Source organism: Rosa chinensis, chromosome 5 (genome assembly GCF_002994745.2).
Source record: "Rosa chinensis cultivar Old Blush chromosome 5, RchiOBHm-V2, whole genome shotgun sequence".
Taxonomy (NCBI): Eukaryota; Viridiplantae; Streptophyta; class Magnoliopsida; order Rosales; family Rosaceae; genus Rosa; species Rosa chinensis.
In genome coordinates, this window is record NC_037092.1 from 24118044 (window position 1) to 24260748 (window position 142705).

At 40.3% G+C, this 142705-nt stretch overlaps 10 protein-coding genes, 1 long non-coding RNA gene and 1 pseudogene across 17 annotated transcripts; 5 read left to right on the top strand and 7 right to left on the bottom strand.

Moving 5' to 3' along the window:
• Positions 1-10315: 10315 nt before the first annotated feature.
• On the bottom strand, positions 10316-15225 carry LOC121048794 (quinone oxidoreductase PIG3-like). Of its 2 annotated transcripts, XM_024305505.2 has the most exons (6): positions 14823-15211; positions 11923-12144; positions 11630-11711; positions 11424-11543; positions 11120-11302; positions 10316-10821 (listed from the first exon to the last, which is right to left on the bottom strand). In XM_024305505.2, exons 1-6 carry the CDS (start codon positions 15066-15068, stop codon positions 10589-10591), a joined length of 1086 nt encoding a protein of 361 aa, XP_024161273.1. In that variant the 5' UTR covers positions 15069-15211; the 3' UTR covers positions 10316-10588. The 2 variants fall into 2 exon arrangements, with proteins under 2 accessions (XP_024161273.1, XP_024161274.1); XM_024305506.2 differs by lacking the exon at positions 11923-12144 and having other exon boundaries at positions 14823-15225.
• On the bottom strand, positions 12152-14816 carry LOC112168383 (putative pentatricopeptide repeat-containing protein At3g23330). Its single transcript, XM_040519527.1, is given in 5 exon segments — positions 12152-13058; positions 13061-13737; positions 13739-13935; positions 13937-14021; positions 14023-14816. Coding segments are annotated over 5 exon segments (1299 nt in total). The 5' UTR covers positions 14211-14816; the 3' UTR covers positions 12152-12906.
• Positions 15226-21245: 6020 nt separating the features above from the next.
• Positions 21246-22593, top strand: LOC121049474. The gene is made up of 2 exons (XR_005800373.1): positions 21246-21510; positions 22036-22593. It is a non-coding gene; the product is annotated as an uncharacterized LOC121049474 (long non-coding RNA).
• Positions 22594-22715: 122 nt separating this feature from the next.
• LOC112167091 lies at positions 22716-23682 on the bottom strand. The gene is made up of 3 exons (XM_024304055.2): positions 23486-23682; positions 23327-23389; positions 22716-23171 (listed from the first exon to the last, which is right to left on the bottom strand). The coding sequence occupies exons 1-3, from the start codon at positions 23601-23603 to the stop codon at positions 22867-22869; spliced, it is 486 nt and encodes a 161-aa protein (XP_024159823.1). The 5' UTR covers positions 23604-23682; the 3' UTR covers positions 22716-22866.
• Positions 23683-33536: 9854 nt separating this feature from the next.
• LOC112165839 lies at positions 33537-38320 on the top strand (annotated as a pseudogene).
• LOC112203493 (nucleolar protein dao-5) lies at positions 37933-42444 on the top strand. The gene is made up of 8 exons (XM_024344459.2): positions 37933-37955; positions 38327-38368; positions 38449-38573; positions 38951-39110; positions 39745-40178; positions 40354-40968; positions 41355-41478; positions 41985-42444. Exons 1-8 carry the CDS (start codon positions 37933-37935, stop codon positions 42112-42114), a joined length of 1653 nt encoding a protein of 550 aa, XP_024200227.1. The 3' UTR covers positions 42115-42444.
• Positions 42445-44992: 2548 nt separating this feature from the next.
• Positions 44993-48945, bottom strand: LOC112201594 (ubiquitin domain-containing protein 1). Its single transcript, XM_024342500.2, has 4 exons — positions 48602-48945; positions 47442-47564; positions 45836-45955; positions 44993-45444 (listed from the first exon to the last, which is right to left on the bottom strand). The coding sequence occupies exons 1-4, from the start codon at positions 48636-48638 to the stop codon at positions 45380-45382; spliced, it is 345 nt and encodes a 114-aa protein (XP_024198268.1). The 5' UTR covers positions 48639-48945; the 3' UTR covers positions 44993-45379.
• Positions 48946-51828: 2883 nt separating this feature from the next.
• On the bottom strand, positions 51829-52974 carry LOC112203494 (F-box/kelch-repeat protein At3g23880). Its single transcript, XM_024344460.1, has one exon. The coding sequence runs from the start codon at positions 52972-52974 to the stop codon at positions 51829-51831; it is 1146 nt and encodes a 381-aa protein (XP_024200228.1).
• An 18041-nt stretch (positions 52975-71015) lies between these two features.
• On the bottom strand, positions 71016-75969 carry LOC112167443. Of its 2 annotated transcripts, none has more exons than XM_024304468.2 (7): positions 75677-75969; positions 75319-75390; positions 75043-75210; positions 74420-74590; positions 73892-74101; positions 72277-72362; positions 71016-71861 (listed from the first exon to the last, which is right to left on the bottom strand). In XM_024304468.2, the coding sequence occupies exons 1-7, from the start codon at positions 75759-75761 to the stop codon at positions 71223-71225; spliced, it is 1431 nt and encodes a 476-aa protein (XP_024160236.1). In that variant the 5' UTR covers positions 75762-75969; the 3' UTR covers positions 71016-71222. The 2 variants fall into 2 exon arrangements, with proteins under 2 accessions (XP_024160236.1, XP_024160237.1); XM_024304469.2 differs by having other exon boundaries at positions 71016-71858; positions 75677-75968.
• Positions 75970-76900: 931 nt separating this feature from the next.
• LOC112164731 (protein transport protein Sec61 subunit alpha) lies at positions 76901-80285 on the top strand. Its single transcript, XM_024301026.2, has 7 exons — positions 76901-77061; positions 77276-77647; positions 78233-78460; positions 78588-78942; positions 79024-79151; positions 79268-79403; positions 79737-80285. The coding sequence occupies exons 2-7, from the start codon at positions 77304-77306 to the stop codon at positions 79974-79976; spliced, it is 1431 nt and encodes a 476-aa protein (XP_024156794.1). The 5' UTR covers positions 76901-77061; positions 77276-77303; the 3' UTR covers positions 79977-80285.
• Positions 80286-96270: 15985 nt separating this feature from the next.
• Positions 96271-101149, top strand: LOC112202887 (protein GRAVITROPIC IN THE LIGHT 1). 5 transcript variants are annotated; one of them, XM_040506148.1, is made up of 4 exons: positions 96271-96537; positions 96765-96822; positions 97108-97222; positions 99232-101149. In XM_040506148.1, the coding sequence occupies exon 4, from the start codon at positions 99232-99234 to the stop codon at positions 100753-100755; it is 1524 nt and encodes a 507-aa protein (XP_040362082.1). In that variant the 5' UTR covers positions 96271-96537; positions 96765-96822; positions 97108-97222; the 3' UTR covers positions 100756-101149. The 5 variants fall into 5 exon arrangements, with proteins under 5 accessions (XP_040362082.1, XP_024199695.1, XP_024199696.1 ...); XM_024343927.2 differs by lacking the exon at positions 96765-96822; XM_024343928.2 differs by lacking the exons at positions 96271-96537; positions 96765-96822 and adding an exon at positions 96857-97012.
• Positions 101150-120148: 18999 nt separating this feature from the next.
• LOC112203495 lies at positions 120149-120877 on the bottom strand. Its single transcript, XM_024344462.1, has 2 exons — positions 120678-120877; positions 120149-120617 (listed from the first exon to the last, which is right to left on the bottom strand). Exons 1-2 carry the CDS (start codon positions 120875-120877, stop codon positions 120149-120151), a joined length of 669 nt encoding a protein of 222 aa, XP_024200230.1.
• Positions 120878-142705: the final 21828 nt, after the last annotated feature.

Here is a 142705-nt window from a genome sequence, read left to right on the forward strand (position 1 = left end):
CTGAATCCAAGAGATCTTCTCTTATGATATTATTGGATTCAATAGGTCGAATTGTAGTGACGTAAAGTCCACTAGATTGACACATAAGCTTCTCTAAGATGCGCTTTCGTCCGCAATCATTAGAGGTAATGCAAAGGAATTCTATTCCGTTCTCACTATGCGTTTCCGCATGGAATCCGTTGGCTCTAATATCTTTAAAACTCAATAAGGTCCGATTTGCCTTAGGAGCCTAGAGAGCTTCAGTGACTTTAATCAAGGTGCCATTGGGCAAAAGGAATTGGGCCATTCCATGTCCTTGAATTAAACTTGATGGCCCAGCCATCGTAGTCACAGATGAATATGTAGGCAACATCTCTAAGAATAATTGCCTATGTCGTAAAATGGTGTGCGTAGTCGCACTATCCGCAAGACATTGAAGTTCATCCATTCCTAAAAGAAAGAGCTCGTAATTAAAAAGGAGTTATAAAGAAAAGAACTCAACTTTTATTAATAAGCCAAACGGAATTACATCATCGTTTCTCATAACCAAAGTAAACCTAATCCAATAAACTAGTTAATGCAAAACAATGGTAGTGGCCTATCTTCTTTCGGTAATTTCAATGTAAATGTGATCAGTTAAGTAGAGAGATGTCGGTGGAGCAAAGCTCGCTTAAGAACCACTTATCTCAAAACCTTTCTAGACATCACTTTTACATTAAGTACGCCTATTTTGAAGAAAGACTAGTATCATTGGCATCTACTACAAAAGTAATATGGCAATTGCCTACATCTCTTGGAAAATAAAAAGACTTAATCAAAATCGCCAGTTTCTGGTTCTTGATCCTTGTAGTCTTCTACCCTTAGATCGAGATCTCCATCTTGATCTTCTTGTTCCATGTAATGTGCCTCCCTTGCTTCACGATACATCTTGTATGCGTTTGCAACATTCTGGGATGCAGTACACTTCTTTGCCCAATGTCCATTTAATCCACATCTGAGACAAGCATCATTATGGTCAGATTCCCTTGATCGAGACGCTCTGGGGGCATTTGGTAGACGGTTATTACCTTTGGTGGCGTTACCACCATAACCGGAGGCTTGGCCTCTCTCTCTCTCTTCACACGTTTACCTCCACGGTTCCGTGCACGCCTATCTTGGCGATTTCCTTCCTCTTTAGGGCGAGAATATGGACCAGAACGTCCAGAATTATCCCTACTCTTAGGGTGTCGCTCCTTGCGTCCTCCCTTGGGGGCGCGACTATAATTAGACTCCGGAATTGACTTGGTTCCCACGGGTCTAGAGTTATAGTTCTTCACAAGTATGTTGTCGTGCTTTTCAGCTACATTCATGGCACCAATTAGCTCATGAAATCTTGTGATGCGTCTAGCATTGACATCAATCCGATAGTTTTTGGCTATCATCAATGCAGAGACGGGGAAGGTGGAGAGAGTCTTCTCGATCAACATCGTATCAGTGATGTCTTGTCCACAAAATTCCATCATAGACTTGATACGGAGTGCTTCCGAATTGTAGTCAAGTACAGACTTGAAATCACAGAAGCGAAGGCTATGCCATTTCACTTCTAAGTCTGGAAGCAGGGAATCATGGACGTTGCCAAAACGCTGCTCGAGTTCCACCCATAGCCTTCTTGGGTCTTCCTCATTGAGGTACTCATTTTGGAGCGCGTCATTCATGTGCCTTGTCATGAGAATGATGGCTTTTGCTTCATTAGCCTCTCTCGTAGCTCTATTTGCTTCAAAAGTAGCAGCTTGTTGAGGAGTAAGCACGTCCTGACTTGGCTCTTGGATCGTACTCAGGATCCCATCAGCCTTAAGATGCTGGCGCACATCACGGACCCACTTATGGTATCCTGCGCCTGTTGTCTCAAGTGGAGTGAAGCTCAACTTGTTCAGGTTACTCATCTTGAAAAACAACAAGAAAATAGGGTTAGTTTCGGAGCGAAGAAGGCTACCACGAAAAACTATATAACTTCTGAGCGTAGTCGCTTCCAAGAAATTAGGGATTTTCTGAGCGTAGTCGCTTCCAAGAAAATCCGATTCCAATAGGGGTTTTGGATTAGATCGAAACGACGATGTATGTGGTCAATCGTTTTCTTCTCAACAAACTCTAAGTTTGGAGGACTCTACAAGCTCCAAGCTTGGAGTGAGCGCGAGCCCCCACAGTTCGGCTTTTGGTCTCCCCTATGTAGAGAAAGGGGGGTAGAAGAAGGGATTTTGGAAGTCCCCGAGAAAAAAAAAGAAGAAATTGAAAAACTTCACAAAAACGGGAACTTTTAGAAAAATTTACCTTAAAAGATGGTCGGAAAAAGCGTCGCCGGAAAGTTACTGTAGCGGCCGGAAAGTACTATAGCTGCCGGAGATACTGTAGCTGACCGGAAAAGTCCCCAGAAAAGTGTCCGGAAAATTCGCCCGAAGTTGGTCGGGAAGTGGCCGGAAGTTGGCCGGAAAAGTGGCCGGAAGTCTGCCAGAAAAGTTGCCGGCGGTGGTTGACCGGCGTTGACTGTGGTTGACCGGCCTGCTGACGTGGCACAGGCAGCTGACGTGGCAGCTGACTGGATGTCTGCTTGGCTTGCTGACGTGGCAGTTTTCTTGGCGGCTTGCGGCTTGGCTTGCACGTGGGCTTCGCTGGGCCTGCAGGCGGGCTTGGGCTGAGGCTTCGGCTCGGCTCTGCTTCTCCCCCCTTTTTATTTTTATTTTCTTTTTTCTTTCTGCCGATTCGGTGTCAAGCTTTTCTGGTGGCCGGTTCGGACGATTCTAGGCCGGTTCCAGTGGAGGATTTTCCGGTTCCGGGTTTCTGGGATGGAGGTGCTGCAGGGATACCAGTATGGCTGTAGGGGGTGGTGAGGAAAGCTTTGAACCGGGCAGGGGAACTTTGGCTTCTTCCGGTGGCCAGTTCGATGGTTTGCCGGCCGGTTCTGGGGATGGGGCAGCCGGTTTCAGACTCCTGGAGTTGAGATCTTCGAGTTGGGCGGCTGAGGTTTCTGGGATTTGAAGGTTACGAATTTAGGGTTTCAGGGTTAGGGCTCGTGCTGATAACGTGTTGTAGAGAAACTGAATTTGAGAGGAATTTGCTGTGTGTTCTCATTGATAATAGGGGCCTCTTTATATAGAGGATTACAATGCATAGAATCTCAATCATACAAGGAAAGTAATTCTACATTGATTAGGATTCTAGATCCTTCTAATTAAATCCTATTACCAAGAGGTCAAGTAACCTAGAGTTTGGGCTAAACACAAATTAGGTTTTCCTTCAACACTTATCTTAATTTACAATAAATAAATAAAGTGGAGTGAAATCCACACTTCCCATTTTACAATTCATATTCCCTTTTTTTTTCCCGTATAAGGAGACAAAATTCAAGTCACTAAGGACAAAATTTAGATTACTAAAAAAAGAAACATGGAATGTGAATTGTAAAATAAGAAGTATAGATTTCACTCCCCTAAATATATTCTTTCCTAGTTTTTTTTTTAATCAAACCCAAACCCAAAGGGCGGGTGACAATATATTCATCTAAAGCCAGAATAGGCAGTTACATACCCTCCCGCTGCCATCTACAGACAGATAAGAAAGTAGTGGTAGTACCCACAGTGGTACATAGAAATAGACTTACCCATTAGACATTCATGAACGTAGATATAGCGGATATCCTCCTTTGGTACTACTCCAGAGGTGCTAGAAAAACATAGAGTGCGCATAAATGTTTAATTTCCTAAAACAAGGAATTTGTAATTAGACTAACTAAAAACAAAAAGATGGGCTTAGGGCAAAAACTCTAGCCCAAAATACTACAGTCCAAGTAGCCCAAGAAGAAGGCCCACCCAAGGCCTATCAAGCTTGGCTTAGCGCGCGCAGCTCCAGCCATCACCTCCAGACCACCAAACTTCCAGCGCAGCTCCTCCCCTAGTTTAGTTTCTAGTGATACTATTATATTAATATCCACATTTTAGGAATAATACCTAAATAGTTTTTTTTTTATAGAAAAAAAAATTGCATAACACTAAGAATGTTTGTTGTAAACATATATAAATACATTGGAACAATCACTGTACGTGGTTCTTCCTCTACTCTAACTTGAAAGGAAACAAAAGCGCGATCCTAACTACAATGTCTGCTGCTTGAATACATTTTCCAGAGACAATATGTATGCATAACTATAGAGAAGAAGTAAAATAAGTTGCTTGCTTCCTTTATCACTGCACTTTCCACTGCACAAAATAGGTTTCACATATATATAACTCACCCTAAGCATAAAAAAAAAAATAAATAAATAAAAAAGAAGAAGAAACTCACCCTAAGCATCCATCGACAATAAATTCTTCATCAATTGAACTCGAACGTACAAAAATAACATGCTCAATTAACTCTGCAGTTTTGTACCACCTCCGCAATCCTAACTAAACTCCGAATAGTTGAAAAGGGTAAAAATTTACATAAAAATCTTCCATGTCTTAATTTACAAGAAATAAATATATTCTTTCCTAATTTAAGTTTCCCGTGATATACTATTAGATTAAGGTATATATAGCCGTATAGTGCTTTATAAATACTAACAGCCCTCCACTGCTATATTCAATTCACATTGACTTTGTTTATTAAGACAAACATTGGTGTAAAGGAAGATCTTTTTGTAGTTTACTATACGTGGTCAAGTCAGGTACGATCCTATAATCCATTACATGACAGAGTTATTTTTCAGAAATCTGTTTCCATCAAAAGAAATATTAAGGTTTTGAATGTTTTGGTGCATATATATTTTGATCAGTATATTCTTCTTAGGATTTATATGTTGGTATTTCGATCAATATATTCTCGCTTAGGGTTTATATATCGTATGCACGGTGTGTGTGTGTGTGGATGGGGTTTCAAATATCAAAGACATGCTAAATAAGAATTTTCTTGGGGCCGTGACCACTTACCCAATTTTAGACAAAAAATTGCCCACTTACTCCACCAAGAGTTATTTAACCCCATTTACCCAATCTAACATCTATGGACAATATTGCCCTCATACTCTCTCTCTCTCTCTCTCTCTCTCTCTCTCTTGACTCCCATCAACCTCTCTCCTCCCCTTGCTTCTGGAAAGCCCTCGCCGGAATTCGAATCGGACCCACCGGCCACTGTCGTCGGCGATCTCTGAGTCTGCGACCTCCGCTTCTTCTTCCTCGCCTTCCTCCTACTCCAACTCACTGCTTCTTCCTCTTCACCAACTCGTTCTCCCCAGACAGATTCCGATTCACCATCTCCGTCCTCCGATTCACCTTCACCCTCCAAGATCCGCGACCTCGCCCGCCACGTCAGCGCCAAGGTCTTAGAAGCTAGATCAAAGGCTGGGAGGCTCCGGTGAGGAGGCTGGATCGGAAGCCGGAATGCAGGCGGTTGGGATCGGTGCTGCAGATGACTCCGGTGAAGGGGAGGCGGTGCTGCAGTTACTTATGGGCTGGCGGAGACGAAGGACGATCTGGTGGGTAGGACGTCGGGATTTTTTTTTTTTTTTTTTTTTTAATTTTGATGGTCTACTGGGGGCAGTAGACACATTATTGGCCCCCAGTAGACTTTGATACGAGGGACAGGGATCACTATAGTGTGGTGTTTTGATAAGTTACATGTTGTTTTCTGTGTATTAAAGTCAAATTATCTGTGAATCCTACAAAAATGTGCATTTTTTGTGGTCTATTGGGAGGCAGTAGAGACATTGGACTTTGTATTGGGGGGCAATAATATGATTACTGGGGGGCAGTAATATGATTATAAATTGATCAATTGTGCCTGTAGTGTATTCATTTTGGTTTTGGGAGTTCATACAATTCACTGGACGGCAATAATATGATTTTTGGAGGGCAATAATATGATTACTGAGGGGCAGTAATATGATTACTGGGGGCAGTAATAGCCGGATTCCGGTCATCAGTCGCCGGATTTCGGTTACCGGTTTCCGAAATCCGGTCTCCGGTCGCCGGAATCCGGTTACCGTTCGCCGGAGTCCGGTCACCTGTCGCCGGAGACCGCGCCGGCCACTGGTCACCGGAGCACAGCAAGGTGGAAGGTGACTTCTCTCTCTAAGTGAGAAAGAAGGAGAGAGCAAAAAAGTCTTAAAAAAAAGAAAAAAGAATTAATTGGGTAAAGGGGAAATAATCCCTTAGAGTGTTTTGGGTAAATGGGGTTAAAAAACAGTTGGTGGAGCAAGTGGGCAATTTTTAGCCTAAAATCGGGTAAATGATCATTTTCCCAATTTTCTTTATGATATATAATTCCTTAATTTATCTAGTAAATAAATAAATAAATTCCGTTAGCTCGTTTTCTTAGCTGAATTTGTGTTTCTCTCTCAAAAAAAAAAATATATATATATATACACACACACAATATCTTTTTGTTTTGATTTGATATTGGTACGTAAAGCCGAAAAAAAAACACGACACACACAACTTTTTAATTTCTTGCATCAAGTCTTGCTGAAATTTAATAAATATATATAAAAAAAATTATGAGTTTTGCTTGCTATGTTTTATCTTTCCACGTCTTACAGGAGGTTTGCCTTTCGACAGGAATATGGGTTGTAACAGTTCGAAGTACTCTTCAGAGCAAGATAATGCAATGGACTCAAAGAGAGAGGGGACAACCATTGTTGCATGTTTTATCGAGGAAGGCATCGTGTTTGCCGTTGATTCCAGGTCCTCAAATGAAGGGTCTCAAGGGATCAGGGAACGTAATAAAGAATATAAGCCTAAAAGTAAACAATAACTCTTCCATGCATGCATGTTTTGGATATTAACAATGAGTTTACCTATCAATTCTTTTATTTAATATTTCATATTTTCAGTCAGAGACGATACGGATAAAGTGTTTCGTATGTCTTCCAACATAGTTGCCGTAATGGCAGGAGAAGCTCGAGCTGGCAGAGAGATGTGCAACTCGGTGAAACGTAAATGCTCACGATTTTTAAAATCCAACCGCGTGCTTTCAGTTTCATTTGTATACAAAGAGATGATTAAATATTTAGAAGATCTCGATGACGAGAATAAAGAATTTGGGACCATCATTGCTGGATGGGATGAAACAGAGGTAATGAATATCGTCTCACTTAGAACTTCTCATTTATTCATATTCATGAAATAGATCACTTAGCTAAGCTTCTGTAACTTTGTTTGGTACTTTGGTTGCAGGGTTTTCAAGTTTGTCGTATTTTCATATCTGACAACCAAATTGTGAAAAACAGAAATTGTCACTATGCGTCACTCGGATCTGGTCAACAATATGCTAATGATGTTATGGCACCTTGGTATGTGCTTCTTCACACCCTTGTGCACTCGTTATTAATTAATTTATTTATTTATTTTACATAAGTATAACAACTGCATAATTTGAGTTTCACATACTCGATTAACATGCATGATCTGCTAGGTATTCCTATAACATGACCGTTGAAGATGCAGCTGAGTTGGTCCTAAAGTCTTTATTTTTTGCAACCTTGTACGATAAGCACACTGGCGAAACTTTAAAGGCTAACATTTCAACCTCTAAATCTATCTTCTCATTTTAGCTGTTAAGAAATTAAAGATATCAATTATTTGTTCCCATGTAAAACTTTCTATTTAATCCTCACTAACACTGTGGAGATCACGGGTTCAAATCTCACTGCTATCAGGGATGTGGTGGGTGAGAAGTTACATTGTCGTCCATAATAAAAATATAAAATAAAAACTTTCTATATAATTCTCACGTATCTTTTATGTTTCAATCCAGTTTATCACTTGGACAAAAAGGATTATCATAAGAAATCTAGTCATAGTTCTTTGGAAGCGTATTGTAAATTTTACGACCTTTGCAATGAGAAAGATACACTTTTTTTGGTTTGTTCTTCGACGCATCAGCCTTTTACTGCCGATGATCTCATGACTTCCTTCTTCAGGTACATATAAATTAACATTTTCCCTCTTTAATGTAATCGAGGGAAAAAAAAAAAACATTTTCCTCTTTGCATATATTAATATATGATTAATTTACTTCACAGTAATTATCGGTTACAATTTTGACAGAAAATATGGAATAACGGCGATGTCAGGCCATCGTGTAGGCCATTATGTATCAAAGAAATTGAAGGAAGGCGTCGCCCTCTTCTTCCATCGTCTTGTGTTCGGAGAGTGTGAAGCTTCAGAAGTATATAACAAAATTATGGCGGAAAATGGTCATAAATCACGTCCTTGTGACTTATCTATTCCCCAGATATATAAGATGTTCGACTACCGAGTGGAGTTGAATACTAAAGTCGATGCTCGAGAGGTAAAGGTGCCAGTTTATGTGAGTCGGAGCTCAAAGGAATTGTTGCTCGGAATGTCGTCAGAGTTGAAAGTATAACTAGAGGATCTCATAGAGAATCAACTTGCATGCTGGACAGTTATGAACTTATCGAAGATAAAATGCGCTTAGCCTTGCCATTTAAAATTTTGATACTACTTTTTTCCTTTCGTTATTTTAAGAGAGAATTTTTATAGTTCTAATTTTAAGAGCTAGCTTCGGTTGGTTGGAGCGTACATTCAATCATTACATTGTTCAAGTTTAATTTAAGGATAAATTTCTTCTATGGTATCGATCTGAGGTATAGTCAATTGAACACTTTGATATTTAGTCTTCAAAAGAGGACAATTTGATACCTAAACTAGGCTACGTTTGATATTTTGGTACTTCTGTTAATTTTTTCTGTTAAATATAAGGATACAATTGACATTTAGAATATATGTACAATCAAAGATGGTACGGTCATGATGATGGAGTGGTGGTGATAGGCCTACCCTTAAAAAAATTTCTAATCCTAATCCTAATATGTTTAGATATAGATCCTACCTTCAATTAGGATTAGAAGAAAATTCTAGTTAAGATATACTGTGCTTATTGATGCAGCACTCAATCTAAACGCATGGGTTGTCGGAGAGGAGCACAAATGGAGAAGCCAATGCATGGATCAGCAATCGTGCCTTACCTTCCACTCGATGTAATCGCCGAAATACTTGCAAAACTTTCTGTCAAATCCTTGTTGCAATTTAGAGTTGTGTGCAAGTCATGGTGCTCCTTAATCTCAAGTCATCAATTTGTCAAAAAGTATTTGTCACAGGTCACCACCAGTCCTTCAAGACTAATCATGAATCCTTTTGGCTTGGTTAATGACTTGACTTTCTACCATCTTCATGATTCCATAGTAGTCTGTGAAAGTTCAATCGATTTCCGGATCGAAGAATCTGAGTACTGTGTCATGGGTTCTTGTGACGGTTTAGTATGTGTAAAAGAATGTCACCATGGTATGATCTTCCTCTGGAATCCAAGTACAAGATGCGCCAAAATATTACCTTGTACTTCCGAAGTAAATGGGAAAGTGTATGAACTTGGATGGAAGTATGGATTCGGTCACGACTGCAATAGTGACGACTACAAGGTGCTAACATTGAGTCCTGAAGAAAATACTCTTGATAAGATGGAGTACTTTAGTTATAAATCCATGATGTACACATTAGGAACAGACTCTTGGAGGAGGATTCGGGATTCACCACTTGGTTGTGTGTTTATCGACAAGTCTGCTACTTTTGTTTGTGGAGCTCTACATTGGATGGCGGATCAAGAACCAAGTCTTACTAGGGTAATTATTTCTCTTGATCTAACAAGTGAGACATACATAGAAGTGCCACAACCTGATTATGAGTATTCTTCTGAACTTGCTGAAGTGGGGGCTTCAAGAGGATGCTTATGCTTGCTTGCTTACGACAATGATGAATATTATGATATTTGGGTGATGAATGAATATGGGTTGCGAGAGTCTTGGACCAAATCGATCAAAATCCCATTTATGTGGGAATTTCTTGGCTGCTTAAAACCGCTGACATGGTTTATCGAGAACGGGGAAATTATATTGAGTATAGGTGGGAATGTGGCTTCCTACAATGCAAACAGAAACTCAGTTAGGTATCTTTCAACTAAAAATGATGATTATTTATATCGGACCCCTGAATATGCCTTTTATGTAGAGAGCCTAGTCTCACCCAATGCCTACAGTGGAGACAACGAGATTAGTCATCTCAATATCAATATCGTACAAGAAAAAAGAGTGGTGATAAACGCATGTGGAGCAACAGAAAACGGCTTCACTTCAATCACTTGGCAGCTCCAGGATACAGAGGAATCATGCATTCAGCAGTACTGCTAAGCCAGGAAGCCAGGAAGGCTAGTGGTTGAACTGAACTAATGTGTCAGGCTTAGCGGGGGTATAATCCATTATCACAACTGGACGATGATGATGATGGCAGCAAGTTTCGTGGTACCAGCCACATAAACCAAGGAATACGCAGCAAATTTCATGATGATGATGATAAACCAATACATCAATGCATACAATAAAGATTCCTAATTCTCAACAGTCAGGAAAGGGATAAAAGAAGTCTTGCTCAGTATATGCAGCTAATTTGTTCAAACATAAAATTTGCTAATGTACTTGGTCTAAATCTTGCTCATGAAAGTCTTTGCAATTTACTAACTGCAATTAGATTCCTGCAATTGAAGTCGCCCATTTAAATCATCCCCAAGTTTTTCCAACTTCTCCTCTCTAACTCTGTTCTATCCTTGAATTCTCAAATCTGTCATTAGGAATAAGCAGGATCTTTCCAAAATGCTTGCCACTCTCCATGAGCCGGTGAGCCTCTGCTGCTTTAGCGAATGGAAAACGATGATGCACAACAGGTTTTACCTTACCAACTTCTATTAATGGCCACACATGCTTCTGTACCTCCTCGACAACTTTTGCTCTCTCTTCTAGCTTTCTAAACCGAAAGCCAGCCACTGCATGCATAGCCACCATATGAGATAAATTTTAACTAATAGTGAGAGAAATCAGAAAGTGTTTTTCTGATTTGGGGGGAATTTTAGCACTACCCTTTTGACAAGTAAATGTAATGAATGTTTTTTTTTTTTTTGGAAAAAGAATAGTAGGTTCAATTTCGGTTTTGGTATTATTAATGAAGAAGGTAACTCAACAAATAATTGCAAAACTAGATGTCCGATTTCATGATAAACTAGCAGAGATCACTAAATTTACAGGAAAAAAAAAACTCTAACCAAGTATATTCTAGTCCAGTACCTCCTATGTTGAAGTTCGCCTGAAGCTCAGAATTCACTTTTTTTGGCTGTGGAGTGCGAGCACGAGTATCTTTTGGTAGCATCCAACAACCATTGATCTTAATAACTGTCCCACCTTGCTTAACACAGGCATGGTTCCATGGCATGTATTCAATCGGGAGGCTACTCAAGACGACATCAACACCTGCCATAAGGCATACATCAATATGATTTCTCATCCACAACAGTAAATAAAACCAACAATAGAAGGCATTGTATCGTTCTTATTGAGGTTATTACTGAGATGTTGATAAAAGAAAACAAACCTTTGTTGGCATCTGTTTCTCTATTTACCCTTTCAATAAAGTCATCTTCCTTGTCCTTGTAATTGAAACTGATGCATGCATCAGCTCCAAGTGTCTTACAGAACTCTAACTTGTCACTACCTGATTGTCATGATTCATATCCTTGAGTATGTGTATGAAAAATAATTTTGAGCTAGCTGATTCGTAAATGAAAAACTTAGAATTACCTGCTGTGACAATCACCTTTACACCCCGGGCTTTTGCTAACTGTACTGCAAATGAACCAATTCCCCCGGATCCCCCATGAACCTGAAATTTGACAGTAGTTCAGGGATATATGAAAGCTTATCATAAATAAGAAGAGTCGTACTATGGAGAAGATTTACCATCGTAAACAGTCAGAGAGATATATTTATTTAATCCCTTTTTGGGTAAATGATGCTTTAATTTGTCATAACTTAATTAGCAAAAGTATAAATATTCCAAATCACTTCAGATTGGTGGACTTGGGGGAAGTTACCAATATAGTTTCACCGGCAATTAGCCGACTGTTCCTACCAGCGGGTAACCAATATTCAAAACATAGCTTGTTTTCCATAAAAAGTGCGGCCCAAACACTACAAGCCACTTGAGGGAAACTAGCAGCCTCCTCCACAGAAATACTTTTGGGGATAGGAAATACCAATCCTTCTTGAACAGCTACCATCTCAGCGTATCCTCCTCCACTAAGAACAGCACACACCTAGATAACAAAAATTGGTACAGTTAAAGTATTTGACATGCATTACAAATGCTCCAATTCTTGGCAATCCTTGGTGGGAAGAGAGCTCAAAGAGAGCTGGCACTAACACCCTACAGAATGCTCACCACACCCATAAATCAATTTTCATTTTTGTCATGGGGCTCATTCATGAAGTTCTATAGCATTAGCATATAAAATTATAATGATATATATAAATATATGAGACCATCAAACAAGATGTTCGATTCTAATAAATATGAGCTCAGCCAAGTGCAGCCACAAGAAGCAAGAAAGTTTTTTTTTTTTTTTTGGATGAAATGAGTGCTAGAATAGGAACAATAACCTCCCTAACACTCCAATTATTAATCCAAAATGAGTTGAATGACAAAGGAGGGGGGCCTAACCAAAACATCTGGATGCAACAAGCATAAACTAACAAATTAACGAAATCTAAACTGCTGAAGACCTAAAATATCAGTCTAAATTCCCGTGATTTTCCGAACAAAAGAAATATATATATTTTTTTGGAGAGAAGTAGAAAGCTAAAAGCAGGTCAGGTCTATAAAGTACGGTCAGAAGTTTCAAGTCATATGAGAACATAGTCACTCCTTGCTCGAAGCTCCAATTGGTGTTATAGTGTTAAACAGCACCTTGTGTCAATGACAGCACCAGATTCCGATACACCTGACTAAATGTCCTGTGCTGCTATGAATTATGATGCTGGGCTTAAGTGGGTTGGTATGATCATCTCATCAGGTTCTCTCACCAATAGTCTCCACATGAACACTCTCCACCCTTGAAATGGTGAAACCGGCTATTATCTCTGACAGTTATCTCTCTTCCGACAATCTTGGATATAAGTTTTGTTGCTGTATGGCAATCCATACATACCCGAAGGTTTTTTGTTACTCGGTCCCAGCAGGAGTGGTAATGATGCCAAATGCTATGGCAAGCCTCTCACTGTGGTGACACAACAGGTACTTCTTTTGCTCCTCTTCAACATCTTGGAGCACCTCATTTGTGTTTGGCACATACCCTTCTCGCTCCTTCTGCTCCAAGAGAACTTCCAGAGCGTTGATTATCTCAATATAATATGGGTGGGGTTCATCTCCCGCTACAAAAGCATGAACATTGTTTTTAACTTCAATCCAGCTGCAGGCTGGCTTCATGCCCTTATCTCCTATCAAGATTCTCATTTCTGCTACTTCTCTTCATTTCTTAGCAGCAGAATATATGTTTGACAAAAGCACAAAAGCCATGAAAGCAACATAAGTAGGCTTTAGTGCCTCTCCTTTCATCAGCTCAAATAAGGAAATGGTATCACGGGCATGACCCTGCAATGCATATCCCACAGTCATGGCTGTCCATGACACCATATCATGTTGCTCCAATTTGTCAAAAATCTACCTTGCCATCGCAATGTTACCACATTTGGCATACATGTTCACTAGTGAGCTTGCTACATAGATATTATCCTCAAATCCGCGCCAAATTATGTATCCATGGAGCTGCTTCCCCAGATGTAGAGTGGTCAAGTGGGCAAAAGCTGGAATGATACTTGAAAAGGAGACATCTGTTGGCTTAGTTTTAGCCATCAAACATACCATTCTGCACATACCCTCCAATAATCAAGTTCCATGAAATGGAATCACGCCGACGTTGCAGGTTGAACACTTTCAGAGAGTCGTCCGTATGGGTAGAGTTTGCATACATGTCAATCAAGCTACTGCCAATCAGCACATCTGCATCAAATCCATGTCTTACGGCATACACATGAATCTCCTTTCCCTTTAATAACATCTACATATTCTGCAAAAACCAGAAGAACACTAGACAAAGTAAAAGAATCAGGCTTCAAGTTGGTATTCCCCATCTCTCACCCTTGCTAAAGCCTGTTCATACATCCCTGCAATCACCGTATTCCAGGACACAATATCTCGTTCTGGCATCATGTCGAAGACCTTTCTTACACTATCCATTTTAATAACTCTTTCGCCTTTCTTTTGCTTATAAACTCGATCAATGTTCTCATTAAATTGATCATCTACTTCCCTATACGTATCCATTTGAGGAAATTCATTTGAACAAAAGAAATAAATTAATAGAAATTGCCCTGATTTTCACAGCCTAAAGAACGCGAATGATTTAAAAACTGGACATTGGGTATAGAGGGGATAGCTAGCAGATAGTAGCAACAATGCAGACACATGTATAAACAATCCCAGCCAACAGAAAATCAAAGGTGTATTGGTGTAATATCAGGATAAAGTTGATACTTAAATGTAGGTGTTAAAAATTGCGAAATTGTGTAATGAGCAATTTATGAGGTAGTAGTAGTCCCAATAACATGTTTAACTTGATAGATCAGATTGTACACTAATCAAACAGCATTGATAAGCAGAGAGCTTAAGCAAATTAAATGTCTGATGAACTAGAGCATATATTAATTCCTAATATGTAGCGTTTTACTAAAGCCCATTACCACCTCCTGGGAGGTTAAATGAACTCATGGTTAGCTAATCAAAATTTGTCTTACAATTACCACAACAGGGAAAGAAAAAATAATAATAAAATCTTTTTTCTTATTTACGACTAGAACTGATTTTCTTACACCATTTCCTCTGTGGCTCTGCAAGCAAACAAACCTCAAGACAAACAATATCTGAATTGAAAATCACCTCTTGGCCGACTTGCCATCGCTGGACGTCTTTCCCGACTTTCACGATCGTTCCGGCACATTCCAGACCTAGGTACTCCCTTTGCATCGGCGGCAAAGACCTCGTCCTCGCGGTAAGGTCAGGCTCATTCAGGGCGGTGGCCGCCACCTTTATCAGGACTCCATCGTCCTGTAGTTCTGGTTCAGGCACCTCGATTTCTTTGAGAACATCCGGACCACCTGGACTTGTTACTACTATAACTTTCATTTTCTTGTTGCTAATATGGTCTTCACTGACTTAGAGCTAGCTCTTTTTTCTCTCTAGCTACCTCCTGGAGTTGGAGATGATCACCTTTATCAGTGGCGGAGAATGAATGTAATAGATGATCAATACAGAATTTTGTCTTTTAATTAACATACATGGCCCCACTAAGCCACTTAATCTAATACTTTAATAATATATATCTATAAATAATTGATAAATTGAATCATGAAAACGTTGCCAACAGACTTGTATAGAAGAAGGTGCAATTAAAATAATAAAGAAACAGAAACATTCAATGCCTTCATCACCTTTATGATAAAGGCATCAGGCATGACCAACATCTCAACATTGTCTGATGACCTACCGCCTACGTAATTGACTTGTCCCAAATTCCAAAATAAAATTTAAAAAGGGAGTAGCTACCAAAGTCCAAGAGTCCAAAGTCCAAAACGTGAAGAGATAAGCAAAAAAACAAAAAACAAAACGTGAAGAGAATCAGAGATGAACTGATGAAGAAAAGCTCCAATTTATCTGGTTGAGATGAACTGATAAAGCACTAAAAGACAAAATTTCTTTCCACCAGTAAACAAATCATTTTCTCTATATTTTTATTTCTTTTTAGTCTGACCGACAAGTACAATACAGGTTAGTTATATTTTTCTTCTCTATATTTTTACGAAAATTTCTTTTTTTAATCTTTTGGGTTTAAAGTTGTAAAGTGCCAAGCTTGATCATTGTTGTATGATTTAATAGTTTAATTGAATTAGAAAAGATTAGCCTTTAGCGAGCAATCTCGATACAAGATGATGATTCGTTTGAATTTCTTTATCGATTAATTTTATCTTTTCTTATTTATTTGGTTTTGTATATATATTTTGATGTATTGTAATTTTTTTTTTCTAATTACTTATTCGAATTGTTATGATATTAAATGTTTAGAAGTTGTGCTAAATAATGAATTGTCTCTAATTTTATTGTTTAAATTTTTTTATCTATTTTTTACTACGCCCCCATACAAAAAAAATCATGAGTCCGCCACTGACCTTTATTTGCTAGTTAATTTATAATCCCTACCACAGTACGTACCCAAATCAGCAAGAACAACAGCAATGAGTGTGAAAACCACAGTACCCAAATTAATCTAGCTAGCTAGTGAGAGTGTGTTCTGTTCTCCACTATCATAATAAGGAACAGAAAGTGAAATCATAGAGTTTGGTGAAGAGCAATGAATGACGGTGTTGGTTGAAAAAGCAATGAATGTTAAAGACTGTTGGGTGAGAGCAATGAATTGCAACTCAGGTTTTGGGAGAAAGTGCATGGCTTACTTAGCTCCTTAACAAACGTAATGATCGAGATCTCATTTGAACTGTGGAATTACTTCAACTCATTGGTCTTGGCCAATTCCAGTCAGAACTGCCTTACAAAATGTTGAATGATTTCAACTCGTTTGTTTATTTTTATTTTTTATTGAATGAAAGAACTTCATTAATAATGTTCAATTACAGTCTCAAGCTTTTTTTATGATGTGGCAAAAAAGAGTATCACCGACATAGCTAATGTGGGTTTAGTCTCCTTCCAATAACTCGTCCCAAACAAAAGAGTGTCATCCTCGCTATTGTGTGAGCAGTTTGGTTTCATTTCATCTAGATCTTCCTCCATGTAATTGCTTCAAAATCTCGTACCAAAAGTTTGATCTTATAAAAAATTGCACCCTCCATACTTGGGTCCAAAAATGTATTTTTCTGTTTCATTTTTATTATTGTGTGGTGTGTTGACCAAGTTTCGTCAGTTTACTACTGCAATTTAGTTGTTTTTTTTTTTTAATTTATTTTATGCAACTTTAATTTGGTTGTAGTGCATTGACAATTCGGAGGCCTGTATGAAAATAACCTCCTTGCAACATTTCTTTCCATGAAAATAATGGAACAAAAAATACATAAATAAATAACTTAAAAAAAAAATTTAAGTGGAGAAACAAAGTGGAGAAATAGAAATACACACAGGCCTAATCGTGTCAGATATGAACAAAGAGAGAGATTTTCTAGTTGTCCCCATTGCACTTCTACAAGACTCCAAGTAAAAGATGTGCATGTTCAACTCAATGGAGCAATATCACTAAACCATATTTCTTTCCACTTCAATATCTTTGACATTTTCTCAAGCCATAATATTTAAAGAACCATAACCGCGCGTTCAAATTTTTTTTTTTTGTTGTTGTTGTTGTTGTTGTTGCCATATCCATGCAATCTGTAGGCTCTGTTGAAGATCTGTGTGCTGAGCTGTCCAGGTTAACTCTTCCCTTATATTGGAAGGATCACTATAAACTTAAGCATAATCCCCTGGCCTTCGACCTAGATATTCAACCTTTATATCAGCCCTTGCGCCTTCTTACATGCTTCCACAAACTCCTTCACTGAATTACCTGTTATCAAAGTGATTTAAAAAATTATGATTAGTGAGAGGCGGAAGGGAAAATTCAAGGAAAGGAGAAAAATGAAATTTAAGAAAGAAGGTGGATTTTCCAACCTTTTCCAGTTCCCACGTTGTAGATGCCAACTTTACTTGGCTGTGCGTTGGCAAGAGCTTTTACATGAGCATCAACCAGGTCAGTGACATCAATATAGTCCCTCACGCAAGTGCCATCAGGTGTCGCATAAGCTATTCCTCTGACCTAGAAAACATGAATAAAGGAATTCACTTCTACAATATAAAGACTAGGAGAGTACCTTCAGTCCAGAAATAATTCCTCGAGCTGCATCAAAACAAGCTCCAGATCGATATTCTGCCCCACTCGTGTAGCTTAGGACGAGCAGCCTCTCTTAATCTTCCCTCAGGATCTGATCCTATATGTTAGTGATGGTGGGAACATATATGCCACTACAAGAAATATGAGCTTTTACTGCCTAAAATTTACGATGTGCATATATGTGTGCCGTAAAAATTAGTCATTTACGGCGTGCATTTAAAGCATGCCGTAAATGTAGTGTAACATAAATCTATTTACGGTGTGCTTTAAAAGTGCGCCGTAAATGAGATGCTATCTTGAGTTATTTACGGCTTGCATTGACAGCACGCCGTTAATGTAGTATTATGTAGAGATATTTACGGCGTGCATTAGTTGAGCGCCGTAAATGAGGATGATGTATTTACTGCGTGCATTAGTTGCGCGCCGTAAATGGGATGAGGCATTTACACCTCTGCCCGCTCAAATTTTTTGCCAAAACTTAAACTTCCCACTTTTTTTTTTTTTGAAAGGAAATAAAAATTCCCATTGAAAACAAAACTCTCTCCTCTTAGACGCCCAACACAGACGGCGAGCTGTCCCCCTCGCGAAATCTCCCTCTTCATCCTTACCCACATGGCCAAAACACCAGTTGATGTCGAATAAAAAGCCTATCCTCCCGCAATTGCAGTGGGTAAATTTCTCTGTTATCTCTCCCTCATCTGCATACCAAATTGGGTATCGGATTTCACTTTTTAGGGTTTCTTTTTGTTAGAATTTGTGGCTTTGATACCACTGTTGGAATTTGGTGCGGAAGCTTTAGTAGTAGTGAGTTAGGACAATGTGTTTAGGACTTTAATTTTGGGACCAAGAATTTGGGAGGAGTTAAAAACAAAGGAGGTTGTTCAATTAAAACAGAGGAGGCTTGTCAACTATTGATTGATTGGTTAATTGATTGGCTGCTTAGTTTATTGCTTAATTAGAAGAGTACATGCAGATACATATTTATAGACATGGTCAGCCGACTTCCTTACTAGCCCACCGACTTTCTTTACTTCCACTGACTCAACTTACAATTATCAATTACATTCTAGACTTTTCTACAACTTGATTATATTCCAACTTGCATGATTCTTCTAGATACTTGCTGTAATAACTTGACCATTCTAGATCAATCTAGCAACTCTTGAACTTCTCTTAGTTGCTCTAGACTTCTCTAGATTGATGTAGATTATTTTAGATGATCAATGTGCATTAACTTTCAACACTCCTCCTTAATGCACATTGATGATGCTCCGAGCAATCTCATAGTAATTCAAGTCTTGATCTTGGAAGTGCCTTGGCGAAGGTGTTCTCGCTCTTGCTTTCTTTTTCCATGGCCTTCCTTCTGCTTTCTTCTTCCATAGCCTTTCTCTGGCTTTCTTTTTCATCGCAACTTCACAACTTTTTGGTTGTGGAGGATTTGAACTCCCTTCTTTATTTGCTTGACGTGGTAGAGTCCTTGGCTGCTTTTTCTCTAGGCAAATATTTTTCTTCTTGACTTCTGCTTTCATGGCCATTTGTTGCCATTGGATGGGGAAATTTCTATTTTTCATCCTTATTTTGAATATCAACCTTCTTTTCTTGTCAAATATTTTGCAGAAGTCTCCATGAAATAATATAGCATAACCATTTTCCATCATTTGTCCGACACTTAGGAGATTATGCTCCAAGCTAGGAACTAATAGAACATCATTAATCTTTTTAGTTCCTAAATTAGTCGGGATGGAAATCGTACCTTTGCCTTTAGTTTTCACCATTTCTCCATTTCCTAGTTTCACTTGAGACTTTTGTGAAGTATCAAGTTTGGAGAAAATGGTTTTGTCTCCAGACATATGATTGTTGCAGCCGCTATCCACGTACCACTTCTTATTTCTCTCTTCAATTGCCGAGTGACATGCATAGAAGAGCTGCTCATCTTGCTCATTTTCTTCTGAAAAATCTACTCGGTGATTTTTCTTAAGGAAACAATTTTCCTCACTATGACCAAATTTGTTGCAGTTTCGGCATTTTGGTTTTCCCCGAAACCAACAATCTTTTTCTTGATGATTATTTTTGTGGCAGATTCCACATGGAGAATAATTTCTTTTCTCCTTTATATCTTTTTTATTTGCCCAATATTTGGGTCTATCTCCTCCTCTAGAAAATTCTTCAAACTTTTTTTCTTTTTCATGTTTCTGAGATCGTAGATTGAGTTTAGATTGGAATGCACTCTCTACAGGAGTTTCATTCCGACTACTCAATCTTTTTTCATAAGCTTCTAAAGAGCCTATTAGTTCTGTCACCGAAAGAGTTGTTATGTCTTTAGAATTTTCGATGGCAGTAACTATTGGGTCATATTTTTCAGTGAGGCTAATGAGTATTTTTTCAACTACTCTAGTCTCACTAATATTTTCACCATAGGCTCTTAATTGATTTACTATTTCCTTTAACCGGGAATAGTAATCTTTTACGATCTCAAAATCTTTCATTTTCAAATTTTCTAACTCTCTCCTCATTGTTTGTAGTTTAACAGAACGTACATTTGCCGTCCCTTGAAACTCCTCCTTTAGTAGATCCCAAGCTTCTTTTGATGTGGTAGCTCCCATGATTCTTGAAAAATTTGTATCGTCCACTGCTTGTTGAATGGCGAAGAGAGCACTAGCATCTCTTAATTTTTCTTTCTTTTCTTGCCTCAATTGCTCCACCGTCGGATTTTCTGGAGTCGAGAATCCTTTCTCTACTATGTCCCATAGATCTTGAGACATAAAGAAGGTTCTCATCTTGATACTCCAAAAATCATAGTTTTCTCCCTTGAAGATGGGAAGAGGAATTGATATATGTTTGGTTGGAGGTGGAGGTGGAGGTAGACATGGTGGAAGACACAAATCAACGCCCCAAATTTGATCGAAGAAAGCTCTGATACCACTGTTAGAATTTGTGGCTTTGATACCACTGTTGGAATTTGGTGCGGAAGCTTTAGTAGTAGTGAGTTAGGACAATGTGTTTAGGACTTTAATTTTGGGAGCAAGAATTTGGGAGGAGTTAAAAACAGAGGAGGTTGTTCAATTAAAACAGAGGAGGCTTGTCAACTATTGATTGATTGGTTAATTGATTGGCTGCTTAGTTTATTGCTTAATTAGAAGAGTACATGCAGATACATATTTATAGACATGGTCAGCCGACTTCCTTACTAGCCCACCGACTTTCTTTACTTCCACTGACTCAACTTACAATTATCAATTACATTCTAGACTTTTCTACAACTTGATTATATATATTCCAACTTGCATGATTCTTCTAGATACTTGCTGTAATAACTTGATCATTCTAGATCAATCTAGCAACTCTTGGACTTCTCTTAGTTGCTCTAGACTTCTCTAGATTGATGTAGATTATTTTAGATAATCAATGTGCATTAACTTTCAACACTTTTAGATTGGAGATTAACATGCATTGCTTCCGATATGGAGAACCTGATCTTGCTGTCTCTCTTCTCTATGCTCTTTTACTTCGAAAACCTAGACCAGATCACCCCACCATGATGCCCAAATCGAAAACCCTCACCACGGTTCTCTGTCTTCCTCTTCGCCTTCTATCCCATTCTCTCAACACACCCACCCTCCCCCCGGTCACCACAAACCCTTATCTAAAACCATATACCCAAACACCACTCTATCATCTTATTCTTGCTGCTCTGAAAAGGTAATTTTCTAATATTCATTTGTCTAGTGTTTGATTTCTAACTAATTTTAGGTTTGGTTTTGTCTGCAATTTGGGTGTATATTTGCAGTGGCTGATGGAATTACTTGAGCTTTTACTTTTGATATTGAATCTCTGTTTAGTATTGTGTCCCACATGTGGTATTCTAGTGATAAATTGCGTGGTTGGAATCTTGTTTGGGCTGCAGGAGTTTGGATTTTGGTACACTTGGTTTACTGTGTGTGCATTTATTTGCAGGTTGTAATTTGCTAGCTCACAAATGAATTCATTTTTATTTATCTTAAATTTTAGTTTGTGGATTATTCGTATATAATCATATACTGGTAAACTGTGTTGTAATTGCACAGTATGAATACAGTGGTTCACATGAGCCCATCTTTTTGTTGAATTTAAGAGCAGAATGCTAACTCTTTTGTTCATATTCCACTTTTTAAAGCTTATCTAACCACATTATTGTTATTTTGGTATTTTGTTACTTTTGTTCATTAATTGGTCTTGATCTTGCAGGTGTGAAAAGATTTACTTGTCTTTGGTACTGATTTTGGCTTGGAAAATCACTTGCTATAAGGGTATTATATATTAAAGGTACTACTCTGGACATGACCTTTTTCCTGAATGAACTATCAGGACATTAAATTCTCAGTTGAATTCTCAGCATGCTCTATACTGCTTCCGATTAAGCAGCTGAACATAACAAACCATTTAAAGCTGAGGTATAAAAACCCAGGATTCAACTATACTGTAAGATCACGACTGCCATGTTTGAGTTCTTGGAAAAATCCAGTATGATATCTTCTGCCATCTTCTTGGCTTTTACCTACGGATCGATTAGAACCTGACCATGACAGAGAACAAAATTTTCATATCTACCACAGCTTTGATCCAGGTCTTAGTGTCTGTTGTATGGTTTGATGTATAAAACAATAAACATATGATAATACACTTGTACAGATAACAGACTAAGATAATGAATTATTGGCACTGCCTGTTTATGTTTTTGTATATAATGGCCATGTGATTTTGGTGGACGGGTATGATTCTATATTAACATTTATAACGGTACAACTAGCTCCTATCGATCATGTAACTGTTTTCTTCCCTATTGTAATGAAGATTAAAATGACACACACACACTCAAACACTGAATATCTATCGAGCTACACATCTAGATAGTGTTTGAATTTCATCATGACTGTCGATCTTTATCAAACAAACAAATAAACCACAAGCTAATAGCAGATTTGAAATTGAAGCCAACGTCGTACAATTGATTTACGAATTTGGTAGATCTAAACTAAATAAATAATCCAAGAGGAGCTAGCTAAGGTGGTATTGGCCTTATTGGAGACAAGAAGGAGGATCAAAGTCGCAATCGTTGTCGCTGGAATTCATAGAGCAGGTATCTTCCCAGTGTTTACCGATAGCTCCACAACAGTTACAACGCATGAGATATTCATAATGTTCTTCCTTGTGGTCTGGATCATCCTCATTTTCACATGGACCGTCATCACAAATCCTACAAAGGGTTACATATCCCTCTGATTTGTCCGGGCAATTTATAGTTTCGTGGTCGCCATTCCCTTTACAGATCAAACAAAACACAAGTTTTGGTTTTACTTCGTCGCTGCCTGTTTGCGGTTCCACTGTTAAAAAAAAAAAAAAAAAAAAAAAAAAAAAAAAAAAAAAAAACTGTGATTGTAATGACGAACTCCCAAAACATTATATTCACAAAAGTAGGCTCACAGAAATTGCTGATAATCTTTCCCCTGAAACAAAATTACAGAAATCAAAAGCATACCAGGAGACTGAGGGCGCTCAAGGATCTTCTCCGGCTCTTCTGGTCCAGGATCTCCGGCTGTGTCTGTGTCAAAGAGAGAAAGTTGGGGAGTTAGGTTATCGCTTAGGGCTTGGAGCGTTAACATGAGATGAGAGAATACTAAACACTCAAAAAACTAACCTTCTTTTCCTCGAAAGAAGCCGAAAAGACCAACAAAATTCCAGATCATCTTCCTCCGGAATCCTGATGTAAAAATCGTAATCATACCGGAAATCACAGGGTGCACGAGGTTGTACATAAAGCTTCCAAATAGACGGTTTTCTGTGCGTGAAAGAGAGCAAGAGAGTACAGAAGTTGGGTTTGTAAATTGTGGGATTAGGTTTTTAGTATATATACATATGTTATGCTCTTAAAAAATAAGGGTAAAGTAATTACTAATCAAATTAGGACAAGAAAAGAGACTCTACTTTCCTATTCCTATTCTGTGTTTTGAATTTTCTTACTTGCCCAGTAACGAAAACTCATAAAAAATTTTATTTCACATCTCATGAGAAAGAGAAATGAATTGTTTGTAAAAGTAAATGGAGATTGGAATGGTCTACTCATTTCATTTCATAGTCCCTTTATATAGGAAAGAAATTACAACGGAAATATTGATTACAATTATGATATTAAATACTGATTGATCTATCTTTTATGCTAATTGATTGGTAATTACTGATTCCTTGATTCCCTCTTCGTCAGTTACTTTGACGAAGACACATAATATGTTTTTCCTTTAACACTCCCCCTTGTGCCAAGTCAAAGACGAAATGGTGCATAAGTTGTTGCCTCACTAAAAACCTTGTCAAGTAACAATAAAAACCCTGTGGGACAAAAAATAAAACTTGGTCGAAGGAAAAGAGCACAACGCACCTTCTACATTTGAGAATGACATGTGTGTGTTAGACTCCCCCTGACGTCTACACCTCCCCCTGATACTTACATTAATCAAGGGAGCTTGGAAAGTCCTCGTATTCCTATATTTTTCACATGTTTCTCAAATATGGCCTTAGGCAATGATTTGGTGAACAAATCTGCCACATTCTCCTCAGACCTTACTTGATTCACTTGAATCTTGAGGAGGGCCTGTTGTTGCTGATTGTAGAAAAACTTCGGCGATATGTGTTTTGTATAATCACCCTTGATATATCCTATCTTCATCTGTTCGATGCAAGCTGCATTATCTTCATAAATGCAAGTAAGCTCTTCAGTGGTAGAACTCAAACCACTAGTCCCTCGAATATGTGTGATGATAGCTCTTAACCATACACACTCACGAACCGCCTCATGTAGGGCGATGATCTCTGAGTGTTTTGAGGAGGTAGCCACAAGGGTTTGCTTGGTTGATCTCCAAGATATAGTCGTGTTCCTAATGGTAAATACATAACCAGCTTGGGAACGACCTTTATGTGGGTCAGAGAGATACCCAGCATCAGCAAAACCAACCAAAACATCATTTGGCGTTTCGGTGTAGTGTGTGGCACTTTCACCATCAATATTTCCTTCAGGGATTGCAGTTCCATCTGCGGTCTCTCTGTAGGGAAAGAACAGTCTCAAGTCAATGGTTCCTTTTAGGTATCTGAAGATGTTCTTGATACCATTCTAGTGACGCTGCGTTGGCGCTGAGCTAAATCTAGCTAACAAGTTCACTGAGAATGCAATGTCTGGTCGAGTACATTGGGCTAAGTACAATAATGCGCCTATTGCACTTAGGTAGGGAATTTCAGCTCCCAACACCTCTTCGTCATCTTCATTCGGACGAAATGGATCTTTCTTTGCATCCAAACTTCGACAGATCATAGGAGTGCTAGCAGGATGCGCTTTGTCCATGTTAAATCGCCTGAGCATCTTTTGGACATACGCAGACTGGTGGATTAGTATTCCACAAACTCGGTGTTCTAGTTCAAGGCCTAGACAGAATCGAGTTTTCCCAAGATCCTTCATCTCAAATTCGGATTTCAAGTAGCTCGCGGTTTCTCTTATTTCATCAAGAGTACCTATTATGTTCATATCATCGACATATACTGCTACAATTGCAAATCCGGAACTTGTTTTCTTTATGAATACGCAGGGGCATAGTTCATCGTTCTTATATCACTTCCCAATCAAGTAGTCACTTAGACGGGTATACCACATCTGCCCAGATTGTTTCAATCCGTAAAGTGAGCATTTCAACCTAATTGCAAACGCACTCCGTGGTTTAGAGTCACTTGACTTGGGTAATGTAAGGCCATCAGGCACTTTCATATATATCTCTGAATCTAGATCCTCATAGAGATATGCAGTCACCACATCCATGAGTTGCATTTCCAGTCCTTCGGAAACTACTAGGCTAACCAAGTAGTGGAACGTTATAACGTCCATTACGGGAGAGTATGTCTGCTCGTAGTCAATTCCAGGGCGTTGGGAGAAACCTTGTGCCACAAGGCGAGCCTTGTACCTCAGGACTTCATTATTCTCATTACGCTTTCTAACAAAGATCCATTTATGTCCTACTGGCTTTACACTTGGTGGGGTTAGCATTACTGGACCAAATACCTGTCTCTTTGTCAGAGAATCTAATTCTGCCTGGATTGCTTCTTTCCATTTAGGCCAATCTGCTCTTTGTTGACATTCTGCAACAGAGCGTGGTTCGATATCATCGTGCTCTATGATTTCTTGAGCAACAGTGTATGCAAATACATCATCAATGTGTATGGAAGATCTTTCTATCAACTCATACGCACTCTCATAATCCATTGAGATTTCTTTGTTCTCTGGAATCATTTCAAACATCGGAGCGTCCTCTAGTATTGATTCATGGACATAGCTATAATCAGAGACAATCTCATGAGAGGGATTCTCTACATTGATGATTAATGGATCGGTTTGTGCCTTACTCGCCCTCTTCTTCCTTGGGTGAGTGTCAATCGAACCTAGTGGCCTCCCCCTCTTCCTTTGAGGAGCCACGGCCTCAACCATACCTCCACTAAGTGTGGTTGTAGTGCCTCTATCTGCGGCACCGTGCCCCTTGTTGGGGACTTCTAACCTTGCAGGCACATTTGCAGCTGGTATATGTGATCTCGTCACTTTTGCTATATCAGAAAACGCATCAGGCATCGAATCTGCTACGTTTTGAATATCGATTATTCTTTTCACTTCACTTTCACATTGTGAAGTACGGGGATCAAAATGAGACAGAGTGGGACCAAACCACGACAATTCCTATCGTTCCCTTGGAAAATCCTTTTTCCTATCTCCCCCTAACGACGGGAAGACTGTCTCATCAAAGTGACAATCCGCAAATCGAGCCGTAAAGAGATCGCCTGTCAAGGGTTCCAAATAGCGGATAATTGTTGGGGATTCGTATCCAACATAAATACTTTAATCGTCTCTGAGGACCAATTTTGTTGCGCTGTAGGGGCGCAATAGGCACATATACTGCTTAGCCAAATATGCGTAAGTGTGAAGTGTCAGACTCATATCCAGTTACGAACTGGTACGCAGATAATGGTTGGCTAGCAATGGGTCTGAAACGAATAAGTAAAGCTGCGTGCACTATTGCATAACCCCATGCAGATATAGGCAGGTTGTTGCACATAACCAATGCCCTAGCCACCATCTGTAGCCTTTTGATGGTGGCTTCTGCGAGACCATTTTGTGTATACACATGAGGTACAGGATGCTCTACATCGATCCAAATAGATATGCAATAATCATCAAATGCTTTTGATGTAAACTCTCCAGCATTATCAAGCCGTATAGACTTGATAGGGTGATCAGGGTGGTGAGCCCTTAAATGTATAATCTGTGCTAGGAGTATTGCAGCATTTCTTGTGAACAATAAAACGACATGTGACCAGATTGTCGAAGCATCCACCAGAACCATAAAGTACTTGAATGGTCCGCATTCTGGATGGATAGGTCTACAGACATCTCTTTATATCCTTTGTAAGAATGGAATGTTTTGTTTTGTATCTTTAGCATAGGAAGGTCTCGATCCTGTTTTTGCTAAAAAGCAGGCTTTGCAAAACGAGTGATGTGCCTTTGAAATAGTCAATGAGGCATAATGGGAGGGAGGTAGTGCTTCTGGTACTTCAGAAAGCAATGACTACATTTGAGTAATCCTAGAACCGACACCTTGTAGTGTGGCGGATTTTTCTCCCATTTTGCACTTGAAAGAAGGGATGTCCGTGTGAGTTCTTGAAAAATACGGATCATCATGTCACGACCTCGGTACCATAGGCGGTCATGAAAAAGCCTATATGAGTCAGTGTCCCACATTTTATTGTTGGTGACAGTATAGGATTCAATGATCTGAATAGTAGTGAGGTACAGTCCACTAAATTGACTCATAAGTTTCTCTAAGATGTGTTTCCTTCCACAGTCATTAGATTTAATATCAAGATATTCAGTTCCATTCTCACGGTGTGTTTTTACTGGATAATCGTTGGCACAAATAGCTTTGAAACATTAACAAGGTTCGATTAGCTCTTGGTGCATATAGAGCGTCTGTGACTTGAAATGTTGCGCCATTAGGCAGCAAAAATTTGGCTGTTCCTCGCCATTTTATTAGTTTTGATAATCCAATCATCGTAGTCACAGAGGAATTATAGGCTATTGGTTCAATGAATAATTGCCTATTTCTTAATATTGTGTGGGTAGTCCCACTATCATCTAGGCACTCAAGTTCTTCTCCATTCATTCCTACAAATAAATGGGAGGTATTTAGAAAATATAACTCATATTCTTTAGAGTATTTCTATTTGCGTAGAATGGTATTCTTTTCATTCTAATAATTTTTCTCTAGATGTATTGTTTTACATCTTTATAGTGCTATGTCGAACCATGCAAATATGTGTAGTAAATAAATTTGAATAAATTCAGTGCTTCAGAATAAAGTTCAAAATTTACTAATAAGCCAACGATAATCAAATCAAGGTCTTGTTCAGAAATCTTATTCATCAATCCATGATTGAAAATAAACTTTAAGACCAAACAATAGTCTCATTAAAAATGAGGCATTATGCCTTCACAACTGTCTTTGGAAAATAAAATGAATAAAGCAGATCAGTCAAGATTGAGAGCATCAATTGACTTAGCAAGTTCCTCTTTGCCATTGGAGTCTGCAACTGTAAGGTTGACGTCTAGGTCATGACCTCCTTCTTCCATATAGTGAGCCACTTGTTCTTTAGACTCTCTATACCTCTTGTAATTGGCTGCTACTCTATTGTTTGCTTGGCAGTTCTTGTACCAATGCCCAATGAATCCACACCTATAGCATGGTTCATTGTCAACTCTTTCCTTTGGCATCTTGTTTCCATGATCCCCATGTCCCTTTCCACGTGGTGCATTGTTGCCACGTGGGTAGGGATCAGCGCATCTAAACCCCCTTGCATTGGAGTTATTTCCACCTTTCATTTTTCCATAATTAGCCTCGGGAATTTTCATTGGAGCTACTCTATTGTTTGCTTGGCAGTTCTTGTACCAATGCCCAATGAATCCACACCTATAGCATGGTTCATTGTCAACTCTTTCCTTTGGCATCTTGTTTCCATGATCCCCATGTCCCTTTCCAAGTGGTGCATTGTTGCCACGTGGGTAGGGATCAGCGCATCTAAACCCCCTTGCATTAGAGTTATTTCCACCTTTCATTTTTCCATAATTAGCCTCGGGAATTTTCTTTGTCCCATTGGGCCTGACATTGTTATTCAAGAGAATCTTATTTTGTCTCTCAGCCACTTGCAGTAGGCTTATCAACTTATTGAAGGTTGTGATTCTTTTGTTGTCATAATCCAACTGATACTGGTTCGCTAGTATAAAAGCTGAATTAGGAAAGGTGGTAAGAGTCTTGTAGATCATATCATCTTATGTGATTTCCCTTCCACAGAAATTGAGACGTGCCTTTAAGCGCAACATGTCCTTGTTGAAGTCATTGACCTTTCTACAGTCAAGCAAGCAGATTCCATTCCACTGAACAGCCAGTCCTGGGAGCAAAGTATCGTGAATGTTCCCAAAACGTCCTTTAAGGGCATCCCACAGTGCTTTGGGTGTCTTCAACTGAAGGTACTCCCAGCGTAGGTTAGGATCAATATGTCGCCTCAGAAAAATTAAGGCATCTGCTTTCACCTTATTAGATAGTTCATCATCTTTGGGATCAGTAATGGTGGCAGTGTAGTCTTTTGCCACAAAGGCAGTTTCCATATCGGAAACCCAACGATGGTACTCAAGTCCTTCTGAGTCCAAGATGTCAAACTCAGGTCGAGTTGGATCAGCCATCTACATAAAACAAGAGAGAAGATATAAATTACGCAGTCATAAAGACATCCACGTAAATTATTTTCCAAATATATGAATTAGTTCAAGACCAAGATTCGTAATGGTCACATTTTTTTCGATGCTATGTGAAAATAATTTATCACAGTAAGTGTGTGTATAATGCGCATGAATTTTCATTATCATGGCAAAATGGAATTTTATATGTCGTATTGCAAAAATAACTATAACACATTTAATAATAAATAAGACATAGCATATATAAAAATAAACTACATGACATGCTCAAAATTGCACAAATATACAACAAAATATATGCGACATATAATAATAGCAATAATATATCATGCGTAAAATAAAATATAAACAATAGTATAATTAAAGGCATGCTTAGGAACAACTATATAAGCGTAAATAAAATTCACAAAACATGTTCACAATTGCATAATAAAAACATAAGCAATAAAATATAAAGCATGCTTCAACATAATTATAATATAATGATATAAAACATAAATAATAAGGCATGATTAAAACAATCAAAATTATCTAATTAAACATGCTTAATAACAAAATAAAATAAAGGCATAAACAATATGGTATAGAGCATGCTTGGTTAAAATTATAAAATAAAATAAATAAAACATACTTGATTTAGAGAAAATAAAACGATCCTAGCACACGCGCGTGTTGATGCAGGCGTGCGTAGCGATGTTTTTGGGCTTGAGAAAAAACAGTGTTTGCTTCCTCCTCTTTTTTTTTTTTTTTTTTTTTTTTCAACAATGGGCCACAAAACCCTTTTTGTTTTGTTTTTAATTGCTTTCTCTTTTTTTTTTTTTTTTTTTGGGCAGCAGGCCTGTTTTTTTCTTGTCTGGGCCACAAGGCCTGTTTTTGTTTTTGTTTTTGTTTTTTTTTTTTTGAGAGAGAGTCAGATTGGGTTAACAGCCCAACTGGAAATGGACCCAAAAACGGGTCGAGTGCAGCAAACTTTGTTCGGTGCGTTGTCGGCGTCGAGCGTGACGTCGGAGTCAGGTGTTCTGGGATGCAGAAGCGACGGGGACGAGAGTCTGGACAGCAGTCGCGGGGATCTAAGCAGTTTTTCGAAACAAAGGCTTTTTTTCTCTTTGGCTATTTGCTCTGAGCGTGCTGATAACGTGTAAAAGTAAATGGAGATTGGAATGGTCTACTCATTTCATTTCATAGTCCCTTTATATAGGGAAGAAATTACAACGGAAATATTGATTACAATTATGATATTAAATACTGATTGATCTATCTTTTATGCTAATTGATTGGTAATTACTGATTCCTTGATTCCCTTTTCGTCAGTTACTTTGACGAAGGCACATAATATGTTTTTCCTTTAACATTGTTTTTATTTTTTGTGAACCAAACACCAAAATGGGAAGTTACTATGTAGTTCACTGGATTTATAAAAATGTATAAGAAATGAACTTCCAAGACATCATATTATGAATTTCGTAGACCATGCTTACGATTGTTCGAATGTACCTTTTGATTTAAGCTACCAATTGCCAATGCATCTTTTTGGTATTTAATCATTTATATTAAAATATGATATTTTAATTTTTGGTAAATAATATCAAATAAGTTATTCTCGACCCCCTTGCAATCCTAAATGACATGTTTTTGCTTTCCTTTCTCGTACCAACCAAACACTAGAAGGAAAATCAAATGGTCTTTCTTGAATACTTTCTCTATTTTACTAAACATAGGAGAGGAAACCTGATAAGAATTTTAATTTCCACATTGAGGAACATTTGATCATCACCCTCAAGACAATGAACATAAACTAGGGCAGTGCTATGTGTGCCGCCACCAAACCAAACAACCAAAGCGACCTCCGTCGCTATTCTGTTGATCCCAAACCCAGCAACATGTCCAACATTGATGCTGTAACCTCGTCCTTTGCTGCATCACTTGCGCTGGCTAGCCGAGATGTGGTAGATGTCTCAAGAGCCTCGAATGGAATCCAGCGACGTGCCAAGCAATCCTTTCTGTTGGCACGTCCTCTAGTGAAGAAACCGGCTGCTTTGAATGATCTGAAACATTTTTTCCGGCGAGTATGGGTCCTTGACAAAGGTTTCAAGATTCAAGAGCGGGCTCCCAACCGTTTTGTCCTGGAATTTGAGTTGCGCAAGGATCGTAGCAAGGTTTTAAAGGGTGGACCATGTCGTTTTAACCAGGCTCCGGTTGTACTTCAGGAGTATGATGGCATCAAAGCTATTGACGAGATTGAGCTGACTGTCCTCTTCTTCTGGGTTCGACTTAGTAATATTTCGCCATTGTTTGAGGAGCCGGACATGATCAAAAGTATCGCTTCAGTGGCGGGTAAGTATCTTGAATTGGATGATAAACTCCTTGCAAATACGGGTAAGATTAGGGTTCATGTGGCACATGATATTTCTAAACCTTTTTTCCTCAAGAAAACCCTAAAACTGGCACCTGGAGTTGAGGTTGAAATTTCATATTTTTTTGAAAACCTGGTGGGCAAGTGTGATCATTGCCATTTGATATATCATGAGGGCAACTATTGCCCTTTGCTTGGTAGCCATGCCGCAACAGGTATAGGACGGAATACTGGAGAACAGAGGAAGGATTTGGTTGGTCCGTCTCTAGGGTTTGCGGTTAACTCTTTTGTAGATGGTACCTTTCGTTTTTAGGGTGTGCAGACACCTATTTTGCCATCTATCTACAGGGGTCCTTATTCCAGCCAAAGGAAGCTTCTAACGCACGCAAACCTATCATACTGCGTGATAGAGCCATAAGTGCCACAGAAATGGAGAAGGAGGTGCACCAACCTTTAGCATTGGCAGTACTTGCAGCTCCGGACCTGGAGATCTCATCTTCTGAACCTATCGCTCCAAGTGAAAGCATGGAATTTGATAAGAAGGTAGGGTCTGCAAGAAAGAGCCCGAAGGCCTCTCAGGATGAAAAACCAGTTGTACCGGTTGAAGCAGAGAACAAGGAGAGTAGGGGTGACAAGCGTCACCTCCCCCCCTCTCCTTCAAAGTCTCCCCAAAAACTAAAGATTCTGCTACCAGAATTGTTCAAACCGTTGCTACCAGATATCCAGGCAAAGAAGCAAAAAATGCCTATGTTTACCAGTAAGTTCTCTGCCAGATCTTTGGGTATGGTTGAAGCTCCTGGGAATGTTTTAGTGCCTAAAGATGTGATGCCAACAAGCTTTGGTACAAAGAAGAAAAAGAGGAAGACCCCTGGGAGCAAAGAATAAAAATCCTCCAAAGTCCAAGAAGGTTGCGGATGCCGCGCAAGAGACTTGTTTTGCTTATCTCTCCAAACCTCCTAGCCCAACTGTTAAGGGCAAGGAGAAATTTTAAATTTTTGTTTTTTATTTCTAAACTTTGCCTAATTGCTATGGCTTGTTTTTCATAGTTATTAGGCTCGCTTTTGAATAAGTGAGCACTGGTTGTCTAATGGGTGGTGCTAGCATACCACGTCCTAAACTTGTCTAGAGATGGCAAGGGAAGGTATGTATCCGTGCCATTCTGGCTTGAGTTAAATGAATTGATTGATTTGGTTCAAAAAAAAATAATAAGAATTTTAATTTCCCATCCTCATGAAAAAGACATGAGAATTGATTTTCTTTCCGTGAACCAAATAATGCCTTAGTCTCAAAACACCATAACTCCCCTAAGTAGTACAAATTATTAAAGTCCGAGAGAAATTAGTTATTTCACCTCATCTTTTGTTGAAAGCTAAAGTGGCTCAAGAATACGTTTTTCTTTTTTATCTTTCCATGCTTCGTTTTAGTCCCGGGTCTCTCAAACTCTCAATTATTGGCCAGACAAAAAACAAAACCTCTCTATTATTGGCAGTACTATTTTGTCCCACGTGTACGGCGAGAGCCATTTATCCCACGAGTAATAAAATTATACTATTTTTGACTCCACGTTCAAATTGCCGTACTGAGAGACTACTCGACTCCCCCAGGCTTTGAGCCACACCATCATCGAATTCATCTCCTCCATGCCAACCCCAACTCGCTTCCGTCTTCCCCAAAATGCCCTCCCCCTTTCTCGCTAAGCCCACCTCTATCCCTCCTCCCAACTCCGCCGAGTCCTCCTCCTCCTCCGACGCCCCAAACGACGCCGTTCCCGCCTCCTCCTCCTCCTCGCGCTGCTCGGAAATGTGGAACTATCTCTGGATCCCCTTCCTGATTTCCCTCTCCAAGGAGCTCACCTCCGCCAAGGCGCAGTCCACGCCGACGATTCTGCTCCCGACTCAACTCGCTGGCTCCGACTCGTCGCAGAGGTGTACGGCGCTTGACCCCAAGCTCAATTACCGCCCGGTGATCGGTATTCTCAGCCATCCCGGCGACGGCGCCTCCGGTCGGCTCAGTAATGCTACCGGTACTTCCTACATCGCCGCCTCCTACGTCAAGTTCGTTGAATCTGCCGGCGCTCGCGTTATTCCGCTCATCTATAACGAGCCTTCTGATGTTCTCTTCCAGGTAATCAATCGCTTCTGCTATTCGCTTTGTAATTCTAATTGTAATTCCTTTGCTTTGATCAAAGTTCATAATTGAAGTATGTGGCTTTTGGTTATGATCGGTTTGAGAAAGAAGTTGATTCTGTGTTGTTTAGCTCAAAATCTGCTTTATGCACTATGCTTTCAGTTGTTCATGCCCCTATCTAGTTAAAGAATTCAACTTTTCAATTGATTTGTTTATCTATTATTTTTTTACTTTATCGAAAACAGAAGTACTACAGAAAGATTTTACCTTTCAACCAAAAGTTAAGTTGATTATTGTGGACTTCAGTTTTCTGTATTTTTCATTTCTGCCCAGCAAGGGGTTGCATTTGTATATTCTGTTTCGAGTTGTATTGCTATTGTTTGCTTAGGATGAGGCATAATGTAAACTATAGTGGTCTGGTCATGTGCTTACTATATCCAGCTGCACTGCAGAAGCTCAATCTGGTCAATGGCATGCTTTTCACCGGAGGCTGGGCTAAAAGTGGTCGGTACTATGAAGTTGCTGCGAAAATATTTAAGGTACTTTACGGTACTTGCAATGCCTTTAGTGCATGATACTGTCCTGGTTTTCTGGGCATCCCAGTAAAACCATATTTTTATATATTCTGGGACCGCTTTCACAGCTAAACAAAGAATTCCATACTTTCTACATGAAATGCTGGTCAATGCAAAACATTTTGAATATCCCAATGCACTTGTAGCAGCTCACTCTGAAGGTGTCAGTAGCAAAATGGACTAATCTGAGTCATCACAGCTTAAGGATCATGATGCTCATAATGCATTGACATGATATTAATCTTAGTATCATGTAACTGTCCAAAATCATCAGCATCAAACATAATTTCTATGTACCACAGCCTACACTAGGCAAAAGAAAATTCTGATTATGCAGGTTAGACCGAAGAGCTAAATGGGGCTTGGAAGTGAATGGTAGAAGAGACATGGGATGTTGATAGTTTGAGTATGTATTGCAACCGTGGCATTGTTGTCATGGTCAGCTAGCATCAAAAGTTTCAAGGCTTCCCTTCACAAAATTTCCTGTAGGATAGTTCCACTGCTTTTCTTAGTGATTTATCTATGTCCACTATTCAAAAGCAATGTATCTACTTAAGTACTTATATCAGCTATTCTCTTATTGTTGTCTGCAGATGATTTTAAAGAAGAATGATGCTGGTGACCATTTTCCATTATATGCCATCTGCTTGGGTTTCGAACTTCTAACAATGATCATCAGCAAGGTAAATCCATCCAGTTCATAATTCACTGTAACTATTCAGTCTCTTGCAGTTCAAATTGCATTTTGTTTTTGGCCTTTTTAGTACAATATATGCCTACTAATCACTTTCGATGATCAGATTCAATGCCATCAATTTTATTATTTTCAATGATGCTTTAAATGATTCAATTGTTGAGAGAAGCAAACTAGGATTTCTGGTTCTTGGGTAACACCTTATGCATGATGAAACAATCTCAACTATTTACTGCATGTGTGCTATTCCCACCCTAGTGCTGGCCCTCTAAAAGCTACCTTGAATTCGTGGTGGAACAAGTGAATTTCCATTTGTTATCTCTGTTTAGTGGTTATGACATTTATTCTCATCATGACTGGGAGGATGGTTGATATCTAGAGTTGTATGGTCTTATTTTTATAAACTTTTTTTGATGTAGAAACTTCTGTGGTTACCGAATACCCCGGCTGATTTAATTTTTGCGACCTCCAAATGATTGTTTTGCAGATTTCCGCCTGATTTGCTTAGAAAGTTGAGTACAGATTGTATTGTCATGCAAAACCACCATGTGAGTTATAATGAACTTTATTATCTATGCCTATAAGCACAGTCCTGAATAATCACCTGAAAATAAATTATCTGGTTAAATCTTAGCATTGTTTATCTCTTTTTTCATGCGTAACCCACTTTTTTTTTTTGGGTTCAGATGGGTAACCCACTTTTAAAACATATATCATTGGCTTTTTTGTTCATTTGTTCTTCTAAATAATGAATTATTAATAGTCTGAGAAAGTTTAGATTGTTTCATTATGATGATGAGCTGTGGCCTATCATCTGACAAAGCTTGATGAGAATAATTTGATTCTTATATCATGACATTGCTGAATGTTGTTGAGACTTGAGACAAGGATTTTTGTCGCTTCTGCTTCTCTGAACCATGCATTTTGGTTTTGGTCCTGCTTTAATCTATATGATTATGATTACAAAGCAAACTATTGGTTTTCGAAAGTAACCCGAGTTTACAATGATTCAATGCAACAGTATGGTATCTCACCAGAGACGTTGGAAGAGAGCCAAGATCTATCAAGTTTTTTTAAGATCTTGACAACCAGTACTGATAAAGATGATAAGGTAGTGGATCTTGTTACATGTTTTCCAAAATCAATTCCAAAATTTCCTTTTTCCCGTGAAGAATTCTAATTCTTGTAGCATTAATACCAGGTCTATGTCTCCACAGTACATGCATACCACTATCCGGTGACTGCCTTCCAATGGCATCTGGAGGTATTATTAAGATCTTGACAACCAGTACTGATAAAGATGATAAGGTAGTGGATCTTGTTACATGTTTTCCAAAATCAATTCCAAAATTTCCTTTTTCCCGTGAAGAATTCTAATTCTTGTAGCATTAATACCAGGTCTATGTCTCCACAGTACGTGCATACCACATCCTGTTGTTAAGTCTTTTGATTGTATGTGACTATTAATTTATTTAAGTCTGCCATAGCAGCAATAGCACAACAAAACACTGTTTACAAGTGGAAACATGTTGAGGTTCTTATTTCTATTGTGTCTTCATGGATATCTAACATGTGTTATTGTGGAATTTAACACAAAATAACATTTTCTTTCCCACTTCAAACAATTGCAATATGGCTACATTTGTATTCTTAGAATTTGTTCAAATAACTATTTCCGTAAAGCCAGTAAAGTTTTGCATTGTAACATAAATAATTGGATGAACCCTGCAGATTAAGTGAAGAATAGTAGATTAAGAAAATGAATAGACTACTGACTAGTCTTTGTATTCTTCTCCCTCTGTTCTTGTCTCATATATTTTGGTTATTTACATATTGGAGCGTTTCCAATACATCTGTTAATTTCATATATGATGCAGAAAAATGCTTTTGAATGGGGGTTACCGATGATTCCACACTCAGAAGATGCCATTCACGTGACTCAGCACATCGCAAACTTTTTTATCAGGTCAGGGCTTATGCTGTATCCTTCTTATGTTCTCCTTTGATTGAATTACTATGTTAAACCTCAATATGTAGTGTACAACTCTCTTTAGGAAGGAAGAGGCCATGCAACAATTATCGGACGATGTTGAAATTTAGGTTTAGAACTGTACAAATGCATTATTAGTTTTTTCATTATTCAAGGTATCAAATTTCAGAATACACGTAGAGCTGAAAAACTCATGGGATTCCAAACATAAGTTAGATTCAGTATCTTACCGAAACAACAGTTACCAGGTTTATCCAACCAGAATGATAGAAAAGCCAAAACTCATTGCAATTGAATTTTTGATGCAGCGAGGCAAGGAAGTCATTAAACAGGCCACCTATTCAGGATGTCCTCGACAATCTCATCTACAATTACAGTCCAACATTTTGTGGGAAGGCAGGGTAAGCCAAAAGTGCCCTTGAAACTGCATTACTATTTTCTTTATTTGAGTTTACTAACTTCTAATTTTTCATATGCTTTCCGATTGTAGGAAGGGATACGATGAAGTTTACATCTTTAAACAACCTTCACTCGCACATTTGTAAATCGAAGTGTACGTGCAAATTTGTAATAATGGACGATGAAAGTGAAAATATGTAATGAGCATTTCAACTCCAAACATTTGTATTTATAAGGCAGTAGACCTCTCATTAGTCATTTGCTCTGATTATTGTACACTCCATCAATATTACACTAGAAGCTCAATTGGGTCCAGCGACTCTTACCTATCAGCGGCTTGCTCTTCACAAAATTCTTATGTGCATGGTCAAATGGCTTGTAATGGTTCAAGTAGCTCAATGCTTAGAAGTCATAAGCCACCCATTATCTTATGATCTTACGGAAAATCACAAATTTGCGTAGCACAATTTGAGTATGCCGGAGCATCTTCAGAGATGGTTGAACATTTTACGCCATGAACATACCAAGTCAATCTCAAAACAGATGCAAGTTTATGCCTTTGAATTAGAATATGGATTGGTTGTAAACCTAAATCCAATGATGCAAAGAGGTAGGAACTGTCTCCAACGGCTTCTGGATTTCGTTTCGTATTTTTACAACTTACAAGTGATTGAAAGCTGTTATATACAGGTTGCTCCAGGAGTTTGTGGAAAACCATGGAAACAGTTTGGAAGTGGTATATACTTTGTCTGGCCAGTTGAAGAACAATCCTGTGAGCTACCATGTAAGGTTCGTTTCGGGGCCTCAACTTGCAGGTAGCGTTTATCTTTTGAATCAACTCCACTCTTCTTGAGTTGCGATTGAATATGTTGTGGGAGGGACCAATGATTTTGTGAATTACGTTTCAAAGTAGGATGGTTTGTAGATTTCTGCAAACTCTGTAGGTGCACACAGACTTAGGCACATATACATTTATAAGTTTTGACTAGAGCTCTTTTGGAAATTCTTTGCTTCATTGTTGTTGCTCTTATATCTTGAAATTTTTCACGGGTATGTACCAATGATATTTCACTTTTTCTGAACGATTGATTTACTGAAACCTGAGTTATAGTTCGAGCCTTTTTGTTGGTCTTTGTCATCTTTAAACATCAGGAAAGAACAGATATAATGGATCTTGTTTTTCCTTTTGCAGAAGCAAAAGAAGAATTTGATGGCAACTGCTCCGTTGGGGTTTACAGTGTGCAACCTTGCATTCCAAAGGATCCAGCTACAATTTGGAATGCAGAATTTGTACAAGCAGAGGAGCTCCATACGCAGGCTCCAACAGTTGAAAATTGCTTGAGAGATAACAGGTACCTTTTTTATTTACTCCCATATAAAGTCTCCTGAAAATAAGAAAGAATACTCCTGTAGATACATGGTTTGCTTGTCTTTCTGAAAATTGAAAGTTTGGGAAGTTGTATAGCTTCTACATAAATAAACAGGCAATCTCATTCAGAATACAGTACTGCAGCGACTATCTTTTTGGTTCCGCTTTGCTTGAGAAAATTTATATTCTTACCATGTAACCTTTATTGTGCTTTCATTTTGGTGAATATTAATTAATGGATGCCTTTTCTGCTCAGAAGTATCAGATGACTTGATAGTTTAACATTTTATTCAAAGGAACCTTTTTTCCCTTAAAGCAAAGCAAGAAGAAGAGAATTTATTAATTTAATGATTTGATTTTTCACAGTAAGTTTTTAAAGTTATTTTATTGATTTTAGGTTTATTAAGAATATTCCCGTATAATCATTTTAGGTTTATAGGTGCTTTGGTTTATATATTCTACAAAACTTTAAAGATTTTATATTTTGCTGGATGACTCAGTCCCTCTGTTATGCTAATTTGTAGTAATATATACTCTTGCTTAAATTTAGTATAGTACATAAAAATTATGCACCTATGCAATTATACATGTGATAACTATTTGCTATGCTTCTCCAGGTTCTGCGGCATTCTCAATTCCTTTGTTTTGCGTAATGTAGAGGGAACACCATTGAGCACTGCAGGTCCACAACTGAAGACCAAATTAGCTTCAGAGCCATCAAAAATTAATTTAGCTCATCAAGATAGTGTGATTTTAAAACAGCAACAGAATAAAGGAGAACAATCTAGTCCGAAAGTTGGTTTGCCGGCTCCCAATGTGGTAAAAGATGTCAAAAGTGAAAGCAATGGCATAGGAGTTACTCATCAGCCTAACAAACATCCTGCAGACAAAGAGAAAGTTGCTCCTCTTCCTGCTAACAAAAAGAAGGTCCAGAGTGATAAAAGCTCTTCTGCTTCTGGAGGTTCATTGGCAAATTTGTGGGGTCGTGCATCTGTGAAATCCAAGTCAAATTCTACAGCCGAAAATAGTAATTTGATTCCTACGCATACTGGTAGGTTTCACTAGTTTACCAAGTTTTAATATTTCATTCTTTTATCTTCTTTAACATTGATAGAAGCTTCTCTCTCTCTCTCTCTCTCTCTCTCTCTCTCTCTATTATTCTTTTGTAAGATGCTCACGATTTGTAGCACTAGCTAAGTTACTTCTTTATATCCTTCCTTCTTCAGGAGCAAGTGCAGAGGCTCAAATTTGTGCTAGAGAAGCAGAAGCTGGTGTCATCAGCGACGATGATGATCAAGATGTTAATTTTAAGAGAGCTTCCGGTTCTGAAGTCACTAGGAAACGGAGGGTTGTCTTTGATTTCTCCGATGAAGACGAATGTGAAGATGCAGTCAATTTAGCATCCCCAGAGTATCCAAAAGGAAAATCATGTCAAGAGCTCAAAGAAAGTAGCAAAACTTTGGTTGCACTTAAAACCAATTTGAACTTTGACGAGCAGGTAGAAGATAAACCAGAGGTCAAGGAAGAGATATCAGTTGACGGAAAATCTGACCCACCTTGCAGAGAAGATTCTACTGTTGTCAGCAAGGAAAGTAATTCTGGGATTATCCTGACAGAGAAAACAGACAGATCTGTTCCTGAAAAAGATGTGAACAAAATGGATAAGCTGGCCACTGCTGCTAAAACACAGATAGATGCTGGGATTATCCTAACTGAGAAAAAACGTAACTCTGTGCCTGAAAAAGGTGTGAACAAAATGGATAAACTGACCAACGGTGCATCAAGATCTCCTCAAAGAAGAAAAATTTTGAAGACACGGATTGATGAACGTGGAAGAGAAGGTATTCTCTGCTTTCTATGCGTCAGTTTTCATAGAGTCCTGCTTGTAGAATGTCAGTTTGCATCTTAGCATATATTCTCTGCTGCAAATGGCTTGCGGTTATTCAACAAAATATAATAAATTAAGATGGACTCATTAGTAACTGCTTACAAGCAATCTGTTCTATAAACATTCCCAGTCATATCTCTGATACGGCTGGTTCTAGTTTCTTTTCTTACTGCAACTGTTTAATGTCAATATATCATATGTGATTTATATTTCTGAAATTTATCCTGAATAAATATGTTGTAGCAAGGTGAGCTAATAATTTTTTTTTTTGTTGTAGAAGAAATCACATGTCCATCTAAATTTTATTTTTCATTTGTTGTTCCAACGTAATTTATACAGTAACTGAGGTAATATGGGAGGGCAAGGAGACAGAAGCAAAGAAAGCTGACAGCAGTGCAACAATGAAAGCTGACAGCAGTACAACAAAGAAAGCTGATAATACAGTTACCAGTGTTACGAACAGGTTAATTTATATCTTTGCTATTATTTTATCCATTCAGTTCTTGATCTAAGATGATTGTAGCAAAAGATCATTTGTGTTTTTTCGTTTTTACTTTCTATTCCTCTTAATGTCATACAAATATGAGTCCATAGGATTTAAGTGAAACATTAAGCCAAAAGATGTCACATCATATTTAACTATACCAATTCTGCATTTATGGGTTGAAACAAATGTAGTCAAGATCGTTGGCACAATTGAGAGAGGCCTTAAACTGATAGAATATTGAAATTTTATGTTACCCACGACAGACTTAGACAAACATGTAGTTCAGAAGCTAATCAATATGAGTCTAGCTTTTGTGTACTTCTAGTAGTGTAAATAGTAACCAAGGCATTTGTTTGGTTTATTTGATGTGTTGTTCGTTATTTTTTTTTATTCCCAAAAGCTTCATTTGATTAAATTTTTCTAGCTGAAGTTGGAGCTTTTGCCTGGTGACTGAACTCTAAATGTTGGTTTTATTAATCCAGGCCTGCCGCAGCTCAGAAGTCAGTGGCGAACACTGGGCCGAAAAATCAAACTGCCAAAGCAGGAGGCAAGAAAGCAGTAAACAAGGATCCTAAGCAAGGAAATATTCTTTCATTCTTCAAGAAGGTCTAAGGCGTTTTTCAAATATCCTTGCAGGGGAACTCTCTGATATAATGCTTCTTACAAAATCAAGGTTCCTTCGGGCAATGAAGGTTTTTGAGTTGCTTAAATCTTTGCTTTGCCTTGTGTCTGGAGGGGAATCGCAGAATTCGGGTTTAGGGTACATTGCTCTTACATCTTGTTATTTTCAGATGATGGAGACTGGAGAGTGTTTGCTTTTCTTCTCTGCTGTTAGTTTAAGCCTTTAAGGCTCCAAATGTAAATGGATATAACGGTTCCGTCGTGTCTGGTTGCTCCTATACTGTTTCGTTCTTAAATTTGTGCTGTCGATTATTTAGCGTACTTTTGGAGCTATGGATGCTATGGTTTAGCATCCATAGCTCCATTTAGATAACATAATTACTTTGAAGGTTTAGTACCCACGAAGTACTTTAGCAAGACAACTCAGGTTGCTAAACATGGCGTCAAATGAAAGGCTACTCGTCGAATATAAGCTAAAAAATGGGGAACCCTCTATCACTTGGGCAAATTCAACCACCATCCAAGTAAACTCTGAAAAAAAAAAAAGATTTTTAATTCGTAATGTCTTCTTTTTCTGGTAGAAACTTGAAAGAGGAACCCATAGTCCCATGCCCAAACGACTTGATCATAATCCCAAAAACTGGGATTTTCCCTATGTTCATTAACTACAAGTTTATCGCTCTCTCTTCGAAGCTTTGTGAGGTTTCATTTTTGCTTGAGAATATGGATGATACTGAAATCAGAAACAGCGTGGATGATGTTGAAATGAATGAGTCTGATAATGAAAGTGTTGGCCAAGAGAGTCGTATTGGAAGTTCTTATATGCCAACTTTTCAATACTCTCAGCAGAAAATGAGACAAGGTTTGGCCAAGTACATTTCTTCAAGTGGGCAAGTTTATTCTTCTGCTCAACATGCTAGATTTGAAAAGTTTATTCAAGAATATGTTCAGTCTGAGTATTCTAGTCTTTGCCTGCGCACTATCAAAAGTGATTCTCTGAACTACTTCAATGATATGAAAAGAGCACTGGTATCCGAGCTTTCTGGTTTCAATGGTACGTTTTCTTTCAGTACTAATTTCTGGAGTAGTGCCGATGAACAACTTGGTTTCATTTGTGTTACTGCACATTATATTGACTCTGCTTGGATGTTGCAAAGGAGAATCATTGCTTTTCGTATGCTCGAATATCCTCATAGTGATACTGTTATATTTCAGAGCATAATGGATATATTTAGGGAATATATGATTGATGATAAGGTCTTCAACATTACTTTTGATGATGTTACTGGGAGTGAAGCCATCATTGACATGTTTAAAAACACTTTGCAACCTCCTTGTGGAGGTCAATTTTCTTATATGAGATGTTTATGCCATATGGTCAATTCAATGGTGCAAGAAGGCTTGAAATTGATGGAAGCTCATATAGAGAAAATTAGGGGTGCTATTCTTTACATTGCTTCCTCTTCTGCTAGGCAACAAGAATTTTCTGCTTTATGTGAGTCTCGAGGTCTGAAATATAGAGAGCTGAAACCTGATTTCAAGGATCATTGGAACTCTACTTTTCTCATGTTAGCATCTTGTGTCAACTACAATGCTGCAATTAGTGAATTTTACAATGGCAAACATGATGGTAGCAATCTTTTATGTGAAAGTGATTGGAATGTTTTCTTTTTATGAACTTTCTGAAAGTATTTCGCTCCGTGGCACTCTCAAATTCGAAGGTTTATTTGCCCACATCTTCTGGTGGTCTTTTTATTTTGAGATATATTAGCAAGTGTTTTGATAAACACAGAGGTCATTCAATTCCAGAATTTACAGCAGTTTATGAAATAATGGAGTCGAAATTCAAAAGTTACTGCGAGTCCATGTTACCCAGTTACTGTTTAGCTGCAGCAATGGACCCTAGATTCAACGGACAGGGTCTAGATTTCTTAGTTAAAGACATTTCTGAATACTTGAGCATGCTATTGTTGAATATGGATACAAAAGCTATTGAAGCTAGGTTACATGACCTCTACAAAGGTTATGAATCCAAATTTGCAGAAAAAGAAAAACCCACTTCTGATCGAATCCCAAAACGAAAGAGATTTGATGACAGTGATGAAAGTGCTGTCGAAAAGTTTCTAGAATGGAGGAGACAGAAGGAAATAAAGACCTATGGGCCAACTGAGCTTCATAAATACTTGGGAGTTAACCATACAGCCTATATGACCAATGAAGAGTTTCAGAATTTTGATGTTTTAGCTTGGTGGAAAGACAATGCACTGTCATTTCCTGTGCTTTCAAAAATGGCATGTGATCTACTAACGGTTGCGGTGTCTGCAATAGCACCGGAGTTTGTGTTCAGTAGTACTTCAGGTAACCAGGTCCTGGACTATAAGAGGAGCATGGAACCTTCAGAAATGTTGGACTGCCTTTTCTGCATGAAGGATTGGGAAGATGCACGACTTCGAGCTCAGAACTGGACGGATGATGACATGGTCAAGTACTATGCAGATTCAGAGCAGTGTTGATTAATGGATGACGGATTGGGAAGATACATGAGACTGAGCTCAGAACTGGACCAATGATGATATGGTCAGACAAGTTTGCAGATTCAGATAGAAGCATTGATAAGCATCAGCCAATTTTAATTTATAAGATATGAGCAATGTGTTAATGTGTTATGCCAAAGCAATATCCTCGGATTGATGCAATGAAGAAGCAGAGACATGAAAGTTAATGGCCACCGATCAGCTTTCTGAAGATCACAAAGTAATCAAGATCTCTATTTTGTTCTCATAAACATGGTATTTTACTACTTGCCTGTACCTCTCTTTTCTATATAGTCATTCTAGGGGCTATTTGTAATAGTAACTAGTTGTACCAATTTGAAGCAGTAAAAGAAGCAGACATGGTATTGTACCACTATCTTGCCTGTACTTCTCTTCTCTATATAGTAACTCTACAAGCTCTTTATTGATTACAAGTTTGGCCACTTTCAAGCAGTAAAAGAAACAAACTTCGAATAGAAAGACCATAAGACAGTGACATAACCTTCTTTTTAGTAGTAGGAGAGTAGGAATCAGTGAGATGGTGATAAACCCAAACTGTTGCAATCATGTCCAGCTAACCAAAGAAACTTACAGCAAACTAAGAAGACCAAAGTGAATGGCATAAGTTATCAACTCTGTTAACGATATGGAAGAGAATGAGTATAATGTACATGATTTACATTCAATCTTGTGAACAAATTTTTCCATATCATCAGCTTACGTCAACTCTCTCGAATCAAGTTGGTTGGCTCACTCAAAACATACTTGGGTAGTTCGTATTTTGCACCTGAAAGAAGTACACCCAGAGGAATTTAAATAAGAAGGAACAAAAATAGGGCAAAGTGACCATTATATAATGCACACTCACAATTTGAATAAGTTTTCTCCAACACTCGCAATGCGCACACATACCAAAATGCCACATTAAACCCTGTAAAGGCATAGGACTTGGGCTAGAGTATTTCTAAATCTAACACTCATGAGATACCTCACACCCAAACTGACAACAAAAAAAAATACACACCCAAAGTGTAGACATCACAAAGTACTGATACTATGAACCCTTCAGCATCACTAAATCCTAGCAGCTCTGAACATTGCGGCTTTGATATAAGAAAAGAGGAATATCATACATGGCATAGGCGGAATTCTGAACAAAATATATAATTTTAAAGTACCTCTTTCATCATAGCAAATTGTCAAATCAGCACTCTGAACAATGACCCCAGCACTGTCAACAATAGCTTGTGCTAGACTTAGATCTGCCTCAGCAGCAGCTCGAAGAGCATCCCAAATCTCTGTTGACAAGGATAAGTAAAATTTATATCTCAGACATGTGAAGAATATAACTTTAAAAAGTAGCTTAATAGCAATGAAAAGTCAACCCAGAGCTTGACCACGAGAATACTTTTCTACTGCTTGTAGGGCTAAGTACCATTAGTTACTTAGACAAGAACCATAATCCCTTTTCTTTTTATAAGATTTAGCAAATTTCTTTTCAATCATTGTACCCCATATAATTTGTATTGCTAAATAATACCAATAAGCCATTATGACTTTCCCCTGGAACCAAAACACTTTTGACCTTCCAATAACTTTGTAGCACACAATCTGAACCATGAGCACTATGGTGGTGCAGCCAATAGCTGCCATTGCATTCACATAATGTGATCATCTTTATTCCCTACCATTGGGTCTCTTATATTCCTACCTCTCATTTGCATTCATTTAACAGTTATCCTCATTGTCTTGACCTCATCCACTAACAGATCCTCATTTCAGCTACCATATTAAAAACACTCTGAAGGAGACAAACAAACAGCATCTATGTGACTAGGTAAGCACATAGAACCTCCAACCTGAAGTTCAAATTTTACTACTTCCACCCAGGTCATATTATCATTTCATTACTGGTTTTTCAATCTATCCACTTAATCAACTGATTCGTGTGTATGTATGTACTTTTAAGCCTACATTACATGTAATAGAACCATCCAATATGATTTTCCTTTCTTTTCCTCTGGTTCCTAAATCCATCTTTCTTCATCATTACTATCTTAACCCCCACATCTCATACTCATCCCTCAAAACAGCAAATACTTCTAGAACCAACAAATGATAATCCCAATAATTGCAAGGGCAAGGAAAGAAGAAATAGAATTGTCAGGATTCAAGTTTTATGTTCAAACCCAATCATCAGACACAACTTAAATTCATATATTAAAATAATCGGAATGAAAACTCAGAGTGCTCCAACTTATTATGTGGATACAGTAGTTGAACTCAAACAACTAAGAGGAAACTTTCCCAAACCAAAACTCATTTTTGATAATCTGAGGTGACCAGAAAACTAGAAAATCACTTCAGAATTAGTCTGTTTGAGTCAATCTTCATCTGAGAAGAGCGTATGTTGCCCTTCTTATAAGGTATCTGTACTGTACAGTCAAGCTCAGCAATCGGAAGTAACATGTTTCAGAAATGGTTATCAGAATTAACCTATATGTGGTTTATGATGAAAATAAGAATTCCGCATTGCAAAGATCTCTGCTTTCCATTGACCGGAATTCAATATATAAACCTATCTGTTATACTTTGCTCAGTTGCCGACCTTGGTTTTCTTATGATTTCACGAATATGGAAGTTATACAGCCAGACTTTACAAACTTAAACAAAGTAAAACATAAAAAACGCTGACTATTTAATTATATACCATGTCTAAATTTCAAAGGAAAATCTCTGTCATTATTATTTTATCAACTTCTATATACTCATAGGAAATATTACCTTTCCTGCCACCATAGTGAGGAGCCGTGTCCCAAAACTCTTCACGCAGCTGCAAGAGCTGAGTCTTTGTTATTGGCTGGGGATGCTTCCAAGGTTTTGGCTTCCGAATCTTTTTCAAAGCTCCTGTTTTATATGAAAGTTGTAGTTATTACTCTAAAATAACCAGTGCCTTTCAACAACCTTTTCAGGGAAAAATAACTAAGGTTTACTTATCAAAAGAAAAATATTGTGAAAACAAATATTTCATCAAACTGTACCGGATGAAATTACTTCTTTCCTTTCATATTTCAACTTGCATTATCTGGTGAATAACAACTACAAAAGCCCATCCAAAACTAAACCCGATGCAATGCAGTGAACTAGGCTAGAAAGGTAAGTCATAATTTCGAGAATTACATGCAATGCCTGCCGACTACACAGTTTAATAGTACCTTAACCTTTCCAGCAGTCACAAGGGCTACTCTCATTTAGTACTCTTTCACAATACAGTATCTTCCACAATAAACATAAAATTTTATCTGTGCGTCTCATTTCGTAACTTCCTGCTATCAACTATCACAATAGCAAGCACACTTCACACTCTCAATGATTAACTTCATAAACTCATCTTATGCTTTCCAATATCTATCACACAAATGTTCCAACACACGGGCTGGAAATTAATACCAATCGGCATTGATTTTAAGATCACAAAGAAAACAACACTAAAGAACTGTCTGAATCAAACAGTGCCCACTACCATATTCATCAAAAGCTCTAAGCCTGGCCTCAAAATACCCAGGCTGATGATTAGAAACACATTTAGGCCTAAATCCATACGTAATCCTCAAATTCCACTACAGTTTCCTTCAATTTCAAAGCAATGCCACTCCCTCATCCTTTCGAAAACCCTCAAGGCGATAAAAATTTCCCATCTTTTCCCTAAAATCGAAACAATCACCAAAGCAGAAACCGATTCCGCAAAGCACACATCTAAACCTAGCAAAGAACACAGCAGGTTGACTCATCCGAGCTCAGTCAAGCTCAATTTTTTTTTTTCCTGCAAATTTTCCTCATACGATTCCATTTCCAATTCCTACGCGGCCAAAACGCAACCAAAAGCACTGAAACTGAAACGAAAATAAAAAACGGAGAGAGCAAAAATTGCAGAGTGAACTGACCGTCTTCTTTGCTCTGCGACGATCCGGCGCAGCCCATTTTCTACCGACGACCCGAATTGAGACCTCCGAGTGGAGTCAAAGAAGCAGGTTCAGCCTCGTGAAGACGCAAAGTCAAAAGGACCCGACCCGACCGAGCTCCGGTGAGAGTCGCTCGTTGCGGGTATCGCGGTGGAGAGAGAGAGAGAGAGAGAGAGAGAGAGAGAGAGAGAGTTGTAATAGTAAAAGTAGGAGGGTTTTGTTTATTAGATTGCTTTACAGATTTTTGTAATCATTGCTCTATTATATCTTAATTAAGTACACAAATCCTCCTTCTGCTTTTTTTTGTTTTTTTTTTTTTTTTCTATTTTGTTTTTTGGGTGTCTGAGAGAGAGAGAGAGAGAGAGAGAGAAGGGGGGGAAGAGAGCGATAGTGCATTGAGAGTGGTGGGCTGGGTGTCACGTTCTGCATCGATCTTTTGGAGGTAGAGGGGAGGGGTCATTATTTTTCATCTACTTTATGAAGTGGACGTGGATGGCAACCCACTAAAAAGTTTTGACTAAAATATCGGATATTATGGAACTTCTAAAGGTTTAAGAATCTCAAAAAATGAGTGGAAATATCTATACAATTTAGATATTTACATAATTTCTTCGTCTGGTGAATCATTAATTTTTGTTAATTTAAAAGATTTGCGGTGCGTGGTTCAGTGGATGCACTGCGTCATCTACAGAATCGTTTAAGATATAAAATCTCCACATTTTGATTCAAATATTGGGTTTGTTTAGTATTTATTGAATTATAAAGGTGGTTAATGGAGGGGCTTCAATGCTATGTTTGCTTTTCGAGTTCTCAGCAAATTAGTCTTTGGATTTAGGAAGTGTAAAGAAGTGAGAAAAAAAATGTGGCATGATTAAGAGTACTTAATTAAGATATAATAGAGCAATGATTACAAAAATCTGTAAAGCAATCTAATAAACAAAACCCTCCTACTTTTACTATTACAACTCTCTCTCTCTCTCTCTCTCTCTCTCTATATACACACACACACACACACACACATGGAGCCGTTCGAGAGCGGAAGTCTGCAACCCAGAAAAAGTGGGTACGTCGCTCCTCCGGCCTCGATCGAGCGGCGACGGCACGACACTGCTTGCCGGAGGGACGCTGGGAGTCGTGCAGAGGGGTCTGCAGTCAGGTGAAGTCGCCGACGACTGTTCTGCGGTGCTGCACAGAACCTGCAACTGCAGGTGAGGTGGCTGCCCAGAAACCGGCAAGCCCGACCTCCTCCGACCTCGAACGCCGCCCAGAAGAGGTCTGGGACACCTCCGGCCAGCCCCGCGCCGCTGCCGCTGCCTGGAAGCCACCTGCTTCCGCTCCTGATCGGGCCTCTATATATATATATATATATATATCTGTGTGTGTGTGTGTCAGATGTCCATCTACCCTCTGAATGGTCTCTCACTAGTGAAAATCAACCCATCAACATACAACATAATTTATCTGATCTAAACTGTATTCAACAATATAATGATGGCACAGTAAGAATTAATTTTCATAATCCTAGACTAAGTCAAAATCTTATATATATATATATATATATATATATATATATAGATCCTATCAAGAGGGGAGCTCTGCTTTAAAATTAACGTGTGAAGTTCAAGTTTTTTGTCACTTTTCGGTCGCATATCCACATCTCGACCGTTTAGTTTTTAGGTACTAGTGTATAGATCATCTCTGCAAATTTTCAGCCAAAATGATGATCGTTAAGGTATTAATAACTGTCTTAAAGCTAGTACGGTGCAGGTTGACAGATGCAATCCATCCATTGGTTTAAGTGAGTTAGATACCTTAACGATCATCATATTGGCTTAAAATTTACATAAATAATCTATACACTAGTACCTAAAAACTGAACGGTCGAGATGTAGATATGCGAGCGAAAAGTGACCAAAAACTCGAATTTCACACGTTAATTTCAAAGTGGAGCTCCGCTCTAGATAAGATCAGTTTATCTATATATATAGAGCGAGGCCTCGCTCTGAAATTTCATAGTGAGGTTAGGGTTTAGGGTCACTTTTCGATTGCATATCCACATCTCAACCGTTCAGTTTTTAGGTACTAATGTATAGATCATCTCTACAAATTTTCGGCCAATTTGATGATATTTAAGGTATCTAACTCACTTAAACCAATGGACGAACTAAATCTGTCCACCCTGAACCGTACTAGTTTTAAGGCAGTTATCAATATTTTAACGACCATCAATTTGGCTAAAATTTTACAGAGATAATCTAGACATTAGTACCTAAAAACTGAACGGTTGAGATGTAGATATGAGACCGAAAAGTGATCCTAAACTCCAACCTCGCACGTTAATTTCAAAGTGAGGCCTCGCTCTGGATAGAATATGTGTGTGTGTGTGTGTGTGATTCTATCCACATTCAGTGGCTACAAAAAATCTGACCCAATTCAAAGGTCGCATATGATCCATTATGTGATCTCTTCTTACCTGATAGAACCATTTATCCTTTAGGTCTGTATTCATGGATGAATATGTAAAAAAATTAGTGGATCGAAAAGGGTGAGGCTATTAGCACCATATCATGAACATAGTTTGAGCAACAATTTTATGGCTCCCTGTAAGTTTTCAGTTTGGCTTTTAGCTATTTTCTTTAAGAATCTGACGAAAAAACAAAGCATATACTATTGGAAATGCTCCTACACTCCACTAATTTAGTTGGAACGTAATAGACTTCTAAAAGTCCAATAGTTCTTTAGCTAAGAGTACTTTGTTTAATCAAACAGAAAGAAGGAAAAAAAAAACTCGAGACTTTTATTTAAGCTGTTTTTTTTTTTATTTGATTGAAGCTTTAGCAAATAACAAAGAAATACAATTAGCCTACCACAGAAATTATTCTCGAAATTGAGAACCGAAGGCGGCTAGCTACTTAAGTTTTGCTTCTTAATTGGAAGATATTTTGTAACTTGTACATAGGTTTAGACTTATCAAATTGAAGACTCGATGTAGGATTCTCTGCAGTTCCCCACTTCTTTTTTTCCCAGTTTCTGTAAGAAAGAAAATTGAGAAAATTAAGAAGATACACAAGCAAAGGCAAATTAAGAATCAACACAAATTCGGGGACCAATTAATAAATCATATCCAAAAGAAACATAAATTTGAAAAGCAGTATTCTTAGGCTTAAGCCAAACATCAAACCAAATACCTTTGTTCTGTGATATCTTGCCTACATACTCATCACTACTCTTGTCGTTCTTTCTACATTGATATTATTGAGACGGCTAATTTCTTTGGCTTCACGATTACTATAAGCATTGGGTGATACTAAGCTCTCAACATAAACATCACCATGAGGACATGAATTGCAATAAGTTGTTTGATGCAGATACCTAACTGAATTTTTTTTTGCGTTGTAAGTAGCCAGTTTTCCATCTCTATTGAACAAAATTTTCCCATTTTCTGAAAACCATGCCACCGGTCTTGGGTGTATACCGACAACCACGTATGGGATTTTGAACGATATAGTCCAAGACTCTCGCACCCCATATTCCTTCATCACCCAAAAATCATAACTTTGAGAACCAGCACCGTTGTGAACATTTAAGCATAAGCACCCTGTGCTTGAGGCCCCAATTCCAATATCCTCAACTGGAGTCCCATAAAAATCAGGTTGCGGCACTTCCATGTATGTCTCAGTAGTTAAATCAAGAGAGATGATTACCCACGAATTCAACCCTTTCCTCGCCATCCAATGTAGAGCTCCATTGACATGAGTAGCAGAACTATCAACCATCATATAACTAGTTTCAAGAGGGAAATCCTGAATCCTTCTCCAAGAATTTGTTCTTAATGTGTACATCATAGAATTACGACTAGAGTCTTGGTAATTATCAATAGGTTTTTTAAGACGATCCACTGTTAGCACCTTGTAGTCGTCACTATTGTAGTCATAACCAAATCCGCACCAAGAAAAATAACTATTGTCTACTACTCCACATGGTAATATTTTGGAGTCTCTTGTACTTGGATTCCAGAGGAAGATCCGGTTCTCACGACAAGCTTCTATGCATACCAAACCATTACAATAACCCATGATACGGAAAGGACTGAGTGCATGCCATTCAATCCGGAACTTGATGGTTTCCTGGACTAGTTTGGAATCATGTAGAGAGTAAAACGTTAAGACATCACTACTCAGCTGGATTACTTTTTTGGGAGTACTAGTATTGCTGGATAGATGTTGTTTGACGAATTGACTAGTTGAGATTAAGGAGCACCATGACTTGCACACAACTCGAAATTTCAACAAGGATTTCACAGGAAGTTTTGCAAGTATTTCAGTGATTACCTCGAATGGAATGTGAGGCGCCATTGATAATCCTTCTGTTGGCTTTTCATCAAAACGTGCTTGTTTCGAACAATCCATGCTGCATCTACGTATATGCAAGGCAAGAGTTTTCCTGCGTCCCGGCCAAAACCCTAATCTTAGGAATTTACAAGGGTTTTTGTCTATTTATCCTAATTTTAGGAATTTTTTTCCCACTTATCCTATTAAGTTTTTAATTCCTTTTTACCCATGAAAACTCTAACAAGGTCTTCCCTAATACCCAATTATTTTTTATATACTATTTTAGCCTCACCCTTTTGTTACATAGAGAGAGAGAGAGAGAGAAGATGGAAGAGAGAGAAACCATAGGAGAATTCGCTTGAGTCCAGGCACTGATCGCTGGAATCCGGCCACCGACCGCCGGATTCAGGTTACCGACCGCCACCCACCGGACTTCTCTAAAAATCTCGCCGGAGGTTCCCAAAGAGGTCGTTGGAGATCTCATAGGGGAAAGATTTATTGCCCTCCAATAGACCTATATTGCCCCCCAATAGAGGGGCAATAAACCTGTATTACCCCCAATAGACGTCTATTGCCCCCAATAGAATTTTCAGTCATTGGAATGAGAACTAATCTCCCTAAATTTAGACAAATAAAACTTTGATTAAAGAAAAAAAAAAAACAAGGAGATTACATCAATTCAAAACGTCTATTACCCCCCAATAGACATCTATTGGGAGCAATAAAGCATTTTTTTTCCTTCTTTTTTTCTTTTGTTCCGAACCTTCTGTTGCAAAATAGAAGTAGCACCATTTTGATTTGCAACACAAAAGTAGCACTATTCTCCACCCAAATTAAAAATAAATAAATAAATAAATTTTTTTTTTCCAGATGTTGTAATCAGACCCCGTATTAACTCGACCACAACTCCCAGATCAACGATGCCTGATTCACGCCGGCGACAACCCACACACTGACAGCCACCGACTAGGCCTTACCTTGCCCAGCGAGCTCATCCTACCTGAACTGATTGCTGACAACCCGAATCGAGTCGGACTACTAGACTCTAACATCGACGAGCAGTATTCCTCCACCGGCAACCTAATCCGAGCCGAACTACCAAACTCTGAGATTGACGAGCAGTATTCCTCCTCCATCGAGACGTATTCATCAACGAGGGTCCTTGAATTTCCAGATCATCTCCGAAACGTCGGACTTGACCGACCTTTCGAGACCCGAACCGAGGCTCTTCATTTGCCGGAGCGAGTCACGAATCTGGTCGAAAGCGTCGTCGAAGTTGCTAAAGCAGTCGTGGAGGGAGGCCGCGGCGCGGTGGGGGAGGGGGAGAGAGAGAGAGAGAGAGAGAGAGAGAGAGAGAGAGAGAGAGAGAGAGAGAGAGAGAGAGAGAGAGAGAGAGAGAGAGAGAGAGAGAGAGAGAGAGAGAGAGAGAGCCGGAGCGAGTCACGAATCTGGTCGAAAGCGTCGTCAAAGTTGCTAAAGCAGTCGTGGAGGGAGGCGGAGGCGCGGTGGGGGAGGGAGAGAGAGAGAGAGAGAGAGGTAGGTAGGTTGTAATCAATTAATTAATTACGTCAAGGGCAAAACTATCATTTTACTTTAAACATGATAAGTGAGAATAAAAATTTGTTGTTGGGATAAGTGTAATAACTATGGCCAATTTGGGTGCTTTGGGTCAAGGACCCAATTTATAATCTCTGTTTTTCCAAAAGAAAGTTGGCTAAACCTGAAATTAATTCTAATCATGTCTGGTCAGCCCACTGATGACCCCTAAATTTTTCATAATTAATAGTGACAACATAAGAATTGACAAGTTTTGCCAATGGCTCGATGAGTTGTGGTGTGTACTGATACTGTGGCTACATGTTTTGATGATATCAAATTTCAACACATTTTTATAGAAGCTAACTTTGTTGCTAGTTCATTGGCAAATTAGATGGGTCATAATCTTGATGCAAGTCTTGTTTGGATATGGGACCTTCCTCACTCCACAGTTGTTGCTATTCTGTTAGAGGGGAACAAACTATGGTTGCTCTAGAGGCTCCACTATTTAGTGTCATTTAATTGTTTCATAGTTCTTTTCTTAAAAAAATAAATAAATAAATAAAAGAACCTCATAAAAGGCATATATGATTTATTTATTTATTTATTTTTTAATATGAGAGCCCATCACTAGGGCATTCCAATCCCTTTTATTGTATATAAGCAACATTACAAACCGGGGGGACGTCAAAGAGAAAATCCTGGATAAACCGAGTGCCTCTTCTAACCATACACACTCCTTTTTATTACTCCTAACATATCTTGCAAGCCTGTGTGTAACACCATTTACTTCATGAAATACATGTCAAACATGGACACTCGGAAACTCGCCGACATAGGCCCTGATATCATCAATTAATCCCACCAACACAGAGCTAGCGTCATTATCATTAGTCCCTGACACTACCCTTGCATTGTCACATTTAATCTCCAAATTAGTCCACCCATTTTGAAAGGCAAAAGACAAATCTTTTATAAGATCATATGCAGCAATAGCGTTTCAAATACCAATAGGCTTGCTATGGTTAATTAGGAGAAAAATGAGGATGTGGCAACCGTGAATAGTCTAAAGACTGAGTATGGGTTCTACTTGCCCAACTAATTCGAGAGGCAATTTTTGCCTACACAATTACTCAACCAATGGTGGTGGATCCCACTCTTGGTGACAATATAAAGATTTGACAAGTTTTGTCAATGGCTCGATGAGTTGTGGTGTACTGACACTGTGTCTACATGTTTTGATAATATTAAATTTCAACACTTTTTTAGAGAAGCTAACTTTGCTGCTAATTTATTGGCAAAGATGAGTCATAATCTCGATGCAAGTCTTGTTTGGATATGGGACCTGCCTCACCCCACAGCTATTGCTATTCTGTTTGACATGATCAAACTATGGTTTGCCCTGGAGGCTCCTCTATTTAGTGTCTTAAATTTTTCATAATTAATAGTGACAACATAAGAATTGACTAGTTTTGCCAATGGCTCGATGAGTTGTGGTGTGTACTGATACTGTGGCTACATTTTTTGATGATATCAAATTTCAACACATTTTTATAGAAGCTAACTTTGTTGCTAGTTCATTGGCAAATTAGATGGGTCATAATCTTGATGCAAGTCTTGTTTAGATATGGGACCTTCCTCACTCCACAGTTGTTGCTATTCTGTTTGAGAGGAACAAACTATGGTTGCTCTAGAGGCTCCACTATTTAGTGTCATTTAATTGTTTCATAGTTCTTTTCTTAAAAATAATAATAATAATAAATAAATAAAATAAAAGAACCTCATAAAAGGCATATATGATTTATTTATTTATTTATTTTTTAATATGAGAGCCCATCACTGGGGCATTCCAATCCCTTTTATTGTATATAAGCAACATTACAAACTGGGGGGACGTCAAAGAGAAAATCCTGGATAAACTGAGTGCCTCTTCTAACCATACACACTCTTTTCTATTACTCCTAACATATCGTGCAAGCCTGTGTGTAACACCATTTACTTCATGAAATACATGTCAAACATGGACACTCGGAAACTCACCGACATAGGCCCTGATATCATCAATTAATCCCACCAACACAGAGCTAGCGTCATTATCATTAGTCCCTGACACTACCCCTGCATTGTCACATTCAATCTCGAAATTAGTCCACCCATTTTGAAAGGCAAAAGACAAATCTTTTATAAGAGCATATGTAGCAATAGGCGTTTCAAATACCAATAGGCTTGCTATGGTTAATTAGGAGAAAAATGAGGATGCGACAACCGTGAATAGTCTAAAGAATGAGCATGGGTTCTACTTGCCCAACCAATTCGAGAGGCAATTTTTGCCTATACAATTACTCAACCAATGGTAGTGGATCCCACTCTTGGTGACAATATAAAGATTTGACAAGTTTTGTCAATGGCTCGATGAGTTGTGGTGTACTGACACTGTGTCTACATGTTTTGATAATATTAAATTTCAACACATTTTCAAAGAAGCTAACTTTGCTACTAATTTATTGGCAAAGATGAGTCATAATCTTGATGCAAGTCTTGTTTGGATATGGGACCTGCCTCACCCCACAGTTTAGGGGTCATCATGGGCCGGGTTAGGGCCGGCCCTACCCTAAATTTTAGGGCTTAGGGTCGGGCCGGGCCGGGCCAAGTCAAAGTCAACAAAATTTAGGGTCGGGCCGGGGCTTAAATATGCTAACCCTTACCCGCCCGAAAAGCCCGATCCGTTAGGGCCGAAAGGGCCGGGTCGGGCCGGCCCTCAAATAGGGCCAAATAGGGCCGAAATGGGCCAAAAAGGGCCTTATTTTGTTTAACAAAAAAAAAAACATTATTTTTTTCTTCTCAAAATATGGCTTAATGGTATATATTGGTGATAAAAGACTCATTGTTTTTTATTGAACATATTTTATATTCATATAATACTTGTAACTTATAACATTTATTAATATTACTTAAGGTGGTTATATTCAATTAACTATCTGTATAAATCTCCCAATATTAATTGTTGTGTAACAAAGAAAATAGAAATTAAAGAAAACAAAACTTATGAAATCAATTACAAAGAAAGAGATAAATTGCATATTATAGAAAAAAGAGAAACGTAATTAAAAAATAGAAAAACTAAAAAAAAATTATGGCTTATTCGGCGTGCCAAAAATTTCGAAATGGAAATTGATCAATCTGACAATGCTCATGGAGGGTAACAAGCCTAATACACTAGTTATACTACATTACAAGGCATATAAGGATTATGTGCGATCCAAAAATTTTGAAATGAAAATCGACCAATCTGAAAATTCTCATATGTTTATACAACATTGATAGGTATTGTGTAAAAAAATTAGGCCGATCTGCCGTGAATAAGGCGTCCAACGTAGCAGTCAACGCTTTGCACAAGCAAACTTCCCTAAGGGGAGCGGCACCATGCGCGGACAAACGTTGCGGAATTTTGACATCCATAAGTAGACCCTCTACCCATGAGAGTGTGGGAGCTGAAAGATCGAAAAAAGTGAATTGCCAAGGACCGGTTAAGAGCATATTTGTTTTATGTTCTATTTAGGGTATTGAGTTGACCAGGTAGATCGAGGTCCAACCGAAGGCGGAAATTGCTGAAATTTCTACCACAAATATATATTCATATGAAAACAACATCCAGCGGTTCATTTTAAAAAATTCCATTTCGTCCCCCATTTTGCTCATGGAGGGTAACAAGCCTAATAAACTAGTTATACTACATTACAAGGCATATAAGGATTATGTGCGATCCAAAAATTTTGAAATGAAAATTGACCAATCTGAAAATTCTCATATGTTTATACAACATTGATAGGTATTGTGTAAAAAAATTAGGCCGATCTGCCGTGAATAAGGCGTCCAACGTAGCGGTCAACGCTTTGCACAAGCAAACTTCCCTAAGGGGAGCGGCACCATGCGCGGACAAACGTTGCGGAATTTTGACATCCGTAAGTAGACTCCCTACCCATGAGAGTGTGGGAGCTGAAAGATCGAAAAAAGTGAATTGCTAAGGACCGGTTAAGAGCATATTTGTTTTATGTTCTATTTAGAGTATTAAGTTGACCGGGTAGATCGAGGTCCAACCGAAGGCGGAAATTGCTGAAATTTCTACCAATAACATATATTCATATGAAAACAACATCCAGCGGTTCATTTTAAAAAATTCCATTTCGTCCCCCATTTTGCTCATGGAGGGTAACAAGCCTAATAAACTAGTTATACTACATTACAAGGCATATAAGGATTATGTGCGATCCAAAAATTTTGAAATGAAAATCGACCAATCTGAAAAATTCTCATATGTTTATACAACATTGATAGGTATTGTGTAAAAAAATTAGGCCGATCTGCCGTGAATAAGGCGTCCAACGTAGCGGTCAATGCTTTGCACAAGCAAACTTCCCTAAGGGGAGCAGCACCATGCGTGGACAAACGTTGCGGAATTTTGACATCCGTAAGTAGACCCCCTACCCATGAGAGTGTGGGAGTTGAAAGATCGAAAAAAGTGAATTGCCAAGGACCGGTTAAGAGCATATTTGTTTTATGTTCTATTTAGGGTATTAAGTTGACCGGGTAGATCGAGGTCCAACCGAAGGTGGAAATTGCTGAAATTTCTACCACTAACATATATTCATATGAAAACAACATCCAGCGGTTTATTTTAAAAAATTCCATTTCGTCCCCCATTTTGCTCATGGAGGGTAACCTCAATCATTTAAATGCAATGTATAAGTTATACAACTTTAGGAGGCAAATTGGTATAAACCAACATATTTGTAATTAAATTTGAAATTTTCATCTTATATCTACGCACATCCATTGATGAAATATTTAAAAATGTGATGTAAAAAAATTAGCACGTTTTGCGGTTGTCACGCCATCGGTCAACCAAGAAAACATACAAGTGAATATGGTTGACCAATCCGATCGGGTTCGAAACTATGGTGAAATTAACTAAATTTTTAACCACACGCATAATTTATTGTAATAATCACATCAAACGGTTGATTTTCTCATTTTCTTTGAATTGATAGAGGTTGTTCTTTGGAGTGTATGATATATAAATATAGATTTATAAAAAAATTAGTGTCCATTCTCTTTGGAGTGTATGATATAAAAATTAGATTTACATAAATTAATTGGGTTCAAATGTTCAATCTAATACCCATTCTCTAAAATAACATATTTCTTATTTCTTTTTATGTAAATATGTAATATAGAAAAATAATAAAACTAAAATATAATTTTTAGGGCCGGGCCGGCCCGGGCTTGGCCCTTTCGGGCTCAATCGGGCCGGGCCGTAGGATAGGACCGAGTTTCATTTGCATGACCCTTACCCTACCCTATTTGAGAAAGGGTCGGGCCGGCCCGCCCTAATGGAAGGGCCGGGCCGGGCTTCGGCCCTACGGGTCGGGTGGGCTTAGGGCCCAAGGGCCATATGATGAGGCCTACCACAGTTATTGCTATTCTGTTTGACATGATCAAACTATGGTTTGCCCTAGAGGCTCCTCTATTTAGTGTCTTTTAATTGTTTTATAATTCTTTTCTTTAAAAAAAAAAAAATGCTACGTACGTGCCTGCTTTTTTGAGTTTTTTTTTTTTTTTTTTTGGAAAATATGGGATCCCATCACTGGGGCATTCCCATCCCTTTTATTGTACAGAAGCAACATTACAAACGAGGGAGACATCAAGCCAAATTCAGAAAGTTACAGTCTTTAAAGAGACATCTTGGATCAAACCGAGTGCGGAGTGCCTCTTCTAACTATACACTCCTTTTCATTACTCCTAACCATGCAAGTCTATGTGCAACACTATTTGCTTCACGAAATACATGCCGAATATGGACACTCAGAAACTTGCCAACGATATATCAATCAATCCCATTCACTGGTGGATCCAAGTAGAGTGTAGGGAGGAACCCCCCCAAAAAAAAATCTATATGTATCCTTTTTTTTAATTTTTTTTTTGTGGGTATAGGCTTGGTCAAGCCCACCCAAAGTCCCAACACCCAAACAGCCAAACCTAGAACCTTGACTGCCATAAGCTCTCATTCCTTTCGTAGTTTCATTCCCTCTCAATCTGTCACAGTCTCATTTTCTCTTCTACTCTTCCTCTTCAATTTGGGGCAATCAATCAATTCAATATAAGTATGATTTCAATTTGGCACAATTTTTAGGGTTAAGAATTGATGTCAAATTCAATTTTGTGGGTTTTGATTTAGTAGTGGATTGAAGATTGTTTTGTGTGTCATCGATCAGAGGAATGATGAGGGCAAAGTTATTTTCTGTGGCTTCTTCCTTCCAATTCGGTGTGTATTTTTTATAAAATGGGATTCTTTTGAATATTCTACACACTATCTTAATTAGAAAATTGAAATCAGACTGCTCCCTCCCTTGGGCTTGTTAGTTGAACATCAGAAATAATTAGGCTATTTTACAGCGTACTCTCTTAGATTAGATTTTCTGATTGTTAATTATTGAGAAGCTGCACTTTTGTGTATAACTACAGTTTGTTCAAATAACTACAAGTTTCAGCAAGGTTATGACATTTTTTTTTTAAGTTTCTTGAAGCCCCTGTTAGTTGGATGTTTGATCATTATTCTAGCTTTCTTTGTGAGCCAAATGTTAATGTTTACATTTTATTCGCATCTCAATGTACTTTTTTTTTTTTTTAGGAAGGGCCAGAACGGCTGCTTTTAAGCCTTAGTCATTAATGAAACCATAAAATACATGGGGGAGGACATACAGCCTAAACTCCAAATTACAATAAGCATTAAGAGAACCACCCGAGATAATAACGGGCGTCTCGACTAAGGATATGTATTCTAAAAAGCACCAATTAGCGAAGAGTGCACTTTTGGCTACTCTATTCTCTCTACAAAGGTGGTGACATACCGGAAAGTAAATACTTAGTACTCAAAGTCATAATATACTAATAAGAGCAACTTTCCCACTATGTTGCCACCGGAAAATGAATCCGGCAACACTTAGTTTCATCCTGCCATTAGGAGGTTGCGACCATTTGACAAAGGAAGGGGCTCGCTGCCTAACTAGGGCAAACCAGTGTAGTCCGGGACAGAGCCCACGTCGCCCAACCCCAAAATGGGAGGGACTTATTGCCGGCATAAAGCCACGTTTAATTATGCTAACAAAGCAACATAAGTAAAAGGTAAATTAGATTGGGCCTAAGGCAGAAGCCTAGACCCAATTAATTATTAAAAACAATAAAAAGCAAGCCCACCATTGTAGGCCCAGAAGCCCAGGACCAGGCCAACACCAGCCGAGCTGCCTCACACGGCTGCACACCACCAGCGTTGCCAGAATAGCACCTCAAACTTCCACAGGACGCCCACTGACATAGCCAACCAGATTGCCCAAGATCTTGATTTCAATCTGAAATCTGATTGAAGTAAGGAGCAATCCTTGCGACCACCATCAGCAATCCATAACCCCGATTCCGGGGAAAAAGCCATGACCGCCTGTCTGGAAGCTAGTAGTCTCCAACAGATACCAGATCCCCTCTGTTGCTCCACCCTTGCCCTCGTCCTCCGCCTATGAGGAGATCGGAAACGCATCACTGCCTGCCGAACTCTCTCCATAGGAGTTTCCAAGCTTCAGATTCATCCCCAAGACCATTGTCCCTCGCCAGAAGACTCGCAAAACGAGGTTGCCCGTCCGACAACGACGTCCTAAGAATGCGTCGTCAGACGCGACATTGAAAGTAGACTGTTTGGGACGTCGTCGTCGAACAGGGCATTGAAAGTAGACGGCTTTGCTCTAGGTTTTCTGCTCCAACTTTCTTGGATCTCAATGTATATTTTGTTCTGAGAGCTATAGCTATATATGTTAATTAGGAGGCTCCTGCTTGCTTAGTCATTGCCATCACTGCCACATAACACTATCGTAGTCACCATCATCATCCCCATTAACAGAGATAACAGCCTTCTTCCCAAGACATTTTCCAGCCATTTATAATATAAGAATAATGAGCAAGCTATCCACTCTGACAATTTATATAGCTAGAAAGCCTACAGGCTTTTTTACTTCTAGAATTACAGAAAGCAGGTTTAATTTGTTTCAGCTTATGTTTTTTTTTTTTTTTTTTGTCAGAAAGCTATATCTTATTGATTTACTTTGCTCTTTTGTTTTTGTGTGTTCCAGTTTCTTGATGATAACATATGCTATTTGGAGATCAATTACACCCTTGACATTAGGAAAGACCAATTGATAAAATTCTCTCGTCGAGATTCTTCATAATTTTTTTCTTTTTAGGACTAATATTTAGTCCTTGAACTTTTGCCCTAAAAACACTTCAGTCCTTGACCTTCTAATTTCACACGTTTAGTCCTTATACTTCAAAATTTCAAACGAATAGGTCCTTGTCGTTACTCTCCGTCCAAAAATTCTGTTAAAGCGCTGACGTGGTAGTCTTTCCGTGATAAAATGACTATTATACCCTCACTTCATTTTTTTTAATTAATTAATTATTTTTTTTCTCTTTTTTTTTGGGGAAATTGGCAAATTGCTCTCTCTTCTTCCCAATTTCACTAAGGCTCTCTCTCTCTCTCTCTCTCTCTCTCTCTCACTGTTCTCTACAACCAGAATTACCCCAAGTTGGGTTCCTCTTCTGCGGCGCCATCACCGTCACTCAGCCCTCGGTGGTGCTCACCCTCCCCTGGCCCGAGCCCATGGCCAGTGATTTCTCTCTCTCTCTCTCTCTCTCTCTCTCTCTCTCTCTCTCTCTCTCTCTCTCTCTCTCTCCAAATCCCCAAATTTGAAAAACTCAAAACCTCCTCTCCCTGATTCTGCAAAATCAAGCTCACCAACTTCCCCCACCAGTTCTTCGCTGTCCTTCTCATCATCGACTATGACGATGCCGCCGCCGCTCAGACCACCACCACCACCCACGACGCCGCCCACTCCCACTCCCTCAACGCCTGCTTCAACCTCACCAAACCCCAAATCGAAACCCTCACCAAACCCTAAATTGAAACCCTAGCCTCCAAGCGCCCCACCCTCTCCATCTCGATCTACAAATCGAAGCAGCTGACGTCACCGTGGGAATCGGAGGCGGCATAGGAGAAGAAGTCGCCGTAGGAGCTACGAAAATCGATGGGATCGGTGAAGGGGTTGAAGTTATGATGGGTGCACTAGTGGGTGCATCGAGCCGGGTTGGGTTGGTTTGGTGGCTCTGGGTGGCTAGGTAGCTGAGGAGTCTTGGCTTTAAGGCGTCGACGACCGAGACGATGGCTTTGCCGCCGAAGCTGTGGGCAATTTGGATATGGGCTTGGAAATGCAGAGCAATTCGAAGTTAAGATCCCAGCGACGGAGGAGTAGGAGTGGAGAAGGGGACTGTGGTGATTGAGTAGAGGAGAGAAGGGTTTGGGTAAGAGATTTCGGCGCAGCAGCATGGTGACGAGTGATGGAGGAAGAGAAGGAAGAGGGTACTATTAGAAAGCTCCAATGTCGACTGTAAAAAAAAAAAAAAAAAAAAGAGAGAGAGAGAGAGAGAGAGAGAGAGAGAGAGAGAGAGAGAGAGAGAGAGAGAGAGAAAATAATTAATTAATTAATTAAAAAAATGAAGTGAGGGTATAATAGTCATTTTATCATGGAAAGACTGCCACGTTAACCCTTTAACGGAATTTTTGGATGGAGAGTAATGGCAATGACCTAACACAATTTTCTAAAAGAAAATTAAGAAATTTAAGAAGATACACGAGCAAAGGCAAATTAAGAATCAACACAAATTCGGGGACCAATTAATAAATGATATCCATAAGAAACATAAATTTGAAAAGCAGTATTCTTAGGCTTAAGCCAGACATCAAACCAAATACCTTTGTTCTATCTTGCCTACACATTTATCACTCGTCTTCTTGTTCTTCCTACATTGATACTGAGGTGGTTAATTTCTTTGACTTCACGGTTACTATAAGCATTGGGTGAAACAAAGCTCTCAACATAAACATCACCACGAGGACATGAATAATAAGTACTAGTTGTTGGACGCAAATACCTAACTGAATTTTTGTTTGTGTTGTAAGTAGCCCGTTTCCCATCTCTATTGAACAAAATTTTCCCATTTTCAGAATACCATGTCAACGGTCTTAGGCCATCGACACATACATCGTCAACCATGTATGGGATTTTGAGCGAAATAGTCCAAGACTCTTGCACCCCATACTCCTTCATCACCCAAAAATCATAACTTCAACGACCAGCACCGTTGTAAACATTTAAGCATAAGCACCTTGTTCTTGAGGCCCCAATTCCAATATGCTCAACAGGAGTCCCATAAAAATCAGGTTGCGGCACATCCATGTATCTCTCAGTAGTTAAATCAAGAGAAATTATTACCCACGACTTATTCGATCCTTGCCTCGCCATCCAATGCAGAGCTCCATTTACAAGAGTAGCAGAGATATCAACCATGCTACAACTAGTATCAAGAGGGAAATCCTGAATCCTTCTCCAAGAATTTGTTCTTTATGTGTAAATCATGGATTTATCACTAGAGTATTCTTGGAAATTATCAATAGATTCTTCTGGAGGAACCACTATTAGCACCTTGTAGTCGTCACTATTGTAGTCATAACCAAATCCGCAGCAAGAAAAACAGCCATTGTCTACTACTCCACGTGGTAATATTTTGGAGTCTCTTGTACTTGGATTCCATAGGAAGATCCAACTCTCAGGATGTAAAGTTTCTACGCATACAAATACCAAACCATCACAATAACCCATGATCCAGAAAGAACTGAATGCCTTATTATTGATGCAATGAAATGTAGGGTTTTCGATCTGGAACTTGATTGGTGAACTTTCCTCGACTAGTTTGGAATCATATAGAGAGTAAAATGTTAAGACATCAGCACTCAGCTGGATTATTTTTTTTGGGGATACTAGTATTGCTTGATAGATGTTTTTTGACGAATTGACTAGTTGAGATTAAGGAGCACCATGACTTGCACACAACTCGAAATTTCAACAAGGATTTCACAAGAAGTTTTGCAAGTATTTTAGTGATTACCTCGAATGGAATGTGAGGCGCCATTGATAATCCTTCTGTTGGCTTTTCATCAAAACGTGCTTGTTTCGAACAATCCATGTTGCATCTACGTATATGCAAGGCAAGAGTTTTCCTGCGTCCCGGCCTAAACCCTAATCTTAGGAATTTATAAGGGTTTTTGTCTATTTATCCTAATTTTAGGAATTTTTTTCCCACTTATCCCATTAAGTTTTTTTAATTCCCTTTTATCCATGAAAACTCTAACAAGGTCTTCCCTAATACCCAATTTTTTTTTTTAGACTATTTTACCCTCACCCTTTTATTACATAGAGAGAGAGAGAGAGAGAAGATGGAAGAGAGAGAAACCATAGGAGACTTCGTCTGAGTCCGGGCACCGATCGCTGGAATCTGGTCACCTACCGTCGAATTCCGGTCACCTGCCGCCACCCACCGGACTTCTCTAAAAATCTCGCCGGAGGTTCCCAAAGAGGTCATTGGAGATCTCATAGGGGAAAGGTTTATTGTCCTCCAATAGACCTATATTGCCCCCCAATAGAGGGGCAATAAACCTGTATTGCCCCCAATAGACGTCGATTGCCCCCCAATAGAATTTTCAGTCATTGGCTTCCGGTAGACGTCTATTACAAATCAGGGGGACATCAAGCCAAAACCGGAAAGCATTACAGCCTTCAAAGACAACAAGGACACTCGGAAAGTCACCAATATAGGCCTTGATATCATCAATTAGTCCCACTAACACAGAGCCAGCGTCATTTTCATTGAGGATTGTTGACACTACCACATTGTCACATTCAATCTCTAAATTAGTCCATCCATTTTGAAAGGCAAAAGACAAGTCTTCTATAAGAGCATATGCAGCAGCCACCAGTAGACGTTTCAAATACCAATAGTTTGCCTATTGGTTAATTAGAAGAAAAGGATGATACAGTAACCGTGAATAGTCTAAGGACTGAGCATGGATCCCACTTGCCTAATGAATTCGAGAGGCAGTTTTTGCCTGCACAATTTTGCTCAACCAATAGTGGCCTGGGAATTCCAAACAGACAAACCGAGACCGAAACCGTTCGATTCGAGCCTATACTGATCAGGTCGGTTTGCAAATTTAGTTCCACATATTCCCGAACCGAATTGTACCGAAAAGGATGTAAACGGGTCGGCATCGGTATGGGTCAAATAGATACCGTATTGTCCGACCCGACCTGATTTTCTAATCTTTTAAATAGGAAGCTCGACTTGTCGTAAATGTCAGCCACTCAGCCCTAAACTCCCAATTCATTTCGGGTTCTGCCATTCTCAACTCACACAATTCACAAACCCTAAATTCCTAAACTGTGCCTCTCCTATGAGTCCTCTCTGCCCTCCATCGAAGATTCGAAGGCCCAGAGAGGAGATTCGAATTAGAAGGCTCTCACTCCTCTCTACCCTCCATTGAAGAATCGAAGGGTCTCACTCCTCTCTCCCCTCCATCGAAGAATCGAAGGCTCTCACTCGGTCACTTCTCTCAGTCCTTTCACAGAGACCAAATCAGAGTTCAAGAGTGAAGAAGTTAAGATTTAAGAGCCTCGATTTGACTCAACTCAATTCTTCAAGCCTCCCACTCTGAATCAATGGGAAAATTGCGGGTAAGTCTCTCACTTTCTCAGATTTTTCTGTTTTCATTCATGCTTTGTACTTTGCAGCAGCATGATTGAATTTGGGGTTGATTAGTGGTTGGATCTGTGAGGTTTCTGTGAATTTGGGGTTGATTAGTGGTTGGATCTGATTTGTGGATATGTTGTAAAGTTGGAAACAACTGAAACAAGCACCATGGTTGTCTGCTATGGAGTTGTTTGTAATTAGATTTGTTAATACTATGTATAAATGTTCATACTACATTGCATTTTTCATTTTCATGTTCATAACTTCATAACCTGCATTGCATTTGCATGTTTATATGTAATCGACTAATCTGACTGTTGTGTAATTTACTTGTTTCAGTTCAAAAGCAGTAAGAAGATATCTCAAGGACAGAACGAAGCAAATTCTAGTCTAGTTGTTTCTTCAACTGGTACCTCGATCTCCCTCAATCCCTGAGAGAGCTGAAGAAGATGTCACTCAAGCAGGAGCTCCATCTTCCTCGTTTGAAAAGGTTAGTAACAATCCTCGAGCTGATAGAAAACGTAGTTGGGTGTGGGAGCACTTTAAGGAATATAAAGATATAAAAGTCATTAAGTAAAGGGTCAAGAAGATATTGTAGAAGAATTTAGGAGGGCTAAGTGTATATATTGTCCTAAGGGTCCTGTAGGAGACTATGCTTGTGATTCTTACAAAAATGGGACTCAAGGGATGATTAGGCACATAAACAAATCATGTAAGTATTATCCCGGAAGGAGAGCGATAGATAAAAATCAGAAAGTGCTTGCTGGTGATAAAAGTAAGGGTAATTCTATGAAAATGGTAGCATTTAATCCTGATGAAGTTATGAAAGCATGTGTTGAAATGGTAGTAGTTGATGAGCTTCCTTTTAGCTTCGTTGAAAAGTAAGGGTTTAGGCATTTTTGTCATGTTCCAGTGCCGATGTTTAAGGTCCCTTGCAGGAAAACTTTGGTGAAACATTTTCTTACATTGTATGATAAGACAAAGAAGAAGTTGAAAACTGATTTAGCACACTATAGGGTCTGCCTAACCACTGACACTTGGACAAGTGTTCAAAATTTCAACTACATGGTGCTAACAACACACTTTATCGATGATAAGTGGGTAATGCATAAGAGGATAATCAATTTTTGCACTATTTCTAATCATAGTGGAAATTCCATAGGTCTTTTGATTGAGTCTTGTTTGCTTCAATGAGGGATTAGCAAGGTTTTAACCATCACAGTAGATAATGCAGCAGCCAATAAGTGTGCTATTGAGTTTGTTAGGTCTAAACTTAACAAAAGAGAAAAACCACAATCAATCTTAGAGGGTCAGTACATGCATGTTAGTGTACTGCCCATATTTGTAATTTGATTGTTGGTAGTGGGCTGAAGAGACTAAATAGAGCAGTGCTGGCCATTAGAAATGCGGTGAAGTTTGTTAGGTTTTCACTAGCAAGGTTGGATAGTTTTAAGGCATGTGTAGAACAGGAACAGATCCCTTGCAGAGGATTGGTTGTTATGGATGTTCCCACGAGGTGGACTTCAACATTCTTAATGTTGGAAGCTGCCTTGAAGTTCAAAGCAGCCTTTGCAAGGATGGACGAGCAACCAGACAGCGGCTTTTCAGCCTATTTCAAAGAGCCTGAGAAAGAGTATGATGAGGAAGGAAATTTGGTTCCAAGTAAAAGCAAGAGGCCTAGAGTGGGGCTCCATCCGAGGAAGAATGGGATAAGGCAGAAGTGTTTGTGCAGTTTCTTAGGGTGTTCTATGAAACAACTCTAAGAGTTAGTGCAAGTAATAGGCCCACAATCCATACCACTTTTCATGATGTGTTGTCAATCGAATCGGAGATTAGCAAGCTCTTCATAGAACCTGAAATTGCAACAGGTTCGGACACCGAGAAGGTTTTGAGGTCAAAATTCATCAAGTATTATGGTGAATTTCGGGATTTGAATCCTTTGGTTTTTATGGGGCTGATCCTTGATCCTAGATTCAAGCTAAGGCATGTAACTCATCTTTTGACAAATGAAGGGTTTGAATTGGAAGATGTGCAGAATAAAACGAGGGAGTTACGTGATGTGTTGATGTCCTTGTATGAAGAGTATGCACCAAAAGAGCCCCTGCAAAGAAGAGAGGTCAAACAGAAGTTGAAAGCTCATCTTCACAAAGCACTGTAACAAGTACCGGCAGCAGAGGAAGACAATCTTACATCAATGATTGGAGGAAAGTAGTTTCTGAGCTTGATGAGGCTGTGGTTTCACACGAAGTACACAAATACTTGCTGGACCCTCTTGAATTCACAAATGGGAAGGAAGGGTTTGAGTTCCCGATTCTGTTATGGTGGAAGATCAATGGAGCCAAGTACCCTATACTTCAAGCAATAGCCAAAGATGTGTTGGCTGTTCAAGTTTCAACAGTTGCATCGGAGTCCGCTTTTAGCACCGGAGGGAGAGTAATCGACAACTTTAGGAGTTCATTGACTCCTAAATCTGTCGAAGCATTGATTTGTCTACAAAGTTGGTTGAGGGGGAATGATATTAGTTGCACCATGCATCAAAGATTATGAGTTCTATGAAAAGTGTGAGAAAGGTGCAGATTTCTAACTTTCTGTGTTTGTTTTTTTATTTTTCAGTTTTTGCTTTTTACATTTCAGTTTTTGCATTTATTTTTTACATTCTGACTACAGTTTCTTGTGTTTTGTACTTTGGTATGTAGATCATGTAACCTCAGCCTCTTCAACCTCTTGTCCTCCTCCAAAAGCTAAGGGAAAGAATGGTATTGGAACTGATGATGAAGTTGTTCAACTCAGTGAAGATGACTCTGAAGAAATGGTGTTTGATGATTCAGAAAATAGTTGATGCCTTGATGTGATCAGTTTCTGACTTTCTGGTTTATGCCGCAAGGATGGACTCTTTTAGTTTTCATTTTTCAACTTGATTGTTTCATATTTTCATGAACTTATTTCAATTGCTACTGTGGTTTCACTGGTTTGTGGACATTTCCATGTAATATTAAGCCGATAGGCTTAGGACAGTGGGAACTGGGAACTATATGCAGTTATGCACTTTTGAGTTCTGATTTTATTATGTGATTTGTTAACCATTTATTTTGTTATTTTAGTTATTTGTACTTTTGTAGTTCCAAGTTCTGCTTTGCATTTTGATATTCAAAGCAGTTTAGACCGATTAGTATCGATTGATACCGAACCGATCGGTTTCGAGACTAATCGGTATTGCAGATGAGATTCCGGCATCTCGAACATAACCGAGCCGACTATAAACTCGGTATCGGTATCGGTATAGGCCTGTTCCAGAGCCAAGCCAAACCAATCCCAAGCCTAACCAATAGTGGTGGACCCCACTTTGCTGCCAATTCCTTTACATAAAATTGTATTATATTTTCATTTCTAACTGTTTGATTTTTTTTTGAAAATTCAATCCAACTGCAATGCCTATTTTTATTGCCTTCAATTATTGCATAAATAACATGAAGACATTGGCAATTCTTGTGAATGGTATCAGCCTTTATCCCAAAAATTTGATTTTTAGCCTATAGACAATTCTCAGTTCCTACTGCTGCATAAGCTCCAAGTGCAAAGGTTTTTTTTTTTTTTTTTTTGAGGTTTAAGAATTAAGATCTTATGCCATGTCACTAGTACAATTTGAATTTTTAAATCTACATAATTCCACCTTTTTATGAATCAATGATGTTAAGTTTTTGCTTCGCTTACCATAATATAGTACAATTCGTCGTGATTATACGAATAGCGATCATGCGCAGCTAGACATGATCAAACTGGATTTATAAACTGTGCAAAATCCTTTTCTGCATGTCAAATTGGTCAACAAAACAGTAGCTTATGCTCCCTGGATTAGAATCCTATGTAGTTAATGTTAGATTGTGAGCGCAAGCTAAATCATCTGTATTTGTTCTCTTAAAGCACATATCCGTATAGAATCAAATTCCAGACTAGCCGAAGCTCAAAATGGAATACAGGGATACACATTCTAGATCAGGCAAAACCTAGCGGAAATTAGCAGGTCTGACAACGGTAGTAACCATGTTGAAGTTTGATTAAAACCGGTATGACTTGTCAGGTCCATACCTGCTCCTCATATTGTAGTTCTCAAACTTCTGATTGTCATAACCTGCTGCTGTCTTCATGTCCACAGGTTTCGATTCTGTCCCAACGGCCCCAAAAACTACCTCTCCACTCTTCTCTCGTTGGCGATGCCGTGTTCTTTCTTTCTGGCTCTTAGATCTTTCACCAGATCCATAGAATTCTGCAGAATCCTGGCGTTTTGAAGACCGGTGCTTGCTTGGCAAAGAGGGGTCTTTAAAGCTACTTGACTTTATCTTTGAGGGCTTCATATCTGAATATCTATCACTTGCATTGGGAGTATGGGACTGCCGAGTTTCAGACAGAGGAGCAGGAGTGCTTTGCCTGTGAACTAACGGGGTCTCAGCTTCCTCCTCAGGCATCCTGAGAGAATCTTTTAATGGTGTCAGGCCTTTGTGAGAACCACCAGGCATGAACCGAGAGGGAATGAACTGAAGAAATGTGCCTGTCACTGCTTCAAGTCCAATCTTGCATAGATCAATTATAAGCTGCCCAAAAGATGGCCATCCTGGGTCCTCTTTCACAATCTCCACAACTGGAGTGGATTTTTCATTGCTTGCATGTTCTTTAGTTTCACTCTCTGAAGGTTGCTGCTACACCAGTAATGCATTAGAATAAGCGAAGAAGCAACGTTGCACAAATTAATTTACCAAAAGTACGTAGCTTCATTGGCTTAAAAAAATAAATAAATTTGAACAGACAAGACCAAAAAAGCAGCTTTCAACTTTCAAGAACACTAAAATGGTAAACTACAGAATGGGCACTAATGCCCATATGTTACCTTTCCATGAGAAAAAACTACTTCAGAGAACCGTGAAACTAAAACATGCACTACCAGTAAAACAAAAAAAGACTGATAAATAAAATATTACTAAATAAAGATTTATACTTGGAATGTTATCTGAGATGGGAGAACAATGAATAAAATCTTGGTAGATCTTATGACTGGAACAAGGGCCATTTAAATTTTCTACTTTCTGGACAACTAGATCATAAGTAAAAGGTTACCGTTCTCGAGAAGAAAGGTCCAAAACCCTGCTGAAGCATGCATGTGGCATAGCCTATCAAGACAGCACCAACAACCATAAGGACATCTGCCAAAGATCCAAAAGATCAGTCAGAAAGAAGCAGTGCAACCCGAAGTAGAATTGAAACCTTTGATCATGATCAAATATCATATGTATATGTACCATAAGCTTTAATGCAGCATATAACCCATGATTATCCTGACCTTACAAAATGACTAAAATCTTCAAAAAAATAAAAAATAAAAAATAAAAAATAAAAAATAAAAAATAAAAAATAAAAAATAAAAAATAAAAAATAAACACATGCAATTGTCAACAGGTCAATACAGCATATAACCAACAGTTTGTTGGAGAGTGTGTCCCTAACCCTTAAAATTGTGATAGCAATTAGTTTTGTTAGATACTCATCTCCAAGAGTCAAATTTATGCTTACCCTCAATATCTTACCCCTGATCGGAAGAATATCCTTGTTTTATATGCAGACACACATACACATAAAAACATGTCATGGCTACCAACGAGACCTATGTAATAGATTAACCTAGAAAAGGGTGGTAAAGGAAATTATCTAAGTGCTTTGATCAACCATGATTCCAAAATAGCCCTTATCGCATCTGAAGTCTTCCACACTTTAGTGATTGGCAACTTTGTGACTTTGACAGAAATGAAGACTGACAATGTGATTTCTTTGATTTCTTTTGGAGTTCAGTTTTAGTGGCCACTCAATGTTTCCTGAGCACTGAGTTTAGGTATGAAAGTAATTAGACATAGATTCCAGATTGGTTCAGGACAGAAGCAGTATGAAAACCGCAGCTAAGTGTTGACTGACTCCACATCAATTTGGTATTCTCCATTTCTTCGGATGATATGACCAAGACTATAAAATATAACCTGGGAAATCGAAAGGCACTAGACGGTCTGATGGGGAATGACAGACTTTTAACCACAGTCCCCTTCATTCCACACTCTACAACCCTAAAATCCTGCCTCTAAGTCCTTAAACACAGATATGCCTAGGTTGTCCTACAGCATGGCCTAACGGCCAGTGAGATAAAGAAAGATGCTATCCTTACTTTCCTGTGAAGTGGCTTGAACCAATGGAGAAGAGGGCTCAAAGGTTTTGTTATTATTTTACTCTTGCTATTACATCAAGCAGTCACTAAAATTCAATTAAATGAACTTTCAATTTCATATCATCAAGAGTAAGATGGCTGCCGTTTCTATTCCTTAGTTAAATGGCAACAAAACTACATATGAGCTGATGGCCGGCTTATAGGCATAGACCTTACCCACACTTCTTTTCTTCATGATGAGACATAGACCTTCTATGTTAACATCTTGATTCAAAGATGTGAATTTATACAAAATCTATGCATGAAGTAGAAGATGTGACTCATACTGGCATTAACTAAAAGGAGAATCAGGTATACAATGAAATGGTATGTACATGAAAGGATGCCTGCCTACACACTGTATGGTGAAGCTATTTTCAATTCAACAACACCACAACACGTGTAAAAGAGTTTCTATATCATTAATCATCAAAATATATGTTTAATTATTAAAGATTGAAGGTAAGAAATATGAGAGTAAACCTGTGGAAGAGATTGAACTGTACTGATAATCACAATCCTCCTGGTTGAGAGATATCTGCCTAAGAGCAGCATTTCCTCTATCAACAACAAGCAAGGAACAAGTAGGCTGGACATATACTACATCAAAATCGTTTGAGAACATTGCATCTTCACTGGGTCCATCCCTGTAGCCAGCAATATTTGATTTTCCACCAGCTATGGTTGTCACACCTGCAGAAAGTTTGTTCTAGAATTTTAGCAAGATAACTTATAGAAAATCCACCTTGAGGCTCTTTTAAGGGATTTGTAAGCAAGGTTCCCAATACATCTCCAAGAAATTGAATTATAAACAGCCTAGAGTCCCATGTAAAAGTTAGATTTGAGTATCTAAGTTTGGTAACTCAAAATAAATAAGACACCATGCATGCATGAGTACATATATGCATGTTTAAACCTAATAACTTTCCTTATAATTTAGTCTCACGTGTTACCGGGATAAATCAGTATAAGCTTCCACCTGACTGCAAAAATTACATGAAGTACACGTACCAGCTTCTCCAATTTTTCTTATGGCGTGATTCAAGGTATCAGCAACATATACATTCCCTTTATCATCCATGGTTACACCTTTTGGATGATTGAAACGAGCATCACTTGGCTTTCCATCAACATGGCCTGTATAACCTTGAAATGATCCAGCAACCAATCTTCCCCTACTATCTGCAGCAATGAAATATTAAATAATATTAAATCAAGGAACCTGTATGTAAATGGAAAAATCATGTTGATCCTATAGCTCGACAAGTGGATTTCCATAATTTAACAAAACCTCCATCACTATGAATATGAGTAACGGTAAGAGAAAACCATATCAAACAAAGCCGAAATTCATTCTATATCCCACACAACAGAAGAACTATGGTGTTCGTCCTCTTGTACAACCTTTTAATAAGCTCAATTTTCTTCCAAGAATGGAACCAAACATCACATAAGAATAAGGAATCGTTGTGCATGCAATACTTTCTCTTAAGAAATTATTGGCACCAAACAAGCTAACATTTCAAAGTGTCAAAGAAACCCTTGTACTATGAGAGAGAGGGAGAGAGAGAGAGAGAGAGAACAGGAACAGTCTCAAATATGGTAAAACGGTACAAGTAAATACTTTTGCATACATTGGGACAGCGGAGGAGTAATCCGAACAATGTTGCTATTAACGGAGTCCACAGCAAAGAGTTCGCCATCCTCTGAAATGCGGATCTTGAAAGGAACAACTCCAATATCAGTTCCTTCCACAACAGTCTCAACTAAGTACCCACTCTCAAACTGAACAACATTCCCATCTGCAATACAACAAAACCGTATAATACACACCACTGAGTATTCTTACGCTTAACAAACCACTAATCCAAGAACAAAGATACCAAAAACAACAGTCACTTCATATTTACCTGATTGGGGTGCTTTGGCGGATGCCGCCCTCGTCCACTTGACAAGGGAAGACAAGTGCTTTATCAATGGCCCTGAGCAAACAAAATTCAATCCAAATAACACCATAAGCCAACTAATAATAAGAAACCAAAATACCCAATATCCAAAAACAGATCACAGAAACCCAACTTAGAACAATTTACAGAAAAGACTACCAATTCAAGTACAACGAAGAAAAACAGAACCGGGTATCTGATTATCTACATAAAGCTGCACAGTAATACTACACTAAACTCTTTACAAAAGTGAAGCAATTGAAAAAACAAAGCAAACCCAGTAACCAAACAGATCAAAACACAAAACCCAAATCAAAGCTACCTGCAGGAGCAGCATGGGCTTTGAATTGGAGGGTGTAAGCGACTGTGAGAGTGACGATGGTGATGAAGAAAAGGGAACTTGTCATTGTTAATGAGGTGAGCAAATAGTGGGTGAGCTATGGATTACTGCGTGTTGGGTTTAAAATTTCGAGAAGATCATGACTCTTTTAGCCGTTGTGCAAGCAAGTACGATTCTTCATCTGGGTTTTTACTGAGGGGCCGGTCTCAGTGGAGCAGTACGAGTGAGTCGGAAGCTCTGAATCTCTGATTCGTTTTTTAGTGGTGGCAGACGATTAAAATTACGTCGTGCTTTTACCTTTTCGTTTTCTACTTTCCTTTTTACGTTTTTTCTTGGATTAGAAAAAAGATCTAAAAGATTGTAATTTTCCCGAGAAAGAAAGGATTTTTGAAATTCAAAAGGAAGAAATGATAAAAGTTTGGTATAGAAAAAGAAAATTGGGAAATGAAAATACAAATGGCCCAAAAACCACCTAAGAAGAGAAGAACCCAAACGGCAACGGACGGTCTGAAGTCGGTAGGCCCAATAGGGTATGGCTCAAACAAGAGGTCCAAGAAAAGAAAGCTAATACAACATATACAAAGGTAAATCGAAATTAAATGAAGATGAGAGTTTTCAGTGCACCGATATGTACTTTTACTAATATAAATGAATTGTTAGACATGTCTAGTACATTTTTTTATTATGAAAAATAATGTTTATAAATATCAACCGTTGAGATCTATTATATTTGTTGATTCACATACACTGTAGGTGTATAAAAGAATTTACCAATGCAGAGTTAGTAATTATAATAAACCAAATATATGGATCTGATCCGTCTTAGGAAGGTGAATCAGATCGGATGTCCATTAGGATATGGTATCATTTTGTAGTGATCTCACTATTTCTAACTTAAAATTGATGACATTTTCATAAAAACTGAATATCTCGATATTGTAGAAATATGAGTAAGATATATATATATATTTATATATATATATTATTCGAATAACGTATCTAGATTTTCCTCAAAAAAAAAAAAAAATCTAGAAAAACTCCAAAACAGCCTCACATGTCGTATATCACCAAATTGAAATGTCGCCCATGGAAGGATTCAAGTTTCCAATAGGAGTCAAAGTGGACTCAAGAAATTAGCGTGTCTTATCCACGTCGTCTAAACCTCCACGTGTCGACCATCTATTCGTGTTGACCTCGTGTCCTCACTCACGAAGGCCCTTTATTTGTAACGCCGGACCCAAACCCCTTTATCTCACAAAGTCCGTAAAATCCAGATCCAAAATCCGACTCTGCAGCTCTCTCAGATCGAACGGAAAAACCCATTTCTAGGGTTTCGTAGGGGAGCTCCCTCAATCCCAATCCGCAAGGTCAGTCCCTAACGATCTCGATTTCAATACTCTACTACATCTCGTTAATTCGATTGGTTCTCAGATCTGTTTAAAATCGAATTCGATCCGTTTGATGTGTTTATTGTATGAATGTTTGGATCCTTATGATTGAATCTATGTATGCACGTGTTTCCGCATTTCAATTTCGTAAGAATTAGCTGGATCTGAATTGGTGTGAATTGATTTGGAGCAGGTGTGATTAGCGTGGACGGAGGAGCAATATGGGAGGTGGATTTAGGGTTCTTCATTTAGTGCGGCCCTTCCTTTCGTTTTTGCCGGAAGTCCAGAGCGCCGATAGGAAAGTCCCGTTCAGAGAGAAGGTCATCTACACTGTCATCTCGCTCTTCATTTTCTTGGTGTGCAGTCAGCTCCCTCTGTATGGCATTCACTCCACCACGGGAGCAGATCCCTTCTATTGGATGCGTGTTATTCTCGCTTCCAATCGGGGGACTGTCATGGAGCTTGGGATCACCCCAATTGTCACATCTGGGCTGGTGATGCAGCTCCTTGCCGGGTCAAAGATTATTGAAGTTGACAACAATGTGCGCGAGGATCGTGCCCTCCTGTAAGTATATTTAAGCCCATTGGATTTTATGTGATGTGATCAGTTGTGAAATTGGTGATGCATGCAGCGGAAATGGTTGTTAGGAGAAAATGTTTAAAACATGCTTGAAAGCGCTGAAAAAAGATTTTATGTGATGTGATCAGTTGTGAAATTGGTGATGCATGCAGCAGAAATGGTTGTTAGGAGAAAATGTTTAAAACATGCTTGAAAGTTGAAAACTCTGAAAAAGAGTTTTAGCTTCCATTGCCTGTGTTAAGTTCACCGAATATGATATCAATTATTTTCTACTGTTTTAGAAATATGGTTGGTGATGGTCATGGTGCATAGGAATTTAGAAATGAACAGTACTAGCTTGAGCATTGCTTGTATTCATGGTTTGATTGCATAGTTGTTATAATATATGTATTTGATGGAACATGCTCTGTAAAAGCATGCAACTTGTGATTAGTAGATCACATTTAATTTGTATTGGAGTTTTCTATGTGTGGTTCTGTGTTGATGAGCATTCTATTCTGTGATGGAATGGCTTTTGCAGTTTGTGCTATTTCATCCACATGCTGATTTCTGTGTTTTTATTTGTCCCAGAAATGGAGCACAAAAGTTATTGGGTATCCTGATAGCTATTGGTGAGGCAGTTGCCTATGTTCTATCTGGCATGTATGGTAGTGTTGGCCAACTCGGAGTTGGAAATGCCATCCTTATCATCATCCAGCTCTGCTTCGCTGGCATTATTGTGATATGTTTGGATGAACTCCTTCAGAAGGGATATGGTCTCGGCTCTGGAATTTCTCTTTTCATTGCTACCAATATCTGGTGAGTTGGTCCTCTTTTCTGTCTTCTTGCTTTGTTCAGCACAAGATTTGTTTCATGACAATTCAGTAGTTTGTCAGTCAAGTGTCTTTGTTCTTCAAATTTTAACAGTTGTTTCCTTCTTTCTCAGTGAAAACATTATCTGGAAGGCTTTCAGCCCCACCACCATCAACAGTGGCCGAGGAGCTGAGTTTGAAGGAGCAGTTATTGCTCTATTCCATCTGTTGATTACTCGAACAGATAAAGTTCGAGCACTTCGGGAGGCCTTTTACCGGCAGAATCTTCCAAACGTGACCAATCTGCTTGCCACAGTCTTGATCTTCCTTATAGTCATTTACTTCCAAGGGTTCCGTGTGGTTCTGCCTGTCAGATCAAAGAATGCCCGTGGACAGCAGGGTTCTTATCCTATCAAGCTATTCTACACATCCAACATGCCCATCATTTTGCAGTCTGCACTTGTCTCCAACCTTTACTTCATCTCCCAGGTACTGGAGTTTGTTAGTTGGGTACTTGTATGGACTCATTGGGGATACCATTGTAACCATTTTCTTTACTTTATTGTACAGTTGCTATATAGGAGGTACAGTGGAAATTTCCTTGTGAATCTTTTGGGCAAATGGAAGGAATCTGAGTACTCAGGCGGACAATTCGTTCCTGTTGGTGGTCTAGCATACTATATCACTGCACCTTCAAGGTAATTAGAATATTTCCTTTTGGAAGATTTTATTTTCTATGCCTGATAAAGCTTAAAATCTTGCTCTTTGTTGGTAAATCTGATGATTATGTTCCTGCTTCATTGATATCTTGCAGCTTAGCTGATATGGCGGCCAACCCTTTCCACGCACTCTTCTATCTCGTCTTTATGTTGTCAGCATGTGCTCTTTTCTCAAAGACATGGATTGAAGTATCTGGATCCTCTGCCAAGGATGTTGCCAAGCAGCTTAAGGTATAAAATCCCAGCAGTTCTAATATCTTCAATTTTGATGAGGTCTCTTTGTTGCAAGTTTCGGAAATTTTTCAGTTCTTTGAAAATTTTTCTTCATGATATTACTTGGTTGGTATGACCCGTTTGGTCCCAACCTACTCGTTTTCTGCTCTCTATTAACTTCTGTCCCATTTGTTTGACAATATGGTTTTCATGTTTAGTGGCCAGAGGAGATGTATCCTGATTGCCAATATAAATCTGAACCTAACTTACCAACATTTATAGAAATTCTCCAGTGTGGATACTAGACATTTTTTTTTCTATGCATTTAACACTACTGATTATAATTTGCAGGAACAACAAATGGTGATGCCTGGTCACCGTGAGTCAAACTTGCAGAAGGAGCTGAACCGCTACATTCCCACAGCTGCAGCTTTCGGAGGCATGTGCATTGGTGCATTGACCGTGTTGGCAGATTTCATGGGTGCAATTGGTTCTGGAACAGGAATCCTGCTTGCAGTGACCATCATCTATCAGTACTTTGAGACCTTCGAGAAAGAGAGAGCCAGTGAGCTCGGTTTCTTTGGTTTCTAAGTATTTGTTGCTGGAAAATGGTTAGTTGTGCCAATGACAATTTTGGTGTGTTGAGAGATGTAAGTAGGTTTAACAGCGAAGTTCAAGATACTAGGCTAGTCTCTTATCACTCCTGTCCTTAGAATACCAAGCAATGAAATCCTCCAAAAAATAGTGTTATATGGTTGTTTTCCGTTTGCATTCCCCCCTCCCGTTTCATTGTCAAGTATCATTTGGATCTATGTAACACTATCAGGTCCTATGGATCTTTATAATTTTATCTTTTTAAGGACCTTTAAGGAACTGACCATGATACTCATCCTTTTGTTATATGATCATTATTTACATGATGCTGAGTAGCCTTGTAATTTCTAACTTAAGTGACATTAACAGCAAAAGGTGCATCAATTGGTATGAACCGGTATGTACCGCTTTTAACATGACCGTCAAAAAATTATGTTCATAGAAACCTGGACATAATTTTGAGATGGTGAAGTTAAATTCGAACTCCCGATGGAGGTACTTGAGTATCAGTTATATGACTAATGAAGCCACAGAAGGCCTCAACCTAGCGTCCCTTGATCTCCCTCCCAACCTCGGATTGCCGTCTCCCCCCTGCTTTTCTCATTCGCACCAGCTACTGGCAACCTCGGGGAGCTCTGAACGGCACCACCCTCTACTCTCTCCTCCCTCAAGCGCCATTCTATTTGGGTTGTTAGTTCCCTCGTCTTCTTTATTCTTCGATTGATGTGGAATTCCCATTGTTTTCAATTTTTCATCTGATGTTACTTCTAGATGAGTAGATTGCTTCAATGACTTGTTTGCACGGAACGGCATTGGCTGCTTCACAAAGACATCGGGACTGCAAAAGATTCTGATTGGGGTATCCACAAACCATCGATCCTCTCCTTCCTTTTCTTCCTCTGTACAAGATTCAAAAGGAAGATTAATGGTGACCTATTATATCTGCTGAGTATATTTGCCATCTCTAAAGCAGGCATCTGCTTCGTTAGTGCCTTCGGCATTTTGATCTATGATAGATAGGGTGTTCTTTCTTGGAATACATCGATGAACAATAGTGTAAACTGTGATTTAGTTACGGATGTGGATTCTGCTGTAACGTTTGATCAATGAAGAAACAAGCACGGAAGAAAATCAGATGGTATCAAATAGACAAGTAGCCCCCACAGGACGTTCATATCACAACCTTATGTTCATTACATGCGTCTCTTGGCTTTTACGTTTATTTTGATCCGACATGAAATCGACCGTACATGAATTGAGGTCCTATTGTCGGACAATTTCCAGGGTTCATATATCTCTAGCTAGGCTAGGCTTCTCTTTTAGCTCTAGGGAGCTACTACCATCATCTCCGATACTCCGACTATCATTTTTGAAAACAACACCAAGTTTACAAGAATATGATTTATAATGCTAGTTTGCAAAATGTTGCGACGGGCGAGTTAAGCTTCAAAAAGATCCCAATTCAAATAAATTTATGAACCTTATACGGTTTTATAAGGAAATAATTCGTATTGATACATTTCCGACTTATGTCTGTCTAAATATTATTATTATTGTTGTTTTATTTGTAGTGTAATGTAATGATCATTCTCAACGTTTAAGTCCAAGTTAATTTGGACAAAAATGTTCTCCATTTTACACGCGACTTTGGCAGGCTTTATCAAGAGGCCTCACGACGGCATTTTTCTTGCATTGTGTACACACAATGGTATATAATTGTTAGCCACCAACCTTACAGTAGAGCTGGCACATGTAATTAGTATGCGCACATAAGGCCAAAGTAGATTTATTTATTTATTTATTTTTAAGGAAGGGCCAGAACGGCTACCCTTAGGCCATGATCAGTAATGAAACCATAGAATACATGAGGGGACATAGTGCCTAAACCCCAAATCACAATAACCATCAAGAGAATCACCTGAGATAATACCAGGCGTCTCAACTAAGAATATGTATTCTAAACTACACCAATTAGTGAAAAGTGCACTTCTGGCTACTCTATTCGCTTTATAAGAATGGTGACATACCGAAAAGTAAAAGCTTACTTGAAGCCATATTTTACTAATAAAATCAGCTTTCCTACTATGTTGCCACCGGAAAATAAATCCAGGGACACTTAGTTTCATCCTGTCACTAAGAGGTTGCGACCACTTAACAAAGCAAATAACTCGCTGCCTACTTAGGACAAGCAAAGCACGCAAGATGCGCAGATCTGGACAAAGCCCATCTCGTCCTACCATGTGGTAGTGACTTATATGTCGACTAATTAATTAATTCTAATAAGTTAAGCTATTGCATGTTCCTAAATCATAAGTTAAGCTATTGCATGTTCCTAAATCCTAATCAACTAAGTTGTTATCATGCATTTGTTTACTCAAAACAACAATTATAGGGTAGACGGCTACCTTCCCAAGCACGCAAGCTTCTGGTTGTTGGTTGATGTATGAACATGCCAAATGAGAAATAAGACATATCGAAACATCATTATTTAGAGTCGAAATCAATGTATAGTTATGAATTTGTATACTCTATCAATAATGCAAATAAGACATATCGAAACATCATTATTTAGAGTCGAAATCAATGTATAGTTATGAATTTGCAGTGCCGGAGCGAGAATTTTGAATTTATTGGGGCACAAAAAGATTAACCACTATAATATATAACTGGACATGTTCATCTTCTCCAACACCCACCACGCATTCAAATATGAAATTTAAAGCTAATCTATAGAATCATTTAGTGTCTCTCGCAGCAAAGATATTAACTTTTCCCTTGATCTCTATCCAACTACAGCCCGGATTCTTTTTCAAACCTCGCCGATCAATCCTCTCCCCGAACTTCTTCACCTCTTCCCACTTTTCTGCCTCTGCATAATATTTGCTAGAAGTAACCCAATGTTTTCTGGCTCTAGCTCAAAGACATGCTCTGCAACTTTCTCTGCTAGTTTCACATCATGGTGAATCCTACAACGGTACAAGTGTAACCACAGAGCAAGGAACCCCAGATTGTGGCATCTGCCTCAATTGGCATCATGTTAATAAATTTATATAGCCTTGGTTAGATTCCCAGTGCGAGCAAGAAGATCTACCATGCAAGCATAATGCTCCAACATGGGCTCGATTAATTTTGTAATCATTTCTAATAATATCAAAGAATCTCCATCCTTCATGAACTAATCCAGAATGACTGCAAGCATAAAGTATAGAGATGAAGCATGGTGGGTGTTGGAGAAGTCTGAAGCTAATCTGAAGCAGTAAATATATGTATGATATCTACAAATATTTTTTGTTCGTTTAGTTAACTAGGGCACGAGACCCAGTTGGTCCCTTAGTGGCTCCGCGCCTGTGAATTTGTATACTCTATCAATAATGCAAATAAGAAATTACAATACGGGTACTATAGAAACTAATGATCTTAACCACTACAACTACAAACAGTTTCTCATGTGATACTTTCGAGAAGTTTTAAATACACACTCCAAATTACTTAATACACACTCTATATTGAATACACCACCCATTTAATTTCTCATTTTAATATTTTACTAAATACACAACCCAAAGTACTTAAAATATCCTTAATCTCAAAAATCATGAAATATCATATTATTTGACTATATTAAGGCGGCTATTTAATATGATTAGTATATTCTAGTATATTAATTGATATTTTGTAAATAACCATATTTATTACTTGTGTTAGTTATTAAAAAATCCATAAAGAGTTATTATTGTTCCCTTTAAATAGATGCATATAAATAGGTTTTGTATTATTTGAGTTCTCACACTAAACACCATGTTGATCAAGTATAAAATTATGAGTTGAACATTTAACCAAAACTATATCAGTAGTTTCTCCACAATGGTGGAACTACAAAATTGTCATTAGAGGGGCCAAACAAATTAACAATTACAAAGTTTTTTCACCCGTGATGTTTTATATTAGAAAATAAATGGATTAATCATATCTCTCAAGAAAAAAAAGAAAGAAGGAAATTAACTAAAAATGGGAGTAAAGTGATTCGCTTTAAAAACATTTAATGTCATTGATTTTGAAATTTTAAATATTATGGTTTCCAACCTCACTTAATTACAATTTATTTAAGGAAAAATTAAATTAGATAGTTTCTAACTTTATTATTGTATTAAATTAGCACGCCATGTATAGAAATTTGGTGTTTATCTAACTATTTATATGAAGTCATGGGTTCGAGTCACCATGGAGGCATGAGTGAAATCCTTTGATCCTCTTTTTTTTAAAAAGAAGAAAAAAAAAAATCTAACTATTTATACATAAATAGAATAATATAAGGAAAATATGACTATTTTTTTTGTCTTCTAATGCAAAGATGTCTATTTTGGCCATTTAACCTACCTACAAAATTTAATTTGAAATACAAAATAATAGAGATGTGTATTAAGTGATTAATGGTGTGTATTTAAAATTTTATTTAAAATTTCTCGATACTTTCAGTTTGTTAATAAACTACTTTTCTTAAATTGTAGACTATCTTTTAGTTGACCTAGCCGTCTCTGCAGTTAGGGTTTCTCGGTGCATCCTCGCATCGATAAAATTTCCAAAACTTCATCTTCTTCAACTGATCTCAATCCTTTTTCGATGGCTGGCTTCGGGAATGCTTCTGTGGCATCGTTGCGGCAGGCGATTCGACTCTGGTGACCCTCAGGGATGCAGGGGCTGCGGCTTTTCAGGATAACCATTGGTACATGGTGGGGCGTTTGTTGGCACCGAAAGCGGGCTTGCCAGGTTTCAAGGGTACCATCTCCAATATCTGGCATCTTAGATCCGGACTTACCATTCAAGAGGCAGGTGAGCGTTTCGTGTTTCAATTTGAGAATGAGTCGATGCGCAATCGTATTCTGTTTGGGGGTCCTTGGTTCTATCGCAACACGATGCTTGTTGTGGGAGAATATGATGGGCTTTGCCCACCTGAGATGGTGGCTTTGAATTTGATGGAGACATGGGTGGTGGTGCGGGGTCTGCCTCTTGCCCTGCGGAACAAGGTTGCACTAACCATGGTGGGTGCGACGCTAGGGCAGGTGGTTAAGATGGATATGCCAGCCCTGAAAAGGAAGGAAGAGGAGCAGAGGATCAAGGTCGTGTTTGATGTTCGCCGCCGGATTCGGACCTGGAAAATTATTGAGTTTTCGCCGGTGGTGAGACCGGAATTAACTTTCATATATGAGAAGGTCAAGGGCTACTGTCGTGATTGTGGTTTGTTTATCCATGATGCGATGGGATGTGATAAAACATTGATCAAAGAACAGGAGGAGCTTTTGACTAGGGTTTCGGAGGCGGCTATGGAGGGTCTTTCTTTGACTGTGAGTAAGGCAGTGGGTGTTCCTGTGATGGAGATGGAATCGAGATAGGGAGGTGCTGCTCTGGTTTGTTTGGAGGTCGGCTCGGGTTCGAAGGGTCAGGGTGTTGAGACTTCACGGACTGAGAGGGAAGCTGAAGCTGGAGAGCCCATTGGTGTTTTGAGTTCCCAGATGATGGGAAGACAGCTATTGATGGAACCGATCCTGCCACAGTTGAAGGTTCATGATCCTTTAATTTACATTCAGCCGGTGGTGGGGTCGAAAGCTTTGGCTTTGGGTCCAGTCATGAATGGGAGCGGGGAAGAGAATATTCGAGTGGAATTTTCTTCCATGCAGGCGCTATCAAATGGGAGGAAAAGAAAAGCTAGGGCAATGTTGAACCGGTTTGGCAAGAAGATCTTAGCACTTCCGGACTCGTCATTGGCGGTTGGAGAGAATACTTCCTTGGTTGTGCAACACAAAAATGGAAAATTACTGGTCTCACCTAGGAAGAAGAAGATTGGGCGTCCGAAGGGAAGCAAAAATAAGGTTAAAGTTACTGAGGAACAGGAAGAGAAGAAGATTCGCAAGTATAAAAGGAGGGGAAAAGCTCTGTGTTTTGACTCAACTTTGGAAACTTTCGCTGTCACTGCTGAGGTTGAGACTGGAATACGGCAAACAGGAGAGGAAGAGGCGGCTCCACTTGTGGAGTTTCCGGGTGCAGAGGGAGTGGTAGAAGGTGAAGTTTCACCTTCTACAAGCAGTTTAATGTAATTTTGTTTTTGGGTCGTAAAAACCAGAGCCTTAGTTGTTTCCCATTTATGCCTGCTTCGAGGTTTCTTGGTTTTTGTTTGAATAAGGGTGCGTGGATTTCCTAAAAGGTGGGTGTACTCAGGATTTTATTCTTCTAGAATAGGGTGTCATGAGGTTCTAAGGAACGATTGCTTTCTGTCGACCCCATAGGGGTGTTTCGTTTTTGTACTGCTCGCTGAATTTAATGAAAGGGCTGACCTATTTCGTTCAAAAAAAAAAAAAAAAACTACTTTTCTTTTTTATGTTATGTATAACTCCTTTTTGGCTAATTTAATTATTGCTGTACAACATGCAATCATGCATATCAAGTTGCTTCAAAATAAGAATATTTTTTGGTCATTACCCAAAAAAAAAGAATACTTTTTGGTCTTGAGGACCCTAAACAGGTAATCCAGTCATGTCTAATTAAAACCTCATGCAATCAAATTATTATAGTCTCAACCAGTCATTACCCATTAATCACCTTAATAACCCCACTTCATAGCCAAGACAGGATCATCCGATAGACATTAACGGAAAAATGACAATAGAAACAAAACCCTCGTAGATCCTCTCTAATTCTTCATTGACTAATTCATCTTCAAAAACGATTTTCAATTGAAAGTGCTCTAATTTGTTTAGATATATAATTAAATTATCACAAGGTAGACAATTGGACAAAAGAAGGGTTGCTGCATTATCTAGACATAGTTGGCCTGAATTTATATTTATTTTCTTTGAGTATCAAACATGATTTTCTGGGACCCTAATTGATGTGAAGGGGAGAGATTTCAAATTTCTATTCTAAGACCAGAACCACAAGCTAGTGTTGTGGTCTTTTTCTTGCCCAATTTTTTTTTTTTTTTTTGAGAATGTTTTTCTTGCCCAAATTAAATTTTTGGGAATATGGAATTTGTATTTCTCAATTATTAAATGTATTTCCCACTATGATTTCGACTAATCACCTAAAACCCAAATCTAGCTACTTGTTCCTTTCTCTTCCTTTGGAGTTTGGTGTTTAACTTAACTTAGGTTTCTAGATTTGTAGCCAAAAGCTAGCCTAATTAAACGAGGTTTTTTTTTTTTGAGTTGAAGGAGGTCAGACATTTTTATTCAATATGGAAAAAGCAATATTACACAGTGACCCGCCCCTGTGGGGCCGTCAAAAAGAGATACCGCTAAACGCAATACCACTTCACCTATTGAGTGAAGCTTATGGGTGAGTAAACTAATATGAAACTGATAATAAAATTTTTCTACAGAATCCATCAGTAGACTCGTTGACAACCTCAGACCAATAATCCCGTCAGTTCCTCGCGGGTACTGATCCCAATAAAAAATTAGGTATCTAGACAAAAACCGTTCGAAATCCCAAATTTTAATAAAAAAGCCACCAGGATCCCAAATCCAGATCCAAAACTGAATAGGCCCACATGGACCACATGCTGCAACCCTAGTCATTCCATTAAGTCCGAGGCCCAAATCAGAAAACCAAAGCAAAGCCCAACACCACTTAGGGTTAGCCCTGGCAACCAAGTCAACATAACCATTGACTTCGCTGCCCCTGACACCTGCACCCAAGTTGCGCCGACATTGGAAACTGCCAAAAGCCCGAAAGAAGCTTACTGTAATTCCAAAGCGCCGCCCCACCGTGCCTCCATCCAACCGATGACGAGGGACCAAAAGACTGAGCCCAACGTCGTCAACCTGGAAAACAGACGAGCAAAACGGAATTAGAATCGCAGGTAGACTTTGCCCCCATACCAGTAGACGCCGGTCAGCCGGAAAATAACCATGAAGGGACTTGAACTGAATCTGACCCGACCCGTGCAAAACCCAACCCGTCAATCGCAACTGCCATCCTTGAACTAGATTTACCTGCACCTCAGATCCTTTGAGCCGCGCACGCCGTGGCCTAAACGAGCCACCATAACTTGACCGCACAAGGCAATCACTCCATAAAAGACCAGGTCCCCAGTCCTATGAGCCACGATGGTGCAAGAGAAACCTGCGAAAGAGAAGACACGGCAAAACCCTGCCTTGATTTGGGCGATCCAAAAAGAGACGCGCCGTAGTTGTACTCCATAAATGACAAAGAGAGGTACACAGAGGCCAAACCCGAAGGCAGCGCTCTCCTAACCCTAGCAGAGCTTTGCTAGGTCGAGACATTAATTAAACGAGGTTAATATGGCCTTACGAGGGACTTGGAAGACGGTCACTCCTTTACCCCAACACAAACACATACAAGAGTTCAATTTTTACCACCCTTTTTAGATCGGATGTTCATGTCCTAAGAATTGAACCAGACTTAAATATATTAGCCTTTTTTGCATGCCAAATGGCAACGGATAAAAACAAAACTCAAGTGTTTGTGCAAAGTATGTGCGCTTAGGTTTTACTTCATATTTCAATCAAACTCAAGGGACTTCACCATTCATGTCATAAAAAAAAAAAAAGGGACTTCCTCATTCATTGATATTAGATGAGGTCGGTCGTCTCTTAGGTATGACATCAGGTTTTGTTTTGTAGGTGGAGGCAAGGCAGGCCATAAGAATCTATAGACTATGTAAATCCTATCAAAGCATATATTCATGCTCACAATCATATGCACATTAACTCGACAATAATTACAAAAGACCAAAACTTACCTTCAGCAATCACATGCATGGATTCCATCTTCTGCAGCTGCAAAACTCGATCACTTGAATATAGCCTTCTGTTGCTTACCAACTTGCTTCTCAATAGACAGAACTAATGCAATTAATGTGGTGGCAACACGGACCAATTCATCTATTTATATAGGTGACTTAAACCTTAAGAACCTTCCCATTAAAGCAGTTCATATCGGATTAGGTCTCCTAGTTAGATCCTTAATGTAACACTTCATTGTAGTCTTTCTTGCAGACTAAGAATTGGATTACTATACTTAATGAATTGATACACTGTTTCATTAAGCTACAAGTATTGGTTATAGTTTGTGTCCATGTTGAACTAGTTTTGACATTAAGCTAATTATCAATTTACTATATGTTAATGTGTGACAAGTCCATAATGATTCTAGCAATCTCCCCCTTGGACTGACACATATTAAGCTTGATAATTTGCACCAGAAAATGTCAGAAACTACTCAACTTACTGTAGTGCTCGCTAGACAACAAAATCAAACCAGAAATCCATTCCAACATGGTCAGATCACAGTTACTTATGCAGAGCAAGAACTAGTTTACATTTTAACAAAAATGCAAAGTTTCAAAACCACAAACATAAGCTCCTGCAATCCACATATGTCAACCTAGAAGTGATACGATATATGCTAATGTGTATCAACAAGAAGGCATATACCAGGTCCTACTGAATGTTTCTTAAACCAGAAACTCAAGCAAATTTTCTGAACACTGATTGCTTAGAATTATTGCTTGAACCATAACATCATGCTATACATGATTTTAAGCCATCTGATAGCAAGTATAAAAATCGACAATTTTCAGAACATTTAACAAAGCTGTAGCAATAACTAAAATCTGAAAAATACCTCAAAATTTCATTGATAACTTTAAACTGTCATTACAACAAGTTGTGACAAAATGAAAAATCACAACTCAAAAGATACAAGAACTCAGGAACCTTAAAATTTTAAATTGCGCCAACTGGACTAACTCTCTACTAAACCTAAGCATCTAAATTAGTTAAAACTCCAATGCTTGTTGTATGCTTCTGGAATGCAGCCACTGACAATGCCTTGGTGAAAGGATCTGCTAGCTGTGAATTTGTGTCAATGCTCAAAACAACTATCTCACCATGCTTTACCCTTTCTCTAACACTGTAATACTTTAAGTCAATATGCTTGGAATTATTTGATCTTTTACTGTTTTTGCTAAAGAAAACAGTTGCTTCATTATCACAATAAATAACAAGTATGCCAATCACAATGTGACTTAACACTTTGGTCTGCATCAAAAATTTCCTGATCCAAAGTCCTTCACACACAGTCTCATACACTGCAATAAATTCAGCTTGCATGGTGGAAGTTGAAACAAGTGTTTGTTTCATGGTCTTCCAAGCAATGACACCTCCTGCAAGCATGAACACATATCCACAAGTTGACTTCTTGGAGTCTGGATAATTCCCTGCAAAATCAGAGTCTAAAAATCCAATGAGTTTTATATCCTCCACTTGTCTATACACTAGCATATAATTTTTGGTTCTCTACAAGTACCTCAACACTTTCTTCCCAGCTACCCAATGCTCATGCCCTGGATTGGATTGAAACCTTGATAAAATCCCTACAGCAAAAGACAAGTCTGGCCTAGTGCAGACTTGTGCATACATGAAACTTCCTACAAGTCCAGCATAAGGCTTTGACTCCATATTCTCTTTCTCAACATCACTTTTGGGACTTTGTTCCTGGTTAACTTATCTCCTTTAGACATGGGAACTTCTCCAGCTACACACTTTTCCATACCAAATCTCTTTAAAATTTTGGTAACATAATTCTGTTAAGACAAACCAAGTAGTCGATGTGCCCTATCTCTTTTAATCTCAATACCTAGTACATAGGATGCTTCGATCTCCTAAGTCTTTCATGTCAAAATTCTTGGACAGAAGGCTCTTGGTATCTTTAAGCAGTTTTAGGTTATTGCTAGCCAAAAGTGTATCATCCACACAGAGAACTAGGAAAATAAAATTGTTCCCAACTGTCTTCAAATAAACACATTCATCCACAAGATTTTCTGTAAATCCAAAAGTAGAAACCACATAATCAAATTTCTTGTACCACTGTCTAGAAGCTTGTTTTAGGCTATAAAATGATTTTCTTAACTTGCACACTAAGTTTTCACTTCCAACTTGTACAAAACCTTCAGGCTGCTTCATATAAATCACCTCATCTAGTTCACCATTCAAGAAGGTTGTTTTAACATCCATTTGGTGTAGCTCCATATCAAAATGAGCCACTAAAGCCAAAATTATCCTAAACGAGTCTTTTGTAGAAACTGGACAAAAAGTCTCAGTAAAGTCAATGCCTTCCTTCTGTGTGAAACTTGTGGCAACTAATCTTGCCTTATGTCTCTCTACATTGCCATTTGCATCTCTTTTGGTTTTGAAAACCCATTTATAACCTATAGGCTTCTGTTCAAGGTTCTAAAAATCGGCCTGGGCAGCGCCTAGGCGCTGGTCACCGGTGTACCGTTTCGATTTTGGCCTGGGCGAAGGTATTAGGTGCTGGCCTCTTAGGGGCCCGCCTAGGCGAGCTAGGAGGAGGCTGGGCGATTTAATTTTTTAATTTTTTTTATCCTCATTCGTCATCAACGATTGTCTGATCTCATTCTCTTAATTTGCCGACAACCCAGAACTGAAAAATTCATATTCTAAGCACACAAATCACAATTCAAAATCCGAATCATCTATTTGGGTGTAGAGAAAACATGGGATTCCGCTCATTGGTTCAAGAAAAGCGAAAGCTTCAATCTTTACTATAATCCCCAATTTTCTTGACCACATTTTCTGGGCAACGAAACAGAGAGAGAGTAATAGCTTACTATTAAAGATTGGAAATTAGGTTGAGGTAGGTGGAGATCTTGGAGGTCTCAGATCTGTGGTGGCCTTGCCTTGAGTTTTGATGCAGAGAAATGGAAGAGCTTGCCTTGGGTTTTGACGCACAGAAATGGAAGAGAGAGAGAGAGAGAGAGAGAGAGAGAGAGAGAGAGAGAGAGAGAGAGAGAGAGAGAGAGAGAGAGAGAGAGAGAGAGAGAGAGAGAGAGAGAGAGAGAAGTAGTTGGTTTGGTTTAATTAGTGGGATAGGTTGGAATTAAGACGAAGATTCAAGCTGGAATTTTTTTTTTTATTATTTTTTTAAGGAGAAAAATATCAACAAACAAACTAGGTGGAGGCCCAATCCGAACTTATTGCTCAATTGACGTCTTTGTCCATGCCATTCTTTCTATTTTCAAACATTATTTATATATTATATTTTTATTTAAATAATTATATGTTATAAAAATAAAAATAAAAACCGCCTAGGCCCCTGGGCGCTAGTCCTCGGGTCACCGCCCGACTAGCGCCTAGCATTTTTTAGAACCTTACTTCTGTTTGGGGTCGGGTTCAATTAATTCCCAAATTGCATTTTGGTTCATGGAATCAATTTCTGCTTCCATTGCCAGCTACCACTGATGTGATTCACTACTTTCAATGGCTTGATTAAGTAGTTGGATCATTGTCTTCTGCACAGTCCATTTCAATTTCTGCCTCTTGCAGATAAACAATGTAATCACTCGCTCGCCCCCCCCCCCCAACAACATAAGTTGGTTTTCTTGCTCTCTGTGATCTTCTAGACTGAGGATTTCCAGGATTAGGTTGAGCTACTTGAGGATTTTGAGGTTCTGCTTCAGGGATTGGTTCAGGTAAAATTTCAGGTTTTGCTTGATGATCATCAAGATGCATTTCCCAATCAGGCACTTGATCTTGTGCATCTTGATTTTCTGTAACAGTTTCTGTTGCTAATGGTTCTTGTTCTAAAGCAATGCTACACTTATATTCTCATCTGACACAATTTCCTCAAAATCTGAGGTTAAATCCTCAAAATTTGTATTGTGAACTTTTTCACGTAGGAATTTTACTTGATGAGTTTCGAAGATCCTAGGTGAATGATGAGCAGAATACCGCTTGTAACCTTTAGATTTATCCGGATAGCCTATAAAATAGCAACTAACAGTTTTGGGATCAAGTTTATTCAAGTTTGGATTATAAATCCTAGCTTCTGCATGGCATCCCCAAATATGGCAATGATGAAGACTAGGTTTCCTGCCACACCAAAGCTCAAAAGCAGTCTTTTCTATGGCTTTACTAGGTGTACTGTTGCAAATATAATTTGCAGTTTTTAAAGCCTTACCCCACAGAAATTTTGGCAACCCAGTTGTACACATCATGCATCTAACCATGTTCAAAAGTGTCCTATTCTTTCTCTCTGCAACACCATTCTGTTGTGGATTATAGAGTGTTGTGTATTGAGCTTTAATGCCATTGTCTTGCAAAAATAAGGCAAATGGACCCTTTTGTTGGCCGGATTCAGTGTACTTGCCATAGAACTCACCACCTCTATCTGATCTCACTGTTTTGATTTTCTTTTCTAATTGATTTTCTACCTCAGACTTAAAGATTTGAAAGGCTTTCAATGCTTGTGCATTTTCTAAAAGTAGATAAACATAACTGTATCTAGAAAAATCATGGATTAATTACTGGTTACTCCCTATATTTATAGGGTTTCGTTGTTTCAGTCCCTGACCTTAAAATTTCACCTAAAAAGTCCCTAAACTCTCAATTTCCTTTCATTTCGTCCTTGCCGTCAAGCTCCGTCCAAATTAACCGTTAAATTGTTGACGTGACATCCATTTCACTTCATCAATTACTTTTTTTCTTTTTTCTTTTTTAAACTCTTTTTTTTTTTTTTTTTCCTTTTTCCTTTTTACCTATTCTTCTTCCTCTAGGCTGTCTTTCCTCCTCTGTTTATCTCCATCTTCTTCTTCTAAAAACAAACCCAAGTATACCCACCCCTTCAGGTACCATCTCCCAACCAGCTAACTCTTCGCGTCTAACACATCCAACTACTTCAACACACCCTATCTCATGCACAAAACCATAATTTGTCAAAAGATACAGTCATGAATCATACAAAGCTACAAATTACAATTGAAGAAGAAATCAACATTAAATGGAAATCAAGTTATCAAACCCATATCTAACTACCCAATCAGTATCATTACCTTAACTTAATTAAAATCAACATCAAGTGATCAAGATCAAAAATTCAAAAGGAAATTGAACCAATTTCTAACTACCCAATTACTCAATCAGTATCATCACCTTAATTAAAATCAAGATCAAGATCAAAAGGAAATCAAAGCCATTTGAAATTAAACCCATCAGAAACTCAGAAGAGAAGAAGAGGAGGACTGGAGAAGCCGAGGAGGAGAAGAAGACGGAGATGGAGACAGAGATAGTGAGATACCTGGAGGCGGAGCTCGGAGACTGGAGATGGGTTGCTGCTTGCAGCCTTGCAGGTTGCCGCGTTCTGTGAAATGGACTAGGGAGTGCTCCAAGTCTCCAACCGAGTTTGGGGGTGGGGCTTGAAAGGAGAGGAGTAGTTCCAAAAAAAAAAAACAACAACCTGACCCGAAAGCTCGACTCGTCGACGATTGTCTCTCCCGAGAACTCCTGGTGCTGTCCTGCCTCAAAACCAATCCCGACCCATTCCCGCCGCGGCGGACTACCCATTGACCCGACTCGCGAGCTCGATCAGGTTGAGGACAACCCATCTCGAATTCTTCGCCGTCGTCATCGTTCAAGATCCGATTCTCTCCGGGGATCTTATCCCCAGTCATGGACTTCACTCCCACTTTGACCAATTCGTATAATTCGAGCTTCACTAGGTTCAATAGTATGCTCACGGTGTCGCTGCCGCTGCGGTCGAGCCCGACCGTTTCCGAAATGATGGCCAGCGAGGCCCAAATGGCGCACTCAAAGCACTTTAGATCCACCAAAACGGCATCGTGCCGCCGCCGCCGAGGACTACCCACATGGGAGGTCGTTAACATTAGTTTAGGGAAGAGAGAGAGAGAGAGAGAGAGAGAGGCTGGAAGAAGACGAGGTAAAAAAGGAAAAAGGGCAAAAAAAAAAAAAGGTAATTGAGGGTAAAATAGACATTTCGGAGTGAAATTGATGCCACGTCAGCAATTTAACTGTTAATTTGAACGGAGCTTGACGACAGAGACGAAATGGGAGGAAATTGAGAGTTCAGGGACTTTTTAGGTGAAATTCAAATGTCAGGGACTGAAACGACGAAACCCTATAAGTATAGGGAGTAACCAGTAATTAACTCAAAAATCATCATGTGATGGAATACACATTCTCACAGATAGTTTGATGCCTAAATGGACCACGTATATCAATGTGTGTGAGTTCTAGTAGGTTACTATTGAAGTGGCATCATTAGCATATATGTGCACCTAACTTTTCGTGAAGTTGGTTAATGGCCATAGTTAAGTTAACCACCTGAACTTTTTCTCTTTCCTGATAATTTATTAAGTTAACCATAGTTAGTTCATGATTATGGGTTATCATACATGTCAACGGGTTATCATACATGTCAACTTTTTATTGGGTGGTGGTATCACCATCTAGGGTTGGTGGTGGTATCACCATCTAGGGTTAGTGGTGAGCAAATTTGAATCCCAATTTGAGAGTGATTGTCTTCAACTAGTGCAAGTGGTGAATTCAATTGAGGAGGATCATTCCTTGTTAGGCTTTATTGTGCCATGTAAGCAGGAGAACTATTAGTATCTCATACTTTAGCTCATAATGCAACTGGACCACTAGTATAACCTCATATCATAATTGGTTCCTAAGAGATTCTTATGTAGAGTAAACATACCACGTGTCTGGTAGAGCTTACAATTTTATATAAGATTCCCCAGTTGGTTTTATATAAGATGCTCTATTGAAAAATATTTTTTGTTAATTATCAATGAAATTTTTTCTTTAATAAAAGAAAAAACTTAAAAATAAGATATTCGAGCGATCTTATTTGTGCTCGCCCCCCACTAATGAATTTCCATTTTTTTCTCTCTATCAATATCTACATCAGCTCTTTACATTAACTTTTGTTCCAAATATTTACCTTCAATCCTTTCCTGAGTTGACCAATAATATTTTTTGTGGATACTCAATTTTATTATGTCACGTAATCTATTTGACTATAGGCCTATAATCTTCATTTTTGGAAATTTCAATAAATCTAAATTTTTTATCAAGAATATTAATTGACCTAAAAAAAGATAGAAGAATATGAAAGCTGGCAAGCAGATGACAAATGGCCGCATGCGCAACAACTCACATGAAACTTTAGTTCTGAGCATCTTCACTCTAGAGAATCTCCATCTCTCAATCCCCACCGTCCATTCCCCCCCCACAACACCCTCCCACCTGCGCAAACGACGTAACATCCGCCAGTCTCTACCACATTCCCAACTCCCCAAACTACCCCTCCCAATCTCAAAATCCGGACCCCACCCACCGCCCGCAACGGAAACAACACTCCCAGGGGCATATCCGTCATACAAGGAAAGTGCGAAAGCGACCCAGCGATGCGAAGTTGCCCTTTTTAATTCCCAATGCCCCCTCCGCGTTGGACCTTCCCCCGAAAACGTGTCTGTCCTATTTCGTCATTTCCCTCTCTTCTTCTTCCTCCTCCTCCTCCAGGCTCCTCTCTCAAAGCTCTGGCCTTTCCTTCTCCGAAAGCCCATTTCGCTAATCTGCATCTCCAAAAGCCAATCTGTCAAACCCAACAAGGGTCAGAAGCATTGAAGCTGCTGAAGGGTTTTTGGATTTACGTAATACACACAAAACAAACTAGTCAAACTCTGCGGTTGAAGCTACCGGCTTTCTTTCTTTATAAGGTAAAAGCACAAAGCTTTGAAGGGTTTTGGGTCTTAAAGGCTTGCCATTTTCAGTTTGATTCGGTTTCCGTTAATGGGTGTTTGCTATTTTTGATTTTTCTCTAATCTTTCATTCTGGGTTTTAGGCCTTTGAGCTTACCTGTTTAATGTGTTATATGACTAAATAAATGGGCATTCATATTTGGGATTCTGAAACGGTCTTGATGTTATTGTTTTGCTTTTTGTAGCTTTTAATTAGAGGTAGAGGTAGAGGTGGAGGTCGGTGGTTTTGTTAATATATATCTTGTAAGAGAGAATGTTCTAGCTCCACCACGCATTGTTTTTTTTATTTTTTGCTTTTGGATACCTCTTAGCTCATTTGCTTTTGGTTTATTGGGACCTTTTTCTTTTCTCTCTTTTCTGAAAGTGGATTTCTTTTTCACCATTCATTGTTTTTGCTTCTGGGTTTCTTAGACCACTTGTGTTTTGGTCATTGGTGAGTAGCTCTCTGGTCTTTGTATCAGAAAAAAAAAAGCAATTTCTTTCGTTCATTTTTCAATGGTTCTGATTTCTGGGTTTTGTGGCTTGCAGGGTTCTACTCTGCTTTTCTGTGGCTCTGTTTTCTTGTGATTAGCGTTTATAAATGAAGAGGATTTGATTTGAGGTCGGCATATAGTACCATCTGTATCCAGTTTGATTTCATAAGGTATGTGAATTGGATTTTTCTATTTGTGTTTTAATTGACTTTCTAGTAGTCATGTGTTTGGTTTTTGATGTTGGTTAATTTACTGGTTCACCTCTGTTGGGGTTCTCTAAGGTGTAGTGGTCCTCGTTCTCTGGTCCATACTTCATTACAGTGATTACTCATCATAATTTTTTTTTTCAAATTTTTCTCTATAATGACACTGCCATGGTTATACTTTTGTGGGACCATGTGCTTTAAATTTAAATTTATAAGAATCGTGTAGATTTCTACTGTCCAGTTTGTGGGGTTCCATATAAGATCCGTAAGGAGACAGTGTAGTAGCTAGCGATAATACACACTGCTCTATGCATCTCATACCTTTTTTTTAACGTTCATGTGAGTCTACAGTAGGTGTCATATTTAGTTAGATATTGAAAGTTTAGGGTCTTTCATTACTTCATATTGGAAATTACACCTTCGAGTTAAGAGAAAAATTAGTGTACCTGTATACCGCGTTACTGATCACATCTCTCACAGAAGTCGGTTTAGTTGCAAGAGATGTGATTAGCAATATGGTCGGTAAATTAGTATTGGAGTTGAGGAATGGTGGTTAATTTTTTAAGGTTTAAAACATTTTTAATGTGACTTAAGCTTGAGATTTGTGCAAATTTATCTATACAGACCCCTCTAAATTTAAGTAGAATGTGATTTTGGCTTTCATTTTACACCAGAGGCTTAGATTGTACGTCCTTTTTTAATATGGAAAAAAGGGTTGGTATTGGAACCTTTTTCTGGGTAATGCAATGTGTCTCTAACCATATACGTGTGTATTGGAATGCAAAAATGGGGTGCTAATGTTTGTCAGTATATGGGGGAGCAGGACAATGGCTTTGGGAATAGATTTCTGACCGTTGGTTTGGAATAGTTTTGAGTCATATATATATCGGCTCAGATCTCTATGAGTGATGTACCATAAAAACCAAGAGTCTTTGATGGTGTGATGCATGAGGAAAAGAATCCACCGCCTAGTGTACGAAAACCCATGATTTGTGGTGTGTATGATCCAAAATTTCTAATCAGATTTTCACTATGATGGGTCCCTTTCAGTTCAGATCTCTGGTTTTGCAGAGGCTGCTTTTAGGACTACTGTTGTAGTTAGTGGGGTGCCTCAGGGAATCCAAAGGGTTGATTGGGTCTTTTTTTTATATCTGTTATTTACACATTGGGCCAGACATCAGTGTTTTCATGTTGTTATCATAGCATATTATGGTAGCTGAATGAACACACAAAATTGCAAGAGAAGGCTAATTGAGAATGTGTCCTTGCATTTGGGGTTTCTATTCACAGAAAAGTGAAAGCTATTACAGTATTACCTAAATTTTGTTGACTTGAATAGTAGGCATGACCAAAAGAAAAAAAGAATAGTAGGATTGATTTGGACCATAGAGTTGAGGAAGTGATTGATAAAGCATATTAAGAACAAGAATCACCAAGTGCAAGGTCCTCCAAATTCTAATTAAAGATTTTTTAGTAGTGTGTTTATTTTAATCTTTGATTTGGATGGTATTGAATTTAATAAACATCTATAATGCATGTTTCATGATAACCGAGGTTCCTAGTGTTCCATATATAGCATATGCATATGCATGCATATGCATTAACACGTCTTTTCTGCTTGTCCTTTGAATATCTCTCCACAGTTTCTCCACCTTCTATTCTTCTCTGTGTCTCTCATTCTCCTTTTCCCGCCTTTAAATCTGCTTTTCTTACGCTTTCAAAAGAAAGCAAATCGGAAACTCCTAAAGTTGAAAGAGCAAACGAAAAGAAACTCCATCCTCCAGTAATGGCCTTGGTCTAAGTGTTAAAAGCATATTGCTTTTTAGCTTTCCTTCAATACCCTCATCATGGTAATCATTGTCGTCCCATATCTTTATTCCAGTTGTTCTCTATATGCTTTTTTTTTAGATAGTCTCAATTGAGTTTTCATCACTCATATCCCTCTCCAACATTTGTTAATCTTGGTTTTGTAGATGGATTCAGTGAGTCGGTCAGCTGTAACTCCAACTAAGAGTAGGCTAGCACGTACTATTGCCAAAGTTCTGCATCTTCGCGGTGCAACAGGTATTGCCCCGGTTGATGGGATTCAGAAAGGTAACTCTCAAGAAATTGGCATTCAGAAGATTAATTACCAAGAAATTGGGATTCAGAAAGCCAAGTCCCAAGAAATTGGGATTCAGAAAGTCAAGTCTAAAGAACTTGGAAATCAGAAATTCAAGTCGCAAGAAATTGGAATTCAGAAAGTCCAGGATGATCGGAATGCTCCTAAGGTTCGGGTTACTCTGTCTCAATCATTTGAGAAGAACAACGAGAAGCTACAGGAAAGGGCTGCCTTGGAAGCTCTTCTTGCAAAGCTGTTCGCCAGCATTTCATCTGTTAAAGCTGCTTATGCTCAGCTACAATATGCTCAGACTCCTTATGATGCTGACGGAATTCGTGCTGCTGATCATACAGTAGTTGACGGGTTGAAGAACTTGTCTGAGTTGAAGAGGTGTTTCTTAAAGAAGGAGTTCGATCCTTCGCCAGAGACTACTTTAGTGTTGGCTGAGATTGAGGAACAGAAGAGTGTTCTCAAAACATATGATATTATGGGGAAAAAGTTGGAATCTCAGGTCAGGCTTAAGGACTCTGAAGTAATATTTCTTGGTGAGAAGTTGGAGGAAGCCAATAAACTGAACAAGTTGCTTGAAAAGAGAGTATATCAGAGTGGGCAGCTATATGTGCCTGACAATCTTCATTTATCTGGTTTAAGTCCTAGCCATTTTATTACAGTTCTTCGGCACACAGTCAGGTCCATTCGGAGCTTTGTTAGGGCGATGATGGATGAAATGAAATCTGCTGGTTGGGACATTCATACAGCAGCTAATTCTATCGATGGTGGTGAAGTTGTTTATTGGAAAGAAGACCACAAGTGTTTTGCATTTGAACAATTCGTTTGCAGGGAAATGTTTGATGGTTTCCAATACCCCAACTTCTCACTTCCAAACGAGTTCCTGCCAGAGAAAAAGAAACAGCAGCAACAGCTCTTTTTTGAGAGATTCACGGAACTCAAACCTTGGAAGGCAAAGGAGTATCTTTCCCGGAATCCAAGATCAGCATTTGCCAAATTCTGTCGCGCCAAGTACTTACGACTGATTCATCCCAAGATGGAAGCATCATTTTCTGGCAATCTGAATCAGAGAAACCTTGTGAATGCCGGTGAGTTTCCAAGCACTAATTTCTTTTCTTTATTTGCTGACATGGCAAAGCGGGTCTGGCTCCTGCATTTGTTGGCCTTCTCCTTCGATCCCGAAGCTGCAATCTTCCAAGTGAGCAAGGGGTGTCGATTTTCAGAAGTCTACATGGAAAGTGTGGCGGAGGAAGCGTTCCTTTCAACGGCATCAGAACCGCTAGTGGGATTCACAGTTGTTCCCGGATTCAAACTCGGTAAAACTGTCATTCAATGCCAAGTTTACCTCACCTCTCAGTTACAGTCCAATCCAAGAAAGCAAAGGTAAAGCCATTGTTGTTGATCAGAGGTTCAAGTTTGATTCTTTGGTAGTTTTGGGCCCACAGCATATCACATTACTGAAGAAGAAATGGCTTACCTGGTTCCTCATTCTGTCGTGGGCACTTCCAATTTGGTCACCTGGACATTTTTCTCCATTTGTTTTTCTTTTTTGCCCATTTCAAAAAAGGAAAGCGCGTCGACTGTTGTGTTGGAAGTTACCTTTGGAATCATTTCATTGTTTAATTTCTTCCTCCAAGAACATCCCAAAATTTTGTTAATATTAGGTCAAGTGACAGAAGGGATTGTCTAGCTGTTCTGCATCACTCTTTACCGGACTATGCATGTTTTAATAATGTAAATAGTGATATATATAAGAGCTGCAATTTAGTTTCCTATTCCTATTTGTTTAAACTTGTCTACTTTTCCTTTGATGGTTTGGTATAAATGCCTATGTAAGAATTAAGGTGCAAGGGACTATTTCTGGTTTTGTTTGCTCAGTAGGAACAGTAATATAGAGAATCCAACCAAGACAAAACAGTAATGTACAAGATTTATTCTTCTTGCCCAGGAAAGACTTGCTGATTTGGCTGTTCGGTAGCTAAGCCTCACTTTCAATATCACTGTAGCGTAAACGGTGATTTTTACTCAAAGTTATTGAAATGGTCATGAAATTAAGTCTTTAAGTAAAGGCATCATACCATGCATTAACTCCTTTAGGGGTTATAGGGTAAGTTGAATCTCCTGGAACATTCTTCCCTCTTGCAGTACCTCAATAATTAGACCTATTGATAGTTCTAAATCATGACTCATGACATTTTGCCACACCTTCCCCTGTTGCCACTGATTACATTTTCCACTCCTCGGTTCTATTTATTTACAGCAACATAGAACTCACCGCAACAAGCAATGACTATTTTACCACTCATATTCTCGCATCTCAACTCTCAAGTGACTTTCAATCGAAAATGCGTTGCACATCAGGAACCGACTTGCTTCAGCGGCTAAAAATGAGTCAATGCGTGACCGTCCTTTGTCCTCCGATTCCTATTCTGAATCAGGATAGTGTTTATTGTCTTAGAGTGGATTGTTGCCGCTTTCATTGAACTGCAGAAATTTATCTATTCTGAATCAGGATAATGTTTATTGTCTTAGAGTGGATTGTTGCCGCTTTCATTGAACTGCAGAAATTTATTGCTCTGCACTGTGCACCCTGCAATATGCATTGCATATTTGCATTATATACACAGTGGCTCTATAACGTTAACATCCCATATAATATGTAGTGGTCCTACGAAGCATGCCCACTTTATTCTACAAACACCGGTCGGTGCTAGATCAGGGCCGTCAATTTAGGATGACAGAGCCTAAAGCATTAGTCTTGGCAAGTTTGTCTTCATCTGTGAAAAGGGCGCTTGCATAATTTAGGCTCTTTGGTCACGAGGTGTGTTCCCCGTTTATACATATAAAGGAAAGCTATATGCTTCTGGTCATTCTTCTATTATTTGGTTATTGAAAATGATAGCAATTAGCTCTAGTTTTTAGTAGTTGTGGCATTAACTCTAGGAGAGACATTGGAATACGAATATCCTCTCGACATGAAATTTAAGTGGCTGTCCTTTAGTAATCTTATCTTTCTCCATTAACCAACATGAAAATTAAATTATAAATGACAAATTAAGAGTGCGAATAATATACATGATAAGTTACGTATTTTACATTCTACTTGTTATGTGACACGTACATTTATGCTACAAAAATTGATTTTCTTTGTAGGAGCTTGAATTACAAAATTCTTCCAAAATTATCTTTCTTCTTAAACGAATATCAATTATTAAAACGGATATTATCACATCGCTATCAAATAAGTCTTGCACAGTTGCACAACATGCTAATCACACTCGCATGTTCTCATTTAGACGAGGCATGGTAGAGTTTGAGGGGCCAAGCAATTAAACTACAACTTTGAAAAAAAAAAATGTCATTGAACTCCATTCGTAAATAAAAGAAGTTTTGTTTATACTTGAAGAACATCATTCTTCACTTTTTTTTTACTCCTAAAAAAAAACGTCATTCTTGTCAATAGTTTTTTTTTTTTTTTTTTGCAAAATACACAAGAAAGTGCATAATATTTACCAGATTTTTGCTATTTCTTCCAATATAGCTGGACATTTGGGTTTTGTTTGGAAATTTGTGAGTAGTTAGATATGGATCATAATGATAGAGATGGTTGTGTTTACATTGATAACATGGGTGACTGGTATGAAAAGATGGCGGTTTTTGTTTTCTGATAACGATACATATGCCTTGTCATTCTTAATCTCTCTCCAGCTGCATGGATGAGAATACGAAACAAGATAGTTGAAAGATTGCTTAAGATAGAGGCAATCTTATCGAAGTTTCTTTTTAATTCATCTCATAGTGGTTTTGTTTTCCAGCAGCTTTTTGTGGGCAAATATTCAAATACTTCGTCGACATTGCACATGGACAATTTCAAGCAAAGTCGGTGGTGGAAAAAAAATTCCAGACAATCTATAATGGTGTTCAGTACAGCATCTTCAATGGTAAATTGCTATTTGACGGCTCAATTTTGGCTTTGGAGAACACTTTTGAAATCTCTTAGACAGTCATTTCTGGACGGAAAGAGTCATGTTAGATGGTTGTCCTGGCCGGAAACAGTACGACATGTATAGTTCTTCCAGTCCAAAAATCATTGCCTTGAAAGTTCATTGGTCAAGCCCCTTCTTAATGACGTACATGTTCTTAATTACTTTGCACGTTGATAAAAGAATATACGTACCAAACTAATATATAAATAATTAACTGAAATTTTCCATTTTTTCTGGTGTTACTCCAGAAAGTGAAAAGACAAAATGTGCAACTAAAACCGTAATCATGAACAATATGGGAAAGATAGTTTACTACTTTGAGGATATTATGGAATTTCAGTCAGTAATTAACATTGGCCATATTTACATCAAAATTTAAGAATAACAACTCCCACTTCTTATGCATGCATCAATGTAATTTTCAAACATGAGCATAGCCTACTAATTTTATTAAAAATTTTAGGGTAGAGAACAAAGGCAGATTTCTCTATGTTTGAGGACCTGAGATAGTGTACAACCCAAGACAAGATAAAATGCGCAAGGAAGAGCCAAACTAATACTATCCTGAAAGTTTGGAAAAAAAGTAGCTGCTAGATGATCACCTTTCACTAATAAACCTAATGCTTAATCCACAAGCAAAAGAACCACAGTTTGTTTAGTAATCCACGCTGAATGTTTCATAGAACAAAAAGTTAGGGAAGTGATGCAGAAATTCAAAATTGAAACAACAGAAACCAGACTAAGAAAAAGCTGTCAAGGGATAAACATATCAGCTTGTTAGCAGAAAACATTTAGTGTATGCTTAGCAGAAAACATTAGGCGGGCATACGTGTAGACAGTAGACTAAATCAACTGATCAAACAATAAGATTTAAGTCAAACAAATTAATGACGCAGACGGATTGATAACTAGGTTTACCAGCAATAAACCTAAGCAAAAGATTCTGGAGTCCCCCAGAGATAAAAGAGAATAATCTCAATTTTATTGATAAAAGATGAAAGATGCGTTCTGCAGCCGCATAAATAAGAGAAAAGTACCCTAGGGCGACTAACAACGAAACCCTAAGGCCCATGGATAAAAACGAAAACAACCAAAAAATAACTAAGAAAACCAAAAACGGGTAAAATAGAAAAATGCAGTTTTGAGGCCCTAAACGACCTCGAAAGCCCGAAAAAGGTCACAGGTCGTGGCCAAGCGACGAGTTTTCTGGCGCGATTCCCTTTCTGGAAAGGTAAAGTGCGTCCCAATCGGACTCCGGAGGCCCATTTCACGTCTACTAGTCACTTTTCGTTTTCCACCTTTGGCACGATCCAATTGTTCTTGAAATTGGACCGCCATCTGTTCTGCATCAGTCTCCTCCACCTCCGAAGAACTCGACCCCGAGTTCTCTTCAGGATAAAGAGTCTCATCTTCACGAAACTCATGCAGATCAGCAACATTGAAAGTGTTAGAAATGCCCATTGAATCTGGAAGTGCAACAACATAAGCATTATCATTGATCTTCTTCACCACCTTAAAAGGACCATATTTTCTGGGCTTCAACTTGTTATAGGTACCAACAGGAAATCTCTCCTTCCTCAGGAACACCATCACGTCATCACCTTCGTGGAACACTTTAACTCGTCGATGCTTGTCAGCTGCAGCTTTATACTTGGCATTAGTTTGTTCCAACTTGGCCTTAATTGATTCTCTAACAAACTGCACATCTTTGGCCATGCTTTCAGCAGCAACACTAACACCAGGAACTTTAGGAAGCTTTACCAAATCCACCACATGTCGAGGAACAGCAGTATAAACTAAGGAGAATGGGGACTTCCCTGTTGCACTATGCATAGCACTGTTATAAGCAAACTCCACCTGTGGTAAAGCATAATCCCATTGTTTGGGCCTATCTCCACAAACACTCTGAACCATGTTACCCAAGGTTCTATTAGTAACCTCTGTCTGTCCATCAGTTTGAGGATGAGCTGTGCTGCTACGGTTCAAAGCTGTTCCAAACATCCTCCACAAGGTGAGCCAGAAATGGCTAAGGAACTTGGTGTCTCTGTCAGATGTAATGGACTTGGGTACTCCATGCAAACGAACCACTTCTCTGAAGAACAGTTTAGCTATATTAGAATTTAGAAGCATCAGCAGTCTTCTTACATGCAATGAAATGCACCATCTTAGAGAACCTGTCAACTACCACAAACACTGAATCCACTCCCCTTTGGGTACGGGGTAATCCCAACACAAAATCCATAGCAAGGTCCTGCCAAATATCATCAGGAATAGGTAAAGGTAGATAAAGACCTGTGTTTTGAGACTGACCCTTAGAGACCTGGCAGGTGTAGCACTTTCTTACGATAGTTCCTGCGTCCTTCTTCAACTGCGGCCAGAAATACCTCTCCTTAAGGCTAGCAATAGTTTTGTCTCGGCCCAAGTGTCCACTCAAACCCCCTCCATGCAGATCTCTAATCAGTTTTTCTCGCAATGAAGAACTAGGGATACATAACCGATTGCCTTTGAATAAATACCCTTCATTCACATAAAAAGCTGCAACTGCATTATTGCTACTGCATTTGGTCCAGATCTCCTTAAAATCAGTATCTTCCTCATACAACTCCTTCAAGAGCTCAAACCCCACAATCTCCTGAGCTAAGGTGACCAGCAAGGAAGCCCTCCTACTCAAAGCATCTGCCACCCTATTAAGAGTACCAGATTTATGTTGAATCACAAAAGGAAATTTCTGCAGAAAACTCACCCACCTGGCATGCATCTTATTCACAGTTTTCTGACTATTAAGGTACTTCAAGGCTTGATGATCCGTGAACAGTACAAATTCTCTCTGAATCAGGTAGTGCTCCCATTGCCTCAATGCTCGGAACACTGCATAAAATTCTTGATCATAAGTACTCCACTTCTGGCGAGCTTCACTCAGCTTTTCACTAAAGAATGCTACTGGTTTCTTCTCTTGTGACAATACAGCACCTACTCCCACGCCACTAGCATCACATTCAACCTCAAAAACCTTATCAAAATTAGGAAGAGCGAGAACTGGTGCAGTACAAAGCTTTTCCTTGATCAAGGCAAAACTCTTCTCTTGTTCCTCTCCCCACTGGAATTTGCCTTTCTTCAAACATTCAGTAATAGGGGTAGTAATGGTACTAAAATTCTTCACAAACCTCCTGTAGAAGGTAGCTAAACCATGAAAGCTCCGCACCTCAGAAGCTGTTTTTGGAGCTGGCCATTCTCTTATAGCTCGTACCTTCTCTTCATCAACCTGAATGCCTTCTTCTCCAACCACAAATCCCAGAAATAATAACTTGCTGGTGCAGAATGTACATTTTTTAAGGTTGATGTACAGTTTATTCTCCTGTAAAGCTACCAAAACCTGCTTCAAGTGCACCAGATGTTCTTCTTTGGTCCTGCTATATATCAGTATATCATCAAAATACACTACTACAAAGGAACCAATAAAAGGGCGAAGAACCTGGTTCATAAGCCTCATAAAAGTGCTGGGTGCATTAGACAATCCGAATGGCATAACCATCCACTCGTACAAGCCATCCTTGCTCTTAAAAGCTGTCTTCCATTCGTCTCCTGGCTTGATTCGAATCTGGTGATATCCACTTCGAAGGTCTATCTTGGTAAACACTTTGGAACCCTCTAGCTCATCAAGCATGTCTTCCAAATGAGGAATAGGGAACCTGTACTTCACAGTTATCTTATTAATGGCCCTGCTATCAACACACATCCGCCATTGATTGCCCTTCTTAGGAACAAGGAGGACTGGAACTGCACAAGGACTCATACTTTCTCGAATGAACCCCTTTTTCAACAAGTCTTCAATCTGCTCTCTCAAAATCTCATTCTCCTTGGGACTCATTCGGTAATGTGGCAGATTGGGCAAGCTAGCTCCAGGCACCAAATCAATCTAATGTTGAATGTCTCTCATAGGTGGCAGCTTGTTGGGCAACTCATCCGAGATCAGCTCTTCAAATGCCCCCAATATGTTCTGCACTTCCTTGGGGATCACCACTTCTTCCTTTTCTGCAGACAACAACCCCTTTATCACCACTGGACAGAAAACCTCAGATTCTTTAAAGGCCCTCTCCATCTCAAGTTCACTGCTAGACAAGGTCAGGAAACTCTCCACTTTCTTCACACCAGATTTCTCAAATTGACACACAAGAGCCATAGCAATTTTATGGTTATTCCACATAAACAACATCACATTGTCCCTGCCTTTATAAGTCACATCCACATCAAATTGCCAAGGTCGTCCAAACAAAATATGACAAGCATCCATATCAATAATGTCGCATAAAACTTCATCTTTATAATGCTTACCAATGGTTACCGGTACTTTGCAGGATTCAACAACTCGAACTTGTGGACCTTTCTTAACCCACCCGAGGGAATAAGGTGTCTCATGAGGTTGCGTAGGTAACTGCAAATATTCCACCAGTTTCTTGGCCACAAAATTTTCGCAGCTTCCATTATCCACAATTAAATTGCACACTTTGTTATTAATGGAACAAAGTGACCTGAAAATATTGCGCCGCTGCCCTTCTTCTTTAGGACATAGTAGAACCCGCTGCAACACAATATTAATCTTCTCAGGAGATTCCTCCTCCGCAAACTCAGCCCCATCATAATCGCCATCTCTTCCAACTTCTTCTTCATCCTCATCATAATCATCTATAAGGGCAGTTTGTCTCCTCTCAGGACACACATTAGACCTATGCCCCGGCTTGTTGCATCAATAACAGATAACTGTTGTAGGTTTAGCATAGGGATTATTAAACCTCTGATTCGGGGCCCTATTTTGAGCACCACTAGAACTGTTAGAATTGCCCGCGCCTTTAAAAAGAGGATTAGAAGTTTTAAAAGCGTTTTCTGCTCTCTGCAGCGTGGTTGTACCCTTGGCAGTTGAGGCGTTAACCAAATCTGTACTCCTTTGGTAGTTATACCTTTGGAAGGAAGAAGCTCGTGAAGGCTTCTCCATCAACTCTGCCTTCAATGCTAGGTTCGTAACTTCGGCCATAGTATGAACAGTTTGTAACCCAATTCTCTTCTGAATGGAAGGCTTCAGTCCACTGATATAGCGAGCCACCTTCTGGCCTTCAGTTTCCCCTAATTCATTACGCTCCGAGTAGCGTAATAACTCAGCTGTATAATCACCCACCGTCCTAGTTCCTTGGACACATTCTATGTACAGCGTGTATAAAATCTGCTCATAATCATCTGGCAAGAACCTCTCCATCATCAACTGCTTCATTCTTCGCCATGTTCTAACACCCTGCTTCCTCTGCTTCTTTCGAGTGTTCTGCAATTTATCCCACCAAACTGCAGCAGTACTCTTCAATCTCCATGCAACATGCTTAACTTGCTTGTGTTCAGGCACTTCCATAATCTCAAAGAATTTGTCCACCTGAAGCTGCCCAAATAATCTTCTACACCCAAATTGCCCGAAAAGAAAGGAATTTCGGCCTTGACTTTGTAATCCTGGTCAGCTTGTCCATGTTGTTCATGTTGTAAAATTTCTTCTTCAGGCTCAGATCCTGACGTATTATCAACAACTTCACCACGTGGAGCCCTAACTAGTTGGCCTCCTTCCCCATATCTACACCGATTATTGTTGTTGTTATTGTTGTTCCTCTCACCCAACAAACCATGAATTTCTCCAATCTGATCGTTCATGGAATTGATGGCAGCGGTAAACGCTGCTGTAAGAGCTTCAATATCTGATTTCGTGACTTCACCCATTGCTACTAAGGCAAATAAAAGAGATAGGGAAGACCTGCTCTGATACCACCTGACGCAGACGAATTGATAACTAGGTTTACCAGCAATAAACCTAAGCAAAAGATTCTGGAGTCCACCAGAGATAAAAGAGAATAATCTCAATTTTATTGATAAAAGATGAAAGATGCATTCTGTAGCCTAAATAAGAGAAAAGTACCCTAGGGCGACTAACAACGAAACCCTAAGGCCCATGGATAAAAACGAAAACAACCAAAAAATAACTAAGAAAACCAAAAACGGGTAAAATAGAAAAATGCAGTTTTGAGGCCCTAAACGACCTCGAAAGCCCGAAAAAGGTCACAGGTCGTAGCCAAGCGACGAGTTTGATTTCTGGCACGATTCCCTTTCCGGAAAGGTAAAGTGCGTCCCAATCGGACTCCGGAGGCCCATTTCACGTCTACTAGTCACTTTTCGTTTTCTACCTTTGGCACGATCCAATTGTTCTTGAAATTGGACCGCCATCTGTTCTGCATCAATTAATCTTAGAATAACACCTTCTCCCGATAAAAGTGAGTTTCAGAAGGGAAGCTAATGCCATAAGGTTACACTATAACTGCAAATAAAGTTAACGCCTACCAGAAAATATAGGATCCATTGATAAAGATCAAAAGATCCATTCAATCTTACAACCCTTAGAACTCTTTTGGAGTTTTGAACATTTTTGCTAGAACTCCACCACTGAGTCTTCCCAAAAATCACTAGAATAAATTGTTACCTTCTTCAAAACTTGACCGTGCTGCAACAAGTACTCTGTCACATCAATCTCACCTTTTTGTCCTTGAATCCCCGTATGCAAATCAAGCATGTGTAAAAAAAATGATAATTGGTATATTGATGATAATTACAATTCAGAATATTACAAGATATATAGGAAAACAATCTACCTTCTATGGTATGGAATAATCTAGATCTTAAGCATTATCACAAAAATAAATTATAACGATTGACAAAATGTGAAGGGAAACAATTAGCATTTACACCTAAATCTTTCCATATCATGAGAGATTCTCAACACTCCCCCTCAAGTTGGAGAGTGAAAGTCATGAAGTCCCAACTTGGAAACTAAAGATTCAAAACTATCTCTTCCCAATGCCTTTGTGAAAATGTCTGCGATTTGTAGAGAAGAAGGAACATATTTAGTAGAAATCAATCCGGCTTGTAGCTTCTCTCGAACCACATGACAATCAATCTCTATATGTTTTGTTCTTTCGTGAAAAACCGGGTTGGCGGCAATATGTAATGCAGCTTGGTTGTCACAATACAAAGAAGCAGATTTATCTTGAATAATATGAAAATCTTGTAAAATGTACCTCAACCAAGTTAATTCTCGACAAGTCATAGCCATAGCACGGTACTCGGCTTCTGTTGATGAACATGCCACATTACTTTGCTTCTTAGATTTCCATGAAATCAATGAATTACCAAGGAAAATAGAATATCCAATTGTTGACTTTCTTGTTGTTGGACAACTTGCCCAATCTGAGTCACAATAAGCTTTTAAAGCCAAATCATTTTCTGATGGAAAGAAAATGCCTCTACCCGGATTTCCCTTAATAAAATGCAATACTCTCATCGCAGCTTCCATATGAGGTTTCCTTGGCTGATTCATGAATTGGCTAAGAATCAGAACAGAATACGCAATATCTGGTCTTGTCACAGTGAGATAAATGAGTTTCTCAATCAATCTCCGATAACGTGTGGGATCTTTAAGAATTTCCCCATTTGTAGGTGTAAGCTTTAAATTTTGTTCCATTGGAAAATGACATGGACGTGCTCCTGTAAGACCTGCGTCATGTAGAATATCTAATGCATATTTTCGTTGAGAAACGAAAATTCCTTTCTTGGACCATGAGACTTCAATGCCCAAGAAATATTTAAGATTGCGAAGATCCTTTATGCGAAATTCCTTAAGAAGAAATGCCTTTAATAATTCAATGGCTTTGGGATTATTTCCAGTGAGCACAATATCGTCAACATAAATGAGCACATCACTGAAAGAATTACCAACCACAAGTGTAAATAATGAATAATCAGCCTTGAATTTCCTGTAACCAACCTTTTGAATAGCATTGGAAAATTTGGAGAACCAATTTCGGGAAGCTTGTTTGAGACCATACAATGACTTATTTAGTCGACATACCAGATTCTCCCCCTGTCGACTGAATCCAGGTGGAGGAAGCATATAAACCTCTTCATGAAGGTCACCATGAAGGAACGCATTTTGTACGTCCATTTGATGAAGACTCCAATTTCGGGAGGCATCAATAGTGAGGAGACACCTAAATGTGGTGAGCTTGGTAGTGGGTGAGAAAGTCTCACAATAATCCACTCCTTCAACTTGGGTGTAACCCTTGGCAACGAGGCGGGCCATGTAACGTTGAATGGTGCCATCTGAATTATACTTGATCTTATACACCCATTTGCAGCCAATGGGTTCCTTGCCGAGAGGAAGAGGAGTGTGAGGGTGACTTTGTGATTTGGACTTTTGCAGCAAGACCCTCGATCTTGATTAAGCAAGACTAGGCCCAAAATTGTTCAAAGGTTGGACCTGAGAACAACTTCGTTGTAACCCGCTAGATGATAATAGCAGCTATTTGGCTTGATAATAACAGGAGCGATTGGAGTTAATTTCATAAGAACAGAACTTATAGGTGGATATGGTGTGGGAGCTAGATGCTTGAGAGTTTAGGAGAGAGAGAGAGTTCCAACAATGGCATGATTTCTGGGTTTTGGGTTAAGGTTGGTTGGGAGGAATTGATGGCTAGGGATTCAGAGATAGAGCTTGATCTCTTGCTTGCTGTTTCTGGGTTGTTGTGGCTTGCTTCCAACGGCGATGAACCCGCCTTTTATAGTGGAGATAGGAGGGGAAGATTCGTGCTAAGAACCTAGGGTTTTGAAGTGGTATTCTTAGTTTTGGTAGGATAATCCTAAAGGTTTCAACTTTTGTTTTCTCCATGAAACCAAAAGGGTGAAAGCTGGGTCTTGCTATGAGAGTGAAGGTCGGTGGTATAGGCAGAGGGTTGTGAAGATCCTAGATTTTGTGATGCTGTGATCTTTGAGGGATTCTAATCCCTTATTTTCTGCTATTGTAAATTGTAATCACAAAGTTTGAGGGCTATTGGAAATTGAAACGGGATTGCTGGGTATATGAAATAGAAAGCTTCTTCATGTATTCTGGGTTCTTGCCAAAAATGGTGAAGCACCAATCCCAGCAGCAATCTTGTGGAGCGATATTTCTGGTTTGGGGGAAGAAGATGGTTTCAATGGGCTTTGGGCTAGAAGCTGCTGTAATGGACTTCGGGTAAAGAAATAAATGTAGTGGGATTTAGGTTTTGTTGGGCCTACTTTCACCTCTGTACTAGCCTTTGTTAAGATTCTAGACCCTCAAGCATGAATTTTGGTCCCCAAGCCCAAAATTGTCTATAGGCCTTAACTTAACAATAGGCCTCAAAGAATCTGTTACCTTCCACACCACATTCCTCCGTATAAGCCCCAAACGTAGCTTGAGTCTACCCGTATCGCATGGTAGATAAGCGTGTTGGCTCCTTTGAAAATGCATGTCAATCGTTTGAGTATTTGGGCTTCTCGTATCGCTTGCTAAATAGAGAACTTCATTTTGACGTGAAATGGGCTTGCTCGAAGGCCCAAGTAGGTTGCGAGGTTGATGACTAGTTCCCTTTGCCTGTCACTCGTTAAATTTGAACTTGTGGAAAATTGGGTGTCAACATTAGCCCCTTTGATTATGTAGGTCTTGTGACCTTGTTACGGGCTACATAATCAAAAATTCGAAGACTTATTGAATGATTGTATATAAAATTCTTTCTTCTTTTGTTTTTTTTGAGTTGGGTTGGCCTGCATATCTTATTGATCAATATGGCCCATGACTTATCAAGCTTCCCACGTGACAACGGATCTTCATTATCATTGGACTCCTAGTTAGAAGAGAGAAGTCCTACTTTTCAGTTACTTTCCTTCTAGGAAAACGGCATTGGCGTGTAAAGTCTTTTTCTTTTCTCCTCGTTTTCTTCCATATTTTTTTTTTATTTGCTCGAGACATCTTTCTTCTCAAGCGTTAGACTCTTGTTCTGAAGAGAGAAATCAAACTCCTTTGGCTTGAATGTCCCTATTCTCACGCTCTTACATCGGGCTAGTTGTAGAGCCGATTTGCGACTTCTTCCGTGCTTGGTAGGCTTGTCAAATTGCTTCCTCTTTTGCTTGGGATAATCATCTCCATCCTTTGTTATCTCTGTCTTTTTCTTCCCCTCTTTCTCTTTTTTTTTTTTTTTGATTTGATACCTGCCGTTATTGTAATCTCATGTTGGCTAACGCGATATCAGTTCCCCAATATTGCTGATTCGCTGTCGTGATTGACTCGTTGGATATTGCATCTTCTATTCTGGTGTTATCAATCCTGCTGTTGCGATTGCTTATCTCTTTAGCTATACTGATTTGCTGTTGTGATCGATCGCTGCTGTGATTGATTCGCTACCACGTGCTTTGGAGGGTACACAAACTGTAAGTATTTCTTCCCATTCCCTAGCCTCATAACGCATCCCGATTTGTTTCTCTTTTTTTTTTTACTGTTGTGATAGCAATGAAGTTGGCACAGCAAGGTGTCGTTGGCTATGTAAATTGCGCTTTTTTTTTTTTGCTTAGTTCTTTGCTTGATGCCTAATAATAGATTAATTCAGCATGAGTGGCTCAATCTTTTGCTTTATGCGTGGAGTTTTTTTATATTTTATTTATTATTATTATTATTATTATTATTATTATTATTATTATTATTATTATTATTATTATTATTATTATTATTTATTGCTGTGATTGCTGTTAAACATGATGGAGCTTGCTGTTAGTTTGCTTGGTTCATCATGTTAAGACATGCTTATTAGCTTGGTTGGGCTATGTGGATTTAATAGTTTCATAGCCCTTTGCTTGACGTGTGATTATGAATTGTTTGAGCATGGAGTGGCCTGGATTCCCTTCTTTTTTGCATTACGCGTGGAGTTTTACTGCTGTGATTGCAATGGAACATGATGTAGCCTGGTATCATATAGTTTAGTTTATCATGTAAATTGTGCTTGTTAGCTTGGATTGACCATGTTGGCTTTAAGGTTTTAATTTTGCTCGGTCTCTTGCTTGGCATGTAATGGTTAATTGATTCAAAGTCAATTGCTTGTGAATAGTGTGCTGTGATTCAATGGCTTGGCCTTCCTTCTTTCTTTCTCTCTGTTTTTTTTTTAGAAATATCTCATTGTATGTGCAGGTCTCTGTATCTTCCTAACACACCATGGCTCCCGAGGTATCTAGTCTAGTCGATCATCATTTTGTGCCTGAGGATGGTCAATTGCTTGTGAATAGCGTGCTGTGATTGAATGGCTTGGCCTTCCTTCTTTCTTTCTCTTTTTTTTTTTTTTAGAAATATCTCATTGTATGTGCAGGTCCCTGTATCTTCCTAACACAACATGGCTCCCGAGGTATCTAGTCGAGTTGATCATCATTTTGTGCTTGAGGATGGCCTTAAAAGAGATTTTAGAGGGAATTTTGAAACCTCCAGAGATGTCAGTCTTGAGCAGATTTCCAAGTTGCTGATTGAGAGAGGGGATTATCCGGCAGTCCCCATAAACTTTGAGTATCCTTGTGGTTTTGTTACGGGGAGGCCGCCATGGGTTGACAATGAGCTAAAAGACGAGGCCACGGGAATTAGACTTTCAGAGGCTGCTATCCTATCTTCTGTATTCATCTCTGCTCGTTGTGACATCAACAAGGATGTGGAGTCCCTTCATCATGTAGTTCGAAGGTGGAATCCTCATACGCATACCTTTGTTTGTGAGTGGGGAGAGTTTACCCTACTTTGGAGGACGTCTTCAACATTATGAGGCTTCCCATTACTGGTTCAGTCAACCCCTTTGGTTTTGATTTTAACTCAAAGAAGTTGCAGGTTCTTGTAGAAGGGGCCTCCAGTGTCAAAGGATGGAAACGCCCTTTTTTTCAAATTGGGTGAAGCATTTTTGGGGTGTTACTGAAAATGGGGTGTTTGTCCCAGGTAAAGGCTTCAATTCTGGTTTCCGTTTGGAAGCAATGCTATCTCTGTGGTTAACCAAATTTGTCTTCATTGAGTTCTCTTATGAGTATGTTGAAGCGCGTGTTTCCCTTGGCAATTGCAATAGCAGCCGGCAAAAGGTTGTCTCTAGGACCAATGTTTCTTGGTCATGTCTATTGTCTGCTTGACTACATCGTTGTTGACGAATTAGAGAGTGTTGGTCGGTGCGGCGTTACTACTTTGGTTTCTACCACCTTTCTGCAAGTATTCATCTGGGAACGGTTCAAAGGACTAAAGGTGGAGCCTCTGACCATGAGTCTATCTTTGGAATTGTACAACAATGACAAGGAAGGCAGCAAGCAAGCACATACTGAATATTTGCCGCCGGTACTTCCTCTGCTGTGTCGCTGGTTCAAAAGGAGACAAGATAAGACAATGTTTGCCTCGAGTATGTTGGATGATGTAAGTAATTTCATTTGGCAGCCCTATCTCCAGCCTTCTGAGTTTGAGACCTTTTCATTTTCTGGTAGAGAAGAGCAGTGTGCTACGGCTCTTGGTCGTGTTGAGCTCTACTTGACTATTTGCCCAAATTTTATCCCATCCATCAACGAGGATAAGGAGGACTTGGATATTTTCACTGTTGTTTATTCTCCTGATAGAGTGATGCGGCAACTCGATTACCTTCAAGATGTTCCCTCTCCTCCACCTCACTCTCTTAACTCGAAGATCAGGAATCTTTCTCATATGGAGCGTAGATGTGTACTTGATTTGTCTGGCAGAATTGCGGACCTCCCATCTCAGTTGCCAGGGAATGTTGCAAATGCTAATGTTTCCCATCCTTATAGTTGTTATTGAGGGGGATGCTGTGCAGGTTCAGGCTCTTTGTGGAAGCCGGCAGCCCTCAGCTAGAGTTGGGACCTATTATCAGTAGTAGGTTGGCTAGCCCCAAGACTATACTAACTTATGTTGAAAATCATAATCTCACGTATACTGAAGTGTACTGCGATGGTACTAGAAAAATTGTCGGCTATTTAAAAGGTTTTGAAGCTAAGAGTGCGAAGAGAGAAGGAAGGAAGCATGACAAGAAGGCAGGTGATGTGGGTAATGCAAAGGAACAAAACACCCAGAAGCCTATTCAGCGCTCCAAGCCCAAAGTGGATTTTGATAAGTTCATGCATACGACCTGTCATGGAGTCAAGTTGATGATTCCCCCAAGCACGTTGCTTCAAAAGAACCAGGAGGTGAAGAAGAAAACATCTTCCACTTCCCAAGCAAGTGGTACTTCTCATGCAAAGCAAGCAAATGCTACGAGTTTTGAAGTGAAAAACGGGACAAAGAGGAAGGCTGATGTAGATTCTGGTGTCCATCTTCGTCGAAGCAGTCGTGTAAAGTCTATGAGTTCTCCTTCTCCTCGTGGTCCTCCAGTTTATCTTGAGTTGCTTGAGTCGTCTGATCAGGGAGAGGATTCTCAAGGGGGTTGAACTGATATTTCTAAAGAAGACCATACTAATTTTTCAAAAGAGGCATCTGATCATGTGCCTGAAATGCCTCCCATGGATGTAATTAATCAAGATGGTGACGATCAGGTTGTTTCTTCTTCTTCCTTCCCTTTTTTTTTTTGTAACGACTTCTCCCCTTCTTCTTCTTGTTTTTTTTTTTCTCCGAACGGAGCTAAAACTGCTTCTCTTTTGTAGGTTGTCGGAGATGAAGGCATGAGTGATGGTGGTAAGCAAGTGCACAACATCCCTTTTTGCTCACCTGCCGCTTTTTTTTTTTTTTTTGAGAAAAAAAAAAATCTTTGCAAAAAAAAAAGGCAGCAAGTGAGCAAAAAGGGATGTTGCGCACTTGCGTACCACCATCACTTATGCCTTCATCTCCGACAATACATAAGAGAAGCAGTTTTAGCTCCCTTCGCAAAAAAAAAAAAAAAACAAGAAGAAGAAGGGGAGAAGTCGTTACAAAAAAAAAGGGAAGGAAGAAGAAGAAACAACCTGATCGTCACCATCTTGATTAATTACATCCATAGGAGGCATTTCAGGCACATGATCAGATGCCTCTTTTGAAAAATTAGTATGGTCTTCTTTAGAAATATCAGTTCGACCCCCTTGAGAATCCTCTCCGTGATCAGACGACTCAGGCAACTCAAGATAAACTAGAGGACCACGAGGAGAAGGAGAACTCATAGACTTTACACGACTGCTTCGACGAAGAGGGACACCAGAATCTACATCAACCTTCCTCTTTGTCCCTTTTTTCACTTCAAAACTCGTAGCATTTGCTTGCTTTGCATGAGAAGTACCACTTGCTTGGGAAGTGGAAGATGTTTTCTTCTTCACCTCCTAGTTCTTTTGAAGCAACGTGCTTGGGACTTGACTCCATGACAGGTCGTATGCATGAACTTGTCAAAATCCACTTTGGGCTTGGAGCGCTGAATAGGCTTCTGGGTGTTTTGTTCCTTTGCATTACGCTTATCACCTGCCTTCTTGTCATGCTTCCTTCCTTCTCTCTTCGCACTCTTAGCTTCAAAACCTTTTAAATAGCCGACAATCTTTCTAGTACCATTGTTGTACACTTCAGTATACGTGAGATTATGCTTTTCAGCATAAGTTAGTACAATCTTGGGGCTAGCCAACCTACTGCTGATAATAGGTCCCAACTCTAGCTGAGAGCTGCCGACTTCCAAAAAGAGCCTGAACCTGCACAGCACCCCCCTCCAATAGCAACTATAAGGATGGGAAACGTTAGCATTTGTAGCATTCCCTGGCAACTGAGATGGGAGGTCCGCAATTCTGCCAGAGAAATCAAGTACACATCTACGCTCCATATGAGAAAGATTCCTGATCTTCGAGTTAAGAGAGTAAGGTGGAGGCGAGGGAACATCTTGAAGGTAACCGAGTTGCCGCATCACTCTATCAGGAGAATAAACAACAGTGAAAATATCCAAGTCCTCCTTATTCTCGTTGATGGATGGGATAAAATTTGGGCAAATAGTCAAGTAGAACTCAACACGACCAAGAGCCGTAGCACACTGCTCTTCTCTACCCGAAAATGAAAAGGTCTCAAACTCAGAAGGCTGGAGATAGGGCTGCCAAATGAAATTACTTACATCATCCAACATAATCGGGGCAAACACTGTCTTATCTTGTCTCCTTTTGAACCAGCGACACAGCAGAGGAAGTACCGGCGGTAAATATTCAGTCTGTGCTTGCTTGCTTCCTTCCTTGTCGTTGTTGTACAATTCCAAGGATAGACTCATGGTCAGGGGCTCCACCTTTAGTCCTTTGAACCATTCCTAGATGAATACTTGCAGAAAGGTGGTAGAAACCAAAGTAGTAATGCCGCACCGACCAACACTCTCTAATTTGTCAACAACGATGTAGTCAAGAAGACGATAGACATGACCAAGAAACATTGGTCCTAGCGGCAACCTTTTGCCGGCTGCTATTGCAATTTCCAAGGGAAACATGCGCTCTTCAACATACTCATAAGAGAACTCAATGAAGACAAATTTGGTTAACCACAGAGATAACATTGCTTCCAAACGACAACCAGAATTGAAGCCTTTACCTGGGACAAACACCCCATTTTCAGTAACACCCCAAAAATGCTTCACCCAATTTGAAAAAAAGGGCGTTTCCATCCTTTGACACTGGAGGCCCCTTCTACAAGAACCTGCAACTTCTTTGAGTTAAAATCAAAACCAAAGGGGTTGACTGAACCAGTAATGGGAAGCCTCATAATGTTGAAGACGTCCTCCAAAGTAGGGTAAACTCTCCCCACTCACAAACAAAGGTATGCGTATGAGGATTCCACCTTCGAACTACATGATGAAGGGACTCCACATCCTTGTTGATGTCACAACGAGCAGAGATGAATACAGAAGATAGGATAGCAGCCTCTGAAAGTCTAATTCCCGTGGCCTCGTCTTTTAGCTCATTGTCAACCCATGGCGGCCTCCCCGTAACAAAACCACAAGGATACTCAAAGTTTATGGGGACTGCCGGATAATCCCCTCTCTCAATCAGCAACTTGGAAATCTGCTCAAGACTGACATCTCTGGAGGTCGCCATTGCTGGAACTCTCTCTCTCTGCTAAACTCCTAGACATCTAGCTCCCACACCATATCCACCTATAAGTTATGTTCTTGTGAAATGAACTCAAATCGCTACTGTTATCATCAAGCCAAATAGTTGCTGTTATCATCTAGCGGGTTACAACGAAGTTGTTCTCAGGTCCAACCTTTGAACACTTTTGGGCCTAGTCTTGCTTAATCAAGAGGGTCTTGCTGCAAAAGTCCAAATCACAAAGTCACCCTCAAATTTTTGGCGACTTCACTGGGGATAGTGAGTTTTGCACACATGTCACTTGAGGTATTCCAAGTATGGTGATCTCCAATCTTCAGTAATTGCTGCTGTAAATCATTCCTGCTATGATGGGATCAAGGAGCATTTGGGACATGAAAGTTGTGTCTCTACTGCTTGTGTCTTCATTTCTGGCCAGTAATAACCTCTGCGTTACAACCTCCGGTATAGGCTAACTACCTGCTCAACCCCACAAGTGGCCTAATGTACTTCTTGCAATCTCCTCCGAGCTTCTTTTTCACCTACACAGCGGGCCAACACTCTTCCTGGAAGACGCTTGTATAACTCTCCAAATATCAAACTATAGTCTCCTAATGTTCTGAGCCTGTCTTCTTTGTCCAACTGAGTCATCTCGTTCTTAACAGATTCCCGCCAATCTTTCTCGCTTGGTGGGCTTCAGAGAATCATAGATTCTACACATAGCTTGTTGTTTTGGATTACAGTGATATTGGGTTGCTCCCTTGTGAATGAAAGCTTGGAACCAAGGGTAGCTAAAGCGTCTGCATATCTGTTAGTGCTGCCGGGAATGTGCTCAAGAGTTATTTGCTCAAACCCCTTGATTAACTTTTCTGCCAAAGTCCTATAGGGTGCCAAGGTTGCTTATTTCACTGCAAAATCCCCCTTTAGTTGACTAATGACTAGGTTTGAATCCCCATTCACTTTGATTTTCTTGACGCTTAATTCATGTGCAGTTGTGAGCCCAACAATAAAAGCTTCATACTCTGCCACGTTATTGGTGCATGAGAAGTTTAGCTTGAATGAAAGAGGTATGGCATGCCCCATAGGGTCTAAGAGTACAACTCCAGCTCCTCCTCTATTAGTCATGGCTGACCCATCGAAGTGAAGGGTCCAGGGTTCTTCTTCTTCAACCACTGCTGCCATTCCAGGTAACTCTCCGAGTATGTCATAAGAAACATCAAATCCTTCTTCTTCTGGGAAGAGAGTGATCATGTCAATCACGACTTTTCCCTTAATAGCCCTTGGTGTTGTACATATAATGTCGAACTCAGACAACTGGAGCAACCATCTTGCTAGCCGCCCTGACAGCACTGGTCTTGTCAGCAAATATCTGACCAAATCAGTCTTCACCATAAGTTAAAACTTGTGAGCCAAAAAATAGTGGTGTAACCTTTGTGCTGCATAGACAAGTGCTAAACAAAGCCTTTCTGCCTTGGGGTAGCGTGTTTCATCTCCTCTCAAAAGCTTGCTCACATTGTAAATAGGAAATTCTCCTCCAGCTTCACCATCTTGTGCTAATAATGCTCCCACGACTGCATTGGAAGAGGCCAGATATACTTTTAAGGGGACGCCTGGAGTTGGTGCTTTCATGGTTGGGAGCTTGGTGATAAGCTGCTGAACCTTCAAATAAGCCTCCTTGCATTAAGCGTTCCATGTAAATTTGTTCCCTTTTTCCAACAGAGGCGTGAATGCCTTGATCACAACAACTAAACCAGGTATGAAGAGTCTTATGTAAGACAATCTTCCCAACAAACTCTTCATTTCTTTCTGACTTGAGGGTGGTGGAAGAGATGCAATGGCCCAAATCTTGCTGGGATCAACATCAATGCCTCTACTATGCACCACAAAACCAAGAAACTTCGCTGAAGACACCCCAAATCCACATTTTTTTGGATTCATCTTCAGCTTATATTCTCTGCATATTTGTAGTACTTTCCTCAAGGTACTCCAATGCTCGCTTCTAGTCTTAGATTTCACCACCAGATCGTCGACATAATCCTCTACTTATTTTCCCATCATGTCATGGAACACTGCTGTCATTGCCTTTTGATAAGTAGCGCCAGCGTTCTTCAAGCCAAAAGGCATGACTGTATAGTAAAAATTCCCATATGGTGTGCGAAAAGCCGTCTTTTCAGCATCTCTGGTGGCCATTTTAATTTGGTTATAGCCGTTGAAATCATCCATGAATGATAGCATCCCATGACCTGAGGTTGAATCTATGAGAACGTCCATGTTTGGCAATGGAAATTCATCTTTGGGACATGCTTTATTCAAATCCCTAAAGTCAACACAAACTCATATATGACTATTCTTTTTCTTCACAGGGACAATATTTGCTAGCCAAGTAGGGTGCTTGATTGGCTTGATGAAACCATAGGCCAAGAGTTTTTCAACCTTTTGCTTGATTTGCTGCTCATCATTGGGATGGTAATTTCTTCTCAGCTGCACCACTGGTTTCGCTCCTAACTGTACATTCAGAGTGTGACACACCATATTCGGGTCTAATCCTGGCATCTCCTCATAACTCCAGGCAAAAACATTTTTATACTCTTTTAATAGAGAGATGAGGCAACTTCTTTCTTCAGGTGACAAATGGGTGGAGATGGAAACATTTTTCTGAATAGCCGGATCATCACTCAGGTTGACTTCTTCCATTTCTTCTGCCACAGCAGCACTTCAGTCTTGCATACACTTTGGTGCCGGCATCGCCTTTTGAAGGGGAAATCTCTTAGGTACCATGGAAGCCCCTTCTGCCTCTTGAACTTGATCACACTCCATGGCACCTGTTGATTTGGGGCCCTCCCATAATGAATGGTTAGGCCCCTCAACTCGTCATAAGCGATATATGGTGCGGCCATCCAGCAGCACCACTTGATAGCATTGAGGCTGCTGTGCTTGAACATAGGCTCTTTGTTGCCTCACCAACATTAGAAGCTCGTTGTTGCTGAGATCTTGAATGTCAAGCCATGAGGGTAAAGGAGTGCCTGCGGCTTTGGACGGATTGCCTCCTTCTTCGTCAGTGAATTAATCATAAAATTGTGCCTCAGTGTGATGACTTTCTGACCGGTGGAACGGTACTTGATTTCCTGGCAGCTTGACAGGTTTGAGTCCAATCCTCCCCTTAACACATTGGTGGTAACTGGAAGGTACGAGCTTATGCTTGTTCAACCACGGGCGTCCCAGCAGTGCATGGTAACTCGTGTCGGCATTAATAACATAGAATCTGGTAAGAGACTGAATTGGTTCGACCTTGAGGTTTAGTAGCATGTATCCTACAGCCTGCTCACTTCCATTTGTAAATCCGGTAATTGCCATGTTTGCCTTCACAATTTTAGTCAGAGGAACTCCAGCGGCATTGAGCACTTGGAGAGATATAATGTTCAAGGAAGACCCTGTGTCCACCAAGGCTAGTCTCACAAATACATTATTGACTTGTGCTTCCAAATAGAGTGACCTCCGGTGATCTGGGTAAGAAACTTCCATGTCTTTGTCAGTAAACGCAATAGCATTGTCACCTTCGAGTAAGCTCCTGTCCCTTTGTGTCTCAATCCTGGCAGCAAAACATTGTAGGCCAAATGCTTCAGATACGTTCATTAAGGCTTCGGCAGCAGCTTGCCTAGCTTGAGGCCCATACTCTAGACTCTAGTTGATCAAAGGGTGACTTGAACTTGGGGTTTTACTGAAGAACTTGTGCAGCAGTAGGCCTATTACGCTGCATTACATCAGTTTCCACAGTGTCTTTCTCTACCTCAGTCACACGATAGACTTGATCCATTGTGTTCACAAGACTCTGACCACAATTAGTTCTCATTCGGCCCTCCATAGCTGAGCTGCACTCATTATGGGAGAACCATGGATTATCATAACCATATGCCCTGAAGTATTGTTGCCAAGAAGCCTGGTCAATGGGGCCTTGATATTTGCTTAATGCCCAAGATCCATTATCCTGATACATGGCGTCATCTCCTACGCCAGTGATGACAGCACATACCCCTTTTCCATGCTGTTTCGGAAATGGATCATCATCTATAGCTTGCTTCTTTGATGGGAGCTCGAGAGTACCTTCATCAATCTTTGTGTGAAGGATCCTTCGCACGGTTTCACAAGCAGGGGGTAGGATGTCCCACTATCTGGTGATAATGGCAGTAGCGTGGATTTTTCTTATCTTCCCTGGTGGGGGCCTTTTCTCGTTGCACGGGCTTGATCACTCCATCAGCAAACAATGTATCAAGAATAGCATGAAGTTCTTCATCAGTATAAAGGACTGTCGGGACAGTTCCAGACCTTTCCTTCCTCTTCAAATATCTTTCATCCACCATCAGAGCTTGATGTGCATCCCTCTGAGTTGTGTCTTTTTTGTCTCTTCAACTCCTCTGACTTGTGGTGGTCTTAACAGACATGCTTGTTTTCCTCACAGCTTCAATTAATCTGGAAAATTGAGTAATGCCGATGTTCTCTAAATAAACTCTGTATTCGGACAGGATATTGCTGATGCAGATTTCCACCAAGGACTCTTCATCCTTCTCATCATAGCAATCCAAAGCTAAGTCGCGAAACTGATGAACAAATCCACCAGGTTTTCTCCCCTTTTTTGACGAGTGTTGTTCAGCTGTGCAATGGTCACCCTTTCCTCATATTGGAAATATTTTCTACAAAACTTGCCTGCCATTTCATCCCAGCTTCGAATGGAACCAGGAGCTAGGGTGGTGTACCAAGTATATGCACGGTCAGTGAGGGTTTTAGAAAATTCCCTCAGCCTGAGATTATGATTGCTAGCATGAGGGCCGAGAGTGTCGATAAATCGACTAATATGCTCTTTTGGGCTGCCCTTTGTCCCATCAAAAAGAGTAAAAGTGGGTGTTTAGTATTTTTGGGATAAGACAAATGCTTTATGCTTGAAGGATAAGGAGGTTGAGGAGCATACTTCCAGTCTTCGTAGCCACAACGCAATTCTTTTTCCAGCATGGCAACAACATCAATCTTGGGTAACAAAAGAAGGTGCATTCTGATTCCCAGATACTTTTGCAACAGAATCCTCATGGGAAACCTTCTGTGGCTGCTCTGCATTATTTGGTTGCTCAAGTTGTTTTGTTGCTGAGATTGAGTTGACCAATTGTTTCATGGTGTCAACCATCTCCTTTTGAGTCATACCGAAAGCGCTGAGGATGTGTGCCAAGTCTGCAGGAGTGATTTCCTCCTCTTCTTGCCTTTCTTCTTAATCTTGTTGCTCTTTATGCCTGGAAACAGAATCAACATGCTCTTCTTCCTCTTGGGAAGGCATGCTGCTGTTATTCATCTTTCTTCGTGGTGGAGCCATCTCACAGGTCACAGCCTAGTCCCCAGTGAAGTCGCCAAAAATATGAGGGTGACTTTGTGATTTGGACTTTTGCAGCAAGACCCTCTTGATTAAGCAAGACTAGGCCCAAAATTGTTCAAAGGTTGGACCTGAGAACAACTTCGTTGTAACCCTCTAGATGATAATAGTAGCTATTTGGCTTAATGATAACAGTAGTGATTGGAGTTAATTTCACAAGAACATAACTTATAGATGGATATGGTGTGGGAGCTAGATGCCTGGGAGTTTAGCAGAGAGATTGAGTTCCAGCAATGACATGATTTCTGGGTTTTGGGTTGAGGTTGGTTGGGAGGAATTGATGGCTAGGGATTCAGAGATAGAGCTTGATCTCTTGCTTGCTGTTTTTGGGTTGTTGTAGCTTGCTTCCAACAGCAATGAACCCGCCTTTTATAGTGGAGATAGGAGGGGAAGATTCGTGCTAAGAACCTAGGGTTTTGAAGTGGTATTCTTAGTTTTGGTAGGATAATCCTAAAGGTTTCAACTTTTGTTTTCTCCATGAAACCAAAAGGGTGAAAGCTGGGTCTTGCTATGAGATTGAAGGTCGGTGGTATAGGAAGAGGGCTGTGAAGATCCCAGATTTTGTGTTGTTGTGATCTTTGAGGGATTCTAATCCCTTATTTTCTACTATTGTAAATTGTAATCACAAAGTTTAAGGGCTATTGGAAATTGAAACGTGATTGTTGGGTATATGGATTAGAAAGCTTCTCCAAGGATTCTGGGTTCTTGCCAAAAATGGTGAAGCACCAATCCCAGCAGCAATCTTGATGGAGCGATATTTTTGGTTTGGGGGAAGAAGATGGTTTCAATGGGCTTTGGGCTAGAAGCTGCTGTAATGGACTTTGGGTAAAGAAATAACTGTAGTGGGATTTAGGTTTTGTTGGGCCTACTTTCACCTCTGTACTAGCCTTTGTTAAGATTCTAGACCCTCAAGCATGAATTTTGGTCCCCAAGCCCAAAATTGTCTATAGGCCTTAACTTAACAATAGGCCTCAAAGAATCTGTTACCTTCCAAACCACATCCCTCCGTATAAGCCCCAAACGTAGCTTGAGTCTACCCGTATCGCATGGTAGATAAGCGTGTTGGCTCCTTTGAAAATGCATGTCAATCGTTTGAGTATTTGGGCTTCTCGTATAGCTTGCTAAATAGAGAACTTCCTTTTGACGTGAAATGGGCTTGCTCGAAGGCCCAAGTAGGTTACGAGGTTGATGACTCGTTCCCTTTGCCTGTCACTCGTTAAATTTGAACTTGTGGAAATTTGGGTGTCAACAAGGAGTAAGGCTCCAGGTGTTGTTAGCCTCCAAAGCTTAAATTTCAGATGTCATTGCTTCTTGCCATTGAAGATTTTTTATGGCCTCTGCAAAACTATTAGGTTCCACATTTCGAGTAATATTGGCAATAAAAGAACGGTGAGATGAAGAAAAACGGTGATAGGAAATGTGATTAGAAAGTGGATAACGCGTACCTTTATTAGGAAATGACCACAAAGATGATGAATCCTCATGGGTAGGTAACACAACATGAGAACAAACATAATCTTTTAGTTTGACATTTGGTTTTCTAAAGTGTTCTGAGCGGTGAAGTGAGGGACAATATCCTCATTAGGTACTGGAGGAGAAGAAGATGGTGGTGTTGAAGGTGAAGAGTTGTCAACTGGCGGGGATGAATGATGTGAAGATGGTGATGGAGGTGTCTGATCATTGGGATGAGTCTCATGGTCAGAAATGATCAGACAAGACATCTAGAGATAAAGAATTGTCAACTTGAGGAAGGGTGTGTTCAATGGGAGAAACCCTAGATGCAAACAAGGGTTCTTAAGGAATATCATTTTCAGGAATCACATTAGGAAGCACTGCATCATGAGGTTGCAGAGAAAGATTAGAAGAATCTTGCTTATAAGGAAATATATCCTTATGAAAAACAACATCTCTGCTATTGAAAAACTTTTTGGTAGTTAGATCATAAAGTTTATATGCCTTTTGACTGAAATGATATCCAATAAATATGCATTTATGAGCACGAGGATCAAATTTGTGTTTGGGGTGAACATTAGTGGCATATGCAAGACAACCAAAAACATGAATATGAGAATATTGGGGAACATGTTGAAATATTTTTTCAAATGGAGATTTACCAGACAAAAGTGGTGTAGGCAGACGGTTGATAAGATAAATTGCTGTGAGAACACATTCCACCCAAAACTCTAATGGAAGATTAGCTTGAAAAAGTAAAGCACGGGCAATCGTGATTATATGGCGATGTTTTCGTTCCACAACTCCATTTTGTTGGGGTGTGTCAACGCAAGAGTGCTGATGAATGATGCCATTAGCTTGAAAAAATGAACGCATGGATAAAAATTCACTTCCATTATCAGAACGAATATGTTGTACCTTTTGATTGAATTGTGTCTCAGTAAAGGCAAGAAAAGATTTCAGAACATTTTGAGTTTCAGATTTGGCATGCATAAGATACAACCAGGTACATCTGCTAAAGTCATCCACAATTATCAAGAAATACCTTGCACCGGAATGAGATGCAATTTTGTGAGGATCCCAAATATCACAATGAATGAGAGCAAATAGTTTTGTTGTGGAAATAGTACTCAAATTGAATGAGAGACGTGTTTGCTTGGCTAATGGAAAGACATCACATACTTTATCTGCACTACAAGAAAACCGGGAATTGTTTTGGCTAGCAATTGCAAGCGATTTGGAGAAGGATGACCAAGACGTCGATGCCACAAGGTGGAAGAAATGACTGCATGATTGACAGAAGAAATATGTGAAGGTTTAGTGGCTAAATTTGGAGTGAGGTAATAGAGACCGTTATGCTCCCTACCCAAGCCGATTATCTTCTTCGTAACCAAGTCCTGCAAAAAACACATGTCAGGAAAAAAGGTGATGAAACATTTAAGAGATTTTGTAAGCTTGCATACTGAGATAAGATTAACCTTAAAACTTGGAGCACAAAGCACGTCATTTAGACGAAGATTAGAATTAAAAGAAAAATCCCCAATTGCATGAATGAGAGCATGTTCACCATTAGGTAATTTCACAGGAGGAAACGAAGGTGTAGGAACAAGATTTGATAAAGAATTAGGAATGGATGTAATATGGTCGGTTGCCCCGCTATCTATGATCCAATGATTAAGAAAAGAAGAGGAATGTGGCAAACCTGTACCATTTGCTTGAGATGGAAAAACACCCTTACTCTTTACCAGTGCCATAATTTGTAGGCATTGTTCAACGATAAGATTGGGAGCAATTGCTTGAAGTTTATGGATGGTAGAATGAGCAGCAGCCATGATAAAAAAGGAGAAGTTAAAAGCTTCTCAAAGAAATTCCAACACTAGTTGAAAATATTTTGAAACGTAGGTCCAAGAGCATTTTGCTCTGATACCATGTAAAAAAAAATGATAATTGGTATATTGATGATAATTACAATTCAGAATATTACAAGATATATAGGAAAACAATCTACCTTCTATGGTATGGAATAATCTAGATTCTAAGTATTATCACAAAAATAAATTACAATGATTGACAAAATGTGAAGGGAAACAGTTAGCATTTACACCTAAATCTTTCCATATCATGAGAGATTCTCAACAGCATGATGACAGACAAATAGGCACAACCTCGGGTAGATACCAGTCACGTACCAAGTCTGTTTTATCATGAGCAAGAGGACATTTGATGTTCTACAGATAAAAAAAATGAAAGTTCAATTACAATCTTTGAAAAAAAAAATTTATATATATATATATATATATATATATATATATATATATACCCATCTTTCATGGATGAATGACAATGTACTTACATTTTGATAGACAAGATATTCCAGATTGGGTGATGCATTGAGAATTTTTATCAGCGATTCCCAAACACAGCAAGTTTGATGATGTAGCTCCAACTGGCTCAAGTTATTAAATGTAGGAAGATGATATTCCTTGCGTACACAGTCTACATCCTTCACAAATTAATGATGGACTATAAGAGCATCTTCCATCGTAGGCCATTTTCCCATTTTTGACCTACCTCTCTCTCCCACCATAAACCATTACATGGACTTCAAAAAAAAAATTTGGCCTGCTAACATTTTGAAGGCCAAATTTGGCTTCCCATTAACCCATTTCATAGGCCAAATGGTTGGTCCCATCTATTTTTTATATTTTGTTTCTCTATGTATTATCTTTTATACACTTGTGAAATAATAGTTTTCTTATATAAATTTATAGTGTTTCTAAATATAAAAATTACATCATTGTTAAGATTTTGTTGAGATCTTCAATATGAGCCTAATATTTGATATGTTCTGTTAATGTCTAAAAGTCTAGCGGTAGCCGGACTTTAGTTAACGCTGATCCGGCGGGCGGACCGATACTTCTGCTGTTAGTGATTCCCGTCACCTGTCAAGTAAAATACAATGGGCGTCAGAGGGAGACCGCGCTGGGCGGTCTTCAACTCTCCGATGCCTAAGTTAGTCAATGTATTTATGTTGACAAAGTAACAGTAGGTAAGTATTGAATGCCCCCTTAATGAGGAGAGAGGAGAGGACCTTTTATAGGTGAGGAAGAGGATGATCTTCTCCTTGTTTTCGATGTGGGACTGATGTGCTTCGGTTCCCAGTTTAAGTAGCCTCTGATGCCAACTTGACACGGCGCGTGGCGGCGCGTCGGCGGTGCTTTGGGGTTGATTCGGGGCTCAGGCGGTAACCCGGCTAGCTGTCTTTACACCAGTCACTTATATGGTGGGCGTTGGTACCCCTGGCGGTACCATGAGTCTGGCTCATTATAGCTAATTATGCTTGCAAATGCACATGTATGTACAAGTCCCCCAAATCCCCAGTCAAGGAGGGCAATCTTGGTTGGGGAGTTGATCGGCGGTTTGAAGCGTTTCTCCCGCTAGACTTTGCAGAAGCATAATTAGCGTCAGTGCGTCGTCAACCATGGATTTACTGAGCAAACGCTTTGTGCCCTTTCGGGTGGGCCCCTGCTAGGCCCCCCAGGGAGTCCCCCACTCCCCGGCTAAGATGGACCTCCGGATGGTCGCTATTATTGTTTGTTGAGGGGGAGCTGCACGGAGCAGCGCTGCACGGAGCAAAGGGTGTTGGGTTGCGAGCCCAATCTTAGCACCCAAGTGACGGGGGTCAACGTACCTGATCAGGGCTGTCGTAGACTGTTGACTAGTACCCGTGTCCCGTAGGGACATTCTGACCGTAACTCCGCGTGGCGGCGTTGTCAGAGAGGCGTGGCCTCGGGATCCACCGCTGGCGGAAGTCCCCCCACTAGATGTAGCAGGAAGCAGCGTCAAGTAGACGTGCTTGGTGGTATTTTATTGAGCGGTATTGCGCTGAATAAAGTACGCAGTTTGTCAGATGAGAAAGGGGGTTCGCTAGCGGTGTGCTGTGTAGCAGAGGGCGCCCCGTTCACGGAATGACGAGAGAAGTTCCACTGGAGACTTTGATGGTGACAAAAGAAGTTCCGGTGGCGGGGTTTCACTCAGCGGAGACTCCGTCACTTGAAGGATGACAAGTGAAGATCCGCTGGCGGGGTTTCGCTCAGCGGAGACTCCGTCACCTGGAGGATGACAAGTGAAGATCCGCTGGCGGGGTTTCGCTTAGCGGAGACTCCGTCACTGGGAGGATGACAAGTGAAGATCCGCTGGCGGGGTTTCGCTCAGCGGAGACTCCGGGCGGTTCTTTACGAAGTCACCCCAACTGTTTAACACGTGTCGAACCTATAGCGGGTTAGCGTGCGTAGGCTTGTCTCCTAAGCCTGTCCATCTTCTAGCTTTTAATGATATTAATTGTGGGTTTCATAACCGAGGTAACGCCTCAGGTACTCCGGAGAGTGAGTGGAGACTGATGACACGTGTACGGCTGGTACGTGATGTTGATATGGAGCGGACGGCTGAGGACGCGTTGGGGCCAATATAAGAGGGGGGGAACTTTGTGGGATTTGACACTTTGTGAAAATTTTGAAAACCTAGTCACCGTTTGCGAGCCCTGTTTGTCCAAGACCGGAGAAGGAGCCTACCGAAGTTTGGGTACACCATTCCCAAAGAGACGTTGATCGTAACTGTGCACCACCGTGTCGGAGTTTGCACCACTGAGGTTGGTATCTGGATTTTCCTCCTCTGCCTTTTGCTTCTGCTATTTTCTTTGATAATTGCTGGTTTTAATGGGTGTGTTCTGAGGTTGGAGTGGGATTTCCTTGGGTGGGATGGTTGGATTATGGTTGGCTAAACGTTGGTGGTTAAGGATTTAGATAGCCGAATCTGGGTTGAGTAGTCTGTTTTGTACTCTGGAGTTTTCTGGGTTTTGTTTTTTGATTATTGTGGTTATATCTGATGCGAGAATAGGCCAGATCTGTGTTTGTGCTAACTGATGTGGGTTTTAGGGTTTGGGATGGCTAACGTTATAGAGATTTCGAGCAGTGAGGATTCCGGGTCTGACGTGTCGTTCAGCGCGGCGGATAGGATTTTTATTGATTCGTTGCGTCCGTCTGCCCCTGCAGGAACCTCACTGCCAGAAGCGTTAGACGTTGAGCCGCTACAGACCATCCCCTGGGAAGTAGTTATGGGTCGTGGTTCGCGTCCGGAGAGTTCTAAGGCAGGTGAGGCCGCTGTTGGCAAAGCTAGGCGCGACGAGCGTTTGGCGAGCAATAGTGCTGCTAGCGGCTCCGCTGGGGAAGAAGAAAGCGGGGCAGAATGCGGAATAAGCGTGGTTCCTCTCAGATGGCACCGCAATCGACGAGGCAGGTAGGCGGATGACAGCCGCTGCGGTTAATCGACTGAAACAGACGTTCCGGTTGCCGGGGTCGGTGAAGCTGCGTCCGCCGACAGCGGATGAGAAGGCGTCGATTCTCCCGGCAGGATCTGCAGCCGTTCATGAGGCGATATTCCGCCAAGGAGTGACACTCCCGCTGGTGCCCAACCTCCAGATCCTGGTGTGCGAATTTGGCCTTGCGTTGGGTCAGATTTTCCCCAATATGTGGTGGTTGTTGCTCGCCGTGAACTCCCTTTGGCGGTTATCCGGGTGCGAGGGGCCTACCGTGGCGGAAGTGCTTCACTTCTACGAGTTGGTGTACGTGAAGCGCCGAGGCTGCCAAGGGCAAGTGAACTTGAGTCGCCGGCAAGGAGCGCCCAAGCTGATCGAGAATCTAAGGGACTCAATGTCCTACTGGCGGGGGACCTTCTGCGTGGCTACCGACGGTTGGGAGTACCACGCCAGATCGAATGCGGAAGGGCCGACATTTAGGATTAAGTCTGAGTTCCAACCTATTCGAGGTTGGTGTCCGGTTTCCGCTGAAAGTATTTGGCGTGCCCACGTGCTTGCACTTGTATTCCTACTAACGTCGTGTTTTTTTTTTTTTTTTTTTTTTTGTGTGCAGCGGGACTTCGGTACACGCTAACGCGCGAAGAAGAGTGCCGCGTGGCGAGGATCAGGGGTTGCTGGCGGAACCGAAACTTGCTTGATTTCCGCCTGCTGACTGGTTGGGAGTTGCTGGTCGACCTGCGACTAACACGCTCAGTTGGTGAGGAGTCTACCCTGTCGTTTCGTACTATACTTTTGAATTGTGTCTTGACTGGTGGCTGTCGTTTTTCTTTTTAGAAACTCCGCCGGGCAACAAATCGAGTCGCGACGCATTTGAGAAGGCGATGGATCGGGCGGAGATAGAGAATTTTTTGGAGGCCATGTACGTCGAGGGGCTAACGGCCCAGCAGACTGTAGTGAACCCCGAGACGTTGGCGCTGAGCCAGTCCGAGGTTCCGGTGGTGATGCCGATGCCGCACCAGTCTCATCTTGGTGAGGATGGTCTCCCTATAGTGCAGGCGGGGACCCAGACGGCCGGCGGGGATCAGAGGGGAAGCGCTGCGGCCGGGCCACAGAAGGAGCGGATGCCTGCCCAGAGGCGTGGCCCTCAAAAGGTGGTTCAACCGACTGAAGAAGTCATTGTGACCAGGGAGGAGCCGCCAGTAAGGGCGACGAGGGCCGCCGCTGGGAGCCAGAGGGCGCTGGAGAGAAAGCGCCGGACGGCTGAGTCTCCTGACGAGGAAGAGGGAGATGATTTGGAGGTGGTCGGGGCCCGCCGACAGAAGAAGGCCCGACAGGCTCCTTCGAAAACTGTGGCGGTGGAGGGAGAGGCGCCCGCCGTCAGTGATCTGGACTCCTTCGCCGAGTATGCGCCATTTATGACAGAAGGGGAGCGGGAGTTCCTCTTCCATCTGTGTGAGCGGCTGGGGTTCGGCGGTCTGGCGGGCATATCGCGCCCGACGGCAATTGACCAATCGCCCTTTAGCTCGGCGTTTGGTCAAATATCGGCGGGATTACACGATATGTTCGTGGCGGCGTCGAAGCAGCCCCGGATTGAGGAAGAGCTCAAGGGAGAAATTGGAGGTCTCCAGAGGGAGTTGGCGGAGGCAAAGGAGAGACTGGCGGAGGTCGAGCGGGGGCTGGCCAAGGCGGAGTGTGATTGTACGGACGCCCGCGGCAAGCTTAATGCGGCCATCCGGCGGGACCTGGAGAGGAATGAACACGTCTCCAAATTGGAGCAGGAGATCGCGCTGCTGCAGGAGCGGATAGCCGCTAAAGATAAGAAGCTCATTGTAGTGCAGCGGGAGTCCGCCGACAGGATGGCCGAAATGAAGCGGCTGGGGGGTGAGGTTACCCGCCTGAGAGCTGAGGGGAGTACCGCTGCGGCCGCTGCACTTGAAGCGTTCAAGCAGTCGGCGGAGTTTAAGAAGACATTGACCGAAGCGGCGAAGTCTGGGGCCCGAGCCAATATAGACATGTTGAAGCGGAAGGGCGCCATTGACTTTGTAAAGGCGTCACAGCCTGACGTGCCGCCGGCCGAGAGTGTCCCGGCGGAGACAGAAGTCGTGCCTGCCCCAGCTGTAGGTACTTACTCGAGCAGCGGGGAAAGTGGCCCTCATCCGACGGAAGGGTCCCAGCAGACTCCCCAGCAGACCCCGTCGGAGGTGTCACGTGCCGGATTTCTGGAGGCACACACCCGGGCGGACGGCACCATGGAGACCCCCAGTCCGACAGCTCGAGGGTCCGATCAAGCGAGCCGATCGGTCGCGCCGCCGCCTGTTGAAGCAGCAGAGGCCGAAGCCAACCGCTGAAGCTATCCGAGACCCTAGTTTTTTCCTGCTTTCCCCTTTTTGTTTGTAGCTGCTGAGGCGCATCAGTTTGTAAAGAATTTTGGGGCGTAACATAAATTTCTGATTTGGTTTGCCATGATGTATGTGTAGTGTTTTTGAGTGATATTTTTCTTTTGTCGATCAATGGAACATTAAAGGAATTAAGATTGGTCCAAGTGCAACTCGTAGCGGACGAGGTCCGCCGACGATTGCTGGCGTTGCCAGTTGCCCTCAGTGCTAGACTTGGTAACAATGGTTTGAATAATTCCTCGTTTCATTGATAGCTGACTGATCAGTGTACAAAAGCGGGGTAGTACCCGTTGGGTAGCTTCCCTTAGCTAAATATTTGAACAAAATAATTAGCTAAGTCAAGATGCTCCTGGGTAGGGTTCTGACTATTTGTAGTAATACCGAAGGTGTTCAGTATTCCAAGGGCGGGCCGATGTGACGCCGTCCTTGTCCATTAAGTAGAAGGTGCCTGGGCTAACGACTTCCACAATTTTGTACGGGCCTTCCCAAGTTGGGCGGAGTTTAGTCGGCGGCGGAATGACTTCCTTCATGACCGAGTCCCCAGCTGGAGGTTCCGGGCCTTGACTCTGGCGTTGTAGAAACGTGATACCCGTTGTTTGTTTTGTAGATTGTGTAAGTGGGCCTTGCGTCTTTTCTCTTCCAGGAGGTCGTTGTCCAAGTTGACGCCAGCGCTGTTGTTCTCTGGGCAGTAGCCTTCGACTCTAGCGGTAGGTTGAGTAACTTCAATGGGTAAGACAGCCTCTGTGCCGAACATCATACAAAAAGGAGTTTCTCCGGTGGCGGAGGTTGGAGTTGTTCGTATGGCCCACAGAACCTCTGGGAGCTTCTCCGCCCATAAACCCTTGGCGTTGTCGAGCTTCTTTTTTAACAACTTTTTGATTATCTTATTTGCCGCTTCGACTTGGCCGTTGGTCTGGGGGTGGGCGACAGATGCAAACCTCAACTTGGTGCCTAAGTTGGTGGTGAAGGAGATGAGCTCGTCATTGTTGAACTGTGTGCCGTTGTCTGTAATGATTGTGTGTGGGACACCGTAGCAGCAGTAGATATTCTTCCAAAGGAAGCGAATTACCTTGGCGGTAGTTATTGCCGTCAGTGGCTCTGCCTCTATCCACTTGCTGTTGTAATCGATGGCAACAATGATGTATTTGAATTGACCCTTGGCAGTTTGGAATTTTCCCATCAGATCAAGGCCCCACGTGGAATGAATCCATGGGCCCACGATGATTGACAGTGGTTCCGCTGGTGCGTGTGGGAGATCTGCAAACTGTTGGCATTTGTGGCAAGACCTTGAAATCTGCCGGGCGTCATCACCAAGTGTGGGCCAGAAGTATCCTTGTCGCATTGTGCGGTTGGCCAGGGATCTGGCGCCCGAGTGGTTTCCGCATTCCCCGCCATGGATTTCCGCTAGGACAACCCTTCCTTCCTCTGGGGTTAGACAGCGGAGGTTAGGATGGGTGAACCCCTGGCGGTAGAGCTTGCCGTGCTGGATGTTGTAGCGGGTTGCTCTTCGCTGGAGCTGTCTTGCCTGTACCTTGTCTTCTGGCAACGTTCCGTTGCGTTTATATGTAATGATCTCGTCCATCCAGCTGGGGTTGACCTGAACGTTGAAGATTTCCGCCAGGGTCTTTGTGATACTTGGCTTGTCAAGATACTCCACCCTTGTGTTCGCTGGACTCTGATGCGGTTGGGCGGTTGCCAGTCTCGCCAGTGAATCAGCCTTGGCGTTCTTTTCCCTAGGGATTTGTGTGATTGTGTGAAATTTGAATTTCTTTAGCAACGTTTTTACGTACCCCAAATATGCCACTAGCTGCTGGTCCTTGGCTTGGAAGCTGTCGTTGACCTGATTGACGACTAGTTGGGAGTCGCTGAATATGTTGACGTTGTCAGCTCCGGAGTCGATGGTGAGGAGTAGACCGGCTATGAGCGCCTCGTACTCCACCATATTGTTTGAAGCTTTGAAGTTGAATTTCAACGCGTACTCTGCGTTCAGTCCCCCGGGTCCGGTTAAGATGACTCCGGCGCCGCTGGCCTTGGCACAGGATAGATCCGTCCACGTGGAGGTTCCAATCGGACTGTGGGGGAGTTGTTTCTGCACTGGCTACTATTTCTGTTGCGGACTTTGTTTGAGTACTGGGTTCTGGCTGACGCTCGGTAAGTTCAGCGATGAAGTCCGCTACTGCCTGGCCCTTCATGGCGGCTCTTGGCTTGTAATCTATGTCAAATTCACTGAGCTCGATGGCCCACTTGCTGAGGCGCCCTGAATGTTCAGGGTTCTGCATCACCTGTCTCAGCGGTTGATTAGTTAGCACATGGATTGTGTGCGCTTGAAAATATTGGCGGAGGCGCCTGGCGGCAACAATGAGTGCGAGAGCTAGCTGCTCCAAGGGTGGATATCTTGTTTCTGCCCCGTTCATGCCTCTGCCGGCGTAGAAAACTGGGAGCTCGTCCTGTCCCTCCCGCCGGACAATGGCGCAGCTCACCGCCGATATCGATACCGCTAGGTATATGAACAGTGTCTCTCCTTGCACAGGGATAGAGAGTAGTGGGACTTCCGCTAGGTAATCTTTCAAGCCCTGAAATGCCGTCTGACATTCTGGGTTCCAGTTGATGACTTTCTTGTGGGTCGTTTTGAGGAGTTTGAAAAATGGGGCACACCTGTCAGTGAGCCTGGAGATGAATCGAGAAAGGGCGGTTAACTTGCCTTGGAGGCACTGGACATGTACCTTATACTCAGGGTCCGCCAGGTCGAGTATGGCCTGTACCTTGTCCGGGTTAGCCTCGATTCCTCGTTCACTGACGATATAACCCAGAAATTTGCTAGCGGTGACACCAAAGAAGCATTTTTCTGGGTTGAGGCGCATGCCATAGGCCAGGAGGATGGTAACTATGATCTTGAGGTTTGCCACATGTCCGTTGGCCTTTATACTCTTGACCAACATGTCGTCCACGTAGACTTCGATTATCTTGCCCAAATGTTCAGCGAACATAGCATTCATCAACCGCTGATAAGTTGCACCGGCGTTCTTCAGACCGAAAGGCATAACGTTGTAGCAGTACAGGCCTTTGTCGGTGGTGAAGGTGGTACACTCCTGATCGCTGGGATGCATCTTGATCTGATTGTAGCCGGAGAAAGCGTCCATCATGCTGAGGAGTTCATGCCCGGCTGTTGCGTCAACCAGCTGATCAATGCGTGGTAGAGGGAAACTGTCCTTTGGGCACGCCTTGTTGAGATTTTTGAAGTCGACACACATCCGCCACTTGCCGCTAGGTTTCTTGACCATGACCAGGTTGGAGATCCACTGGGGATAGACTACCTGGCGGATGAATCCCATGCCCTGGAGCTTGGCGACCTCCTCCCCTATGGCGCGGTATTTCTCCTCGTTAAAGGCCCTTCGCTTCTGCTTGATAGGATAGAAGGATGGCTTGATGGTTAGCTTGTGTGTGATGATTTCAGGAGAGATACCTGGCATGTCTGCATATGACCATGCAAAGACGGCGGCGTTGTCCCGTAGGAATTGAGTGAGTTCTGCCGCCACCTCTGGGTCTAGCTGAGCTCCTATGCGGACTGTCCGCTCTGGGTGCTCGTCGGAGATGCTGATGACCTTCAACGATGTTTCTGGATTGACCGGTTCCTTCTTCACATATTTCTTCTCCTCATCCCTAGGATCCTCGAAGATATCTGGTGGCGGTGCCTGATTTCCTACCGTTAGGATTTCGTGGCGGCGGGTTGACCGCGCAATGGTGGTTGAGTAGCACTCTCTTGCCAATTGCTGACTTCCCTTGACACAGCCCGTGCCGTTGGGTGTGGGGAACTTCATGAGAAGCATGTATCCGGCGATGATGCATTTGAGCTTGTTGAGTGCCGGCCGTCCTATGATGGCGTTATACGAACTGAAACAATCCACAATTATAAATTCAGTATGTACCTCCGCCATACATGGACTGGAGCCGATGGTTAACCGCATGTAGTCAGAACCCAGCGGTTGAGTGATATCGCCGGAGAAGCTAAGCAATGGCTCATGGTCTTGTAGTAGTTTCTTGTTCCGCTTAAGGTTGCTGTAACAACCGCTGAATATGACATTGACAGCAGATCCGCTATCCACCAGGATTCTTCCCACTGACCATCTGTCGAGAATGGCATCGATCAGAAATGGGTCGTCATGGGGTAGATGTGCTCCGCGCTCCTCCTCCTCTGAGAAGGTGATGGGCTCCCAACCAGACTTTGGGAGTTTGGCGGATCTCTCGTAGCGGATGTTACAGACTTCCTTTGGGTGATTTGCGCGTGCGTAACGCTTTCTTGCCCTGTGAGACATGTTGGTGATTAGAGCCCCGCCATCGATGGTGTTGATGCGGCCTAGTGGCTCAATGTTGGCAATTACAGGTGGCGGTTGGCGCACCTTGAATTGATCCATCTTGCCGTCACGGTACAAGGTCTCAATGGCCGTTTTGAGAGCGTTGCAACCGTTGGTATTGTGACCGCTGTCCTCGTGGTATTTGCACCACATGCCGGTGTTTCTTGGCTTGCCCTTTTTGGGGAATTTCGGTGAGGGTGGCGGTGGTATCCGATCCTTGCACTGATTGTAAATTTCCTCGTACGAGGCTGTGAGGACCGTAAATACCGCATACCGCTAAGAGGACTCCGTCTGCTTGTTGCGATTGTCCCCATGGGATGGGCGGTTGCCCTTGTAATGGTTGTCTTTCTGCCTCTTGCTTTGATAACTGCCCTGTTGCCACTCCCTCTTCTTGTCAGCTGGCTGTGCAGTGGGGGCCTTGCTGGCGGTCTCCTGATGGCTGGAGGAGGGTTGAGATGATTTTGTTGGTGTTGCTGGTGGTGGTGGGGTTTCTCCATATGTGATAAACTCTGCCTGGGCATGAATGACCGCCTCACTCATAAGGTGATCATACGCCGCGTTTGGATGATTGTAGTTGAGGTGATAGAGGAATGGTCCCTTGAGGAGTCCCTGCTTGAAAGCCGCCGAAGCCATTGTTTTGTCGAGATCGCGGCACTGAGATGCTGCTGCCCGCCATCTTGTGACGAATGCCTTCAATTATTCGTCCCCTCCCTGCCGGACGCCAAACAACTGGCTCGTGTTGTGATGACCGGCGGACAACAAGATGAATCGAGAGAGGAAAGCATGAGATAACGCCTGGAATGAGCCAATGGACCCTGGCGGACACTCGAAAAACCAACTCATTGCCTCACTATCCAGCGTTTCGCTGAACAAGTGGCACAGGGTGGCGTCATCAAATCCCTTGTTGTTGGTGACCTTCTTGAACGTGTCCATGTGGACGAAGGGATCGTTCTTACCGCTATAATGTGACATTTTTGGGGTCTTTGCAAACGCTGGTCTGACGGCTTGCAAAATTGTAGCGGTGAATGGTCCTGGCCTGGACGCGAAGAGTGGGTTTGGGGCTGGCGCCGGGGTGCCTGCCTCTGCCAGGATTAGCCTCTGTTCTAACTGCTGTATTCTCTCCAAAATTTGGGCGGTTGCGTTGCCAGCGGGGCCTGCTCGGGCGCTCCGCGGAACTGACCCTCGCCCGGGAATGGGTAGATTGCCCTCAGTCCTTGTTCTGGTCCTCGAGGGGTGGGTGCGCAGCGATGACTCCGCCTCCTGCTCCAACAGTTGGGGGACAGGGGGTGGTCCCATTCCTGCCAGCTCAGGTGGGTTTAGCGGTACCTGCATTTGCACAATGGGTCCTATACCAGCGGTAGGCCGGCTGTGTCTGGTGCTGTGTGACTGCTCACTTCGTGCTGGGTTGGCGTTTGCGTCCAGCGCCCGCTTTAGCTCGTCGAAACGTGTCATCAGCGTGGCCACCTGCTCTTGGGCCTCAGCCTTTTCCTTGCGTTCCTGCTCGCGCTCTCTGTTTGCTTTGTGGAGGTCCGCCAGCGCCAGCTCATACAAGGCGGTGAGGTCCTGACCTGGGGGGCGGCTGCTGCTTGGATTTGTTTCACCGCCAGGGTTGACCGGGGTGCTGAATAGTGCGCGGTTGATGCTTACCGCTGGGTGGGCGGGTTGGGGAACGGCGGACTGGTCTGCCTGCTCCTCGACATTTCCCCCGCTACCGTTAGTCATGGTAATTGTGATGGGATGACTTTTTGTTCAAGGTTTCCCACAAACGGCGCCAATGTTAATGTCTAAAAGTCTAGCGGTAGCCGGACTTTAGTTAACGCTGATCCGGCGGGCGGACCGATACTTCTGCTGTTAGTGATTCCCGTCACCTGTCAAGTAAAATACAATGGGCGTCAGAGGGAGACCGCGCTGGGCGGTCTTCAACTCTCCGATGCCTAAGTTAGTCAATGTATTTATGTTGACAAAGTAACAGTAGGTAAGTATTGAATGCCCCTTAATGAGGAGAGAGGAGAGGACCTTTTATAGGTGAGGAAGAGGATGATCTTCTCCTTGTTTTCGATGTGGGACTGATGTGCTTCGGTTCCCAGTTTAAGTAGCTTCTGATGCCAACTTGACACGGCGCGTGGCGGCGCGTCGGCGGTGCTTTGGGGTTGATCCGGGGCTCAGGCGGTAACCCGGCTAGCTGTCTTTACGCCAGTCACTTATATGGTGGGCGTTGGTACCCCTAGCGGTACCATGAGTCTGGCTCATTATAGCTAATTATGCTTGCAAATGCACATGTATGTACATGTTCATAATTTTTTTGCTTAAAAGTATCATGTAGATAAATATCCGTTTTAAATATTTAAATCTAACAGTGTTGATGCATTTACGTAATTTAATTTAATAGTTGTCATTGAAGGTAATCATTTACATTATAGCCGTTGGAGATGATGATATTTCATTTTTAGCTTATAGAATTTGACTTACGGTGGCGGGTGGCAGCACTGTTTTTTGTTGATATGTCAAATAAGCATCTTGGAGGAAATATTCTCTTTTTGGTAGGCTAAATCTGTTTGGCCTTTGGCCTATGGCGTATGGCCTATGGTGGAAGATGCCCTAAGTCCACCAAACAATACTCGATCAAAACCACAATTTCCTCAGTATAACATAGCATTCCCTCTAGAAATTGTGGTGAATTAAAAGGCCACCAGTCACTATGGAAACAAATACATACGTACCCCCAAAATTGGAGCTGAAAGAGACAGATATCTCACACTGCTAATATCCAGAAACAACTTAAGTATTCGATCAGCAAATTCTACATCAAAGTCATTGACAATGGGGTCCCAATGATAACCTTCTAATTCAATCTTGGCACTGTTAAGGGATTTTGCATTCAAAGAGTAGATCGCTAAAAAGTTCTCCTTTAGATCCAAATTTTCAAAATTTGGAACATTAGCCTTGATGAAAATCTTGTACCTGTAATCTTTGTCCAGAAGATAGGCATTCAAACTAAATTTTAATCTTTTAAGTTTAGGTGCAGAGAGAGTTATGTTCAAAACTGAATCACCAAGTGACCCAAAATTTCCAAATATAATCAGATCTTCAAGTTCAGGACATCAAGCAAATAGCTTCTCGATCCACCGAAGAAGTCGAGGACGATCGAGTGTCACATGTAGATACTTGAGACTAGGAAAACAATTTGAGGTAGGCGCAATGGCAATGAAATTAGCTCCCAGCTTCAGCTTCAAGATACGAAATGTTTTGCAAACGAAAATGCTACTAGGTAACTCAACATGCAGATCCGAGTCACGCCCGCAATCAGAAAGATCAAGGTCAAGTTCAACAACGTTACGCCTAATGGCAATGTTGATCCAAAGATCAATACGAGAGAAACAATTCTTAAATCTTGTACATTCAAGGCGGAATTTATGAATATTTGTCAAGCCACGAAAGAAAAGTACTCTATCAACAAACCCTGCAGACCAACCTTGTGATGAACATACTGATAGGTCTAAATTTGGAACAGAAAGCCACGCATTCTTCCATCTATGGGATAAAACACTGGTCTTTACAGCATCTCTTGTGGGCATGAAAGAAAGTATGTGACAACGAATTACATCCGGCAACGCACTGATCCTATCTTCATGGTATTCTTTGGCACGCTTTGAGTTCGAACCCATTTAAACGAAAAAATTTCAGGAGTAGTTTGGAATGTGATTGAGACAGTTGTGGTTGGTGGAGGCTATATTAAGCGTAGGAAACAAAAACAGATGAATAGGAAGAGAGATCACTTGAGAAGATTTAGACCTCAGACAGTGAGACGACTGAGACCTCCTAGGGTTATAGGCTGAATATATTTATATCCTTTCTCACCCTTGCCAACAAGGCTTTAACGAAGTATAAGGACTCAGTTATTGGAAGAAACATACCTAATCTTGCTTGTATCGATAACTCTAATTGGCCAGTGAACTGGCGAATAGAGAAAATTCGGAGCTGAACCACCCCATCGAAACCGATAGAAAAGTTGGGAAATTGGGGCTAGTGGGTGGAGGTGATATGGAGTGGAATAGAAATATATGGCATGATTAATTAAAAGGAAAAGGAAATAAGGGAAGGAAGGAAAAGGTGATGGTGAGATTGAAAACAGATTAATAATGGAGATGGTTGAGGGTAAAAGGTGAACAGGGAGAAAACCAGAGAGAAGGACCGTCGTGCGCCTGGCAATTTGCACCTAACCAAACGTAAACAAGGCTAATTTTCAAAAACCCGAATTTCCCCTTTGTTTAATTACAAGTAATATATATAGAGGGTATAATAATAAATTACAAGTATTAAACTAAATAAAATCATAAATAAGTGCAATTGCAGTGTGCAATTTTTTCTTTCTTATTTAAGCAAAATGTAAAAGAATGTGAATTGACACACAGTTAAGACTTAAGCGGGTGACCCTAGATGAGAATAAAAAGATTATTTAGTTAAAGAAAGAATAACGAAAACGGTTGATCATTTGGCGACACATAAATTTTAAGTTTTTAATTTTCATCT

Excerpts from the sequence above, each read along its gene's own strand:
- LOC112203493 (XM_024344459.2), top strand. The coding sequence starts at position 37,933 with ATGGACGATGAAAGTGAAAATAT. Across the intron at positions 39,111-39,744 it reads AATTGCTTGAGAGATAACAG|GTTCTGCGGCATTCTCAATT; the intron begins GTACCTTTTTTA and ends ATGCTTCTCCAG. Across the intron at positions 40,179-40,353 it reads TTTGATTCCTACGCATACTG|GAGCAAGTGCAGAGGCTCAA; the intron begins GTAGGTTTCACT and ends TTCCTTCTTCAG.
- LOC112164731 (XM_024301026.2), top strand. The coding sequence starts at position 77,304 with ATGGGAGGTGGATTTAGGGTTCTTCATTTAGTGCGGCCCTTCCTTTCG. Across the intron at positions 78,461-78,587 it reads TTCATTGCTACCAATATCTG|TGAAAACATTATCTGGAAGG; the intron begins GTGAGTTGGTCC and ends CTTCTTTCTCAG. Across the intron at positions 78,943-79,023 it reads ACCTTTACTTCATCTCCCAG|TTGCTATATAGGAGGTACAG; the intron begins GTACTGGAGTTT and ends TTTATTGTACAG.
- LOC112203494 (XM_024344460.1), bottom strand. The coding sequence starts at position 52,974 with ATGGCGCCTCACATTCCATTCGAGGTAATCACTGAAATACTTGCAAAA.
- LOC112203495 (XM_024344462.1), bottom strand. The coding sequence starts at position 120,877 with ATGAAAGCACCAACTCCAGGCGTCCCCTTAAAAGTATATCTGGCCTCT. Across the intron at positions 120,618-120,677 it reads CTTGTCTATGCAGCACAAAG|ATATTTGCTGACAAGACCAG; the intron begins GTTACACCACTA and ends TGATTTGGTCAG.
- LOC112202887 (XM_040506147.1), top strand. The coding sequence starts at position 98,838 with ATGCATATGCATGCATATGCATTAACACGTCTTTTCTGCTTGTCCTTT. Across the intron at positions 99,042-99,231 it reads AAAAGAAACTCCATCCTCCA|ATGGATTCAGTGAGTCGGTC; the intron begins GTAATGGCCTTG and ends TTGGTTTTGTAG.
- LOC112167091 (XM_024304055.2), bottom strand. The coding sequence starts at position 23,603 with ATGTACAACCTCGTGCACCCTGTGATTTCCGGTATGATTACGATTTTT. Across the intron at positions 23,390-23,485 it reads CTTCTTTCGAGGAAAAGAAG|ACACAGCCGGAGATCCTGGA; the intron begins GTTAGTTTTTTG and ends TCTTTGACACAG. Across the intron at positions 23,172-23,326 it reads TGAGCGCCCTCAGTCTCCTG|TGGAACCGCAAACAGGCAGC; the intron begins GTATGCTTTTGA and ends TTTTTTTAACAG.
- LOC121048794 (XM_024305505.2), bottom strand. The coding sequence starts at position 15,068 with ATGAAAGTTATAGTAGTAACAAGTCCAGGTGGTCCGGATGTTCTCAAA. Across the intron at positions 11,712-11,922 it reads TTGCCGGTGAAACTATATTG|GTTCATGGGGGATCCGGGGG; the intron begins GTAACTTCCCCC and ends GTCAAATTTCAG. Across the intron at positions 11,544-11,629 it reads AAAGGTGATTGTCACAGCAG|GTAGTGACAAGTTAGAGTTC; the intron begins GTAATTCTAAGT and ends CATGACAATCAG.
- LOC112167443 (XM_024304468.2), bottom strand. The coding sequence starts at position 75,761 with ATGACAAGTTCCCTTTTCTTCATCACCATCGTCACTCTCACAGTCGCT. Across the intron at positions 74,591-75,042 it reads TACTCCTCCGCTGTCCCAAT|ATAGTAGGGGAAGATTGGTT; the intron begins GTATGCAAAAGT and ends TCATTGCTGCAG. Across the intron at positions 71,862-72,276 it reads GACCTTTCTTCTCGAGAACG|CAGCAACCTTCAGAGAGTGA; the intron begins GTAACCTTTTAC and ends TTACTGGTGTAG.
- LOC112201594 (XM_024342500.2), bottom strand. The coding sequence starts at position 48,638 with ATGGGCTGCGCCGGATCGTCGCAGAGCAAAGAAGACG. Across the intron at positions 47,565-48,601 it reads GTCGCAGAGCAAAGAAGACG|GAGCTTTGAAAAAGATTCGG; the intron begins GTCAGTTCACTC and ends CATATAAAACAG. Across the intron at positions 45,956-47,441 it reads TCACTATGGTGGCAGGAAAG|AGATTTGGGATGCTCTTCGA; the intron begins GTAATATTTCCT and ends CCTTGTCAACAG.